At 35.0% G+C, this 144179-nt stretch overlaps 2 long non-coding RNA genes across 3 annotated transcripts; one reads left to right on the top strand and one right to left on the bottom strand.

Moving 5' to 3' along the window:
• Positions 1 to 28410: 28410 nt before the first annotated feature.
• Positions 28411 to 30410, top strand: LOC140633324 (uncharacterized). Its single transcript, XR_012030945.1, has 2 exons — positions 28411 to 29307; positions 29452 to 30410. It is a non-coding gene; the product is annotated as an uncharacterized lncRNA (long non-coding RNA).
• A 20090-nt stretch (positions 30411 to 50500) lies between these two features.
• LOC140633323 (uncharacterized) lies at positions 50501 to 97114 on the bottom strand. Of its 2 annotated transcripts, XR_012030944.1 has the most exons (5): positions 96981 to 97114; positions 83940 to 84052; positions 78876 to 78904; positions 53829 to 53932; positions 50501 to 50700 (listed from the first exon to the last, which is right to left on the bottom strand). It is a non-coding gene; the product is annotated as an uncharacterized lncRNA (long non-coding RNA). The 2 variants fall into 2 exon arrangements; XR_012030943.1 differs by lacking the exon at positions 83940 to 84052 and having other exon boundaries at positions 96981 to 97112.
• Between the last annotated feature and the right edge of the window lie 47065 nt (positions 97115 to 144179).

A 144179-nucleotide genomic window follows, 5' to 3' on the forward strand; every position in this document is an offset into this window, starting at 1 on the left:
AAAGTTCTTTAGTGCATCTTTTATAAGAACAGTACTCCATTCAAGAGGGCTCCCTCCTTATGATCTAATCACCTCCTGCCCCACTGTCTAATACTATTACCTTGGGAGTTAGCATTTCAACATATATATTTTGGGGTGACACATTCAGACCATAGAAGTGATATTCTACTGAGAAAATAGACAAACAGACCATTACAAGGAATGTTCAAAGTGATACAAGGACTTTGACTGGGTACTGATGTGGTAAACTGGTGACGTATCCAATTTATTCTTAAGAAGACTGGGAAGGTATGTGGGAAAAGTGACTTCTAAGCTGAAAACTGGAAGATGAATAGAAATTCATGTGCTACAGAAGAAAAGAAATAGATGGGAGTAAGTAAGTAAGACGGGAGTCATTCAAAGCAATAATTATATTCCAAATTGTTGATTTATTTTGTTACTTTATTCTAATTTTTTTCACATTCTCTTTAGGTGTCAAGAAATAGACTTAAAATGCTAGCACTTATACAAACCAAAGTACACAGATAAACTCTCTCTTATCCATTACCACCCCAGATAATGTGTATAGACTGAGCTTCTGGTGCAGGTGGAAGTTTCCATTATTCTTTTGTAATTCATGATAAGGGAACAGTGTTTCATATGAATATTGTAATCTCCAGTACAATTCTGAAGAAACTACCATTGATTTGTAAGAGAGAAAGAAAAGTTGGTTGAAAGTAAAACATATTTTATGCTATTGAGTTGTTGGATTTCTTTGTATGTATTTTGGATATTAGCCTCTTATCAAATATATGGTTTGCAAATAGTTGGTTCATTTTTTCAGTTGTCTTTTCACTTTTTTGGTTGGTCCCTTTGCTGTATAGATGTTTTTTAGTTTGATGTAGTCTCATTTGTCTATTTTTTCTTTTGCTGTTTGTACTTTTGCTGTCATATCAAGAAATCATTGCCAAGACCAGTGTCATGAAGCTCTCTCATTTTTTTTCTCTAGAATTTTTATAGATTTGGTTCTTACATTTAAGTCTTTAATTTACTTTGAGCTGATTTTTGTTTTGGGTTTAAGATAAGGGATCAATTTCATTGTTTTGCATGCAGATATCCAGTTTCTCTGACACCATTTGTTGAAAACTATCCTTTCTCCATTGTGTATTCTTAACATCTTTGTCAAAGATCAGTTGACTGTATAAGTTTGTTTATTTCTGGGCTCTCTGTTCTGTTTCATTGGTCTACATGTCTGTTTTTAGGTTAGTACTCTACTTTTTTAATTTCTCTAGCTATGTAATATTTTGAAAACAAGAAATGTGATACCTCCAGCTTTGTTCTTTTTTATCAAGATTGTTTTGGCTATTTGGTCCTTTGTGGCTACATAGAAATTTTAGGATTTTTTGTGTTTGTGAAAAATGTCATTGGAATTCTAATAGAGTTAAATCTGTATATTGTGTTAAATCTGTATATTGCCTTGGTTAGTGTGAGTATTTTAACAATATTAATTCTTCCACTCAATGACCATGGATTACCTTTCCATTTATTTTTTTGTCTTATTCAATTTCTTTCATTACTGTTTCGTAGTTTTCAGTGTATACATTTTCACCTTACTGGTTAATTCCTGAATACTGGACTGGTATATTAATCCTAATAATTTTTTGTGTCATCTTCAGAATTTTCAACATATAAGATATTCATCTGCAAACAGAAGCAGTATTACTTTTGCATGTCTGATTTGGATGCATTTTATTTATTTTTCTTGCCTAATTGCTCTGGCTAGAGCTCCTAGTACTATGTTAAATGGAAGTGGAAAGATGAGAATCCTTGCCTTATTCCTGTTGTTAGAGGAAGACCTTTATTTTTTCCCAGTTGACTATAATGTTAGCTGTGGCCTTTTTATATATGACCTTTATTGTGTTAAACTACATCTTTTCCACGTATAGTTTATTGAGAGTTTTTAATCATGAAAATGTGTTTAATTTTGTCAAATGAGATGGTTATATGAATTTTATCCTTTATTCTGTTAAAGTGATAATCATATTAATTGATTTTCATATGTTGAAATATCCTTGGACCTGAGAATAAACTCTACTTGGTCATGGCATATGATCCTTTTAATATGATGTTGAATTCAGTTCACTAGTATTTTGTTCAGGATTTTTTGCATTTATGTTTATCAAGAATTCTAGTCACAATGCTTTTGTCTGTATCAAAGTAATGCAGCTCTCATAAAATAAGTTTAGAAATGTGCTCTCCTTTTCTATTTTTTTTTTTTTTGGAAGAGTTTGGAAATGATTGGTATTATTTCTTCTTTAAATGTTTGGTAGAATTTACCAGTGATGCCATCTAATCCTGAACTTTTCTTTTGGGGGAGGTTTTTGATTACTGCATTAATCTCCTTACTGTTAATTGACTTGTTCAAATTTTTTATTTTGTCATGATTCATTCTTAGTTGTACATTTCTAAGAACTTACTCATTTTTCCTGGGGTACCCAGTTTGTTGATCTATAATTTTTCATATTAGTCTGTTATTGCATGAAAGACTTGAATAGACATTTAGACATTTCTCCAAAGAAGACATAAATGGACAACAGGTATATTAAAAGTTGCTTATATTATTAATAATCAAAGAAACACAATTCAAAATGATGAGATACCATCTCACACCTGTTAGAATGGCTGTTATTTGTAAAAAGGTAACAAATGCTGACAAAGATGTATAGAAATAAGAATTCTTAGTGTTGTTTAGAATGCAAAGTGGTGCAGTTGCTAAGGAAAACAATATGGAGGTTCCTCGAGAAATCAAAAATAGAACTACCATATGTTTCAGAAAACCCATTTCTGGCTATATATCTAAAATAATGAAAATAATTCTTTGGAATGTGTCCACTCTCATGTTCATTGAAGTGTTATTCGCAATAGCTAAGATATGGGATGCCTGGGTAGCTCAGTGGTTGAGTATCCACCGTTGCCTCAGCGTGTGATCCCAGGATCCATGATCGAGTCCCACATGGGGCTCCCTGTGGGGATCCTGCTTCTCCCTCTGCTTGTGTCTCTGCCTCTCTCTCTCTCTCAAATAAATAAATAAATCTTTAAAAAAAATAGCTAAGATATGAAAACACCCTAAATGTCCATCAGTAGATGAATGAATAAAGAAAATGCAGTATGTACATACAGTGGAATGTAATTCAACCTTAAAAAATAAAGAAATCCGGGCAGCCCCGGTGGCTCAGTGGTTTAGCACCACCTTCAGCCCAGGGCGATCCTGGAGACCCGAGGTTGAGTCTCACGTCAGGCTGCCTGCATGGAGCCTGCTTCTCCCTCTGCCTGTGTCTCTGCCTCTCTCTCTCTCCCTCCTCTCTGTGTATTCTCATGAATAAATAAATAAAATCTTAAAAAAAAAAAAGGAAATCCTTCTGTATGCAACAACATGGATGAACTTAGAAGACATGCTATGTAAAACAAGCCAGTCACAGAAGACAAATACTTAGTGATTTCACTTATATGTGGTATCTAAACTAATCAAACTCATAGGGATAGAGGGTAGAATAATGATTGCCAGGGGTTGAAGGAAGGAAAAACATAGAATTGATGCTCGATGGGTATTAAGTTTTAGTTATGCAAGATGAGTAAGTTCTAGAAGTCAGCTATATAATCTTGTGCCTATAGTTAACAATAGTGCATTGTGTATCTAAAAATCTGTGAAGGTTAGATCTTATGTTAGTTTTCTTATTTAAAAAAAAAAAAAAAGTACGCTGGATCAGCCCATGAGCTCTAGTTTGTTCTCTTTATGGCACACATTTATAACAGAATCTCAGTCATGGTTTTGTTTAATTACTTTCTTTTTTTTTTCCTACTTTTTTTAGTTTTATTTTTCTCCCTGTTCTTTTTTCTCTCTTTTGTTTATTTTATTATTTTATGTAATTATGCTGCCTTTCCGGGAATTTTTAAGCAAGTAGGAAATAAATACATAAATACAAAATTTAGAATTAAAGCAAAACATTGTAAAATACCTTTTTAAGGAAAAATTAAACACATATGCATGGTGGACCCAGTGGCAGTTGGTATCTTTTGGTATTACACTTCCAGAATATAGGTGTCCAGAGAAAAATAAACCAAAATCTTAATCATACGTATTATTAAAATCTGGTTGGAAATAAGAGCACATGATAATTTCCAAGTAGAAAGTAAATTTTTTAATCTTGAGGAAAAATAAAGTTATTTTCAGAACCATGGAAATATTCCTTCAGGATACCAAAAAGTTAAAATACAAATTTGCTGCCTGAATAAACTTTAATATTTTAGCCATTAATAAAGTTATTTTGTAAAAATACATAGAATGGAATTATCATTAATGGTGGGTAGTTTTGTTAGAGAATATTTTTATTAGTATATACTTTTAACACTAAAATGCACATGTATTTTATTAAAAATCTTTTTTATTACTGATGAGATATATATAATCTTAATAAGAATATATTTAATAGTATATCAAAATCCAGATGATAGTATAGAATTGCTGGCTAGGCTTTCCTTGCAAAATCACAAGTCACAGAAGGATGGTCTTTAGTTAACACTAAATTTTTGAAATAGCTAATAGTTGAGAAAGAAGAAATGACCTTTTCTATAGCACTGACTTGCTGCAATTCTTTCTTTAGGTGATTAAAATAAAAGGTAGATCATTTGAAGAAGGACTAAAACAAAAAGGATACTTACTTTAAAAAGAAAGCAAAGGAAATACAAGAATAATTTAATTACAAGTGGTTGAATATTTGGCAAATTTCCCATCAAACCAAATTATCCTTTCATAATTAATATTAACGTGGGAAAGAAATAGAATGACTCTGCTTTTGATTTGAGCTGCATCACTGCTTATCTGCTGATTAGACAAGCTACTTCTTTCTAATTTATCACTTTAATGTTACTGTTGGTATTAATGACTGGTTTGAAAAACACTAAAGCACAATTATAAATAGTCTGACCAGCTTACAGAAGTGCCAGTGTAAGCACCAACACAGGTCTTCCATTTATCACCATTTGTTTTGATAGAGCAACATTCATTTCATTTATCACTTGATCCCTTTCTTTTATTTCTTCCATGGTAGGGTGTCTAATCAGCATTATTTATCTCAAATTGTATTTTCTTGAAAGCTTTTAAGGACCTTCCAACAAGGGCACAATCACTGTTCTCATTTAAGGAAACACCCAGCTCCACAAGTCAGAAGTTCATATTCTGATTGTGCTTTTTAAAAGTAAATTATTTAAAGAGATCTAAAAAATATTAATTTTAAACCTTATGTGGCTTCCTGCTGAGTGTGTGTGTGTGTGTGTGTGTGTGTACTCATCAAAACAACACTCATTAAAATGAATGGACTAAATGGAATGCCACTTCTTAATTGACAGAATCGGTAAAAATGAATGCAAAAGGAAGATTCTATACTCCATTGGTTAATATGGTAAATACAGAGTTAAGAATTGTGCAGTCTTTGCAGTGAACTCGTGAGGTTGCTAAGGATTTTAGGTTATCCACATTGCAAGGTTAGCCACTGCTGAAAAAAGAAACACTCACCATTGCTGTCTTTATCTCTTACTGGCCAGCACCCATTTGCTTTTTCATTTTCTCTAAAAATCAGGAATTGTATTAAACATCATGTTTTACATGATAGGAAAGATCTGAGATTCTTGGATAAAATGGCTATTTATTTTTGCAAATTTTCCTTCTCTAATGATTTTTTTTTTTTTTTTTTTTTTTGCTAACAGGGTATACTCCTCCTTGTACTTTGAAGTTCACATAGCAGCAGTACTTTATTTTGCCTGTGTAAGTGGCAGTAGCCATGTAAAAACACTGATGGAAAACAAACAGGTGGAATTTGGAGATGGGGGCTCCAGAAAATCAATTCTAATCCAAGTACTGTCATTAAGAAGTCAGGCAACTTGCACAACTTCTAAATATCTATAGAATAAGTATATTTGAGTTGACATTCTAATAACTTTTAAATTATTTTTATCATATTTGTGTTCAAATACAAAATAACATACAAATACACTAGGTATGTTTCTCATAACTTTAGCTTTATTAACTCATTTAATCTTCATATCAACACTGTGATGTAGCTACCATCTTGATTCTTACTATATGTTCTTACCCAGAACCAAGATTGCACAGCCATTAAGTGGTAGAACTGGGTTTCAATCCAGACAGGCTGGTTCTAGAATTCATATGGTTATGCACTATATTGTTATACAATTTATTATTTAAGTTTTTTTGATGTCATTTCTCATTTATAAATGTTTCCTTTTTATTTTAATAAATTTACTGCAAAGGAAATCTTGGGTCACAATCATAAATATAACACCAATGTCATCAACATAAACAGAAGGTTGCTATAAACATTAAAAAGGGACAAAATGCAGTTGTTAATTTAAAAATAACAGAAATAATAATAAATATAGGTATCTCTATACTAAAGGAGACAAATTGATATGTCCCAGATTTCAGAGTAGTTTCATTGCACATAGGGAACACATTCATTTTAGCCCAGTATTCTGTTCACTGTATCCTTGGTCATCCTTTCCCATGTCATTAGCAGTTCATTAGCCTGCTGGCTCTTCACTGGTCCTCTATTTCCTAGAAATTCCAACTCCCCGACTTTTAATAGCATTTCCTATTTCTCTGTCTGTGAAAGATTTATTGCTCATTTCCTATTCTGCATTTCCATTTCCTATCCCACATGCTTTTCCAAGCGAGCATTCTTCTCTTCTACTCTCAATGAGTGTGGCTCCTTTTTGGGGTTCTGAGTTCTATAGCCAGAGTCTTCATTGTGTCATGGAAGGACTGAGAAGTCAATATGAATCACTGAATCCCACCTCCCTTTTGGTGCTTTTTGCATCAGCCCTCTCCCCTGCGCAGGTGTATACATGCATTCAAACATACACCCTCTCTTTATCTTTCCCTCCTACTCTCAAAGCTTACAACCCCTAGTGTCCTAGGAGTCAAATACCCCTGCTTTAATTCTAGTTGAGTTTCTTGGCCTTCCTTTTTGCTGGTTCACCTTCTCTTTTCTCTATCTCAACTCCTTTCCCTCCCCACCCCCTTCATAGTCTTAATGTTCCTGAGAGTGATTATACAATAGTGGAAAAGATAAATGCCAAGATGAAGATATTTGATCCTTTACTACCTAAAACTACCTCATAAACTACCAGTAGCACATACCCTACATTTTTACAAGTGCTACATAGATAATATATACAGCCCTTTTCAGTCTTAAAATTATGAATCCTAAAATGGGCCAAATCAGCCACCTGCTTATCAGTAATCTTTCCCTAGCAATTACATTAAGACTTCATAGCTATTGGAACTAGTTGGGTGATTACTTTCTGACCTGAATTTAACTAGCAGTGTTGAAGGCATTGTAGCTCTAGAGCTTTCTGTGGGAGCCTTTTTAATTGAAATGCCACTCTCACCTCTACTGTGACTGTGAACTCCTGTGGCAACATGTATGTGGAATGAGGGTCCTTGTGTGTCTGCAAGAAAAGAAGGGAACTTGTGAAAAGGGGTATGCACTGACTTGAATAGGCTAAGGACCTAATTAAACAGAATTGGGGTAGTTTAGAAAAATTAATTTCATAGAAACACAAATTTAACATAGAATGCTATACTTAAAGGGAACATTACAAAATATTTGAAAGAGTTCTTGATCATGGAGAGGCACAACCTCAAGAAATGATGGAGCAGGAAAAATGAGGTATGAGGACTGGAAAACGACTTAAGAACTAAAGTGAATGTGTGGGAAATTTTTCATGAGTCTTGAGTTTAGAGTAATTAAATCTAGAGACTACATGAAAATATAGGAATCACTGTTAGTCATCATATACTATAAAAAGAAATAAGATGGCTAGGCTGCCTGGATCTCAGGCCCTTTTTCTGGAATGAAAACCTGAGTATACTGCTATCACCCACCTTCCTCTGGGGAGAGGAGGATGTAGGAAAACATCTGAAAGACTGAACATTTACCCAGTACATTCAGATACTTGAATAAAATGGCTTAAACTACAGGAGATCAAGGCATTTAATTGGCAAGTTTAATGACCTTCTTTCCTCTTTCAAGTCATGGTAGATTGAAAGCCAACAAAGAAGATTAAAAGGTCAATGTTCTTCTCTCTTTCCCTTCCCTTCCCTTCCCTTCCCTTCCCTTCCCTTCCCTTCCCTTCCCTTCCCTTCCCTTCCCTTCCCCTTCCCTTCACCTTCCCTTCCCTTCACCTTCCCTTCACCTTCCCTTCCTTCTCCCTTCCCCTTCTCTCCCGTCCTCTCCCCATCCCTCTCTTCCCCTCTTTCTCCATCCTGTATTAAATAAACACTTAGTGCATTCTCCTATATCTCTGATACTTTAATAGGTGCTTGGAGCAAAAAAGTAGCAACTGTAGTAGACACAGCATCCTATGTCCAGGGATCTGATAGTCTAGTAAAGGAGAAAAATCCATAAATAAATAAATAAATACATTATAGTGTGATGAGTGAAGAATACATAGGTGTTATAGGTGAAGTGATTGGAGGGACTAGTTTCTTCTACCTGGTTAGGACTTTGGAGATTGAATGTGATTTGTAAAAGCAAATAACAGAATTTTCAGACAATATTATAGTATATGTAGAGACCCCTAAGGAAGTGATTTTAGGAAGGTCAGCCAGTACAAAAACAATACAAGGGATCGGTTCTGGCATTATCTATATACCAGAAATTAATATTTCTAATTTGTAATGTGAAAAACAATATCTTTCATAATAAAACCCAAAACAATGAATTATTTCACCAATTATATATAGAATCTGTATGTTCTAAACTACTAAACACTAATGAAAGAAGATGTATACAAATAAAGAGATCATGTTCTGGATTGAAAAACTCAATATTATTAAGGTGCCAGTTCTCCCCCATTTGATCTATACATTCAACTCAGTCATAATCAAAATACCAACAAGCTTCTTTGAAGATAATAGCAAACTGGATCTAAACTTCATATAGAAAGGCAATGAAACCAGAAGAGTCAAAATAATTCTAAAGAGAACAATAAAATCAAAGGCTAACACCCTGTGAAGGCAGGACCTGATGGTGTTGCCTGATTTATAACTTAAAGTACAGTGATCAAAGCATGTAATTTTGGTAAAAGGATAAACATATCAGTTGTCATGTGTGAAAAATAATAGCCCAGAAATAAATCCACACAAGTAGTTAATTTTTGGCGAAGGTGAAAAGGCAGTACAATGGAGAAAGAATAATCCTTCTAACAATAGTCCTGGAATAAGTAGACATAACATGCAGAAACATATACATTCACACAAATCTCACAGAATACATAAAAATTAACTCAAAATTGACCATACCCAAATACACAGTATAAAACGATAAAACTTAGAGAAGAAAGCATAGGATGAAAGGCTATGTGGCCTTGGGTTTGGCAATTAGTTTTTAGATATTACTCAAAAACCACAAACTGAAAAATATAGCTTAATCGGAGTGATCAAAATGACAGTTATTACTCTTTGAAAGACACTGGTAAGAGCATGAAAAGACACAAAAAGGGAAAAATAAATTTACTCTTTAATTGACTTCTATCCACAATATAAAGAACCCCTAGAACTCAACAGAAAGTAAGCAACTGATAAATAAAGGGCAAAAGATCTGTACAGTTACTTCATGCAAGAAGATATGTAGATGGTAAATAAGCATGTAAAAAGATGTTCAACATCATTAATCTTTGGAGAAGCATAAATTAAAACGATAAAAACACCTATTCAAATGGCTGAATAATTATTTTAATAAAATTATGTATATCCAAAGTGTATAACATGTTTTAAAATATATGTACATCATGAAATGACTACTACTGTCTAGCTAATTAGCATATCCATCTCCTTACATAGTTACCATTTTATAGTTCTGTTGTGACAGCACCTGAAATCTATTATCTTAGTAAATTTCCAGTATATAATACAGTTTTATTAACTAAACTTATCATGATAAACATTAAATTTCTAGACATATTAACTGTAAATAAATTCAACTTTGTACTCTTTGACCACCATCACTCCATTTCCCCCACTTTCCCATCCCTGTAATCCTCTTTCTACAAAATGTTTCTATGTATTTGACTTCTTTAAATTCAACATAAAAGTATTATTGTGTAATATTTTTCTCTCTGTGTTTAGCTTTATTTCACTTAGCATAATGTCCTCCAGGTTGATTCATGTTGTCACAAATGACAGGATTTCCTTTTTTAAGGATAAGCAATATTCCATTGTGTGTGTTTGTATGAGTGTGTATCACAATTTCTTAATCCAAGAGTGGATAAGTTGTTTTGTTTTTTTTTTAAGAGAAATTTATAGTATGAAATGCTAGTGAGAATACGGAGCAATAAGAATGCTTATACACTGGGGTGCCTGGGTGGCTCAGTGTATTAAGCATGTGCCTTCAGCTCAGGTCATGATGCTAGTGTCCTGGGATTGAGCCCTGTGCCAGGCACCCTACTTAGCAAGGAGTCTGCTTCTCCCTTTCCCTCTGACTCTCCCCCCTGCTTATACCCATGCTCACTCTCTCTTTCTCAAATGAATAAATATCTTTTTAAAAATGCTTATACATTACTTTTAGAGTGCAAAATGGTACAACCACTTTGGAAAACATTTTGGCAACTTCGTATAAGATTAAATATATACTTATCATATGACCCAGCAAATTATTCCTGGGTATTTACTTAATAAAGTGAAAACTTATATTTGCATAAAATCTCTATATAAATTTTTATAACAGCACTCTTCGCAATTGTAAAAAACTGGAAACAGCCAAGATGCCCTTCAACAAGCAAATGAATAAGCAAGCCATTGTGAATTCATAGATTGGAACACTATTCCAACAATAAGAAAGAAAAAATACCTTGTGATTTGTGCAACAACATGGATGACTCTTAAGTACATTTTCTGAATAAAATAAGCCAGACTCCTAAGGCAATTTGTATTATGATTCCATTTATATGACATTTTAGAAGTGGCAAACTGGGAGCAGAAAAAGGAGTTACAACCAATTCATCTTATGTTGGCACGATCTACCCATTGTCTCAACCTAGAGAATTCGTATCTTGCATATGACCAGATATCCGAGCTTAATACTGAGGGCACTTGTTCTGCTCTTGGCTAGTCTCTTGAAGATACACTAGCCTACTGTAGTCATTTTCACTTATATGTACCCTTGAGACACACACTCTAACTAGCCTCACTCTACTTACTACTTAACCTCCTGTTCTAAGAAAGACAGAAGCCAATTTTATAATATATTTTTTATAAAGGCCAGCATCTGGCCTTTTCAGTATTACCATAATCATTCTCTTTCTTTGGCATAGAATACATTCTTCACAGGAATAGTACAAGCAGTAGACCTGTAAAATCTCAAACAGGAGGAAAAATATCAAAGAAAAGACCAAGTGCAAACTAATAAAGCATAAAACACTTGCACCATAAAAAACTGGAGAAGTATCATTAGTGTTGCAAATTATTGGAAGAGTAATTACCCCCAAGATGTTCAGGTACTTGCTACATCTTGCTCGCAAAGAACTGATGTAATGTGATAAGGAAATAAAACTGTCAGCCCTCACATGTTTGGGAGGATAAAGGTTTGAGCATTAGATTAAAATAGCTATACAAACAAGCTCAATGACATGCAGTGAAAATCGGACTGTGTGGGTGTTGTGGGGTGTGTACATCATGGGAGCATTTCTATGCCTGTCACAGGTGACCTTGGATTGTTTCACTGGGAGGGAGAGGAAGATTAAATTTTCCTCTCAGATACTGCCATTAGTTACTTTTCCAAAGTGAAAAAGGCCCAGAGACTGTGTTTGTGCCTGGGTGGCTTACTTATTGGAGTGATGTTCTGATTGTACTAATGTCACTAGGATATAGAGATTTCTCATCGGTTGTAGGGATGTTGAAGCATTCTCTGACTAGGTCATCAGGGGGCTTGCCAGGCCTTTGACTTTAAAGACAGTCTTGATAATGAAATCATACTCCGTGAGACCAGTGCCTTCTAAACTACTCACACACCAACTAGGGCATGAACAAGTAGGCCTTGTGGGCTGATTTGATGGCACAGTAGAGCTTATGACATACTCCCATTTAAATTTGTAGAGTAAAAAATTGCATAGGAATTTGTGTAGGAAAAAAGCCAGATTCTAAAGACAGTCACATCTTAATCCTGATTTTTCCCAATTCCTAAGCCATTTCCTAATTGTGAGTTAGGGAAGCAATTCTGAGTTCTATTTTGATGCAAGCCAATTGTTCACTAATTTCTACTGAACTAAAAAGATCCGTATGTTACAAGGAGAAACAACCTTCTTTTTCTAAAGATGTATTTCCATGATTCAAGTATCTCTGAATCGTATGTTTTCATTTGGCTTATGAATACTCTTGCCCTTTATGTTGTTGGTTGGCACTAGAATAGGGCAAGTCCCAGGAAAATTTCAGAGAATCAAATCTCATTATGCAGCTGTTCAGTGGTTGTTTCTTGTATACTATTGTTTTATAAACTAAAATAATTTGCTTTGTCTTTAGGCCTGTTTTCTTCATTGTAATCTTTTAGGAATATGCCAAATACAAATTACTAATATTTACATAAGGCATTATATGTATTAATGACACTTTCACATGTATTTTCTCCTTAGGTTTTCTAGTTATCATTAGGAAATCTGATAGTCTTTTTATTATAGATAAGGAAACAAAGACTTCCAGAAATAATTTGCCCAAGATCACTTGATCAATAACAGTGGGGCCATGATGCAAGCCCAGATCAACCAATTCTAGAGTCTAAGCTTTTCCAGTATGCCAAGCTTTGGTACTGGATGAAGTTTGTTCTGTGTTAGGGTAGAGGTTATGTCAGGTGAAAGCTGTCTTGCACTCCAAATCATTTGATAACAAGAAATTAAATAATAAGTGAAAACCCATTTGGTGATGTTAAAATAACAGGAAGAGTTGTTTGAAGGAAAGATAATGAATTCCACTTTGGACACATGGACTGTTTAAGAGGAAATGTACTGGTACATGGCATGTAGGGGTCTAGTGCACTAGACAGAAATCTGGGCTGGTGACAGGGATTTTGGAAACCCTATAGATGATGATTAAAGCTCTTGGAATAGAGAAGACTTCTCTGAGATTATTGCTATAATTCGTATTATGTTGTGAATAATGTTCAAGTGCAAGAAAAGTCAGTTTTGCTTACATTTAGCTTGTAGCTTTATAACTATTAACATATCAGACAAAAAAACAAGGAAAAGAATGCTGTAGTCTTGAAGCACTACCCGGTGAACAACAACAAAAAATTTTTGTGGTTTGCTACATATTACATAGTGATAAAACATGACATTTAGACTTAAGCACTTTAAATAGTCCCTTGGGCTTTGTTCAGGGCACAGAACAGCTGTATGTGTAATTAAATAAAGCTAATTTAAATAAATTAGATTAACCAGAAAAATCATTCAAAGTTTGCATTCATAAAAGTTTTTTATGTAAGAAGTTGTCAATGCTATTTCTCCGAACTGCATATTTTAGAAAATGGTGGGCTCTGGGATAAGGAATACATTTTAAAGCTGTAAAAATAGAAAGTTTTTTCTTCACATTTCATACTGAAAGTATAATTTTACTGATATTTTGCACAGATGAATTGCAAGAGAATGTTTGCAATATAATTGTTATTGAAGGCACCAAGAAAGACAGTGAAATAGAATGAAAAATATGCTTCTTTTAGTTTCTTTTGCTGCAATCATTTTAAGCATAACACATGCATCTGGGAAACATTACTCTTCTTTTTTGTAGAAGCTACTGTCTGAACATACTTTCTCATCAGTATTTATATGAGAATCTATATTCAAGAAATTGGTCAGTTGTTGTATTTGTTCCTGGGCTTGAAAAGGGAGATGTTGCTTTAGCAAAGCTAAGAATTTTTAGAATAAAAATGAGCACATAACTAGCTTTAATGTTTCTGACTGCTAGACTGTTATAATGTAATCATCAGGGGCTATGAAATTGTTTTCATCAAAAAGCTATAAGGGCTGTGTCTGGGAACCAAGGTGAATTAGGGTTTGACCTTTTTTAATATTGTCTTTCTTGACACTCTCTCTCATAGATACTCGTTCTCACGTTTCAGGAATGAAGTGCATTGATCCCACTTTTAGAGATCAGTCATAGGGGTAAACAGAGAAGTCTCTGTGATTTATGAGCAAACCTGCTGATAGGTCCTTAGAGAGGTACAACATTCACAGGTTGAAAACAGGAAGAACCAGGGATTCAAATATTTTAGGGAAATAGTTCCACTCAGTCCCCATTTTTGAAATAACAGTAACTTCAAGTTGAAATTTATTACAACCCAATAGAAAGATCTCTAATATCTAGCCAATCCATAATAAACAGTTTTTTTTTTCCTGGCCTCATGTATGATTAATCACCTCATTTTGTCTCATTTCTTCTTTGGATGGGCTTAGTGCAAGTGTTTAAAAAATACACTTACATCCGAAGGTGGAGAGAGGCTTTGGGTGATTTAACTTAAATCCTGTTCTAGAACCAATGGTCAGGGGAAACTTGAGCAATAGAAGAGCTTTGAGAAAAAAAATAGAACAGTAGGATTGGCTGTCATCAACTTTCAGTATGATTTCATAGCAGCCATTAAAAAATAAAATATTGTTTGCTACATCTTTGTTAGGCGTTAAGTGTCATGGATACAAAATAAAGCAAATGCAATAATTACCTACAATACATTAATCAAAAGCACTTTCTCATCAGTATAACTTTTCAAATTAGGCTTTACAAAAAGTATTTTAGAAAAGATGGATCACATTTACTGGAGAATTATATGCCGGTATGTCAGCTAGATGTTTCAGTTGATTTTTTTTCAAGATTTTATTTATTTATTCATGAGAGACACACAGAGAGAGGCAGAGACATAGGCAGAGGAAAAAGCAGGCTCCCTCCAGGGAGCCCGATGTGGGACTTGATCCCAGGACCCCAGGATCACAACCTGAGCCAAAGGCAGGCACTCAACCGCTGAGCCACCCAGGTGCCCCTGTTTCACTTGATTATAAAAAGCATATATATATATATATATATATATATATATATATATATATATCATATTTGACATACATATATGACTTTTACCCTGAGCATTCAAATTTTATTAAATAAAAATATTTTGCATACCTTAGAATTACTTGCTTAGTTTACTTCCTTTTAGAATCAGAACATAAAACATAGCAGTTCTTTGCTACTCTCTTCAAATTCCTCTCAATTATGAATGGAAATCTCATTTCTTTTTTTCTTAAAATAATTCCAACATTCTAATTCTCTCCTAAGTTGTGATTGCCCACAAGACTAGAAAGCAAGGAATAGTTGTTTTTTTTTTTTTTATCCAGATTCTTTTGTGTTTAGAGCTAATTTTGTTTTCCTAGTGTTTGGGCCACATACTTCTGGTAAAATGTTCTTATGGAATAAACTGTTTACTATTGACTGTGAGAAATATGTAATCATTATTTCACGTTCCCAGTTTGAAGATATTTGAGCTCATACTTTATTGGATGCTTTCAGTTTAGTGTTCATTCTTTAGTTTGCATGTAATAAAGCCTGTGCTTGTGATGGATCTCCCTGGGAACTGATTCTATAATTCTTATAGATATATTGCTGTATCTTTTGGGAGACTTAATGACAATTTTATTGATTATCTACAAACTACCCATATGTCATGATGAAGAGACCAATAAGCTTCAAAGCCAATGTCTTAAAGTTTTTCAAATGGTATAATCAGTGCAATTCCAACTATAATCATTTAAATCTAAGATATGTGCATCCTTCCTTTCTGTAAATGCTAAGTATTCTTAGAAGCACATATGTACACTGGTCAACATTTAAAATTTTTCATCTTAGAAGCAAACTGTTTCTTTTTTATTTTTTTATTTTTTTATTTTTTTATTGGTGTTCAATTTACTAACATACAGAATAACACGCAGTGCCCGTCACCCATTCACTCCCACCCCCCGCCCTCCTCCCCTTCTACCACCCCTAGTTCGTTTCCCAGAGTTAGCAGTCTTTACGTTCTGTCTCCCTTTCTGATATTTCCCACACATTTCTTCTCCCTTCCCTTATTTTCCCTTTCACTATTATTTATATTCCCCAAATGAATGAGAACATATAATGTTTGTCCTTCTCCGACTGACTTACTTCACTCAGCATAATACCCTCCAGTTCCATTCACGTTGAAGCAAATGGTGGGTATTTGTCATTTCTAATAGCTGAGTAATATTCCATTGTATACATAAACCACATCTTCTTTATCCATTCATCTTTCGTTGGACACCGAGGCTCCTTCCACAGTTTGGCTATCGTGGCCATTGCTGCTAGAAACATCGGGGTGCAGGTGTTCCGGCGTTTCATTGCATTTGTATCTTTGGAGTAAATCCCCAACAGTGCAATTGCTGGGTCGTAGGGCAGGTCTATTTTTAACTGTTTGAGGAACCTCCACACAGTTTTCCAGAGTGGCTGCACCAGTTCACATTCCCACCAACAGTGTAAGAGGGTTCCCTTTTCTCCGCATCCTCTCCAACATTTGTTGTTTCCTGCCTTGTTAATTTTCCCCATTCTCACTGGTGTGAGGTGGTATCTCATTGTAGTTTTGATTTGTATTTCCCTGATGGCAAGTGATGCAGAGCATTTTCTCATATGCATGTTGGCCATGTCTATGTCTTCCTCTGTGAGATTTCTGTTCATGTCTTTTGCCCATTTCATGATTGGATTGTTTGTTTCTTTGGTGTTGAGTTTAATAAGTTCTTTATAGATCTTGGAAACTAGCCCTTTATCTGATATGTCATTTGCAAATATCTTCTCCCATTCTGTAGGTTGTCTTTGAGTTTTGTTGACTGTATCCTTTGCTGTGCAAAAGCTTCTTATCTTGATGTAGTCCCAATAGTTCATTTTTGCTTTTGTTTCTTTTGCCTTCGTTGATGTATCTTGCAAGAAGTTACTATGGCCGAGTTCAAAAAGGGTGTTGCCTGTGTTCTTCTCTAGGATTTTGATGGAATCTTGTCTCACATTTAGATCTTTCATCCATTTTGAGTTTATCTTTGTGTATGGTGAAAGAGAGTGGTCTAGTTTCATTCTTCTGCATGTGGATGTCCAATTTTCCCAGCACCATTTATTGAAGAGACTGTCTTTCTTCCAATGGATAGTCTTTCCTCCTTTATCGAATATTAGTTGCCCATAAAGTTCAGGGTCCACTTCTGGATTCTCTATTCTGTTCCACTGATCTATGTGTCTGTTTTTGTGCCAGTACCACACTGTCTTGATGACCACAGCTTTGTAGTACAACCTGAAATCTGGCATTGTGATGCCCCCAGATATGGTTTTCTTTTTTAAAATTCCCCTGGCTATTCGGGGTCTTTTCTGATTCCACACAAATCTTAAAATAATTTGTTCTAACTCTCTGAAGAAAGTCCATGGTATTTTGATAGGGATTGCATTAAACGTGTATATTGCCCTGGGTAACATTGACATTTTCACAATATTAATTCTGCCAATCCATGAGCATGGAATATTTTTCCATCTCTTTGTGTCTTCCTCAATTTCTTTCAGAAGTGTTCTATAGTTTTGAGGGTATAGATCCTTTACATCTTTGGTGAGGTTTATTCCTAGGTATCTTATGCTTTTGGGTGCAATTGTAAATGGGATTGACTCCTTAATTTCTCTTTCTTCAGTCTCATTGTTAGTGTATAGAAATGCCACTGACTTCTGGGCATTGATTTTGTATCCTGCCACGCTACCGAATTGCTGTATGAGTTCTAGCAATCTTGGGGTGGAGACTTTTGGGTTTTCTATGTAGAGTATCATGTCATCGGCGAAGAGGGAGAGTTTGACTTCTTCTTTGCCAATTTGAATGCCTTTAATGTCTTTTTGTTGTCTGATTGCTGAGGCTAGGACTTCCAGTACTATGTTGAATAGCAGTGGTGAGAGTGGACATCCCTGTCTTGTTCCTGATCTTAGGGGAAAGGCTCCCAGTGCTTCCCCATTGAGAATGATATTTGCTGTGGGCTTTTCATAGATGGCTTTTAAGATGTCGAGGAATGTTCCCTCTATCCCTACACTCTGAAGAGTTTTGATCAGGAATGGATGCTGTATTTTGTCAAATGCTTTCTCTGCATCCAATGAGAGGATCATATGGTTCTTGGTTTTTCTCTTGCTGATATGATGAATCACATTGATTGTTTTACGGGTGTTGAACCAGCCTTGTGTCCCAGGGATAAATCCTACTTGGTCATGGTGAATAATTTTCTTAATGTACTGTTGGATCCTATTGGCCAGTATCTTGTTGAGAATTTTTGCATCCATGTTCATCAGGGATATTGGTCTGTAATTCTCCTTTTTGGCGGGGTCTTTGTCTGGCTTTGGAATTAAGGTGATGCTGGCTTCATAGAACGAATTTGGAAGTACTCCATCTCTTTCTATCTTTCCAAACAGCTTTAGGAGAATGGGTATGATTTCTTCTTTAAACGTTTGATAAAATTCTCCTGGGAAGCCATCTGGCCCTGGACTCTTGTGTCTTGGGAGGTTTTTGATGACTGCTTCAATTTCCTCCCTGGTTATTGGCCTGTTCAGGTTTTCTATTTCTTCCTGTTCCAGTTTTGGTAGTTTGTGGCTTTCCAGGAATGCGTCCATTTCTTCTAGATTGCCTAATTTATTGGCGTATAGCTGTTCATAATATGTTTTTAAAATCGTTTGTATTTCCTTGGTGTTGGTAGTGATCTCTCCTTTCTCATTCATGATTTTATTAATTTGAGTCTTCTCTCTCTTCTTTTTAATAAGGCTGGCTAATGGTTTATCTATCTTATTAATTCTTTCAAAGAACCAACTCCTGGTTCTGTTGATCTGTTCCACAGTTCTTCTGGTCTCGATTTCGTTGAGTTCTGCTCGAATCTTTATTAGCTCCCTTCTTCTCTTGGGTGTAGGATCTATTTGCTGTTTTTTCTCTAGCTCCTTTATGTGTAAGGTTAGCTTTTGTATTTGAGTTCTTTCCAGTTTTTGAATGGATGCTTGTATTGCGATGTATTTCCCCCTTAGGACTGCTTTTGCTGCATCCCAAAGATTTTGAACGGTTGTATCTTCATTCTCATTAGTTTCCATGAATCTTTTTAATTCTTCCTTAATTTCCTGGTTGACCCTTTTATCTTTTAGCAGGATGGGCCTTAACCTCCATGTGTTTGAGGTCCTTCCAAACTTCTTGTTGTGATTTAGTTCTAATTTCAAGGCATTATGGTCCGAGAATATGCAGGGGACAATCCCAATCTTTTGGTATCAGTTCAGACCCGATTTGTGACCCAATATGTGGTCTATTCTGGAGAAAGTTCCATGTGCGCTTGAGAAGAATGTGTATTCAGTTGAGTTTGGATGTAAAGTTCTGTAGATATCTGTGAAATCCATCTGGTCCAGTGTATCATTTAAAGCTCTCGTTTCTTTGGAGATGTTGTGCTTAGAAGACCTATCGAGTATAGAAAGAGCTAGATTGAAGTCACCAAGTATAAGTGTATTATTATCTAAGTATTTCTTCACTTTGGTTAATAATTGATTTATATATTTGGCAGCTCCCACATTCGGAGCATATATATTGAGGATTGTTAAGTCCTCTTGTTGAATAGATCCTTTAAGTATGATATAGTGTCCCTCTTCATCTCTCACTACAGTCTTTGGGGTAAATTTTAGTTTATCTGATATAAGGATGGCTACCCCTGCTTTCTTTTGAGGACCATTCGAATGGTAAATGGTTCTCCAACCTTTTATTTTCAAGCTGTAGGTGTCCTTCTGTCTAAAATGAGTCTCTTGTAGACAGCAAATAGATGGGTCCTGCTTTTTTATCCAGTCTGAAACCCTGCGCCTTTTGATGGGGTCATTAAGCCCGTTCACATTCAGAGTTACTATTGAGAGATATGAGTTTAGTGTCATCATGATATCTATTCAGTCTTTGTTTTTGTGGACTGTTCCACTGAACTTCTTCTTAAAGGGGAATTTTAAGAGGCCCCCTTAAAATTTCTTGCAGAGCTGGTTTGGAGGTCACATATTCTTTTAGTTGCTGCCTGTCTTGGAAGCTCTTTATCTCTCCTTCCATTTTGAATGAGAGCCTTGCTGGATAAAGTATTCTTGGTTGCATGTTCTTCTCATTGAGGACCCTGAATATATCCTGCCAGCCCTTTCTGGCCTGCCAGGTCTCTGTGGAGAGGTCTGCTGTTACCCTAATACTCCTCCCCATAAAAGTCAGGGATTTCTTGTCTCTTGCTGCTTTAAGGATCTTCTCCTTATCTTTGGAATTTGCAAGCTTCACAATTAAATGTCGAGGTGTTGAACGGTTTTTATTGATTTTAGGGGGGGATCTCTCTATTTCCTGGATCTGAATGCCTGTTTCCCTTCCCAGATTAGGAAAGTTTTCAGCTAGAATTTGTTCAAATACATATTCTGGCCCTCTGTCCCTTTCGGCGCCCTCGGGAACCCCAATTAAACGTAGGTTTTTCTTCCTCAGGCTGTCGTTTATTTCCCTTAATCTATCTTCATGGTCTTTTAATTGTTTGTCTCTTTTTTCCTCAGTTTCCCTCTTTGCTATCAACTTGTCTTCTAGGTCACTCACTCGTTCTTCCACCTCGTTAACCCTCGTCGTTAGGACTTCTAGTTTGGATTGCATCTCATTCAATTGATTTTTAATTTCTGCCTGATTAGCTCTAAATTCTGCAGTCATGAAGTCTCTTGAGTCCTTTATACTTTTTTCTAGAGCCACCAGTAGGTGTATAATAGTGCTTCTGAATTGGCTTTCTGACATTGAATTGTAATCCAGATTTTGTAACTCTGTGGGAGAGAGGACTATTTCTGATTCTTTCTTTTGAGGTTTTCCTTCTAGTCATTTTGCTCAGTGCAGAGTGGCCAAAAGCAAGTTGTATTGGGAAAAAGAGAAAAAGAGAGGAGAGAAAGAAGGAAAGAAAAGAGAAAGAGAAAAAAAAAGGGAAGAAAAAGAAAAAAAAAACGAAAAAAAAAAAAGAAGAAAAAGAGAAAGAAAAAGAAAGGAGAAAAAAAGGGGGTGGGGGAAGGAAACAAATCAAAAAGCAAAACAAAACAAAAACAAAAACAAAAACAAAAACAAAAACAAACAAAAAAAGAACCACCGGGGAGTATCTTCTGATTCTGTGTTCTTTAAGTCCCTTGGCTTCTCCTGGAAGTTGTCAGTCTAGCTGGTCTTCTGGGGGAGGGGCCTGTTGTGCTGATTTTCAGGTGTTAGCAGTTGGGGGAGCTGCTGTGCCCCCGCCTGGTGCAGGGCTCAGTGGGGGTTGTTTACCCCGTGAGGCCGCAGGAGGAACAGCCCCAGTGGCGGGGCAGCTCTGGAAACCTGGAGTCAGCTCCGGCAGGAACTCCGTCTGCAGGGCCTGGAGGCTCGGGGCGGGGCCGCTGATCTGCTCAGCTGGGGCAGGAGCGTCCTCACTGTCCTGGGCCCTCCCGGCCTCTGCCTGTCCCGGGGGAGGCGGGATCCTGGGCTGTGTCCCGGCGCCCTGTGCTCCGGAGCCTGCGCTGGTGGATTCGCGCTCCCGGGCCGCGCAACCCCCTCCGCGGAGCCGCTTCCGAGCCCCCCGAGCTGCTCCTGGAACCGCGCAGCCCCCTCCGCACGGAGCCTCTTCCTCTGCCCGAGCCCCTCCGAGCTGCTCCCGGGGCCGCGCAGCCCCCTCCGCGGAGCCGCCGCCCGAGCCCCTTCAGCTGCTCCGGGTCCCGCCGGGTCCCGCCGTGCGCGCTGCAGCCCTTAGGGAGCTCGGCGCACTCTCCTGGGCGCGCAGTTGCGGTTACTGTCCCCGGGAGCCCGAGGGCATCCCCGCCCTCCTGGGTCCTGCTCCACCTCCCTGCGAGCCCCTTTCCGCCCGGGAAGGTCGGTGCAGCTCCTGCGTCTCCGGGACGGGGCTCTCCTGTCCTGGGGACACTCGCCCCGGCCTCAGCCCGGCTCCTCGCGGGGCCCCTCCCCCTTGGAGGCCTTTGTTCCTTTACTTCTTTTTCCCCGTCTTCCTACCTTGATAGAAGCGCGAACTCTTCTCACTGTTGCATTCCAGCTGGTCTCTCTTTAAATCTCAGGCCGAATTCATAGATTTTCAGGATAATTTGAAGGTTTTCTAGGTAGTTTGGTGGAGACAGGTGATTTGGGGACCCTACTCTTCCGCCATCTTGCTCCTCCCCAAACTGTTTCTTTTTATTCCTATAAAACAAAACTCTGAAAGTAGTTTTTGTTGCTTTTATCATAATTGCACTAAACACCAAATTATGCAAAACTAGTGTGCCTCATCTAGTTAACTTAGTTGACTGAATCTTGTCAGAATCTTTTGGTCTTGGGCTCAATATATATTTAACTATATATAACTCAATATATAGTTCAAAGAGCTTTGCATTAAGAAAAATACTTTCATAAGAATTTCATTTCTAAGAATAATAATGGGAAATACCTTGCTCAATCTCCCACAGGTCAAAAACAGTGAAAATTACGGATAAAGTTTTTCATTTAGTTTTTCACTAAAACATGGGTAAGAAAGTAAGAAATTCCCAGGTCAAAAAAATTTGTGGATAGTTGGGGCCCTTCTCTGTAGCTACCTTTTGCCTTGTGGCCCTCTGCCTGAGATAAATTGGTGCTTCAGTTTTCCAGAATTCCAGTGGTACAGGACATAGAGAACAAAGCCCAAGGACTACCAAAAGCAGAAAGTCTAATAAGTCTTCCTCTTTGAAAGCTGAAATACCCCCCAAAAAGGGACCCATTGTAAGAGTTAACCAGAAATATCTCATCCTCTATAAGAATTCTTATAAGGATAAACTTACCTTAAACCATGTGCTAAGCAGAAGGTGGGAAGAGTGACCACTGATCACTTAGAATCAAAAGATGCTATTAGGAAAGTTCACAGCTGAAATCCACATGATTTTGGATGCCAATGATCTTTTTTTTAGCTCTTTTTTTTTAATTTCTTTTTATTGGAGTTCAATTTGCCAACATATAGCATAATACCCAGTGCTCATCCCATCAAGTGTCCCCCTCAATGCCCGTCACCCAGTCACCCCAACCCCCTGCCCACCTCTCTTCCTCATGTTCTTCCTGACTGTAGTTTTAATAAGAGTTTTTGGTACCTTCCACTTCTTAGTAAAGTTTTTGTATCTTTGAAAGTACCCATCGTTTAGGATGAAAATGATTCTCATTATCTAACACATGGGCTACGTGCACAGAATAACTTGGATAGCCTTCCTAGGAAGTGGAAATATAATTCCTGAATATCTACAACATCCCTGGCTCTATGGCACCCGATTGGTGCCTTATTGTCCCAAACTAAAGTTTAGGATGGCACGCTATTTGTGGTCTCTTTTAGAAGGACAGGGAGTACATCGAATGAAATGATGTGACAGTGGTTACTTCTACAATACTGCACATTTCCCCCAACTTGGGCCAAATGCTAGTGAACTGAGGAGAGGTAACATCTATTCCTTCATGCACTGTTTATAGATGAAAAGGGTCAGATTGGATGGCAGCGCCACGTGGCCCATCCACAGTTCGATGACAGCAGCTGATTCTGAGATCACTGGGCATCTGGTCCACTAGGTGGACCTCATAACCAACATGCAGGCATGATGTGCTGAGTTGAGACTCGAGGTCTGCAGGGGAAGGGACATTCTCATCTTCCATCTGGCTGATGAGTTTGGGCTGCTGTAGACATCACATCCATGCTTCCGAAGTACTTCATCTTCCCAAGGGGTTCAGTTCCTTGCACACGGGACCTGCTGGGTTGAGGAATCAGATGAGACTCATGAAGAACTGATTAGTTATTGACAGAGATGGCAGCCAACCTCCAAATGAGCTTCTAGAGGGGTTGGGAACCAGCTTATTGTGGAGTCCCTAGGTGACCGGTTGTTGCCAGGGCAACTGAGTATGATGTAATGCATTATGACAGCTTCAACTTCACTTGGTCAGAACCAATGGGAATCTGGGTTTGCCTCATTCCTCTGGCACCATGCAGCCTGCGAGAAGAGCTTCGGTGACAGATGGCTGTGAGCCTGTTTTCCTCCTCCTGTGTGGTGTCGTGATCTGTCTGATGTCAGCGGTATGGAGAGACCCCGTTTTTGGAGCTCGTCCCTCCTTATCCACACTGGTAGTTACTTTGGCACTTGCTGAGAAATTTCCACTCTGTGCTGAAGCAATGGATGTAACTCTTGCTGTACCAACGTTGGGAGAGTTCAACGTGGATGCTCACTTAGATCCATCCCTGCTCCTGGTCTTTGCAGCATTTATGCGGTGACACAGTGGAATATCAGTGCTTCTGTTCACAGTTCAACAATACTCTCAAAGCTCAAGCCAGCATCCATCCCTTTTCTGACACTGCTGGTCTTTCTCTGAGCATTCCCTGACATGGTTTTTGAATCAACATTGGTGAGGTGGGATCTGGAGACACGGCTAAGAAAGAATTCTTGAGACGTCTTTGGTGCAAAATGGTGGTTTTATCCAAGCTCAGGGATAAGACCTGTGGGCAGAAAGAGCGGTTTCCCCGCGGATGCCAATGATCTTAAGGGAAATGTAATTTAAAGTTGTCCTGGACAGTAATGGCCCCAGCCACCTAGCAAAACCAAATGCAAATTCTCTCTAAAGGAATTTATCTTTATTCCAGGAAATGCTATTGCTTATTCAGAAAGCACTAATACATTCATATGGGTTTTTCTTTTTTACAGTTGGTATTGATTCTGATTGAACCAGCATCTTTTTTTCTAAAATTTTTATTTAAATTCCACTTAACATACAGACATAGAGTGCAATATTTATTTGAGATGTACAATATAGTGATTTAAAATTTGCATAAAATACCCAAGTGAGATAGCATCTCTTTAAATTACTGGATATCCATGACATACCAGTTTTTAAGTATTTTTAATATCAACCCCATTGGAACTATCATCTGTTTTTATTTCATAGTGTTCATATCATAGAAGTTTTTAGTTTTAATTTTAATTCTGATCTCAGCATAAAAGAATTGCTAAAAAGAAAATTCCAAGGAAAATGAGCAGCTCATAGTAAGAATATTAATAACATCAACAACATCAAAACATCAACATAAAAGAAATGTCATAAAAGAAATGTCAGAAACTAGAGACAGTAAGAATGAATGTGCAAACACTACAGATACTGTAATTTCAAACCATATCATGAAAAAACAATGTTAAATATGTATAAATACAAAATAAAAGGAAAACTTGACTATATATACAGAGGGGGGAGAAACTATAAAGAATGACCAAGGAGAATTTGAAAAAGAACCAAAAATGAATGAAAAATCTATTCCTTGAAATTAAAAAGAAAATGGATAATTTAACAACAGAATAAACACAGCAGAAGAGAGAAATTAGAAAATTTGAAGGGCAGCCCCAGTGGCCCAGCGGTTTAGCGCCACCTTCAGCCCAGGGTGTGAACCTGGAGACCTGGGATGGAGTCCCATGTCGGGCTCCCTGCATGGAGCCTGCTTCTCCCTCTGCCTGTGTTCTGCCTCTCTCTCTCTCTGTGTCTGTCATGAATAAATAAATAAAATCTTAAAAAAAAAGAAGTTAGATTTGAAATCAACCAAAATCCAGCAGAGGTTTAAAGAGATGGAAAATATGAAGAGAGGTTAAGAGATATGAGTGTAAGAGGGGAAAAAAAGATTAACATATAAATTTGGTTCAATAGAAAGATTAATAAAATTCAAATGATGCTGGCAATATTTGTCAATAAAGGCAAAGATAAACAATAAAGGAAAAGGAAAACATTACTATGGGTTCTTCAGATATTTTAAAAGGAAATAATGTTATGAAAATTTTATGCCAAATATGTGAAAACAATTGAAACAGATTCATTCCTTGTTAATATATAACATATAAACAGGCTTAAGAAGGAATGAAATAAAGTGAGACTAGGGCCAAACATCTTCCATAAAGGGAAGTTCATAGTAAATGTCTTTAATTTGAAGTTCCACCAAGCATTCAAGAATGAATAATTTCAATTGTAAATAATCTAGTCCAGACTATAGAAAAAATGGTACTCCTTGGTTTATTCTGTGAAGCTAGAATAACCATAACTCCAAAATCTAACAATAAGGTAAAAAGAGCACCTAAAAATTTGCGTGGCATAAAAATATATGAAGATTCCTACAGATCATTCAACAAAATGTTAATAACCTAATATGGAAATAGACCATATTGTGATTGCCCCACAGAGGGCCAGATCCACCATTTCCCCTAGTCTGAAGTGGTTCAGATGTCAAGACTAATGATGCCATGTATACATTAAGGGGAATAAAGTGATTTATATCTTATGTTTTAAAGCTTTTTTTTTTCTAAAGACTTATTTATTCATGATATATATAAAGAGAGAGGCAGAGACACTGGCAGAGGGAGAGGTAGGCTCCATGCCAGGAGCCCAATGCAGGACTCCATCCTGGGACTCTAGGATCGCTCCCTGGGCCAAAGGCAGGTGTCAAACTGCTGAGCAACCCAGGGATCCCCTGTTTTAAAGCTTTTGAAGGAAGTGAAGTAGACACACAGTGCAGTCTGAAAATGGCTTGTGTTTTTATTGTCATTAGGAGATGGGTCTGGAGTGAGTATTCCCATATGCAAACTAGAATATTCAGGGTGTAAATTTCTCAAAGTGCATAAAGAGTGATTGCTTGGGCTTTCTTACCCAAATGTGAGAAAGGAGGGGAAAAGAGAGGGATGAGGCTTGAAAACTGTCCTCTCTCAGACATCGAAAATGGAGTCAGACTCGTTATTACATGGATAAAAAACAGGCACTTTACAAAGCGAACCCTGAATGGCCAACAATAAATGAAAATACCCTCAACCTGATTAGTTATGGCAGTGCAAATTAAACCATAAAGAATCAAGGACACATGACATCATCAAAGGTCATAATTATCTTCTAATAACTGAACCCAAAGCCACAAAGACCTGAAATTTACCCAATAAGGAATTCAAAATAGCTATTTTGAGGAAACAAAATGAACTACAAGGAAATATAGACAATTCAGTGAAATAAAACAATACACAAAACAAAATGAGAACTTTAACAAAGAGAACTCATTAAAAAGGAACCAAAGAAAAATTCTGGAGATGAAGAATTCAGTGAATAAAATGAAGGAAGCAAAACAGAGTACCAACAGTAGGATATATTAAACAAAAAACAGAGTCAGTGAGTTTTAGAGAATAGGAACTCTGAAATAAATCAGAGAAGAACAAAGAAAAAATAATGAAAATGAATGAAGAAAGCCTATGTGATCTGTGGGAAACCACCAAAAGAATTAAAATCAGAATCACTGGAGTCTCAGAAAGAGAAAACAGAAAGGGAGTGATGGTAATTAAAGAAATAATGGCTAAGAACTCCTCAAACCTATATACCATGCATATTTTCAGACCACAATACATTAAAACTTGAAATCAAGCACAAGAAAAAATTTGGAAAGACCTCAAATAAATGGAAGTTAAAGAACATCCTCCTAAAGAATATATGCATTAACCAGGAAATTAAGAAGGAAATACAAAAAATACATGGAAGCAAATTAAAATGAAAACACGACAGTCCAAAAGCTTTGGGATGCAGCAAAGGTAGTCCTAAGAGGGAAGTCTGTTACACTACAGGCCTAACTGAAGAATTGAGAAAAATTACAGCCTAACCTTACATCGAAAGGATCTAGAAAAATGGGCAGCTTGGGTGGCTCAGCAGTTTAGCACCGCCTTTGGCCCAGGGCCTGATCCTGGACACCCAGGATCAAGTCCCACATTGGGCTTCCGGCATGGAGCCTGCTTCTCCCTCTGCCTGTGTCTCTGCCTCTCTCTCTCTCTCATGAATAAATAAATAAAATATTTTAAAAAAGTAAAGTATCTAGAAAAGGAACAACAAATAAAGCCTAAAGCCTGCAGAAGAAGGGAAATAAAGATTAGAGCAGAAGTAAATGATAAGGAAGCAAACAAAAACAGGAGAATGTATTAACTAAACTAAAAGCTGGTTCTTTGAAAAAATTAATAAAATTGATAAACCTCTAGCCAGACTTATTAAAAGGAAAAGAGAAAGGACCAAAACAGATGAAATCACAAATGAAAGAGGAAAGATGACAAACACCACCATAGAAGTACATTATAAGAAGATACTGTGGAAAATTATATGCCAACAAATGGGCAACCTGAAAAAAAATGGACAAACTTCTAGAAACTTAGAAACTATCAAAACTGAAAAAGGAAGAAATAGAAAATGTGATGCCTGGGTGGCTCAGTGGCTGAACGTCTGCCTTCAGGTCAGGGTGTGATCTTGAGGTTCTAGGATTGAGTCTCACATCAGGCTTCCCATAGGGAGCCTGCTTCTCCCTCTGCCTGTGTCTCTGCCCCTCTCTCTCTCTCTCTCTCTCTCTCTCATGAATAAATAAATAAAATCTAAAAAAAAAAATTGAACAGACTCATCCAGCAAAGAAATTGAATTCGTAATCAGAAATCTCTCAACAAAAGTCCAGAGCCAGATGGCTTTCCAGGGGAATCCTACCAGACATTTAAGGAAGAGTTAATACCAGGGCACCTGGGGGGCTCAGTCAGTTAAGCACCAGCCTTCAGCTCAGGTCACAATCCCAGAGTCCCAGGATTATCCCATTATTTTAATTCAAAATGATCTTTTCCAAGACAAATTATGATAAAACTCTCAAAAATCAAAGAAAGAACCCTAAAAGCATCAGTAGAAAAAAAGATTGTAGATTTAAATAAAAACTTTAAAAAATAAAAGGTGCCTAGAGAACAGGAAAAAAAAATTAGAAGACTGTAACCTACAAAGGAACCCCCATTAGGCTGCCAGTGGATTTCTCAGCAGAAACCTTACAGGCCAGAAGAGAGTGGGACTTAGCCCTTTCATAACCATATATATTTAAAGTGCTGAAAGAAAATAATTTCAACAAAGAGGACTATGTTGGGCAAAGTTATTCCTTCAAAAGATTTTCCCAGACAAATGAAAGCTGAGGGAGTTTATGGCCAGTAGACCTGCCTTACAAGAAATGCTGAAAGGAATTTTACAAGCTAAAATGAAAATACACTAATTACTAACATGAACATATACAATATACCGGCCAAAGTTAGTGTATGCCAGATTCAGAAAAGTCTAATTTTATAGTATGGTGTGTTACTTACTTACATCATTTATAGTAATTAATAATAAAATGTAACCAGAGCTACTATAATTTCTCAACAAATACACAGTATAAAGAGAGGTAACTTGTGACATTAAAAGTAAGGCTTTTAAAAGTATAAAGAGAGGTAACAGTATAAGTATAAAGTATAAAGTATAAAGTATACTTTATATACTTATATATAAAGTATAAAGAGAGGTAACAGTATAAAAAGTATAAAGAGAGGTAACTTGTGACATTAAAAGTAAGGGTATAAAAAAAGAGTGGAAATTTTGTATATACAGTTAGGTTGTTACCATCATAAAATGGACTGTTAACATCTATGAAATATTTTATGTATGCTTCATGGTTACTTCAAAGCAAAAACCTATAGTAGATTCCCAAAAGATAGAGAAAGAGAATCAGAGCATGCAACTATGGAAAGTCACCATTCACAAAGGAAGACAGCAAGGGAAGAAAAAAAGGAACGATGGAAATACAAAACAATTAGGCAGCAATTAATTTTAAAAAAGATGATATTAGTATCCTTATATGTCAATAATCACTCCAAATTATTCTATGAATTGAATTTTACAGTTAAAAGTCACAGACTGGCTAGATAGATTAAAAAAAAACACACAAAAAAAAAACAAGACCCACATATATACTGCCTACAAAAGGCTTGCTTCAGCTTTAAGTATACACATATGTTCAAAGTGAAGGAACGGGAAAAGATATTCTATATAAGAAACCAAAAGAAAGTAGGAGTAACTAATAAGTCAGACAAAATTGACAGTAAGCTAAAATAGGAATAAGAGAAAAAGGTCATTATGTAATAATAAAGGAGTCAATTCATCAAAAGACAAAACAATTGATATACATGCTCAGCATTGGAGCACATAAATATATTAAGCAACAACTGACATATCTGAAGGGAAAAATAACAAAAAAACAGTAATAGTAGGGACTTTCACACCCTACTTTCTACAATGGGTAGATCATTCAGACAAACCTTAACAAGGAAACATTAGACAGTTTAGATCAAATATAAATATATAACATTCCATTCAACAGTAATAGAACAAACAATCTTCTGAAGAACATACAGAATATTCTCCAAGATAAATCATACAGTGAGCCACAAAAAAAAAAAAAAAAAAAATCTTGGTAAATTTAAGGTTGAAATCATACCAAGTATCTTTCTTGACCACAGTTAAGAAACTAGAAATCAACAAACATGTGAAACTAAACAACACTCCTGAACAACCAATGTGTCAAAGCAGAAATCTAAAGGAAACTAAAAAATATCTTGAAAACAATTGAAAATGTAAACATAACAGACCACAATCTATCAGATGCTATAAAAGCACTTCTGAGAGAGAATTTTATAGTAAATAAGTGCATATATTAAGGAAAAAGATCTCAAATAACCTAAGTTAATACCTCAGGAACTAGAAGAAGAGGCAAACTAGTCAAAATTAGCATAAGGAAAGAAATAACAAAGGTCGGAGTAGAAATAAATGAAATAGAGATGAGAAAGCAAATAGAAAAAGATCAACAAAACTAGGAGCTGTGTTTTGAAAAGATAAACAAAATTAACAAAACTTTAAGGAAAAAAGAAGGCAAATCAGAAATGAAAGAGGAGATACTACAACTGACACCACAGAAATACATAGGATCATAAGAAACTACTATGAACATTTATGTGCCAACAAATTGGGTAACCTTGGAGAAATGGATAAATTCCTAGAAACATACAACTTTCCAAGGCCGAATCAAGAATGTACAGAAAATCTAAACAATCCAATAAAGAATAAAGAAATGGATTCAATTTGGAGTAGAATGGTAGTTACCTGGAGCTGGGGGTGATGGTAGAGGAATTGGAAGATGTTGGTCACAGGGTACATACTTGTAGTGAATAAGTTCTGGGGATCTAATGTACAGCATAATTATAAGTCAACAGGACTGTATTGTAAACATCAAAATTGCTAGATTAGAACTTAAATGTTCTCATCAAAAAAAAAATAAGAAATGATTATACGTGTCATGACAGAGGTGTTAGCTAAAGCTGTGGTAGTAATCATATTGCAATATCTTAATGTATCAAATCAAAAAACTGTTCACCAAAGCTTCTATGATGTTATATGTCAGTTGTATCTAAAAATATCAGATAAGCAGATTTGATCTGTTTCTGGGTTCTCTATTCCATTGATCTATATGTGCATTATCCACCAGTTTTATTGCATGAGTTGTAGTTGACGTGTTTGGAGGAATTGATTCATTTCACAAAAATGTGTGTTGTGTTCCCTTGTTGCTCTTAATGTGGGTAGAGTCAGCAGTGATATCCCTCCTGATATTGGTATATTGGTATATTTCCTTCCTGATATTGGTAATTTGTGTCTTCTCACTTTTTGTTGTGTGTCTAGCTAGATATTCATCAGTGTTTTTTGACCTCTTCAAATAAATAACTTTTTAGTTCATGATTTTCTGTTGTTTTGATGTTCTTGTATGATCTGCTGTTACTTTTATTTTTTCCTTCCTTCTTGCTTTGGGCTTATTCTTCTTAGGGTAGTGATGACATTTTTAATAATTGATATGAAATTTCTCATCTTCTCCAATGTAAGCCATGTAGTGCTATATTATATTCCCTCATTACTGCTTTCTCTGTGTTCCACAAATTCTGATGTTACAATTTTATTTTATTTTTATTCAGTTCAATTTAATTTTTTTTTTACTTCCCCTGAGACTTTCTCTTTGGCCCATGAATATGTTGTTTAGTTCCCAAGTATTTGGAGATTTTTCTGTAATCTTCCTGTTATTGATTTCTAACTGATTTCATTGTGGTCATGTGATTTTAGTTGTTTAAATTTGTTGAATCATATTTTATGGACCAGGATATGGTCTATCGTGTTATGTGTTCACTTGGTAATTGAAACGATGTACATTCTATTGGACGTAGTGTCTAATAATGTCTATGAGATTCTGTTGATTGATCTTGTTGAGTTTTTCCATACACTTTCTATTTTTTGTCTATTAATTGCTGAGAGATGGCTGCTAGCATCTCCAACTATAATTGTGGACTTGTCTGTTTCCTCTTTCATTTTTATTAGTGTTTGCTTCGCGTATTTTCAGCTTTGTTGTTTGGTGCATACACATTTAGGATTGCTATGTCTTTTTAGGAGACTAACACTTTTATCATTTTGTAACGTTCATCTCTTTGGTAATTTTACATGTTTTGAAGTTAACTTCATCTGATACTAATCTAACTACTTTTCCTCTCCTTCCATTAATGTTTGCTTGATATCTTTTCCCATCTTTTAATATCATCCTATTTTTATCATTGTATTTGGTGAATTTCTTGTGGACAGCATATAGTTAGGTCATGTTTTTAAAGCCAACTACCAATCTCTGTCTCTTAATTGGTACTGGTTAGACCTTAGACATTTCATGCAATTATTGATAGATTATAGTTTAAGAGTTTCTTTTTTTTATTTTTTTTTTCATTTTCTTTTCCCTTGTGGACTACTTGCGTATTTTTTAGAATTCTATTTTGACTTATCTTCAGTGTTTTTGAATGTATCTCTTTGTAAAGCTTTTTAAGTGGTTGCTCTAGGTATCACATTATATATACACAACACTACCAGCTACTGGTATTAACGTTTACCAGTTTGAGTGTAGTGAAGGATATTATCACCTGCTTATAAATGTCTTGAATGTTTCCTTTATGTAGATGTAGAATCACAGAAGACAATATTATATTCTACTTTAATACTCAAACATACCATAGAAATCTCAAGAGAAGGTAAATGCATTTATCATATTTTACTCTTTCTGTTGTTCTTTCTTCTTATTAATGTTCCATGACCTTGCTTTTATCATTTATTTTTGTTCAGACAACTGCATTTGCCAATTACTTTCAGGTAGTTCTGCTGGCTACAAATTGTCTTATTTTACTTTCATGTGAGAATGTCTCAAGATCCCCTTCAGGATATTTTTACTAGATATAGGATTCCTTCCATTAAGCACTTTAAAAATGTGTCCCATTTTCTTCTGATCTTGATGGTTTCTCATGACAAATTCACTGGTTTTTAAATTATTTTTCCACTATAAGTATGGTGTCATTTCTCTCTTGCTACTTTCAAGATTTTTCTGTTTCCATTATATTCAGAAGTTTGACTATGATGGATCTCGGTAGATTTCTTTGGATTTATATTTTTGGGCATCTTTTTCTAAATTTGGAAAGTTAAATCACTTAGCCTTGCTTTCTAAGAACATGAATGTTAGATCTTTTTGTTACAGTGCCACAGATCCCTGAGTAAATTATTAGTTACTATTTTTGGTCTGTTATCTCTGTGTTGTTCAGATTTGAGGGTAATTTTTATTTTTCTATCACTGATTCCTTCCTCCATTCTGCTCTTGAGCTGTATTTTTGTTTTTTATTTCATTTGCTATATTTTTATATTCTAAAATGTTCATTTCACTCTTCTGTATATCTCTTTTTCTTTGCTAAAGCTTTCTACTTTTCATTTTTATGCAAGCATGTTGATAATTGCTCACTGAAGCATTTTTTATTTTTATTAAATTTAAAATTTTTTAATTCCATTATAGTTAACATAAAGTGTTATATTAGTTTCAGGTACACAATATAGTGATTCAACTATTCTATACATCATTATTCTTTATCCCCTTCACTTATCTCCCCACAGACCTCCCCTCAGATGTTTTATTTTAAATGAGTACCTTCAATTACAGTTATTTTTTTCAACAAGAACAATTTTTAACTGAATCATATTTCAGATGCTAGGTTCTAGGACATAAATAAAACATTCCATTCCAGAAAAATAGAATGCATGTTTTCTTCAAGTACCCACAGAAGAATCTTGTGGTTAAATCACATGAAAAGAGACATAACAAATATTTTATATTTAAGAAACTAAAACATATCAAGTATATTTTCCAACCACAATGGTAAAAAGCTAAAGATCAGCAATAAAACAAAGTTGGAAAATATACAACATAAATATTAAATATTTAATATGAAAATATTAAACAACATACTGCTGCAGAAACAGTGGGCCAAATAAAAAAGGGTAAATCAAAATAGTTCTCAAAACAAAAGAAGAAGAAAACACAATATTCTATGGGATGCAGCAAAAGCAGATGTTTGAGTGAAATTTGTGCTATAAATGCTTGCTTAAGAAAACAAATTTCAAAACACCAACTTAACATTATACCACATAGAACCAGAAAAAGAAGAAAGTGAGCTAAAATTTAGTGGAGGAAGGATTTTTGTTATTACAAAAATCAGAAATGACTAAAATAGAGACCAGAATAAACAATAACGTGACACAGAAAGCAAAGATCATTTCTTTCCTCCCAAAAATACACAAAATGGACAATACTTTAACTACATTAAGGAAAAAAAAGGGGGAGGAGACTCAAAAACCAAAATGGGAAGTGGAAAGGAAAATAGTACAACAGATGACCACAGAAATGCAGTGTGTTAACAGATTATTATAAACAATGATAAACTAACAAATCAGATAACTTAGGAAAAACCCAAGTAATTCCTAAAAATGTACAAGTTACCAATATCGAATCATGAATCCAAGAAATAGGAAATCTTCTTAGACCAATAACAAATGAAATTTGAATTAAGGATAAAAACTCTCCCAGCATAGAAAAGTTCAACACTATATGGCTACATGGTTAAACCCTACTACACATAAAAAAAAAATAATAATAATAATGGCAATCTTTATCAGAAACTTACAAAATATAAAATAGAAGAAACACATTCAATATCACTCCACGAGGCCAGTACTACCCTGATACCAAAGCAGAATAAAAACAAGAACAAAAACATTTACTTTGTCCAGTGTAAGTATTGCTATTTGGACTTTCTTTTGACATCCGTTTGTATGATAAATGTTTCTCCACCTTACTTTCAATTTGCAAGTGTCTTTAGGTCTAAAATAAGTCTCTTGCAGGCAGTATATAGATGAGTCTTGTTTTGTTTTGTTTTGTTTTTAATCCATCCTGATACCCTATGTCTTTTAATTAGACCATTTAGTCCACTTATATCCAAAGTGATTATTGATAACTATGTATTTGTTGTCATTTTATTATTTGTTTTGACATTGTTTCTGGAGATTTTCTCTGATCTTTTCTTGTCATTGGAGCATTTTTTATGATGGCTGCTTTAAAATCTTTTTCAGATAATTCTATCATCTCTATATCTTCTTTAAATCTTTTGGTTTAGCTGGCTTTCTCTGACACTACTCTAGTAGGTAAAGCAGACAATGGAGAGGTCCCTTGTTACTGCTGAATGGGAGTAGGTCTAGGTTCCTCTCCTGATTTATTGCATTCACACCTTGGAGAAAGCCTCCGCATTATCTCTGGGATCCTTGTTTCCCTGCTGCTGATACCTTCTTGGCTGGAAGAAGTGGGACTGTCTTGTTACTCCTCATGTGGCTTTCACAGACACAATGGGAAGAAGGAAGCCTTACTACACCTGGGTCATAGTAAAGGTCCTAAATCTCCACTAAGCTACCTCTGACTCACCCCAGAAGCGAGGTGATGTGGTGGTACCTTGTTATTACTGTGCGGGGCTAGGAGCACAAGCCCTCAACGTGGTCTCCACAGATACCACAGCAACAGGATGGGAGCCTGTGGCTCATTATTACCACCTAGTGAGAATGAAAGTGTCAAATCTCTACCTGGCCCCCTCTGACACCCAGGAAGGGCTTTGGTTGCCTCATTACACAGTCTGACAAGGGTAGGTGTATGGGCTCCCCATTTAACATTTGCCTGTATGGGTCAGAAAAATCTGTGGCATCTGTCTGGAGTAGAACAATCATTGCTTAGACTTTTTCTGTCTTGCTAGGCTGTCCTTTTCCTGTCCTTTGGCTGGAAACAGCAGGATTTTGCTGGAATTATTTTCTCCATCCTGTTGACATTTCTAGGTTCCCAGGTTCTTCCACTCTGAATCTGGGATACATGAATCAAAAAGAAAACCAGGGAACTTGGTCTTATTTTTTCTGGGATTCAAGATCCCTAGCCATTCTACCTGCTTCTCTTCAATTTTCAGAGTCCTCTTCTATTTGTTTTACATGAAATTTCCAGGAAAATTTCAAAATAAAGAAGGAAAAATAAATCTATCACATCTTTCTTGAGGCAGAAGTCTACTGAGCCTTTTATGTATTCCCCCCCCCCTTTCTTTTTATCTTCTAGGAGTTGTCTTCTATGTTGCTTGTAGCTATATTCTCCACAGTTGCTTAAGCTTAAATCAATTCATATGATTTCAGTGTTTACTGACTTGGCTCTACCTGGTTCCTCTTCTTTAAGGATTTCACTTTACTTACTATAGTGTACTAGAGAGTAAAATTTTGAATGATACTTCCAGGAAAGAGGTAACAATCATTTACTTCCTCAATCCTTAAGTATCTAAGAATATCTTTCTGTTTCCTTCATATGTGCAGCAAATGTCAATGTAGATTTCTTGGGCTTCCAATTTTCCCTCCAATTCTCTGACCAAACCTTCTCAATATTTTCGGATACCAGCTTGATTATTATCTTAGGGCCACTTGTTTTATCTCCTTAGATACTTAAAGAAGTTTGTTTAGATTGTACGATTTTCACCCAGTTAACACACAGAGAACTGTTAAATTTTTTTCTTGATTGCATTTGTATACACTGACAATGAAGTAGCAAAAAGAGAAATTAAGACAGGATTTCCATTTATAATTGCACCAAAACTAATATAATTTTAGGAATAAACTTAACATGGAAATGAAATACCTATATTCTAAAAACTTATAAAAACACTGGTGAAAGAAATTGAAAATGACACAAATGAATGGAAAGGTAGTCCACGCTCATTAATTGGAAGTATCAATATTGTTAAAATGTTTATACTGTCCAAAGCAATCTACAGATCCAATGCATTTCCTATAAAAATGTCAACAGATTTTTTCATAGAACTAGAACAAAGAATTCTAAAATTTTATGGACACAAAAGACCCCAAATAGCCAAACCATCTTGAAAAAGAACAAAGCTGAGGTATCACAGTGCCAGATATCAAGATATATTGCAAAGCTATACTAATTGAACAGTAATGATACTGGTAAAAAGTGGACACATAACCAATGGAACAGAATAGAAAGCCCAGAAATAAGCCCATGCTTATATGATCAATTAATCTATGATAAGAAGGCAAGAATACAAGACGAGGAAGGGTACTCTTCAATAAATGGTGTGCACATTACATGCAAAAGAAAGAAATTGGACCACTTTCTCACACCACACACAAAAATAAAGTCAAAATGGATTAAAGACCTAAATGTGAGATGTGAAATCATAAAAATCCTAGAAGAGAACATAGACAGTAATATCTCTGATATCAACCACAACATTTTTCTAGATATGTTTCCTAGGGCAAGGGAAACAAGAATAAACTATTAGGACTATATCTGCATAGTTAATATTTTTGATTCATTGATTTGACGTTTTTCTCTGGTCTATAAAGTTTGTTTTTAAATATTTAAGTGGTTATTTATTTGGTCTTTCTGCACTAGTTTCCAAGCAAGTTTGTAAGTTGTAGTGGTTGCTCTGCACTGTTTTCCCACAGGGATCTTCATCTGGTCTTTGATCACACAGATTGTTTAGCTTTTCTCTCTCTGGCTATGAGGATAGTGTGTTTTGCAAAGATTTTTCTAGATTATATTGGTTCAGGTTTGCTCTCACTCTGGAAATGAGCAGGGTCTTGCATGGCTGTGGCACAAAAGACATCAGTTATATCAAAGCCCATCACAGAGAGATAAGACATGTTCCAATTCTCTACTAAGAATAAATATAAATTCCTCCTAATCTCACCCTCTTCAGTATAATAAAAACAGTTAAGAGAATTTCTTTGTGAGGTTCAATTTTATAATTTCTGCAAAACTGGATGTTGAACGTCTGCTATTTTAAAAGATCTGTATCACTACTTTGGTGGCCATTCAGAGTACATAAGACAATTTCCCTTTGATAGGCAGCTGCCAGGACATAAGGGATAACTCAAAGATGCTATGTATTAAGAAAAATCGCTGCTTTTATAAACCCACTTGTCATGTAACTGATGTAATAAAAGAAATCCCCAAGAATTGGGATCACATACGTATCATCGAAATAATAAGAAATCTAGGGAGAGTAAATTTCTTTCTTGTTTTCTTTGACATCTCCACATTTTCTATGGGCTGAGGACAAGGATCATGCCCCCAGACAAAGAAAAAGGGGAATGGGTCACCCTGTGCATGGAGGCCATTTTTAAGGGGCCTCAAACTTCCATTATATATATGATGAATAAATTCTAGAGACCTGTGATACAACAGAGTGTCTACAGTTGAAAAGACCATATTGTGCACTTAAAAGTCTGTCAACAAGGACATCTCACGTTAAGTGTTTTCACCACACAAAAAGAAAAGAAAGCAAAGAAAAAAAAAAGAAAATTACACTCAAGCAGAAGCGAGGGGCAGGGATTGGCAATGGTTTTGTGAATGCTGTTGTAGCATGGCTAACATATAACTAAAATCCCCTAAATCTCTATGCCTTTCATTACTCTTTATTTCCCCCTGAATTCTGAAAGAATTGTTTAATTTTGTCTCCTGCTTTACAATTTGGTTTCCTGCAGCATCTACGCTGATGTGTATAGTGCCACCAGTCTGGTTTTTATTCTGCAATTGTTTTTAACCCTATGCAGTCTCTCTCAATTTAAGTTTTTCTATATTGTTTTAGATAATATATTCTCTTAAATGACATAAATAACATGAATCAGGAATTTTCTCCTTTTTCAGTAAATCTATATTAGGAGAGGCTATCTGCTTTTGATTCCTTGTAATATCCCTCTTATTTGGGACTGGAATATTTTTTCCCAGATCTGGAACATAACATTTCTGCTTGCTTATCCTTACGGCAAGAGGTCTACTGGCTTCTGGTGAATTCAGCATTGAAATGGAGGCTGTCAAAGACTGATGTGGAATTTTGCCCAATTCTTTCATATTTAGACAATAGAGAAAGGGAAAATATAAATCTTCTGTAAATTATCATTTCCAATTCACAATACAACAGCCCAAAGGAAGTGGAGCAGAAGCTGAAACCCTTGGCAGTCTCTACAAAGATCTGTGTCTCAGGGTCATTTATTCTCTCTGTTTAGTGACCTTCTATGCTAGGTTCCACCTCTCAGGACAACCAGTTTCTATTTGGCTAGTCCAGTGCCAGGTAGGACCTGCAGCAGTACCTGGCAAAGGGAAAGCGCCTCTCTTCCACAGTGCTTTCATTCACTTTATTATAGCTCATCCCCCAAGTGTAAATCTGAGAACTTCCCACTGTTGTAGGTGGCTTCTGAGGGTGCAAACAAAATGTTTATAGTGAGTCCTTGACAGGTCCCAGGACCCACCTTTGCTCTCCCCCTCTGCCATCCACCTGAGAAACATGGTGTCAGTTGCATTCGACACTATGGTTTCACTTACTTTCTTTGGACACTTTTTTATAAGTAGCATTTATCTCTTTCATAAGAAGTACTTTTAAGTCAGAAGGACTTTCCATATGTCTTTTGTTACATTCAGTTAGTTGATTCATCAAGAACCTGGGAGGTGGCTGTTAACATCACTATCTTCCGCTCAGTATCTTACCCCAAAATCCGTCCTATTAAATTCAACACTAGTGTCGAACATTACCTTCACCTTTCTTTTTTCTTCTTTTCCTTTTTTTAAAAAAACCTTCTGTGAGACTAAAACTATTCCAGAGACTTAAAAGCAAAGTGTGGCACCCTCAGAAACTGCCATTAAATTAATTGCTGCACTAAATATGCAAGACCTAGTAATCATATTCATTGATTTATTCAAGCAGCAAATATTTATTCAACACCAACCATTCAAATTCCATGGTAAGCACTGGGAAAAAATAATTTTAAAAAAGATATGTGGCTTCTTTCTTTAAAACACCTTATGGGATAAATGATAGTTATACACACAATTATAATTTAGTGTGTTAAGAACAATGAAAGATGTGGTAAGGAAGCACCTAAACAATGTTGTTCTAATGCAGATCAGAAAAGATTTCTCAGAGGACTTTATAATTGAATTTTGAAAAAAGAAAAAACATAGATGTCATTCTAAAAGTGCTGCTTGATGCGGATGGGAAAGGAAAATTTCAAATATAGCCAAATCAGCTTCCACTGCATTATCATTCAACACCCATATTTACATTCTCCCAGGAGCATCACCATCAGACACCCATATCCTCATTCTCCTGTGAATATCCCCACACAGTATCCATATCTACATTACCCATGACAAGCCTCACTATCCATACACCCTTATCTGCATTCTCCTATTATTCAGCACAACTGGCTCTACCCTGATAAGTCAATAGATATATATTTTTAAATAGATGGCAAGTTTTCTTGGCCCTCGGAATGACAACAAGAAACATAACAAGATTTGAAGAAAATGTTTCTCATGCAGCAGTCTTCTTTTTGTTTGTTTTTGTTTTTGTTCCTAGTGTCACTATAGCTGTGAGCACTGGGGGAAGGAGCTTCAAAATCAGATGAGCAGCTCACACTTGATGCATCCCTGTAGAGACTGCTAAACCCAGGAAAAGCAGCTCTGGCTGTGACTTATAGCAAGATAAATCCATAGTTGTTCTTTGCTTTTGTAAATGCTCAAAACACTGATGTCAGGGGGCATGACCTAGGCAAGAATGAATTCAGTGAAAGGATACACCAGTGTGTGCTAAAATAATAAAGGGGCTCTCGTGAATAAAATGGGACTTCAAGTGAGCTGTGGAAGATAAATTATAGAAGACAGGGGAAAGGAGGATGGATAAAGTGTTAGAATCAGGTAAAACCTGACTTGTCCAGGAAAGAGTGAAGAAAGGAACATAAATTGAAGGAGGGATTCAGAAGAGGACTATATCTGGAGACATGAGTCAGTGCCAAACTATACAGCATCTTAATCGTCCCATGGAGAAGTTAGAATTTTTTCTTTTTCTTTCTTTTTTTAAAATTTATTTATTCATGAGGCACACACAGAGAGAAAGGCAGAGACATGGGCAGAGGGAGAAGCAGGCTTCCTGCAAGGCCGGAACCTAGGATCATGCCTGAGCCAAAGGCAGACGCTCAACCGCTGAGCCACCCAGGTGTCCCTAAAATTTTATCTTTTTGGAAAATGTTTAGATTTTTGAGAAGAGTTATGATATAATTTTTAAAATAAAGTTTAGGGAAGATAAATCTGACATTTGCATAGTGGCTAGTAAGAGATCAGAGGCAAAGAGTATCCAAATAACCTAACGAAGAGTGGCAAAAACTTTGAGTAGCATCAAAGACAATTTATCCATATTCCTTCACAAAATACAAACAATTCTGCTTGCTAGAGTTCTTTGTAAAACCTTCCTATACCATCCCTTTGGTTATGAATATTCAAACTCTCTAGCATCGCAATCAAGAGCATTCACAATCAGGATCCAACTGACCTTCCTCACCTCATCTCCAATTCCCTCAAGTCCATTTTCCTGTGCATTTTTGTACCTCCATCTTTGTTTTTCTGGGGTGATCTGTTCATTTTTGAAACACAGAAAAATCTTCCTCAATCCCATCTCCAGACAGGATGAAACTTATCTCCTTCTAGCTACCTCTTTCTTTCTTTTAGTGTATATCAGAAAGTAATGTGGTTTTGTGAGAAGAGCAATGGACTTTGAAGCTAGATAAACTTGGAATTGGTTCTGATCTTAGTCTCACAATTCAGTGTCTGGATGACTTGAGCAAATTACTTAACCTCTCAGAGCTTCAGTTTCTCAAATGAGAACAGTGAGAAAATATGCTAATAAGAATTGTAAAAATAAAATAATATATGTGAAGTGCTTTGCAGGAGCCAAGCATTCATCTATTTATTCACTAGATTTTGAGTGTCTCTATGTACTAAGAATGTCATGAATGTATTACACATGTATACAACACAGTTTCTACTTTCCATTAATGTCTAAAGTTGAATTTAGATTTTTTGGTAAATCTGTCTCCAATTTTTATTCTTATTTCTTTATGTAAATAAAATTATTTAAGCCCACCTACATAAAGAATATTGACATTCTCTTATCTACTCACTCTTGACTCTTTCATAGTCTGAGTGATTTGAGTGATCATAATCTGAGTGATCTCATAGGGTGCTGCAAAATTCTAGCCAGTATGTGTGTTTACTGCAATATTACCTCATGGAAACTAGAAATGCCAGCCTGCAGAAAAAGTCACTAATAATATCATTTATTAATTGACTCTTTTATGTACAAGACTGTTTATGATATTCAACATATATTTTTAAACTCTTTTTTCCAGGTATGATATGGTAGGATTTGAAACTATATTGAGCAAAAGCATTGTCTGTATCCTCATGCAGTTTTTAAAGAGGCATCCCTCAAATCCTCACACTCAGGAAGGTGTAAAGCAATTAGTATAGTAAGTGCTATAAGCAAAAGGGATATAGCACCATGGTAGTGTCTAAGAGGCATGGGTATTTAAGAAAGAAATTTGACTAGTCTAGGAAGTTAGTGAAAGGCTTCTCCATGAAAGCATTGATTGATTGGAGCTATAAACATTGTGTAACTAAGTTGGATTAATTTGAGGGAAGAATGCAAGAAGCTCTAGTGACAGGGAATATAATATAGCACATCCCAGGACTCCATAAAATACTTGTGCTGGTGTTTGAGATGAATGATTTTATTTTATTTTTTATTTTTTATTTTTTTTTAGATGAATGATTTTAAAAGCTGTCTTACAGAGTTGTGATTTATATCAATTTTTACTGAATGTAATTAATAACATTCAGAAAACATTGATCTGACACAAGCTGGTATATTCATTGAAGGAATGATCCTTGATGTAAAGGGACACAAATGATTTATGTTTTAAAGGAGACAGAAGCAAACGGGGAGAAACATTGGCTCTGATATCACACAGATCTGGTTTTGAACTTTGGCTTAGGCACTATTTGAATAACCTTGAGCAAGATTTTTGCTTTCTCTGAGTTCACTTCACAGGTTTATCTGGAGAACTGAACAAATGAAATGGCATCTACATAGTATCAGATACTCAGTAAATGTAACTTCCCTTAAACATGTTTCAATGATCCTAGTGGCATAAAGAATGATGTTTCCTTGTGTTTTGTTGTTTGCATGTTTTTAATGATCTCAAATTAATTGGTTTGGCATATAACTGTGTGTGATAATTATTTAGGAGTGTGAACAGATTAATTTATTTATGCTGTTCTGCTTTCATGTTGTTTAAGTGGTTCTATCCCTCATTTATTCCTTCAGGGGCCTTTATGTACATCTTTTCTATCAATTATAATTAGATAATGTGTGATCTCTTTGCTGTTGCCCTTTTTTCAGTTTAATTTCTGTTTCCTCCCCTATATTGAAAATACTGAAAGCCAAGGACTCCATCTATTGCTCATTACAGCCTAACTGCCCAGCAGGATTTCCCACTCATAACAAGAGCCCAGTGATATTGGCTTATGATGACAATAGACTAGATCAAGTCATACAGTTTTTTTATATAGAACCACTATCCCTAGGCTCAATAGTTTTAATAGGACATCTTTAAAGCTAGATGGGAAAGAGTATTACATGTCATAACTGTTTATATTAACGTGGACATCGACAATTTTATTGGAAAATAGAAGAAATAAATATGTAGAAAAATAGAACCTAAAAGAAAATTTGTACAAATGTGGACATTTAAAATAGGCCTGAAAGCAACAATGAAGTAAAATTCACTGTGTTAACCTTCATTACTATAATGTATAATGATATCTAATTTTATTTTTACCATAGACATAAAGGTTGACATTCACAATATAAATAAAGACACAGTTTTGGTAAAATTCATACTTCAAAGCTTTTTGAAATTATGCATTAGTGGTAAAAATGACCAAGTCTATTTCTTTAATTTAATGTATTTATTTATGAGAGACACAGAAAGAGAGAGAGGCAGAGACACAGGCAGAAGGAGAAGCAGGCTCCATGCAGAAGCCCGATGTGGGACTCAATCCTGGGACTTCAGGATCATGCCCCTGGGCCAAAGGCAGGTGCTAAACCGCTGAGCCACTCAGGGATCCCCCAAGTTTATAATTATAACCCTACCAACTTGAATCCTACATTTATTTTTAAACTATGCCCCTACAAAATAAGTTTATTTGGGGGTAATTAAAATTAATTAGAAGACCTTTAATTAATGAAGCACTAGAATATCAATAAGTTCCTACTATCATCAGTTCTAACACCAAGTGGGTAAAAAAACGTGACATACAATTAAAAATAGAAAATTGCATTGGGATTCCTGAAAAAGAAAAGAATGTCATATGATATTACATGGGTTATTGGACAAACATGGTGAATTTATGTAGGTGGCCATCCACTACCACCAACCAGAAAGGCCTTCTGTTCACATGAATTTTTGACTGACCAAGCTGACTCCTTTATTACTTACTTTTGTTGACTTTAGAATGTAAAATTTAATCATCATACCTCCAAACAAACTGCCCATATTCTTATCACTAATAAACTGATGGCACTTAGTAAATAACTATTGACCATCAGAAATATCAGACTGAGTTAACTCTTGATTTGAAAGTGAAAGTTGTACATCTAGCCAGTAGTATGCATTATCTACTTACCGTATCCATGGATGCTCCCTGATGTGATTTGACCCACGGTGTATGTGGAAAAAGAAACAAATAGAAAATGCTTATACTTTTTTCAACCAAGGTGATTAGATAAAACAGTATTTATGCCTCACTGGATAATGGGATTGCCCTGTCATTCTTTGTAGGAATATCTCTTAATATAGTTTATCTAGTCAGCAGTACATACTGGATGTATTTCTCACATTCTTATCACTGAAATGCACAATATTGCCTGACTGAACTATGTCTATATTGGAGAAAGTATTGTTTTAATGGGATGTTTCTCCATGATTTCAAGGGGAGCTATATGAATATATTCCTTTTTTTGTTCAAATTGCTTGATATTCCAGGGCCTTTGACTCAAGAAAATAGCACCTATGTATAGTAGCTGCTTTCTGTTCTGCAATTTTCTCATTTCATCTCAGTCTCTTAAGTAAGCCCTAATCCAGTATAAATTTTTAATCAATATTTTTTCCTTCCTTCCGTTATTTCCAAGAACAATTCCATCCCTAAGAAATGGATTTCTCACATTTTGAGACCAAAATACACCTGATCTCCCATGGATCTTAGTGGCACAGATCTCCCACGGATCTTAAATCTCTCCCTCTTCCCTAATATCTTCCACAGTCTTCATGTATGCACAATTTTATGCTTATTTAAAAAATAGTTTGAAGTGTCTTCCTCTTCATTTAACTTTCATATGATTCTCCTAACTTTTAGTTCTCAAATTCATAATTTTTATCCATACTTATATTTCTTCAATACCCATTACTTACCAGGTCTTTGTAACTCTGCATCTACACTCTGTTAAATCACCCATGACACATTTTATGTCAAATTAACCAACCTTAGCAACTTCTCTATGGATTTTGGTATTTTTTATCATCTTCTCATTCTGAATGTTCCCCACATTTGTTTTCATGGCTATGTACATTACTGAGTCTCTTCCTAATGTATCTATTTTGTTGAATTCTATTTTTTCTACCTTATAATTGTAAAAACAATCCCTGAAGTCCAGTTTCTGGATATTCTGTGCCTCTGACCTAAAGTGTACAAAAGAATGACCTGCTCTGTCTTCACTGCTTTGATTGCTATCTACTTGAGGATGACTCTCAAGAGTAAATTTATCAGTCTCTCATCTGAGATTTAAACCTTCATCTCCAACACATGGAAGCATACTTACACATTTTCATTTACTTTATTCCAAGTCCAATATGCAAGTATCAATTTTACAGGCTGGTACAGAGTAGACGTTTTAACAAATTTTTGTTAAACACACCAATAAATAAATCTTTAAGAGATGCCCTAATATTTCCAGATTCTATTGTTTATTACTTCAGAATTTTTTAATCATTAACTATTTTTTCAAAATTCCTATCATTATCCTTTTTAGTTCTTCCCTTCATTATTTTATGCCTAACTAAGATAGTCTCATATAAAGTGACTCAATTTCTCTTGGCTGTAAATTTCAGTCCATATATTGTTACCACTTGACTCATCCAAGTCTCAAATTTAATTACATTACTTCTACAGATCTTCATGTTTCCTACTATTTAGAGAACTTAACTTGGCACACAAGGCCTTCCCCAATATGAACTCACCATTAAAGCCAGATTCAAAGTTTATGCATTTGGTAGGTGTGCTAAATTACCTTCCAGTAAGTGTTGTAACGACACTTCCATGATATCTTCCCAAAAGAAAGGAAGCCATGAAGAAGACATAGAGAAATTATAAATACATATTACTAAGTGAAAGAAGCCAGTCTGAAAGTGTCACATACTGCATGATTCCAATTATATGACATTCTGGAAAAAGGCAGAACTATGAACACAGAGAATAGATCAGTGATTGCCAGGGGTTTTAGGGAAGGAAGGATGAATAGGGAGAGCACAGAGGACTTTTAGGACACTGGAACTATAATAAGTCTAATAATGGTAGATATATGTTGTACATTCGTCAAAAACCCTTTAATGTATAACGCCAGAAGTGAACGCTAATGTCAATTGTGGAGTTCAGGTGATAATTATGTGTCAATGCAGGTTTATCTATTGTGACTAATATACTATTCTGGTATAGGATGTTGATGTCGTAGAGGAGGCTATGGGTATCTTAGGGGCAAGGAGAATATGGAAACTCTCTGTATTGTTTGCTTAGTTTTGCTGTGAATCTAAAACTGCTATTTTACACTTTATTTTTAAAAACCTCACCATACAATATGTGAGACTTTTAGATTGATGCCCATAGTTTAGGTGAAAGTGCTATCTTAGAGTAGTTGTTAATTTTTTATTTCTTTTAGGATGAATGGATTTCTTTTTCCATAACCTCTATTCACATTCTCTGTTCATTTTCTATGAGGTAGTTGGTTTTTTTCTTATCCATTTGGAAATTCCTTTAATAGTTTTTTTTTTTTTAAACAAGTGTTGCTTGTTTGTCTTTGCTTTGTTTACATTTAGTTCCTTTTGTTTTTAAGGTTTTACATTGTTCTAAAGGTTCTTATTTATAAGAACCTTTATCTTATGTACTCTTATATACTGCCTTTAGGCTCCTAACATAAAACATTGATCACATCACTGCATTTCACCTTCTACCTCTTCTCTCTCTTTCTTTCACCATTCACTTTCAGCCAATAATATTCTTTAATGTTTAGTTTGTATTCTTAAGTAACTTTTATTTAAATAAAGTTGATTACTTGTTTTGTTGTGTTTAAATAATATTCTTTAACTCCCAGGTGTCATAGATGAAAGAATCGGTAAATTCCCTCTCCCTCCTTGTTTTTCTTTTCCCCTCCTGATTTTTGATATTTATAGCATTTCTGCATGAGCAGGGTGCATATTACTTACTTTTCTTTTCATCCCAGTCCCCACACCTGTTGGAGTGTGCTTGTTCTTCAGGTAATTATTTTCAGTGCTCACCAACAGTACTTGTATCATAATTTCCCCAATCATCCCTTGTTTTGCTAAAGTAATTCACTAATATTTTATTCAAGAAATATGTTGGGGAAAAATATTCCTTGAGTTCTGGTATGCTTGATTCAATTTGTCTATATACTAGATGAACTTTCTAGATATGAAATTGATGGATTTCTTTAAAAACTTTGAATGTTGCTCTACTGTTCTCAAACATGGGATATTCCTATGCAGAACCGTTATGTCTAATGTTGCTGTCTTAAAGTAGGGTGACTATAGTTTCCAGTTTGTTCAAGAAAGTATTGCCATAAGACTGTCAAGGATCTCATTACATTTAGCATTTACCTTGTCCTGTTTTATTCTCAAAGGTGCTCTAGTGTGGATGATACCTACCTTACAATGACTTGATCTTTTGAATCCTTAATAAAAAAGATGTTCTTTAGCTAACTTTCCCATGGTAGATTGTTTGATTTTAATTTTTTAAATATTTTTGGTTTAATTTCTATTTAACATTAATGACTTCTTTATTGTGTTTCTTCATGCCTATCGTCTCTTGTGTTCCTTCTAATTTTGTCTTCCTTTCTAAATGATGGGTTTTTCTGTTTCTTTCTTGTGTTCTGCAAATTCATTTTTCATGTTCTATTGTTTCCCTATCTCTTCTAAATTCTTGTATTGCTGTTTTTGATGTTACTTTATAGAACTGATTATATAAGTTTTTTTGACTTATGCAAAATATTTTGTCACAACTTTCTACTGTACCATGGTTATATTTTATGCATTTTCTTTATAAAAATATTGCTCTTCTCCCATTGATTTCTTATGTTATCTTCGAGTTGATACTTAGCTATTATCTTTTTTTTTCTGTCATCATAGCATGACATGAATTTTTCTGGGCCAGGCATTTCTACAAGTTTGAGAGTGGGGAATAGAAAAGCAGGCAAAGGATAGAATTTAGGATAATCTTGCAGACTAAAGAGGTTTCTGATTCCAAAGGCTCTTTTCATGTCTGTGGCTGCCTATTCCTAAAATGGTTTCTCTGTATGATTCTTTGTGCAACGTTGCCTCTGCTTTGCTCAATCAACCCACCTTGCAGAAATTTCTACCACCAGCCCTTCTCACTGAAATTGCTACATCCATCTTTTGCAAGCAAAGAATATGGTCTCTGTATTTTAGGGTAATCTCTTAAGAACAAAAAGTATATTTTGCTGGGGCTTTTTTTTGAGATGCTAGTGAGCCTTCCTGCCAGTCTCCATATTTATTAGCACTTTGTCCCTCACAGCTTCTGCCTGGTATCAACTGTTTTTGGCAGTTCTCACACACATTTTGGCAACTGCTATTAAATTTGTCTTCTAAGATTATTGAAGATGGATTTTACCTTTTTGTTGTTGTTGTTGTTTGTTTTTTATTTCATCCTCCACCAAGTTTTTGGTGAATTCCAAAAAGAAAAAACACTGAATTGACTTTTGCAAAAGTTTTATAGACTTTCTTTTACTCTGTCTCATAATTTCTAAAAGGAAGAAAAATGTGACTGTGGTCATATTTTGCTAATTTCTATAAAGTCACGTATTACCTAAATCTGGGGGCCCACTTTTAATCTTCTATTGTCAAAAATAGGGAAAGAACAACGATTTAATGCATAATTGCTTGCAATGCATTTTTACATTCATTTTCTTGAATTCACTTATCTCCATGAGGTCAGCAAGATATACATTATTATTCCCATTTCACACATGAAAACGATGTATTACCATTACTCCTACCATGCACTATAGTAACAGTATTACTTACAGATTTTATAGGCCAGATCATGATAATCCACACATACATAAGATCATTTTCTTCATGCATTAAAGCAGATGTTTTGATAAATGAAGAACTGAGGAGTCTTTCTTTCTCTAGTGCTCTAGTTACCTTGGAGTACCTGGTTTCAAATGTACTCATAGGACTTAAAGGTGTCCAAAAAGTGCCCTGGCATTCTGAAGAGGACCCTGGGAGTCTGCTTCCCATTGATCTGTGTTATCAGGTGTCCGTGTAAGAGTTCATCTGCCAAACTAGTTCATCAACTAAAATAATAATGCTGGGAAACCTCTTAACCTACAGAATAAGAGAAAAACTTACCTATGGCATCTTTGTGATAATTATATAGGAAAGTCACATTTTCTCACAATTAGGCAATCTTTTTATTTCTTCAGTAGTCAAAACAGGGAGAGAGTTTGGCCTCTGATTTACTTATCAGTGCCTTCAGTTTCACTAAAACTGAGCGTTAAAGCTCAAGTAAGAGTTATTTGAGGAGAAAGTGGGGGTAAGTATTAAGCATTGGGGGTATCATGACTATAGATAGTATGTATAGGGAACCACATAAAGTTCAGAGCTGCTGGAAGGAATATAATATGAAAGTAGATGTACTTTAGTATCTTATTCCATGTTTAGAAGCTTGAGGAGCTCTTTTTATTGTTATCACTTCACTGTCGTTTCTATATAAATATGTGTGTCTGGATGTATGTTATATATATGTACTTGCTTTACAATGACTTTGATGGTACTTTCTGATTTCCCCATTCCTGCATCTTTTTTTCCTTTGTAGCCTCTTGTATCTTCCTTGAAAGAATAACTGAAGACAATGTAATTTTTGAGTCTGAAGCATAGGAAATAAAAAGCAAGAGAGTTTACAGAGGTTCTGAGATCAGAGTTTCTCATCAATCCAAGAGAGTCACAAATTGGCACTCTGTCAGAAGAGGAAGGGCTTACTATGCTGTATTTTTCCATCATCATCCAACATCTAAGTTTAGATCTGCCTTCTTGATGGAAGAACCTTCCCTGTGACACTTCCATATGCTTCGTCTCTTCCTATCTCTATCAACGTTTATGTAGAACTCTGTGAATTTAAAAACATAAATAACTTATGTGAACTTGAACTCCTCTATAAATAACGCTTGAAGACAAAACACTTAACTTTAGAACAACCGTATAAGGACAACCTTAGAAGAGCTAGTCTGGAATTTTCCTCATTTGAGAAAGTCTGGAATCGAAGCCACTCTGGTGGATATTTTTCTCTTTCATTGTATAGTCACTATCCTCTATCATCTTGCATTCCCTTAACCATCAACAGGTAATACCTGACCCAGTTGAGATGTGCTCAGTTTTATTCTTTCCCAGCACTACAGATGCTGATCCAGTGAAGTAGTGTTCTGGAGAGGCTATGAGCAGGTATAATGTAGAATTACATAGCATTGGAGTTTATTAGAATTTCTGGAGTCAAGGACATGGATAACAAAGAAATTCACATTTTTCTGATGCAACTCCTTGAGGGGACAGGCTCTTTCCACCTCCCACTCTTACCTTTGACTTCATGGCTACCCATTTGGGCTGTTTTCTTAATTCTGTTGGGGGTTTATGTGATGTGCCATGTCAACAAACTGATTTTTACAAGGTACTTAAGTATCATGAAAAGAAGAAAAGAAATTTCTCAGGATAAATATCTCCAACGTGGGTGGAAAGATTGCAGCAGCAAGCTGATTAGTTCCTGACATTGCAGCTGGTTGCTGCAATTCTAGTAAAATGCTGAAACAAAGAACATATTAATTATGAAAGACAAGAAATGGGATGTAGGGCTTTCTTATATATCTCTCTTCCAAATGCACCCCTTCAAGACAAGTGGAAGACCTTTACATTCTAGTTATTGAGATACTGTGATTATTATAAACCAGTAAAATCTAAGATTCTCAAGCTAAACAAATTCCATTTATTAAATGCCTCTATAATGTTTGTATGACTTGAACTGGCTACTCATAATCATACCAATTCCTCATTCAACGTTAACTGAATAAATTTATAAGCTTGGCTAAGTCTGTTTACCCTCCTTTCTATCTCTATCTCTGTCTCATTTTAAGTAAAAGAATCTGAGCCAAATGCTGGCTGAGTTTCATTATTGGTGGAGCATTACTTTGAAGGTTATTGAACCTGAACCCCCAGTTGCCAGAGTACCCAAAATTTTCTTGTCCACAAGGCTTGCTTTTTCCTTTCTTTCTGTATTTCAGTGATGTGTCTTTGCTTATAATAAACATATTTTTTGGTGAAGTAATTGGAGCAGGTTTAGGTCCCTTGCAATTAAACTGTCCCCATGGTGCCATATTCTCTGACCTCAAGGAGCTGAGAATGAGAGCAAACAATTAAGTATAATTTTATATCCTAAATCCTTATGTAACCAGTTTATTAACTGGACCCAACTTCTTGGGCATATAAACGAAATGGTTTATTCCAATGATAGCCTTCTTTAATAACATGTTGGCCAGATTCTCTAAGTTTTCAGACATTTATACTTATTAGAACCTTGTCATTCTTGTATTTAAAACTCGTTTCTATTTATTTTTAAAGTTTTCATTTCAGATCTGACTCAATGTTCTCCTTGTCCCCTCTTTATGGAGATAGGAGGTAATAGGGCTCATGCATGCCTTTTCCCCTTCGTCTTCTAGATACCAGTTCACTCTCTGTTGGAGATTTGTGGAAGGAAATAGAAAAGGTCAAGTAAGTCTTTACTTAACTGAGCTTATAATTGTTACTTCTGCATCTAAATAGACTGGCTGTGGATGTTCTCTGCATTGCTGGCACATTGTTGATATCCACTATGTGGTGGGCATGTTTTTTGTTTTGTTTTGTTTTGTTTAAAGATTTTATTTATTCATGATAGACAGAGAGAAAGAGAGAGAGAGAGAGAGGCAGAGACACAGGCAGAGGGAGAAGCAGGCTCTATGCAGGGAGCCCGACACGGGACTTGGTTCTGGCACTCCAGGATCATGCCCTGGGCCAAAGACAGGTGCTAAACCACTGAGCCACCCAGGGATTCCCTGTGGTGGGCATGTTTGTAGGTAGAATATCCTGGATGGATGAATGTACAGTCACATGTAGCACTTCTGCACGTTCTTGAAGGAGGGCTTACAGAGATTTCTGCATTACTCAGTTTTCTGATAAGGGAGATCTAGTTCCAGTTTGACTCTAACGTCCCTCCATTCCACAGATTACAACACAAGTGGATTGTCTTACAACTTTCAGGTGCTGGGATTGTCCTCCTCTGTAGTAGAGTATCAGCAAGTTGGCTCATCACATCCCTAAGTCTCTACTTGACACATGGAAAATCATATAGGTTTACCATGCTAGGTGGTAAGAAAATAGGTCACTGTAATACAGTTACTGTAATTATTTTTGACATCTTTCTCTTTCTTTTCTCCATACTACCTCAACAGAATTAGTCGTTGAACCTAACTGAGAGGAATAGGGGAAATTCAGAGACTCACTTTACAAATTATTTTCATGGAGTCTGCTTCCCTTGGTTTTAGAAAGAATAATATTCCTCTTCTTTTAAAAGAAGTGAGACCAGAGAATGCCCTGTTTCACAGGGGAGTATAGTGGCTCATTGAAAGCTCCCTGAAGGGAGTGAATGCCTGAGTATAGAACTTAAAGTTAAATCATTTTCCAGGATAAGAAAAGAATGGCAAAGTGGCAAGGCAACTGGGTGGCTCAGTGGTTGAGCATCTGTCTGGCTCAGGTTGTGATCTCCGGGTCCTGGGATGGAGTCCCACATTGGGCTCCCCACAAGGCACCTGCTTTTCCCTCTGCCTGTGTCTCTGCCTCTCTCTCTTTGTCTCCCATGAATAAATACATAAAATCTTAAAAAAAAAAAAAAAAAGAATGGCAACGTGGCAAGGAAAGGACAGAAAACACAAGATATTTACCCCATAACTAGGATCAAAAGTCTCTCTTCCCCCAAATCCCTAACATGCCCCTGACACAAAACAGGCATTCTACCAGTATGTATTGTCATCACCTATTCACCCTATATGAAGGTTTCCAGGATAATTGGGCTGGTTGTTCCTTGTGTCCTTACATGTCCATTCATCTACTTAATTATGATCACAAACATTCTTTATGATATTTTTTGAACACCTTCTGTAACAGGCTGGATCAAGCCTACCCCCTACTTTCTAATCCCAGAACCTTGTTAATTACCTTCTATGATGAAAAGGACTCTGTGGATGTGATTAAACCAAGGATCTTGAGAAGGGAAGATTATCCTGGATTATCCAAATGGGTCCAATGTAATCTCAGGGGTCCTTTTAAAAGGGACACAGGAAAGTTAGAATCTGATAAGCCAGTTAGACCATGGAAACAGGAGATGTATTCAGGAGCCAAGGAATAATAGCAACTAATAGAAGTTGGAAAAAGCAAGAAATGCATTCTCCCCTAGAGCTTCCAGAAGAAACACAGCCCTGCCAATACCTTGATTCTAGCCCTCTGAGACTGATTTTGGACTTCTGACCTCCAGCACTATAAGATAATACATGTGTGTTACTTTAAGCCACTAAGTTTGTGGTAATTTATTGCAGCAGCAAAAAGGAAACCAATATACTTTTCATATCCCTTGCTCCTCTGTGGCTTCCCTTCATATTCTTCTTTTTCCTTCCTCTCTCACTCCCTTCATTGCAGGGCCAATTCTCCCTATGCTTGCCTCCTTCCTGTCTTAAGTAGTTGAAGCTGATGATTTTATCAATATGACTTTAAATTTTACAACTCTTCCCCACATTCCACAATTTTCACAGGCTGCATGGTGCCAATTCCGCCTGCCTTCCTTCTTTACCCGGAACCAAGTCTCTGGGCTGTACTCAGTTCCACATTCCAGTGTAAGCAGACAAACTGAAAGAAGGGTTTTCTTGTTGTTTTTGTTCTTTTGGAGGTTTCTTTGTTTTATTTTCATCCTAGAGTTTTCCAGCAAGTGAAGCACCTTTACAAAATATCTTTCTTGCAAGGAATACTAGGCACATATCTCTTCTTCGTAATAATGAGGAAGGAATAAAGAGAAAGTCTATCTTTAGTGTGAAAGATCTAAAATGGATCTTATGTGTGTATTGAACCTTCTCAAGCTCGTTCTTTCAGAATCCAAACAGTCAGAGACAAAGAATAAATATTAGGCAATTAGTGGAGAAAATAACTTTGTCAGGAATTGAAGTTGAAGGCCAAATTGTATTTTAATTCTTTGCTATGCTCATCTTTTTTTGTTGTTAAGGTTTGGAAATTACTGTGGATAGTATTTCTGATGACTTCAAAGCCCCTCATTTTTCTCTTCTAATTAAAAAAAGTAATGAGGGACCCATTTTATAGTTGATGAAAATCAGTGCTCTTGTAGTGAAGATTGTCTTTACAATGTTCTTAGCAGATATTATCAGCATCTTCCTAAATGTCTCCAATAAGCAGCTACTCAGTGTTAGCCAATGTTGCCTTTAGAAGGAAGTACAATGAAAAGTATAATGTTCTTCCTCACTTAAACTGAGATTCTATGTTACTATGACACATTTTTCTTGAATAAGTCAGTTACTATACATATTATACATTATGCATATGTACCCATATATAATTGTTTTCTTTTGTCTATTGAATTAGAGGATCAAAGACATGCAAACACAGACTTTGAAAATGCTCTCTAATTTCTGAAGCAATCCATGTGCTTGCTGAGGCCTCCTACTCTTCAGAAATGCAGCTGAACTTGGCCTAAATCCCAAATCCATAGCCTATCACAATCCAGAAAGGTCCTCACAATTTTTCTGGCATCCTAATTGAGCTCCTACTTTTCTCTCAGCCCCAAAATGACTTAATCTTCTTAAATATGAACACAAAATATCCATCTCTTGTCTTCAAACCACTCATCCATCTCTTGTCTTCAAACCACTCATTCACCTCAAGAATTCCATGAGATTTATAATTTAGATTTGAGAGATCAAGGAAAGGTCATAATATAAAACATAAAGCCTTCTGTCTTTCCCCATCTCTGCCCTATTATTTTTCCTTTCTCACTTCCTCTTTCTTTGTGAATCAACCAAAAAGTTCCTTTCCTCATTCAGGGCAAGCCCAAGCTCCATTGGGAACCAAGCCTCCAGCATGATTGGTTTGCCAAGCAATTTCCTCCAAACAAATAATGCTCTCCTTGAAGGGAGGCTCTGGTGAATATACTTGATTCCAAAGTAATGGTGAATGGGTTTGCACAAAGAAATGGTGAATTGGTTATACATCTATCAGCATGAGATGAATGTTTACCTTTTCATTTCCTCCTGGCTGCCTGCTGTTGTGGACAAAGTCAGATATCTAAAGTCTTCGATCTGGAATCTAATGAAGACACACCACAGTGTTGCAGAGCACTGGGTGGGCAGCAGAGACCTGGCCCCAACACTTGCCTTGCTTTGCATCTTGACCATGTAACCTCTCAGAGTCTCAGAACCTTACAGGTTTGTTGGGAAGATGAAATTATCTCTTGCATGTGGAAATAATTCGAAAAGTGCACAGTGCCATACAGGTGTCTGTTGTGATTATTCCTGTGATGTTCATTTAAAGCAACAAACAGACCATGTGTAGTTGAACACAGTTGTGAGGAGAAGGCTCACAGTTTGCACTTGATAAGCTTCCCAGATTTAGCAACATCTTGGCTGCATGTTTGGCCAGGAAACTCTGTAAAGATCTGTTTTCTGGGGGAGAGACTAAGGACTTCCTTCTCTCTTGTAGGCTCAAATTCGTGAGACTGTCCTTTCTGGGTGTTGTTTTTTTTTTTTTTTTTTTTAACAAGTCCACCTCCAGTCCAGATGGTAAAAGAAAGCACAGTGGCAGGACAAAATAACAAACAACAGCAATCACACTTTTTCAAATATTCATCCATTTGTATGCAATTCAGGAGACTGGGAAATGTTTGAGGACAGCTTCAAGGATAAACAAGATCAGCAGAATATAGGCTATCAGCGATTCAGATGCAGGGAATAGCGAAGTGACATTTATTTATGCAGGGCTGGGATAAACAGTTTTATTTCTCAGTCGGTTCCCCAATGCTCTTCAGCTAAGATCCCACAGGAGGAAGGTGAGAGGATGACAACCCCTGGAGGAGCCCTCACCAAGTCTGGAAGAAGGCCAGTCTCAGGAGGAGCAACCAGAATGGATAGAATGTCACCTCTCAGCTGACACTCGTCCAGGAAGCAGTGGCTCCTTTAGGCCCCCTGATCCTTACTGCGTACACTTAGTAGCCAGACCGCCACCCTGATAGCCACCATTGCCTCTCCCTTCTTTCTCAGCATCCTCAAGTCATCAGGGACCCCCTAGTTGCTACACAAAGCAGCTTTACCTGCCTTCTCTCCCTCTTTCAAGTCTCCATCCCATGAACACCAATGGTCACCCCTTTGTGAAGTTCTTTTATGGCCTGGCTTCTGGGCCAGCCTCTCGCAATTCCCCACTGTGTGTTGTGTCCCTTCAGAGGCCAATACTCCAGTGTCATGGTCATGCCAAAGATTTGGTACTGGTTCTTTTTCTTCCTCTCTGAATCCTCATGTCCTTGGAAACTTAGCTAACTCATGGCCTGCATTATCAATTTTGTTGCTTTCAAACACTACAGCTTCATCCTTAATTTCTCTCCCCATTTTGGCCACTATCAACTACATCTATAATTGGGTGTCTTATCAGTATCCATGAGTCACTCTTCAAAAATGAAACTCATCCTCTCCTTTCTGAGAGTCCTGCCCCACATTCTCTGGTTTTGTTAATAGCACTATTGTGCCCAGTCCAGCCATTCCCCACCCACTCCTCACCCACTCCCTACCCACTCCCCTAACATTTACACTGCAGTTTCGTCTTTGATCTCTCTCCATCTCTCCCACCCCTCTCCCTTCCCCTTCACTCTTTACTCCTCCATTTTCTCTCATTAATCAAGTGCCAAGACAGGTCAATTTCATCAGCTCCATTCCTTCAACTGCCTCCCACCTCCCCACTCAAACTGCTGTTATCCTAGAACAAGTTTTTCTTTCTGCTTATAAAACATTTCAACTTAAAAAGGTAAGAAATATCTGTGAAAACACCCAGAGGTTGCAAGTATTAACTTTTATATTTACATATAACATTGAAAATCATCCCCTCATCTTCATTATCATTGTGACTATACATCCCCCCTCTCTCCCTTCTCTGAAGTTACAATTACTCTGAAGTTGGAAGATCTCTCTCCCAGCCAATAACATGCCACAATTTATCCATTTGTTTTATATTGTTTCCCAGTTTTTCATTAGTTCAGTGTGTACTAAACAACACCAACTCTGAAAGTGGAATTATTGGGCATGCGCATCTTCAGTCTTAGTGGAAATTAGTGCCAAACTATTCTCTAATGTATCAAAATACATTTCCACCACCACCATGTAGAGATCCCTGCTCCCACAAAGATGCACCCTGTTCTTGCCAACACTTGATGTTATCAAGATTTTAAAATTTTTACCAATTCAATGAATGCAAAACTGTATCTGACTGTTGCTTCAAATTACATTTGCATGAATCCTGGTGAGATTAATCACTTTTTCATGTATTTATTGGCTATTTAGGTTTTCTTTTCTATTTATTTCCCATACTTATCACTTGATTATTTTTCTATTGAGTTATTTTGTTATCGATTCACAAGATTTTTAAAACACTCTGTATATCAACCTACCTATGTTTATATGCAAATACATTTCTATAGTTTATCTCATTTTTTAAAAGGTATATGGTATCCTTTGTTGCATGGAAAATACTAACTTATTGAGACCGGGTTCCCAATTTTTTCTTTATATTTAGAGTTTTTGAGACTTATTCAAAAAATATTTATCTAAGCATATAATCAATTTTTAAAATAATTTTTAATTTTTTAAAAGATTTTATTTATGTATTCATGACAGATGCACACAGAGAGAGAGAGAGGAAGAGACACAGGCAGAGGGAAAAGCAGGCTCCATGCAGGGAGCCTGACGTGGGACTCGATCCCAGGTCTCCAGGATCAGGCCCTGGGCTGAAGGCAGCGCTAAACTGCTGAGCCAACCGGGCTGCCCATAATTTTTAATTTTTTGCTATTCTTCAATACTGTTTCATAATTCCACTTTTGTTATTTGATGTATGTGTGATTAAGGTACATCTTGACATCTAGTAATAGACCTTTTTCAGTTGTATTTTCTTCTTTAAGATTTCTCTTTTTTTGGACCTTTAGCTAAACCATTTCTCCAGTTGTTTTATAATTAGCTTATCAGTTTCCAAAAATTGGTTATATTCTTCTTACATTAAATTTATGGAACATTTCAGGGATAGTCAATATCTTTGCAATGTTGAATCTTCACATCCATGAAGATGGCATATTTCTCCATTTAGCAAAATCTTCTTTTCTTCTCACGTTAATGTATCATAGTTTTTGGTATACATTATTTTTGACATTATGTGCTAGATTTATTCCTATTTGATATTTTATATATTATTGTAAATGACAGTTTTATAAATTTATTATTAATTTGTATGTAATGGTTGCATAGAATTATAACTAATTCTTGTATATTAATCTTATACCTAGCGGCTTTTGTATTTCAATTTCCTGAAGACACTAAAAAGGACATTTGCAAATAATGGCATTCTCTTTTTATTCTTTTCTAATCTTTATAATATATTTTTTTGCTTCCTGTACTGACTAAATCTCTAGCATAAAATTGAAATCAACTGATAATAGCAGATAACTTTGCCTGATCCTTGATTCTGGGAAAAATCTTTTAATAATTTCTATTGGTTTTCAATAGTTACTCTATCAAAATAGGAATTTTCCTTTTAGTCTTGGTTTACCAGAAATTTGTATCATGAAAGAATGGTGACTTTTGTCAAATGCTTTTTCGGCATCTATCAAGCTATCATTTATTTTTTTCTTTTCAGTTAAGGTGATAAACCAAAGTGATCAGTTATCAAATGATAAACCATCTTGTATTCCTAAGATGAGTGTCACTTGATGCTGTCATATTATCATTGTCTATGCCTCTGTATTAAATTTATTAATATCATATTTTAGACTTTTCCCTCTAATGTCATAAGGATCAGTCTTCGCTTTTTTGTTTTTAATGTCCTTGTCAAGATTTAACATGAATCTCATTTCATAAAAAGAATAGGTATGCATTCCTTTTTTCTGTATTTTGCAACAGTTAGTACATGATGATGTGATTTAATTTTTATTTTAAAAATAATTTTTTTTGAGAGAGAGAGAGAGAGTGCAAGCATGTGTGTGTGAGTCGGGAGGAGGGGGAGAGAGAGAGGGAGAGAATCTTAAGCAGTCTCATTGCTCGGCATGGAGCCCCATGTTGGGCTCAATTTCAAATCCTGAGATAATGACTTGAGCCAAAATTAAAAGTCAGACACTTAAATGCCCTTCAGGTACCCCTCATTTTTAAATATATGGGAAAATTCACCAGTAAAGCCATCTTGTTGTGGAATTTCCCTTATTGTTTTTTAATGATGAAATATCTTTTACATAAATAGAGCTACTTAAAACTTCTATTTCTTCTGTTTTCCTAGAATCTTTTTTCATATTATCTAAATTACTAACTGTAGTGTTAGAAAGTTGCTCACTTGAATCTTTCAGTTACCCTTCTAGTGAGAATTGTGTCAGAGTAGTGTCCAGTTTTTCATTCCTGATGTAATAATTTGTAATTTTTTCTTAATACTTTCAAAGAATCAGCTTTATTTTTTGCTGAACTTTTTAATTCCTATTGTTTTATTGAGATGTAATTGACATGTGACAATATTAGTTTCAAGTGTACAATATAATGATTCAATATATGTTTATTGTAAAGTGATCACCACAGTTAAGTCTAGTTAATATCCATCATCTCACATAGTTAAAAAAATGTTTTATGATAAGAACTTTTAAGATCTACTCTCTTAGCCACTTTTAAATACACACTACAGTATTATTAACTATAGTCACCATGCTCTACATTACATCTACAGGACTTATTTATTTTATAACAGGAAGCTTATACCTTTTGATCCCCTGTTTTATATTGCTTTGATTTATGCTGTTATTTTTATTATTTACTTGTTTCTACTTTCTTTAGGTTTGTTTGTAGAGTTCTTTTCCATAGCTTCTTAAAATAGAAGCTGAGCTAACTCAATTTTAGCCTATATTCTTTCTAGGAAATGCATTTAAGACTATAAATTTCCCTCTAAGCACTGATTTCCCTATATCCCACAGTTTGAAAATCATTTATCTTATTTTCTAAATTCTGGGTTTTTGTTCTTGAGTTAATTACATGTGTTTAATTTCTAAGTAGTTTGATATTTTTAGTTGTTTTGACATCAAATTCTAGCTTTACTCTTCTGTGGCAAAATAAAATTGTATACAGTATTTCAATTTTTAAAAATTTCTTAAGACTTCCTTACTGGCCCAGAATCAGGCCAATTTTTGTATAAAATGTATGTGTACCTGAGAGGACTATGTTTTCTGTCATTTTGTGCAGTGTATTAATTGTGTTATTCAGATTTTCTATATTCTTACTGAATTTTATTTTCTCATGAATATTCAAATTTTAGATTCTTTTTTTGGAAAAGGCTCTTCACCATTTATAAAGTTATACCTGAGTTGCAGCATGAGTTCCTTCGTGTTTTTTTGGATTCCTTTATTCCTCTATTCAACCTCAGCTGCCATAATCAGACAGAAAATACAAAGATACTTTTTCTTGCATCTTTGGGGAAAACCTAGCAGCAAATAGTAACTGCTCCAAGTTTGTCAAATAGAAACATTTGAGTTTGTTCATTCTAAAAGCTATTGAAGGAAAAAAAATTTTTTTAAGTTATTGAAGGAGCTATAACAGTGTCACATTATAATCATTGATTTGTAATACCTCTCCTTTTGGTTCTATACATTTTTTACTTTTATATTTTAAAGTTGGGTTATTTGATATATACAAATTTACAACTGTGTTATCTTCACTGTAAATTGAACTCATAATTATGAAATAATCCTACTTATTTCTAGTTTTGCTTTTGCCTTCTATGAAAGTTATTAGTATTGCTACAGAAACTATCTTTTGTTTAATGTTTGCATAGTTTCAATTTTTCCCTTATTTTTTCCCAACATTTCTGTTTTCTTATATTTAAGATTTGTTTTTATAAACAGCTTATTTTGGGCAGCCTGAGTGGCTCAGTGGTTTAGCACTGCCTTCAGCCCAGGGTGGGATCCTGAAGACCTGGGATCGAGTCCGTCCCACGTCGGGCTTCCTGCATGGAGCCTGCTTCTCCCTCTGCCTGTGTTTCTGCATCTCTCTCTCTTCCCCTCTCTCTCTCATGAATAAATAAAATCTAAAAAAAATAAAAATAAACAGCTTATATTGAATTTATTGAATTATTGAACTTGTAATAATTTGTCAATCTTAGTGTTCAAATTGTATTATATAGCTTACATACACTTAATATGTTACAACTCTAATTGTATTTAAAACCATAACCTAGTATGTGTTCTCTCTTTGCACACCACTCTCATTTTATACCCCTTTTTTATCGATTGCCCTATTTTCTCTTCTGTTTTATTGATTGACAAATATCTTTATTATTTAACTTTTCCCTCTATTAACTAGTTAGGTCTACATTATTTCCCTATCCTTTAATGGTTGCCTTGTAATTTACAATAGGGATATTTTACCTAATAAAATCTTAGGCAAAAATTTTTAAAAAGTAAAAAAGTAAAGTCTTATGCAAATTAATACTTGACCACTTCCAGGAAAATACCAAAGTTTTAGACAATATCAATTCCATTTACCCTCTCACATCTTTGTATTATTGTTGTAATGAAGTTTATTTCCACATATATTTTAAGCACCCAAGAAAGTATTTCTTGTTGTCTAAAGTCAACAATCATTTCTATTTACATACATTTTTCTTTTTTTTATGGGGCTCTTCATTTGTTGTTACATTCTGTCAGGGGTCATTTTACTTCCAATTAAACTCTTACAATATATTTTAGTAGAAGTCAGCCGGTGAAAGATGGTATCACTTCTGTTTGTTTAAAATGTAATCATTATGGAAGGAATTTTTTTCTCTGGTTATAAAATTCTAGGATGGTAGTTTTTTGTTTTTTTTTTTTAATCTCATTACTTTGATGATGTCATTCTGTTTTCATCTGGCTTCCATAGTTAGTTGGAAAATCAACTTTAAGTTTTATGATTGTTCTCTAAATGCGTCATTTTTCTATGGTCGTTTTACCGTCTTTTTGTCTTTGCTTTTTATCAGTTTTACTAATGTCCTTAGGTGTTGTTTTATGTTTACCCTTCATGAGGCTGGCAGTTTCTTGAATCTCTGAATTGATGTTTTTCATCAGCACTGGAAAGTAGCTGGCCATTCTATCCTCAAAAACATTCTTCAACCATATTTTCTCTTCTTTCTTTTGGGTCTCCAGTTAGATGATTTAAAGGATTTTTACTATGCTTTGCACAAGACTTCTGTTATTTTCTCTACTTTTATTTTTTTCTGTGCCTCACTATGTATATTTTCTCCTGACCTGTCTTTCAGATAACTAATCTTATCCTTCATTATCTCTTTGATGCAGTGGATTTTTTAAAAGTCTTTGCCTGATTTCAGTTGGGTTGATTGCTCTCTAATCATTGTGTTTAGAGAGTTCCTTTTATATATTAGATAGAAGATCATACTTAAAAATATATTTCAAGAATATTTTTCTCTTTCTGTCTTATATTTTCATTCTCCAATAAGTAAATTTCAAAGAACAGAAGTTTAAGTCTTATGGAAGCCAATTTACTATTTTTTTCTTTTATGTATTGTGTTCTGATATTAGATCTAAGAACTCAACATCACCCTCAAGATTGCAAACATTTATTCCTATCTTTTCTTGTATAAGTTTTATTTTTTATTAAAGATTTTATTTATGTATTTGAGAGAGTTTGTGTAAGTGGGGAAGAGTAGAAGGACAGGGACAAGCAGACTACACACTGAATGTGGAGCCCAAAGAAGGGCTCAATCTCATGATGCTGAGGTCATGACCTGAGCCAAAATTGAGAGTCAGGTGCTTAACAAACAGAGCCACCCAGGTACCCTTCTTGTATAAGTTGCATAATTGTACATTTTACACTTAGGTTTATGATTTATTTTTTAGTTTACTTTTGTTTATGATGCAGGATATGAACCACGGTTTACCTTTTTTTTTTTTTTCCATATGAATATCCTATTATTTCAGCACCATTTATTGCACTAAATATCCTTTCTTGGGCAGCCCAGGTGGCTCAGAGTTTAGCGCCACCTTCAGTCCAGGGCCTGATCCTGGAGACGGAGGATCCAGTCCCATGTCGGGCTCCCTGCATGGAGCCTGCTTCTCCCTCTGCCTGTGTCTCTGCCTCCCTCTTTCTCTGTGTCTCTCATGAATAAATAAATAAAATCTTTAAAATATAATAATAACAAATAAAAAAATAAATATCCTTTCTCCATAAAATTGTCATTTCCTCTTTGTTGGAAAATCAGTGGACCATCTATGTGTCATTATATCCTGTTCTACTGGTTTTTATGTCTATCATTTTATCAATACATTACTTTATTCTTGATTTCTGTCCCTTTATTTTTTTTTAAAGATTTTATTTATTTATTCATGAGAGACACAAAGAGAGAGAGGCAGAGAGAGAAGCAGGCTCCATGCAGGGAGCCCAATGTGGGACTCCATCCCAGGTCTTCATGATCACACCCTGGGCCAAAGGCAGGCACTCAACTGCTGAGCCACCCAGGCATCCCGATTTCTGTGCCTTTATAGTAAATCCTGGAATCAGGTGTTTGGAGATATTCTAATATCTTTTTGTTGTCAACTTCTAATTTAATTTGTTAGGGTTAAAAAAATAATTTGCATGATTTCTGTTCTTTTAAATTTCCTGTGTTTTCTTTCACGGTCTAGATTATCTTGATTAAAGTTCCATGAGCACTTGAGAAGAATTTTATTCTGTTGTTATTGAGTGGGATGTTTTATAAATATCAATTAGATCAAATTGGTTCATAGTGTTTACATCTTTTCTGGTCTCCAGCTTGCTTTATTACTGAGAGAAAAGCATAATGTAACCCCTTATATTGTGGCTTTGTCTGTTTTGCTCCATCAATTTTATAACTATTTGCCTTATGTATTTTAAGCACTTTGTTAGATGTGTACATGTTTTGGCTCATTATATCTTATTGGTAACTTGATCCTTTACTGGTAAATAATAATTTTTTCCCTCAAAATATTCCATATTATATATACAGATATAGATTTTTGTCGGGATGAAACATTTTTATTTGTCAAATACAATAACTGCTTTCCATCTACAATTATTTCAAGTGAAGAAACAGCTGTAACCTTACTGCAGAACCTCTGGGGCTCACACAGAGCCTGCAGGAAGGAACAGGTGTACTATAACATGCCTTCTCTAAGAAGGCTCTGCAGCATACACTGCTGGTAGACAGTCTCATACACTGCTGGTAGACAGTCTCAAAGTTGGACTCATTCCCATTAGAGGGGTATTCAACAATATGTTGATTCTGTGGATCATAGCTCCCAAGTAGTTCAATTTTAGCTTTGCAGTTTTAAGTTTGTTTACTTTTTCTATTCAAGTCTCTCAGATTTCTTTCATCCATATACATAGTATATAGTCAAATATGGCAGTCTTCCTCGGTAACCTACCTGGCGAAGTGATTCGTGGAAATACCATGCTTCTTCATGGAATTCTGCTTTCAGTAATTAGGAGGATTTCCTATTTATAAAGTCAACTCTCAGATACCAGTATAGTTATTTTAGTTTTATTTTGGTTATTGAATGGTTCTTTGTATATCATCCTCTTTTTATCTATATATGTCTTTATGGTGGATTTCTTGTAGGTAGTATACAGTTGGTTCATTTAATTTTTTCATCCAGTCAGATAATCTCTCTTTTAATGCATGTACATATACTATTTAATATTTAATGTAATTATTGATATTGTTAGTAAAAGTGGACCATATTTCTAGTTATTTTTTGTTTCATTTGTCTTTTTATTCCTTCTTCCTTTTTCTGCCTTCTATAGGACTGAGTACTTTAGGATTCCATATTTGCCTCCACTATTAGCTTATCATTTATAACTCCCTAAAATGACATTTTTCATTTCCCTAGAGTTTATATATACAACTTTAATCACAGCCTCCATGAAAATAATATAGATTTTCACGTATAGTGTAATTTAGAATGGTGTGCTCCCAATTACTTCCATCTTTTATATAATTGTTATCATATAGTTTTTAATGTTAGCTGTACACAGTATACATAATACTAACACACATCACTACTGTTTTGTTGTAGAGAGACAATTTTCCATTAGAGCAATTTAATAAGAAAATAATAAATTTTATATATACATTCATTCATGTCATGTCATGAATGTATATATACATTCATTCACATCTCTCTGTAGATTCCAGTTTCTGTTTCCTATTTATTCTGCCTGCAGAGGTTCCTTGAACATTTCTTGTAGCACATGTATTTTGGTTACAAATTCACAAACAGGTTTTGTCTGTCTAAAGAGTTCTTTACTTCTTTTCCATTACTGAAAAATATTTTCATTGGATATAGAAATTGAGTGTGACAGTTTTTTCTTTTAATTTCAATACTTCTAAAGATCTCAATGAACTGTAATTTACTTTCATTGTTTCTAGTAACAAACCTAATGTAATTCTTTGTTTCTCTGGATATAATATGCTTTTTCCCCCAGATGCTGTCAAGACTTTGTCTTTGGTTTTCAACAGTTTGAATGATTATCTGGGTACATTTCTTTGGTATTTATTCTGCTTAGCTTCCTCTGAGCTTTCTGGAGCTATGTCTTGGTATCTTTCACCAGTCCTGGGAAATTCTCAGTCATTATTTCTTTAAATTTTTTTGTCATATTCTCCTTCCAATATTTCAACTATACATATGCTAGACTATTTGATATTGTCTCACAGCTATTGGATGTTCTTTGTTTTTCTGCTCTTTTTGCTTTGTATGGTGTTTGGGTAATTTCTGTTGACCTATCTTTGATTCACAAATTCCTTCCTCATCAGTGTGAAATTCTTTCCTTCTGATGAGTCCACCAAAGGCATTTTTAATTTCTGTGACTATATTTTTTATTTCTACATTTCCAGTTATTTTTTTTTCTTATAGCTTTCACTCCTCTCCTGGATACCTCCATCCATTCACATATGTTGTCTACCTTTTCCACTATTAATCATAATAAAACATTAATCGTTGTTATTTTAAAATCCCTGTGTGATAGTGCCAATATCTGAAACATACTGGAGTCTGTTACTATTGATTTTCTTATTAGTGTGCTATTTTTTCTTCCCTCTTTGTGTTTCTCATACTTCTTGTTGGGGGGCTAGGTGTCTTACATTGTACAATAGTGTCTGAGATAAATAGCACTTATACCTGGAAATGGGCACATTTTGGTAGGTTATTAGCATGGGGGTCAAGTCAATGTAGCCATGACTTAACCTAGATTTAAGCTTTGTTTTTGCTGTAGTCACCCTTTTGTGCACTCAAGAGTTCAAATTCCTTTGGTGACAATTTATGCTTAGGGTAGTCACTGCATTTCTGCAGTATTTTTATTAATGTTTCTGTTCAACCATCAGCCTTAGCTTTTCCCTGTGATCTCAGCTCTCTAATGCATTCAAGAAAGGTTAAGATTTCTTAAACTAGCCATCTTTTCCTTTTTTAAAAAAGATTTTATATATTTATTCATGAGAGACACACAGAGAAAGGCAAAGACAGAGGCAGAGAGAGAAGCAGGTTCTTCGTGGGGAGCCCGATGTGGAACTTGATCCCTGCACCCAGGATCATGCCCTGACCTGAAGGAAGACACTCAACCGCTGAGCTACCCAGACGTCCCGCCCCTTTTTCTTATTGTAAGGATGCTAACAATATTCTTCCCAACTTTCTCCATCATAAACAGAATCCCTGAAAATGTGGTTTTTAAGTCTTGTGAAAAGCACTCTCTTTACCTGTTTTTTATGTTCTTCTTTTCTTTTCTTTTTAAGGAGCACATGTTTGGCAAAATAACTTCTCTATCACAGATTTTTACTTCATTTTTCTGCTACAGAAGATTGATGAGTTGTGTACCTTTTAAATGTTATGTATTATTTACTGTACAATATAAAGTTAGAAATTTTGAAAATGGGGTATAGAAAAATTCTCTATTTTTTATTCTGAAACTATCATGTTTCTCTCTCAGTTTTAGAAGAGTTGGCCTGCTCATAAATTCCATCACTCTCTTGCTGCTATTTCTGTCTAGCAAATTATTTCTTTATTCACGAGGCAATAAAAGGTCACTGGAAAGAAGAATATAATATTCACTCTCATAAAATAAAGTTAAACAGTAGTTAGCATTTATATCTTTCCACTGTAGTAAACAAAATGTGGTTTATTTGACTCAATGAAGACCTATGATACCAAAAAAGATAAATCTAATGATTTGTTTGAACACAGGAAGATAAATCTTGCACAGCATGCCCTCAGTGATGACATGTTACCATTGTCCTAGTTCTCTGTAAAATTAAATAGAAAGGCAAAGCAGGCCTGGCTTCTTATTCCAAAACATCTAGATTCTAGTTCAGGGCTATAGTCTAAGAGAACCAACTGAATAAGTACAATTCATTTGTTTTGTTTGTTTACTTGCTTTGGTTTTTATGCTACTTATTGAAATAAAACTGATGTGGCATCCTGTATTTGCAAGAGAAGACAGGAAAAGAAAAGTCAATTGTTCTTTTTAATTTGCTCTTAAATCAAGGTAAAATTTTCTGACCTTTTATTATGGATGCTGTGAGATAATTATTTCCATTTTAAATTATTTTAGACATTCATATCTGTGGTTAAAAAATTTAGCAAGTGCATTATCAAAACTGAATTGGGAACTAATATAAATGCAAATTTCTCACTTTTCAAAAACTCCTATAAATTTTATTTATAAAATAGATTTTACGCAAAATTAACTTAAGAAAACGTCTCTTTATAGTTCCAAATACTTTTGTTGTCATAATTAAAATAACACAACTGAAATACAGTTAGTGTTTTTGAACAATCCAGATGCAAAAATAATGCACTCTTCCTTATAAACTGCATGACTTTAAATATTTTTATACAAAGTTCTTTTCAGCAGGAATACAGTGATTTTTTTAAAAACTGTAAAATCAAAGACAAGAAAAGGCAATAGAAGCAAATGTTTCAAACTATAGGGGGCCAGTTTTTGCACCATGTCTATCAATCTAGGCATTTCTAAAAGGTTTTGATACTTTTTCATATAATAAAAGTAAATCTAGGTTCAAAATGTGTTCATTTTTCCACTAAAGTTATTTACAAACAAAACAAAACAAAAAACAAGAAAGAAAGCCCATTTAGTACTATTTTATTGCTTAGTGTCTTTTTTTCCAATTTCTTTTTAATACATTTTGCTTCTCATTATCAAATAAAAATCTGTCTCGGGCTCTTATAAGGATTTTAGAAAGGACTCCCTTCATTGAACAGTAGAATGTGGCCTTTTCTTTTTATCTCTCTAATTAAAACATTACAACCTGGGGAAACTATCAGTTACTTCTCAGTAAATGGCACTTATTTTGGACTCCTTTCGTATAACAAGAAAAATGATAAAGTGAACAGAAATGTCCTAGTCCCTAAAATTAGATATAAACCCACTAATATGCAACCTACAGAGTCTTCTGGGCTTTAGAAATGACACTCAGTAATTTATTTCGACATAAATCAACTTGTTTTCACTTTACAGCTCAGCTGTGCTAAGATCAATTTTCAAAGGAACTTAACAGTTCAAGATTGTTCATGCTCTCTGGAATCATACATCTGAATTTTTGTTAACTCTGAAGTTTGAGTCAAAAACCGTATGTCATATAGTATAACTCCAGTACATAGTAGGCTTATCATTCTGGCTACTGTTTTGTGTTCTTTTTTACACTCAGCAAAGTCCTATTGTATCTGGTCAATGTGATAGTCCAGAATTATGAGGATTTTTTGTTATTTTCAATAGAAAAGTCTTGTACTGTATTAGTCAAATCATAGCCAAGATTTTGATAATTATACCCACCACTACTGGTTTCTTTCCCTGTGTCCCGAGAGTATCAAGAAGGCCATGTCTAACAGACACATTGTTCAAATAATAGTTTGCTTTTGAAAGGACTTCTTTTGAGGTACATTCTCCCAAAGAATGTCAAGCAAACAGTATAATAAACATGTTTAATGAGCATTTATAAATATTATGACAGTTTGAATGTTTACAGGATAATTAAGAAGCAGTTTCTCAAGAAATGTAGTTTCTAGTATAGAGGGGCCAGCGGATGTTCAGAGGCAGTATGTTAGGATAGATCATGTATATAACCTATGTGAGAATTTTGACTAGAATGAAGAGATATGATAAAAGAATGATAAAGAATATCTATCATTCCTATAAGAAAAAGAGGGTAACTGGTAGGAAGTTTTCAATTCTTAGAAATTCCTTATCTAAAAGAAAATGGCTTTTCATACATTCCCAAAAATTTATCAGATAAAGAGTGATTTAAATTGTTTGTCCAAAGATATCTATAGATTAGGTTTTCTGGACTGAAGTTCTATATTTTGGCAGATTTGATAATCTGCTTAGAACGTAGGAAAGCAATCTTTTTCCTTAGGTTAGGAGGTGCTAGCCAATCTACAGCCAAAGCATTCTCTGATTCTTTTCTCTTTAGACTATAGGAATGGACATAACCTTGGAGGTCACAGTCTCCCATCCATTCAGGAGACTGGCTACCAGTCCAACTGGAAGGAAGAGTGTTACAGTATCTTTGTGCCATCTCATCAAACAATTTAGTGCCTCCTGAGAGGAAGCGAATCAAAATATGTGGCTGTCTATGAGCTGTTTGAGGTTAGCATGGGAGGCCACCCATGAAATGTCAATTTGATTGCTGAAGTCTATTTGTGGTTTCCTGTAGATTTCTGTAAAAAGATGTTGAGGTCACTAAAACATAGTTTGCTTCTAATATTTCTATCAGGTTGACACAGTTTTCATAGAAACAGTGCATGTAACTTCTTTGTGCCTGATTAAATTTCAAAAGCCCCTTCGTTCATGCCTGAGAAAACACAATCTGAAATAAGACCTGCTCAAAGGTGCCTATTAACCCTGCTAATAAGCAAATATAATTTTTGTCACTTGCAGACAACACTTAATATGTCTTCGGGCTCATATTTCAGAGAAGACTTCCACTTGAGGTTCATTCTAGCAGAAGAAATACTTTCTGACTACTGACCTGAAGCAGCTCTCCTGGATGTGCATACTCTGTGGCAGATGCCAGATTGGCCTGAGTCCATCCTTGGGGGTTGTTCATAAAAGTGAATTCCTTTGTCTGAGAGACTAATCTCTTGTGATATTTGACCATCCTTAGACATGGCAAGGGCATAGATATCTCTGCTTAAACCTCTCCTAGAGTCCTCTGATTTTTCCATCTGACTTAGAGAATCCTTCTAGTAAGCGAAAGATGAAGTGTACCAACATGCTCCATGCAATACTGAGCACGTTATCAACCTTCATTAAAGGATTTGTGATCATAATGTAATCGATAATGTTGAAGGAATTCATTAAGATTTGGGTGCATCATGAATAAATGGGAGCTTCAGAAGAGATGAAAAGTAAAATAGGATAAGAGAGTATTTCTGGCCATCTAAACAAGCTCCCTACCCTAACTCAGATATTAGATCTCCATGTTACTAATAAGGCAGTGCCCTTCTAGAGAGGTGAGATGACTTTTCCAAGATTACACACAGAAAGAAGAAATGGAAAGGAAAATAAACCCCTGGTTGTTACTCTGCCACACAGGTGCTTGCTTATTTATGCAGCAAATATTTTATTGAGTGCAGAGACCAGAAGAAATGGTCACTATTGCAAAATACAACAAAAAGAACAGTCCTTTCCATTGACAAACTTACAGGATATGAAAAGTCTGAAGACATAACTGAGGACGCTTTCTGAAATACTAAAGGGAGTTCATTTGTTTTCTAACTGGTTTAGCAAAAGTATTTTTTAATCAATTTTTAAGCATGGGAAACATGTTTAATATTCATGTTATTTGTTGTAATATTTTAAGGGGGGGTGCATTTTATGTCCTGGTCAATTAATATTTCTTTCACATAAATTAGGGAAAGTCCTATGCCTAAAAAGAAAAGCATTAATGAAACTTTAACATAACTACTGCTAGGTTTTTGGGTATGATAACCAACCAGCCATTTGGATAAAAAATAAAAATGTAACTTACTGTGATTTAAAGCTTAACTTTAAGTCTTAATATCTTTAACAAATTTGATTCAACATACACTTAGTGAGCACATATGGGCAAGGCACTCTGGGGAGTACAAAAATGAGTAAGATTCTTTCTCACCTTATCGCTGAACTGCAAATACAAAAATATCCTTAACAGGTGCCTAAGGGAGGTAAAAACAAAGTGCTTAGGGAACACAGGTGAAAAAAAAAAAAACAAAAAACTATACCATCCCCTGGGGGAGCCAGGGAAATACTTACAGAAGAGTAGCAATTGAACTGAGCCTTGAATCATAGCTAAAATTTCATTAGAGGGAGAGGAAGTCCTTCTAATGTTTAAGAAAGGAGAACAGGATGCACAGAAAATCATGACACAGGTAGTCTGCTTACTGGGGTGGAGATTAGTAGAATAAGACTGGTAAAATATAAACCGGGAAAGGATATTATTACTGCCTGTAGGAATTCCTTAGGCATGACTTTTATAATACAAGCTGTGAGGAGTCACTGAAAATTACTTAGCAAAGAAGTTGCATGGTCAAAATTGTACTTTGTGAGCAAAACTCTGCAGCTGTGTGTCACAATGGAAGGGAAAGACTCCAAAATAAGAGATAAAACAAGAGGCTACTCTGAAGTACTAAAAGAAAACATAAGGAGATTAAACAGAACTAAGACCAAAGGGAAAAGAAAGAAAAAAGAGGAGCATTAAGAGTTCTGGTGGCAAGATAAATACTACAGTGATTGTTGCATAATACATGTGGTCAATCAACAAATATTCACCGAACAAATACTAGGAGGCATTGCATTGAAAGATAGTCTTTGCTTCTAGCTTATAGACTAGGATGGGACAGAGATAAACATGTAACCAAAGCACAATATGAATAGAAATAATAAATATGAAGGAATGTTCAGAAGGGGAAACAGCATACAGAAAGTCCAAAAGTGGAACAGAGTAAATCCGATATAGTCAAGGAACTATAAGTAATTCAGCCTGGCTGGAGTATGGAGGATAAGGCAGAAAGTGGAAAGAGATAAGACTGTAGATTTAATAAGCAGAGAGCTGATAATGGCAGATCCTATAAACCACATTGAGAGTCTGTGCTTGAGTGCGGATGCCAATGGGGAGAGGGAGGAAATGACATAACCAAGTCTCATTTCAGAAAGTGAAGGATTTTGGGAAGAAGATATGAGCAGGTACAATAAATAAATGGATAGATAGATAGATAGATAGATAGATAGATAGATAGATAGATAGTAAAAAAGGGGGAAGTCAACGATGTTGAGAAAATTATAAAACCCCAAAAGTTTAACAATTAGGGACTCAGGATTTTTGAGATGAGAAAGGATGGTAGTTGTTATCATGATTTTTTAAAGTTAGGAATCAAAAGGGAAAGGATGGATTAGGTAGTTGTCTAAAAAAAAAAGTGTCAGGATCTAGGAAAGGCCTTTCTGTTGTTCATAAAGAGTGGAGACAGAAAGATTTTTTATCACAAACAAAGAAAGAAGCCCAAAGAAGAAATTGAATGTAAAGGAGATGAAAGAAACACTACATGGAACAAGGAAGGGACAGAATCAAGATGTAATTAAGAACCTGAGGGAAGTTTCTCCAAAAAGCCTAGATTCAAAGATAGAAGAGCCCTACATTTACTTAGGATAAATTAAATAAATATATTTTTCAGAAAGTCGTGTTGCAAAAAAGAATCCAATTGAGAACTCCATCATGGGCAAGATTTGTCTAATAAGCCCTTGGTGCAGCCTAAAAAGCTTACAAGAGCATGCAGAGTCCACCTCCCAGTTTTAAAGGAAGTGGCTTTCAGCTAGGATTTCTTAATGTTTTGGCAAGACAAACAAAACAAAACAAAAGCCTTCAGGAGAAGCATGGCAGTCTTTTTACAGAAGTCAATGAAAACCCATTAATGTTTCCTCCCATCCAGAACGGCTTAGAAGATTTAGATCATGATTCCTGCTCTATTAGGTTTAATTGGATAATGAGGTGTCCTTGCTGGGCCTCTCCTTTCTTACAAAATGCAAAAGATGCCTTGGGCCAAAAAGAATAAGACAGCCAGCTGAGAGCACAGCTGGAAGTCTGGCCTATCTGGCCTGTCAGGGATCAAATGTCCTTCTTTTGTACTATCTGTTCTTCTCCGAGGCAGACACCCAACACTTGGAAAAATGTTTTGATGGGAACAATGTGTTCATGGGAACACCATCACTATCTTGAAGGAGAAGACTTCCAACAACTATATACTGGCTCATGTATGAGATATAAGCATTGCAGGAATTGTTGGGGACTTCAGAATAATTTGGAAAAATATAAACCACTACAGTTTAATTTCACTCATATTTCCTCTCTTAATGTGTTTTCTTGATGCATGGATCTATTTTTTTTCAAAATCTAGTAATTTTTCAAAAATTTTAATTCCAATATAGTTAACATACAGTGTTATATTAGTTTCAGATATACAACATAGTGGTTCAACAATTATGTACATTACTCAATGTCATCATGGTTAGTGTGCTCTTCATCCCCTTCACCTATTTCACCCATACCCCCACCCACCTCCCTTCCTGTAACCATCAGTGTGTTCTCTATAAATAAGAGTGTTTCTTGGTGTGTGTGTGTGTGTGTGTGTCTTTTTTTTTTTTTTTGCTTTACTCATTTCTTTTGTTTCTTAAATTCTGCATATGAGTGAAATCCTATGATATTTGCTTTTCTCTGACATTTCATTTAGTGTTATACTCTCTAGCTCCATCCATGTTGTTGCAAATGGCAAAATTTCATTCTTTTTTTATGGCGGAATAATATCCCATTGTATATCTATACCACCTGTTCTTTATTCATTGATCTGTCAATGGACACTTGGGCTGCTTCCATAATTTGGCTATAAATAATGCTGCCATAAACAAAGGTGCATGTATCCTTTTGTATTAGTGTTTTTCTATTTGTGGGTTAAATACTTAGTAGTGCAATTACTGGATCATAGGGTTATTTCTAACTTTCTGAAGAACTTCTACACTCTTTCCAGAGTGGCTGTACCAGTTTGCATTCCCACCACCAGTGCACAACGGGTCCTTTTTCTCCACATCTTTGTCAACACTTGTTGTTTCTTGTGTTTTTTTATTTTATCTATTCTGACAGGTATGAAGTGATATCTCATTGTAGTTTTTTAATTTGCATTTCCTTGATGATGGGTGATGTTGAGCATCTTTTCATGTATCTATTGGCCATCTTGGTGGTGAACCTGGGGTTATACAAAGCCCAAACTATTTGGAAGAAACAAAGGCATTAAAAATTGACCCTCCCAAGACACAAGAGCTCCAGGATATAATCAAATGGTTGGTTGGTTTGTTTTTTCTTTTCCTTTTTTTTGGTTGGTTTTTTTAAAGAAGGCTCTTTCTTCCTTTGGGGGAAAAAAAGAAGAGAGCGTTAAAAAAATGAATGAAGTTACAAATATGCCATATTTCATTGAATGTAAAGCATAATTGACTAGAACACATATGCCAGTTTTAGATATGCCAAACATGGGGGGAAGGTATCTTGGAAACAAAGCAATATGGCAAGATAAGAAATGTCTTATCTTGCTGTTCTCTGTAAGATAAGAGACTATGTTGTTAGTTAAGAATGAGATCATCTTAGGATACAATGAAGGTTGAAGACAGAAGTGTTCAGAAAAGTCATGGATAGAGATGATAAGAAAAGAGAAAAAAAACCTTTCAATTCAAACTGCTCTTTCTCCTTGGGGTACTACCTTCTGTTAGAGTATGCAGGCTGGAAATGTGGGATTATCTCTTTTCTCTTTTCTCTCTCCCATACCTTGCTCAACACCAAATTCCATTAATTCTGTGTGCTAAGTATCAATTTATTGTCGGCTTTATTCTCCCACTATAATTCCTTTTGCTAAGGCCCTCATCATTCCTGGCTTAAAGTATTAATATAACCTGTTATGTTAGCTTCCAGAATGGCCTCCAGTGATCTCTGATTCCTGGTACTCACCCTTGCCTAAGTGCCCTCTGACTCCCATATCCATCAGGATTGGTAAATGGAACCACTAGATCATGGCACAATTTGTAGCATATCACTTCTGACCCCAAGTCATAAAGGACATCATAACTTCTGCCTTGTTTTCTTTCTCTCTGGGATCACTCACTCTAGCAGAATTTCTTTTTTTTAAGGCTGGATAATATTCCAGTGTGTGTGTGTGTGTGTGTGTGTGTGTGTGTACATAAAAATTCTTTTCTTCAGTTTTATTGAGATACATTTGACATAGTGCACTATACAAATTTAAGGTATACAGAATAATGATTTGACTTACATACATTGTGAAATGATTGCCCCCTTCAAGGTCCATTCACGTTGTTACAAATGGCGGGGCTTCCTCCTTTTTTATGGCTAAAAAATTTTCTATTGTATATATACCCCCATCTCCTTTATCCATTCATCCATCAATGGATGCTTGGGTTGCACACTTGTCTTAGCTATTATAAGTAACACTACAGTGAATAAGGGGGTGCAGGTATCTCTCTGCCATAGGGTTTTCATTTCCCTCAGACATATACCCAGAAGTAGATATACTTCATCAAGTGATAGTTCTATTTTTAGTTTTTTGAGTAACTTTCATATTGTTTTCCATTGTGGCTGCAACAATTTACAATCCCACCAAGAGTGCTGAAGGGTTTTCTTTTCCCTACATCCTTGCCAGCATTTTTTATTTATCGTCTTTTGATAATAGTCATTCTAATAGGCATGAGGTAATAATACCTCTTTGTGATTTTGATTCACATTTTCCTATTGATTAGTGATGCTGAGCACCTTTTTATGTACCTGTGGGCAGTTTGTATCTCTTCTTGGGAAAAATGTCTATTCAGATTATTTGTCCATTTTTTAATCAAATTATTTGTGTATATAAGTGTTTACTATTAAGTTGTATTAGTTCTTTATAATTTGAATATTGACCTCTTCTCAGTCTATGATTTATAATTTTGTTCCCATTTTGTAGATTGTCTTTTTATTTTGTTGTTTCTTTTGTTGTATAGAAGCTTTTTAGTTTGATGTAGTGACACATTAACTTTTTATTTTGTTACTTGTGGTTTAGGTGTTATATCTAAAAAGTTATTGCCAAGACCCATGCCAAGGAGCTTTTTTCCAATGTTTTCTTCTAGCAGTTTTATGGTTTCTGGTTTTACACTTAAGTCTTTAGTACATTTTGAGTTAATTTTTGTGAGTATAGTATAGGGGGTCTAGTTTCTTTCTTTTACATGTGAGTATCGATTTTCCAAACATCATTTATCAAAGGACTGTCTTTTCTCTATTGAATACTATTGGCTCTCATGTCAAATATTAGTTAACTCTATATGTGTGGGTTCATTTCTGGTCTCTTCATTAGGTTCCATTGGTCAATGTGTCTTTTTTTATGTCAGTACCATACTATTTTAATTATGATATATTTATAATATAGCTTGAAATTGGGAAATATGATGCTTCCTGCTTGTTTTTCTTTCTCAGGGTTGCTTTGGCTATTCAGGGTCCGTTTAAATTTTATGACTGTTTCACTCATATGTAAAATATGCCATTAGAATCCTGATAGAGTCGTACTTAATCTGTAATTGGGTTTGGGTAGTATTGACTTTGAATAATACTAATTCTTCTAATCCACGAACATGAGATACCTTTCCATTTGTTTGTGTCTTTTTTATTTCTTTTATTAATGTCTTATAGTTTTCAGACCTTTCACCTCCTTGGTGAAATTTATCCCTAAATACCCCTAAATATTTTATTGTTTTTGATGCTACTATAAATAGACTCATTTTTTATATATTTTTCAGATAACTCATTGTTAATGTATAGAAACTCTCCTGATCTGTGTGTAGTAATTTTGTATCCTGCAACTTTACTGAATTCATTGACTAGATCTAAGAATGTTCTGGTGCAGTCATTAGGATATGATATATATAAAATCATGTCATTCATGAATAGACTATTTTACTTTTTCTTTTCTGGTTCTGATGATTTACTTCGTCTTCTTACATAATTATTCTGGCTAGGATTTCCAGTCCTATGGTGAATAGGAGTGGTGAGAGTGGGCTCTTTTGTCTTGCTCCTAACCTAGAGGAAAAGTTTTCAGTTTTTCACCACTGAGTGCAATGTTAGCTAAGGATTTGTCATATATAGTTTTTATTACATTGAAGAATATTCCTCCTACAGCTAATTTTTTAAGGTTTTAAATAAAAAATGGAGGAAGAAGTTAGTAAAATAATTTTTCTGCATTTATGGAATTGATATGATTTTTTACAATTTTATAAATGATGTATCACATTTATAAAAATGTGTAATTTTTATAAATGTGCATATAATTTTTATAAATGATGTATCACATTTACTGATTTTCATTTGCAGGGAACTCAATTGAAGAAGTAATAGCTAGAAAGTTTACTAGCCTGGGGAAGGGAACATACATCCAGGTTCAGAGAGAGTTCCAAACAAGATGAACCCTAAGAGGTTCATACCATGACACACGATAATTAAAACATCAAAGCTTAAAAATAAGAAAATTTTATGGGATGCCTGGTGGCACAGATGATTAAGCATCTGTCTCTTGACTTTGGCTCAGGTCATGATCTCAGGTTTGTGAGATTGAGTTCCATGTTGAGCTCTGTTCAACTAGGAAAAGAAAAAACTAAGCCCAAAGTTCGCAAAGAGAAGGAAATAATTATTTCAGCAGAAATAAATGAAATACAGAGCAGGAAAAGAATAGAAAGAATTAATAAAACTATGGACTTATGAATTAATAAAACTATGAATTTATCTTTGAAAGTATAAAACTGATGAGCCTCTAGCTAAACCAATCAATGAAAAAAAAAACAGAAGATCCAAATCAACCAAATTTTAAGTAAAAGAGGATTCATTACTACCAGTACCCCAAAACTATGAAAGATTTTAAGAACCTACTGTGAACAGCATGCCAGCAACTGGACAACCTAGAAGAAATAGAAAAATCCTTGTAAATATATAAACTAGCAAGAATGAATCAGAAATAGAATATCTAAATAGTTCAATTACTAGTAAGGAAATTGAACCTGCAATAAAGAAAAAGCCCAGGACCAGATGTCTTTATTAGTGAATTTTACAAAACATTTAAAGAAGAATTAGGGGCACCTGAGTGGCTCAGTTGGTTAAGAGTCCAATTTTTTATTTTGGCTCAGATCATGATCTCAGAGTCCTAAGACTGAGCCCTGACTTTGGCTCTGTGCTGGGTGTGGAGCTTGCTTGGATTCTCTCCTCTCCCTTTGCCCCTCCCGGACCTCACTCATGCACTCTGTCTCTCAGAAGAAAGAAAAGAAAAGAAAAGAAAGAAAAGAAAAGAAAAGAAAAGAAAAGAAAAGAAAAGAAAAGAAAAGAAAAGAAAAGAAAAGAAAAGAAAAGAAAAGAAAAGAAAAGAAAAGAAAGAAAGAAAGAAGAAGAAAGAAAGAAAGAAAGAAAGAAAGGAAGAAAGAAAGGAAGAAAGGAGAAAGAAAGAAAAAGAAAGAAAGAAAGAAAAGAAAGAAAGAAAGAAAGAAAAAGAAAGAAAGAAAGAAAAGAAAGAAAAGAAAGAAAGAAAGAAAGAAAGAAAGAAAGAAAGAAAGAAAGAAAGAAAGAAAAAGAAGAAGAAGAAGAAGAAGAAGAAGAAGGAAGGAAGGAAGGAAGGAAGGAAGGAAGGAAGGAAGGAAGAAAAGGAAAGAAAGAAAGAAAAGGAAAGAAAGAAGAGAGAGGAAGAGAGAGAAAGAAATAAATAAAAGAGAGAGAAGGAAAGAAGGAAAGAAAGACTCCCAATCCTTTTCAATTCCCCCAGAAAAAATCAGAAAGAACACTCTGAAACTCATTTCATAAGGGCAGTATTACTCTATTACAATAGTGAGAAAAGGATACCACAAGAAAAGAAAACTACAGGCTATTAGCCACGAGATAATAATAATAATAGTAATAATAATAATTAATAATAAAGGTGATAGATACATAGATAGATATGAAAAATTCTTAGAAACTACTAACAAACTGAATTCCTCAGCACATTAAAAGTATCATTCGCTACAATCAAATAGGATTTATCCCTGGAATGGGAGGATAGTTCAACAATGCAAAATTTATAGGTTATCAACAGGTACCACCTATAGCATCCTAAGTATATAGCAGTCTATATTAAGTTGTTGGTCACTTAAATTTTAACAGATTTTAGAAGAACTTCTCCCTTCCCATGTTTTATGTATATGATGTCATATTTTATATTTTATAATTTTCTTATTTCTAATTATGGCCTTTTCTTTGCCACTTAAAGAAGTATCTTTAGGGGTGCCTACGTGGCTCAAACATTTGAGTGTCTAACTCTTGGATTCAGCTCAGATCATGATCTCAGGGTTGTAAGATCGAGCCCTGCCTTGGTCTCCATGCTCAGTGCAGAGTCTGCTTGTCCCCTCCTTTTCCCTCTGCTCTTCTTCTCTGTCTTAAATAAATAAATAAATAAATAAATAAATAAATAAATAAATAGCTTTTTTTTTTTTTTTTTTTTTTTTTTTTAAGAAATACCTTTAACATTTCTTACAAGGCCAGTTTAGTGGTAAGGAACTCCCTTAAGTTTTGTTCGACAAACTTTTTGTCTCTTCTTCAATTCTGAATGGTAACTTTGTCATATAGAATATTCTTGGTTGTAGGTTTTTATTTTTCAGCTCTTTGACTATATCATGCCCCTCCCTTCTTGCCTGAAAAGTTATCTATTGAAAAATCAGCTGATAGCTTTATGGTGCTTCCCTTGTAAATAATGATTGCTTCTCTCTTGCTTTTCTTTCTTTCTTTCTCTTCCTCCTTTTAAAATTCTCTTTTTCTTTAAAAGATTTATTTCAGAGAGAGAGAGCACAAGCTGGAGGGGCGGAGGGTAAAGGAGAGAGAGAGAATCTTCATCAGACTCCACTCTGAGTGTGGAGCCTGACATGGGGCTCAAACTCGCAACCCTGTTATCATGACCTGAGCTGAAACCAAGCGTTGGACACTCAACTGACTGTGCCACCCAGGTGCCCCTGGACTTCCCTCTTATAACTACTTTTTTCTACCTTCCATAAGTTGTGGTATGCTGTGTTTCCATTTTCCTTTGTCTCAAAATACTTTATTTCCCCTTTAATTTCTTCTTTGATCTATTGCTTGTTGAGGAGAATGTTTCTTAATTTCCATGTATATCTGAGTTTCCAACATTTTCTCCTGTTACTTATTTCTAGTTTCATACCATTGTGGTCAGAGAAGATACTTATTATAATTTCAGGGTTTTTTTAAATTGCCAAGACTTGTTTGCTGGCCTAACATGTGGTCTCTCCTAGGAAGTGTTTCATGTATGCTTGAGAGGAATGTGCATTCTGCTGTTGTCAGAATGTTTTGTATATGGCTGTTAGGTCCATTTGGTCTATAGTGTTGTTCAAATTTGCTATGTCATTGATTCTCCACCTAGATGATCTATCCATTGTTGAGCTGAGTTTTAGAGTCTCCAACTATTATTATATTGCGATTTATTTTTCCTTTTAGCTTTGTTAATTTTCACTATATATTTAGTTGCTCTAATGTTGGGTACATAAATTTTATAATAGCTATATCTTCTTAAAAGATTGACCTCTTTATCATTATATAATGACCTTCTCCACTTCTATCATTTTTCATTTTAAATCTATCTTTTGTGATGCAAGTAAGCTACCTCTGTTTATTTTTGGTTACCACTTGTAAGACATATTTTTTTCCATCCTTTCCCTTTCAGTCTATGTGTGTCATTAAGACTAAATTGAGTCTCTTGTAGGTAGCATATTGCTGGATCTTGGGTTTTTGTTTTGTTTTATTTTGTTTTTTGTCCATTTAGTCAAGATTTAAAGTAATTGTTGTTAGAATAAGACTTAACTATTGCCATTTTATTAGTTGTTCTATGGCTGTTTGGTAAATCCTTTGTTTCTTGTTTGTCATTCAGATGTATTGAGGGGGGCTGATGCTTTTGGTATCAGTAGGCTCTGACTTAGTTATTATATTCTTTTGTGTAGTTAATATACATTTTTCTCTCATAGTTACCATGAAGCTGACAAAAAAATATATTCAAATTATAACACCCAATTTTAACCTAATGACATCTTATCTTTGATAGCATACCTACACTTTACACTTTTACTTCTCCTCCTTCTTGGAGTTCAGATTATAAGTGTTACAGATTATGTATTTTTTGTATATTCAATTACACATTATTATAGTTATGGTTTTTACCACATTTATTTTTTAACTTTTAAAGTAGAGTTGAAAATGAATTATACACTACTATATAGCAGAATCTAACTTTGACGGTATATTTACCATTACCAATGACTTTTTTACTAATTTCTTGTGTTTTTATGATACTGATTAGTGTTCTTTTACTTCCACTCAAAGAACTCCCTCAAGTATATTTTGTTAGGTAAGTGTAGTGGCTGTGAACTCCCTCAGCTTTTATTTGTTCTGAAAAGTCTTTATTCCCCCTTCATTTCTGAGAAACCACTTCACCTGGTATAGAAATCTTGGTTGACAGAAAGTTTTTTTCCTTCCAATATTTTAAATATATCCTACAATTCCTTCCTTACTTAAAAAATTTCTGTTGAGAAATAGACTTATGAGGGGTATTCCCTTGTCTGTAACTAGACTATTTTATTTTGCTGCTTTCATAATTCTTTAACTTCTGACAGCTTAATTATAATGTTTTGGTGTAGCCCTCACCTTATTTGGGGTTTTCTGGGCCTCATGGATCCATCTGTATATCCATTTCCCTCCCCAAGTTCATTAAGTTTTTAGCTATTACATTAAATATATGTTGTGTCCCTTTTCTTTTCTCCTAGAATTCTCATAATGTGGACATTTCTTCTTTTGGTGTTATTCTACATCTTTACTTTTTTCATTTTTAAAATTTTTGTCCTTTTTCTTTTTTGTTCCTCTCCCTGGATAATTTCAAATGCCCTATCTTTTAGGTTACTAATACTTTCTTCTGCATGTTCAAGCCTGTTTTCAGTGCTCTCTATTGAATTCCTCATTCAGTGATTGTATTTTTCAGCTCTAAGATTTCTGTTTGTGTGTTTTTGTGGTTTTTATTTCTTCCTTGAACCTCTCATTTTGTCCATGTATAATTTTTCTAATTTTGCTTACTTGTCTGCATATTCTTATAGTTCAAGAAACTTCTTTAGGAGTATTATCCTGAATTCTTAGTTTTACCATTTGTAGATCTCTATTTCTTTGGCATCAGTTATTGGAGCTTTATTAGTTTTCTTTGGTAGTGTCATGTTTACCTGATTTTTCATAATTCTTGATTCCTTATGCTGGTATCTGTGCATTTAAGTAAAGTTTCCTTCTTCCAGATTTTATAGGTTCATATTGGCAGAGACAGTTCCTCACTGCTCTGCTTTTGATGTTCTGGACATGTTAGTAGTAACATCCTTGGACAGGTGAAGCCTGCTAGAGGGGTCTATTTTGGGGGCAAGGATACCGTCTAGGCTTTGAGATGTGAATGGGGAGGTGTGCCACACTGCCTGAGGACAGTTAGATAAGATTATTGACTTGTTTTCCTGCCAAAGTAAGGCTGTAGGTTGGGATCCATGATTGCCTAGTGTCTATGGTCAGATTTTCTAGATGGTCTTCCCTGGGTTCTATACTAATCAATAGGCAGGGTTATGAGTTAGCTTCCCTGCCCTGTCAGGGCGGCAGAGTGGGCCCCAATGCCAGCAGTGCTAATTTGGGGGCAGGGAGTCAAATCAGGCTAGACTATGCATTAAATTTCCAGACCCAACAAAGCCACCAAAGTTTTACTCTGTAGATGAGAAAAGCCCCAGGCTAAGTTCTCTGTTCAAGTGTTACTGTAAGCAGAATGATAGGATGGGCTATATAACTCCCTGTGTGCTATTGTTAGGTCCCCTGGTTAGGTGGGCTGAGGTCAATATTCAGCAGTGGGAGGGTTTATAAGTTAGTTTCCCTCTCTGGGAAGAACCTTATACATACCCAAAGGTCGGCAAGGCTCTTGCATGAGGATCAAATTAGGCAGAACTAGGCACCAAGTTCCCTGGTTTAATGAGCCACTGTTCTTGCTCTTGCCATGTTCTCCACTCAAGTGCCTGGGTAATCAGAGTTGCAAGATAGGTTACACAGAATCCCAAGAACTGTAGTTACACTACTGGTCAGGTCAATCTTAGGCTGTATTCAGCTTTAGGCAGAGCTATAATTTAGCTTTTCTGCCCAGTTGGGCTACAGAACAAGCAAAGCTCTTTATTTGAGAATCAAATCAGAAACACCTGCTAGCTAAGGTCCCTGGGCAAATGAGGCCATAGTTTTAGCCTTACAAAGGCAGAGCCACTGGTCAGGTTCCCCACTCAAGTACCCTGTAATTGGAGCTGTACAGTGGGCTACCAAGATTCCAAGGAGCTCTGGTTAGCAGATTACCTTCCCTGTCTGAGGTGGGGAAGTGGGAGGTGGCTTCAGAATAGGTCTCAGGGCTAACAAGACTCTTGTTTGCAGAGCTAAGAAGGAAGACCTATGCACCAAATTTTCTGGCCAGATGTGGTCATTAGCTTATCACTAAAGACAGAGCTGTGAGCTGGGCTCTCTGTTGAAATGCTGCTGGGTCAAGAGGCCACTTCTTATGTGCTCAGTTCAGGCTCCCTGTTCAGGCCAAGCCAGAATCTACCCTCCACAATAAGCAAGGCTATTAATTAGTTCCCCTGCCCAGGCTGGGTGGTAGAGCTGACTCAGAGGCCAGCAAGTCTCTTCAGAGTCTTATCTGAAGTGGAAACATGCCCCAGGTTCTCTGGCTGAATGGGGATACCTGCTTTGCTCTGCTCACATGCAGTATTATCTCCCAGTATCTTCATTTGAATGTTGCTGGGCTACGCAGCTTCCCAGATGCTCAGGCCAAACTTCCCGGTCAGACAAGACCACCATGTATACTCAGCACTGTACTACTACTAAGGGCTGGTTGTTGCAAGCCTTTCCCTGCCTCTCCATCATCAGATTAACAGTGGTCAAGCCTTGCACATTCCCTTGTACCCATGAGTCAAGACCAGCATGGGTATTCCCAAGGACCTACCCACAACACTGGGAAGCTAGATGTTCACACTGAGCTCTTTTTCCTACTTGGAGGAGCTATAAGCTTAGAGAAGACTTCTCAGTACCATACCATGCCTCCCTGAGGGAGAGGAAATGTGATCAATATGTATCCATTTCTCTTATCCTTCTAACACAGTATGTGTTGGAGTCTGTGATTGAGGAGTAGTTTCAGTCTTATATTAGGAATTAGGAATTCTATGTCGCCATAGAATAAGAGTGATGATGTCACTCTTTCCCCACGTTTTCTTTATCCTTCATCTGTAAACTGGCATTTAGATTGTTTCCATGTCATGGTTGTAGTGAATAGTGCTGCAATGAAAATATGAGTGCAGGTATTTCTTCAAGATCCTGATTTCAATTGTTTTTACCACATATCCAAGAGTGGGGTTGCTGGATCATATGGTAGTTCTATTTGTATTTTTTTGAGGAAACTTGATACTTTTTTTCATAGCACTGCACCAATTCACATTCCCACCAAGAATGTACCAGATTCTCTTTTTTTCCACATCCTCACCAATATATTTTGTTTTGTTTTTTTCATAATGACCATCCTAAAAGGTATAAGGTGATATCACATTGTGTTTTGATTTGCATTACCATGATGATTTATGATATTGAGCACCATTTCAATTACCTATTAACCATTTGTATGTTTCCCTTGGAAAAATGTCTATTCAGGTTCACTGTCCATTTTTTAAACAGATACTTGGTGGGATTTTTGTTTATTTGCTACTGAATTGTGGGATTCCTTACATATTTTGGTTATTATCAGATACATGGTTTGCAAATATTTTTTCCAATTGACATATTGATTGCATTCTTATGATAGAACCTAGCTAGACCAGCCAACCAAGCTGTTCCTGAATTCCTAAACCACATAAACTATGAGATAATAACCGTTATGGTTGTAAGTCACTAAATTTGCGGATAATTTGTTGCATAGCAATAGAAAACTAAACCACTTCTTAAGTTGTCTTTCTATTATGCAGTTCCATAGCTCCAACATTTCCTTCTTGTAAAATGTTCACATTTTTTATCTCTTGTTCAAATGCCATTTTCTCTTCTAAGCCGTTGACTATAGGAGCTCAGAGGGTATATGGCCTTAGAAAAGTTACTTTATCCTTTAGTTTCTCATCTCTAAAATAAAGGTTGCCATCAAGTTTAAAGCACATCGAATGGTGCTAAACACTAAATAAGAAATATTGCAAATTATTATTGGGGTGCCTGGGTGACTTAGACTGTTAAGTGTCCAAATCTTGATTCAGCTCAGGTCATGATCACAGGGTTGTGAGATTGAACCCTGAGTCAGACTCTGCACTGGGCATGAAGCCTGTTTAAGATTCTGTCTCTCTCTTCCTCTGCCCTTCCCTCCACCTGTGCACACATACTCTCACTCAGAAAAATAATAATAATGATAATAATAATTTAAAAATAAAATAAGTTTTTAAAAAGAAATTATTATTGTCTTACTCATTTCATAACTGGGAGCCTGTATCTTATCCTCATCATCATCTTCAGAGGTACTCAATAAATATTTGTTGAATGATTTCTATGAATACCTCTGCCTAGCTTTGTCTCTCTCTCTCTCTCATGTATCTTATTATACCATAAGAACACTATGTTATCTTAACAAAAAGCAACTGTCATTGTTCATTCTTGCTTAAAACCCAGCACTTAATAATTCAAACCCTATACTCATGTTTTTTCTCACCACCCTCCCTTCTTATTATTTGATTATTATTAAAGTGTATTCTTCTCTTTGTCTTAGTATTATTTATGGGGAAAGTAAATAAAGTAAATTGTGCTCTAAAAGAAAGAGAAATAAAGAGATTCAGTCTTTGATAATTCAAAGGGAGATTGTCACCAATGTTTGGCTAACATGATTTTTTTTTTTTTAGTCCAGTGATCTATATCTGCTCTATTCAAAATGGTAGATAATAGCTAAATAAAATCTTTAAAAAATAAAAAAAATTAAAAATTAGAATTAATTTCCTCAGTTGCACTAGCCACATTCTAAGTGTGTAACAGTTTATTGGCTGCCAAGCACCATTGTAGAACATCACAGAATTATAAAACATTTTAGTCATAGTAGAAAATTCAATTGAACAGTATATAGTAAATATAGTAAATATTGGTCTGGAATTCTTCCATATAGAAGGGATTTCTTTTCCTTTTACTCTATCCCATTTCTAATCTAGTTTTTGAACTATTTTTGACTTTTTTTTAATTGTCAAATATATCACATATGTGAAAGACTGTATATAACTTTTTATACACAATTTAAAGGGTATTAATAAAAAGAATACCTATCATCCATCTCAAGAAATAAAATGTTACCAATACCTTTGGAATATCCTGTGTCCATCCCTAAACATATTCTCTTTCTTTCCTCTCAAAGTTAAATACCATTTCATGTTAACTATTCTCTTGTTTTCCTTTATAATTTTATTTTCTATGTGTTCAACAAATCAAACTATTTTACTGGTCCTACCTGTTTCTGAACTCAGATAAATATACATTTTTGTGTATTTCTCTGCTTCTTAACATAGGATTCATACATGTAGATAAAAGATATAGTTGATTTCAACTTAACTTTTGCATAGTATTTCTTTAGATATTTCACAATATATCTACCTAAGTTTCTGTCATTAAGCATTGTTGTTTTGTTTTGCTTTGTTGTACTATTATAAATCATGCTGTTATGAACTGGGAGGATATAATTCTCTATTAATCTCTGTTATTGCTAAACCTCTAGGCACTAACAGCCAATATGCTCCGGTATTACCATTTTAAGAATATTTGAATAAACAAACAGCCTTGGAAACATGGGGACAATGCCTTGCTCTGGAACTAACTTGTGTTCCCAAATAATAAAAATAGAGACATCCACCTCCCTAAAGACTTTCCAGAATCATAAAGACAGAGATGACTTCCTCTTTTCCCCAGAGAGAATTGCTTATATTTCAGGCTGGTAGGATAATGTCACTCTCTGGAAGGGAGGATGGGGAGGTTTGTCAGCAGCCCTTACATGAATCAGTCTTAATCTCAGGCTTCTTCTCTGTAACGCATTTTCATTGATTGAACAACACCTGGCCCTGACCACATCATCCTGTGGAAGTTGTGGGCTACAATGTTACTCTGACTTTTGCTGTGAATAATAAACTGTCTTTAGTTTCTAACCTTGATACCCCTGTGTCTTTCTGCCAGTATCTATGAAAGTGATTGGCTAACTTGTTACCTTGGAAGCAGGATGAAATCTCAGATGTTTTCACAGTTCCTAACTTGATGATTTAACATGATCATTCTAGTGGGTGTCTCTTGGAGCAACTGTTCAAGAGTTTCTTAGGGGATATACCTACAGAATTGCTAGGTTACAATTTCATTAGATATACCAAATTGTTAAAGAGGTTAAACCAACTTATACTACACTCAGCAATGTTAAACAGTTTTTGGTTCTAAATCTTCACCAATACTTAATATTCTTAGTTTATTAAATTTTTCTCGCCCCATTTGGAATATAAAGTCCTCTTGTGGCTTTAATGTGCAATTTACTAATCTAATGCAGCTTAGCAATTTTTCATATATACAGTAACCATTATTATTTCCTCTTCTAGAGAAAGTCAGTTGGTGGTTTTGTTCCATGTTTCTATTGGATTGAATATCTTTATGTAGTTAATTTATATTCTTAATATCTTCTGGTGCATAGTCACTAATTGTTATATGGGATGCAAGTATCTTCCCCATTTTTAAAATGATTTTATTTATTCATTTATTTGAGAGAAAGAGAACAGGTGGTGGGAGGGGCAAAGGGAAAGAGACAAGCAGACTCCATGCTGAACACAAAGCCCAATGGAGGACTCGATCCCAGGACCCCAGGTTCATGATCTGAGCTAAAGGCAGACACTTAATCAACTGAACCACTCAGGCGCCCTATCTTTCCTATTTTTTGCTCCATTTTCTCTATCATGTTTTCTGATAACTAGAAATTTTGATCTTGAATGTAGTAAAACATCGTTTTTCTTTGCTTTTTTTTTTCCTTTGGGAACTTATTTAAAAATTATTTCCTACTCCCCAAATTATGACAATGTATATCTTCTTTTAAAATTTAACATTTTGTGCTTAACAGTTAAATCTTGGAACTATCTAGAATTTATTTCTGAATGTGTTATCAGGGAAGAATCCACTTGAATTCTTTCCATATGGATGAGAAATTGTCACAGTACAATGTATTGAAAGTCCATGCTTTTCAGACTGGTATTAATGACATTTTTCTTTTCTTTCTAATGTTTACCATTTCAATTTATTCTTCTTGTCTTAGATCACTAATCCCTTTTGGAAAATAATGCACATAAATGGTGAGAGCAGACTTCCTTGGTTTTATTTCTCAATTTTAAGGAAAATACTTATAAAATTTTTCATTGAATGTGATAGCCCTTTAGGAGATTGAAAACATTTTATTCTATTCTTAATTTACCAAAAGACATTAAAAATTTTGACCTTACAAAGTGCTTTTTTCCTTGTTTTGTGAGATAATCATGTATTGTTATAATAATAAAATTAATCAAATTTTTGGTGTTGATAAAACTCTACATCGTTACACTAAACTTAGTTTTTATATTTTAGAGCATTTGGATTGTGGCTTCTTTTGAATTTTACATCTTTAAAAAATTCCCTTATTTCTTTAAATTTTAATTCCAGTGTATTTTACATATATTTTTATCAATTGGAATTTTTACCTCTATTTTTTGTGAATAGGAGTGACCTGTGATTTTTTTCTTCATTGTTGTCCATTTCTTATTTGGACATCATGATTTTTCTAGCTTCACTTAATTCCTTTATCAGATCTTTTTGAGTACTTCTTATGTGTTATGGATGATTCTGATACTTTGGAGAAATTATTGAATGAAGCAGTCAAGATCCCTGTCCTTGTTGAGCTTACATTTTAACATAGCAACACTGATGATAAACAAATAAATGTAATAATGTACAGTATATTAGAAGAGGATATGTGCCATGGAAGGAATAGCACATGGGAGAAAAAGAAGCAGGAAAGCAAGGGAAGGGGTGAGTTGCAATTTCAAATAGAATGTGGTCAGTGGAGCAGACATGAGGAAGGTGATATAAGAGGAAAGCCTGGATGAAAGTAAGGCAGTGAGACATGAGGGTATTTGAGTTAAGAGCTTTCCAAAAGACAAAAGGTCCTACTGTGGGTATGGCCATCATGTGTTCCAGAAACATCAAGGATGACAGTGTGCCTGGAAGGAGTAAGTGAGAAGAATAGTCATGAGATATGAGATCAGAAAGACAGTTTGGCCGGGTCCTGTAGGACCTTTGGGATTATAAGAACTTGATTATACTCTGAGGAAAGCCAGGAGCAATTGTAAGGTGTGAGCAGGAAAATGACGTGATTGGTCTTATATTTTAGGAGGATCACAGCAGCTACTATGTTGAGAATAGACTGCAGGGAAGCAAAGATAGAAGCAGGGACATATCAGGAGACTGTCGCAAGAACCCAAGCAAGATACTAGGAGAACTAGCAGTGGGTGGTGAGAATTGCTCAGATAATAGATATTTCTTGAAAGTAGATCCAACAGAATTTCCTGACAGATTGGGTATGGAGTGTGAAAGATGATTCCAAGGTTTGGGTCTGAGCAACTGAGATGCGGAAGATGTAGGTGGAGCAGATTTGGTGGGGAATGGTGGGAAATCAGAAATTTAGTTAAAGACTGTTAAGTTTGAAAATCCTCTTAGGTATCCAAATGGAGATGCCTAGTGGCAGTCGGATATTTAAGTTGGGAATTTAGGCAGGAGAGAGACATGTATTTATGAGTGAATATGCACCCGGAAGTGTAGAGAGAAATAAGAACTAAGTGTTCAGGCCTAAGTAATCAGAGAGAAGAGGATGACCCTACAGTGAAAAATGAAGAGTGACAAAAACTTTTTGCTTGCCCTTTTGCTACACAGAGTATGCATCCAGGTCCTAATGTGAGTTTGTGGTAGGAAATTCTTAAAAAATGATTTCTGTTTTCTTCCTTCATCCAGATCCCTCCTATATCAGGATATGGAGACTTTCTGGGTCAGGTCTCCAGTCCAGCTTCCCATCATTGCAGGCGTCTGTTTGACTCCTCTCCACTACTCCTATGACCCTTTAAAATGCAGGTTCTAGGCCAGTGGGCAGAGTCACTTACCTCAGGACAAACATAACACTGAGGATCCATATATTCTCAACATTATTAATCAACAAAGAATCGCTTAACTTTCCATCACCTCTATTGTACATTTAAAAAATAATTTTTAGCTAGAATTTAGATATATAGATCTTCCTCTACTTATAACGTGATTATGTATAATAAGTCAAAAATTGTGTGAGTCTAAAATGTATTAAATACACCTAATCTACCCAACATCATAGCCTAGACTGGTCTACCTTAAATGTGATCAGAATGCTTACATTTGCCTACAGTTGGGCCAAATCATCTAGCACGAAGCCTATTTTATAATAAAGTGTTGATTATCTCATGTACGTTATTGAATACTGCACTGAATGTGAAAAAACAAAATGACATGTGAGTACAGAATAGTCGTCCATGTATCAGTTGTTTACCCTTGTGATCATATGACTGACTGGGGGCTGTGGTTGTCACTCTCCAGTATCATGAGAGAGTATCATATCATATATCACTAACCCAGGAAAAGACCGGAATTCAAAATTCTCAGTACAGTTTCATTTGAATGTGGACTGCTTTCACACCATCATAAAGCCAAAAAATCCTAAGTTGAATCATCATAAGTCAGGGACCTCCTGTAATGTATCTGGGTAGATTTCTTTACACTTCTAAAATGCTACATTTCCTTGTTGAGATTTCCTGTTAGATTGGTTCTGGGATATAAAAAATTAAAAGAAGTCTGGGTTAACTGTAAGGTTTTTGGACTGACAAACTAGTAGAGTAGCCATTTAGAAATGGTGAAGATTAATGGCTGAGTGATCCTCTTTTTCATAGTGTAGACACAAATCAGTAGTTGGGGCATTATCAGGTAAAACAACTGATATTCTGATGAAGATTTCAGAAGTTACAAATGCATACATGCAAATCCCAAATTAAGGTTGTCTATTTCAAAGTTATCATCTTGGGAAAACTTTCATTTATTGCAATGATGCTGGCATTTCAAAATCATTTTGGGATTTCTTTTTAAAGATTGCCTTCAAAACCTGTGGAACATTTTTTTCTTAATATCCTCTAGAGCAGTAAATCTCTGGTCTGTAAGAATGAATTTGCTTTTTAGAAAGAGCCAAAAATTTATTTAGTACTGGGTCTCTTGAAAATGATGGTTGATCAAAGTGGAGAATGGTTGTTTGGGATCGAAAATGAGTATGACCACAATTTAATGACTGGTTTTCTTTTGTAATGCCTGCATGGGATTGTGCATATTTTGATACGTGTGATCAATGTGTATTTATTGATGATGAGCCTTTTTATAGCAAGATCAGTGACCCTGGCCAGAGTGAGTCAAAATCATACACCATAAATCTGAATGACTAATTGTGAGGAGGCAGAAGGATTCCAAGCACTTTCTAATATATCTTGCCCCTTTGTTTATCCATTGGAGCTCAGGCTAGCCCTACTGAGGATAGTGCTTGTCAGTGGTGCTGACTTTGAATGACAAAGTCTTCACATAACCTTCAAGCAAAGCCTCAGTCCAGACCTATCGCAGGCGGCCCAGGGAATCCCTCAGCAGCAATAAATGTCTCATATTCATTTTTCACCAGATAACAGTGTGGCTCTCGGTCCTGGAAAAAAATTGCACACAACTCTATTACATTTTAAATGCTCCTGATTCCCTTCCTTACTGGCCTCCCTTTAAGGAAAAAAAGAAGGAGTTCTCTTTGTCATTTATTTTTTTGTCCATTTGTGTCCTTTTTGTTTCCTTTTCAGTTCAAATGTCCTAGATAATTGTATTGTAAATAATCTTAAGTGACTCTCACATCCACTTTAACACACTTTTCATGGATTTCTTCATCTATAACAAATACATCTGTCTTGGCTTTGGTGACAATGTTAATAATTTTTGAATCATTTTACCATTAAAGTGTGATGCTGGCAATTATAATAAAATATTTCTACTTCTCTCTTTGTATGATATATATTTTAAGAGAAAAGCTATAGATTTTTGTATGACAATAAGTTTCTAATGTAAAAACAGCTAAGGAATATGATGTCTGACTTTATTCATTGTGTAAATCATGTGTTTATAAATAGCTGGGTGATTTGTATTAGGCTTTACCAAGTTGTATTTCTATTTTTTCCATAAAAATTCATGATGCTTCTGAGTTGGATTAAGAAATATAAAATTTAAAACACCCAAATGTTCATAGTAACATTTAGAGAATAATTTTTAATTTAGCTATATGTCGATAGCTAAAGTAATTTTTATATTCACTTATAGTTCTCAGTTCATTTTTTCAATTTTGGGATTTTTGCTATATGAAGTAGAAAAACAGACCAAAAATGTAGCAAAATTTATCTCCTAGACTGTACAGAGATTCTGATGACAAATCAACTCAATGTACATTTTCATAAATTGTTTTTTAATTTAAACACAGTTACAGTGATAAACTAGAAGGAGAAAAAAGAAAGTCCTGACACAAATGTGGATCAGTAGGGGTCAACTGCACAAGAAGGAGTATTGGACTTTTGAGGGCTAGTGACAAGGGGTCAAGTGTATCAGGTCCAAGGAAGCAATTCTTCCTTTTGACCCATAGCACATTCACTCAAGCAAGGTGAAAAGGAAAGAGTGGAAAGTAAGTGAAGGAAAGTGACTTTAGGTGATTTCTAATTTCATCAGTGAATTCCTGGTCATGGTCAATCTTTATGCTCCAAATATCACATGGATCAAGTCTACCTCTTCACTATCTGACCTCTATAATCTGAGATAAACTGCTATTATCTGAAATCCAGGGATAATTTTTTCAAATTTTGCATGAGCAAGTTGAAAAATGGAAACATGTAGGCAATTACATGTCCTGAGAGATACACAGAAATGTTTATGTATGCATACATATATCCACAGAAATACAACTCCTTGTGTGTTTTACACTGAGTTTAACTAATATTCCTTAAGCAGGAAGGAAAGATATAGAAGATAAAAATGATGTTGATACATTCATCAATGATGAACTATTTTAGAATAATGAAAATTAATTATGAAGAGATGTAGAAACATGAACATTCATATTAAGTATAAACATAAAAATCCTCATAAATTTGAGTGAAATTACTTAAAATATCCATATATATGGATAAGGACTAGAAGACTATTTTAAAAAATAAAAGGGTACAGCTCAATTACTTATGCATTTATTTTTTGGCTCAATATCCTGTTTTAAGAAAGGTATCACAAAGATACACAAGCAAAAACATAAAATGGCATATATACAAGGATATTCTTTGTGATATTACTTAGAGAAGCAATAGACTAGTAAGAATCCAAATATTCAAAAACAGAGGATTTGTTACATGAACTATAGGACATTCACAAATTAGAGTAATTTGCAACTGTAAAGAGGAAGGCATGTGATTCTCCATATTGATATGGGCCAATCTCTAAAATATATCATTAAGCAAAAGAGCAAGGTGGAAAATAGTGTTCATATTTAAGCAACTGGAGAAATATCAATACATTTGTATATGAATACATTTTACTTATATTTTTCAAAAACATCACTGGAAAAAAAGCAAAAACTAATAAAATTGGTGTCCTAAATTGGGAGAAAGAGAACAGAATGGAGAGTACAGGATTTGAATTGACCCTTCTGTGAAAATACTTAGTTTTATTATTATGGCTTTGGAATCATATACATGTCTTATCCGACTTAAAAACAACATAAAATCAAAAGGAAAGGAAAACAATCCTTAAATACTAAAAATAAATTGAAAGAAATTATTCTCTGCATACAAATAACATAAAGTTGATAACATAACACACTGACAAATTTTCTCGACTTTGAAACATGGTATTTTGACTGTATTTTTTTTCCAGAGACTGTTATTATTAAATTTTTGTTTTGGTTTAGAACTACCGTTTAGTTTTTTAGAACTGGTTTTAGATTACCAGAAAACAAAGAGTTTCCCAGTATTCTGCAATCCATTTTCCTCTATTAACATCTTGACTGCATATTTGTAATGGAATATACTTGAAGGCTAAAGAATCAGGGAATCAAAGTGCATTCAGTATCTTATTATTAGTACCAATATTAGTACTGTTGTATTGAAATTTTAAGAGTATATTATAGGATAAATAAACATAGATGGTCCCCAATTTTTGATGGCTTGACTTACAATTTTTCAACTTTACAATGGTGTGAAAGTGATATTCAGTGGAAACCTTTGAATTTTGAATTTGGAGCTTTTCCAGGATTAGAGATAATGTCATGATGCTGGAGAGGGCCACTGAGCCTCAGCTCCCAGTCAGCCACATGATCATGACAGCAAACAACTGATACACTTAAAACCATTCTTTGGCCCACAACCATTATGTTTTCACTTTCAGCATAATATTCAATAAATTATATGAGATAATCAATACTGTTTTTATAAAATTGTGTATGATGATTTTGCCCAACTATAGTCTCATGTAAGTGTTTGCTTAAGGTAAGCTAAGTTTATACGATCAGTAGATTAAACAAATTAAATATATTTTCAACTTAAAATGGATATATCAAGACTTAACCCTGTAGTAATTCAAAGAAGATATGTAGTAGCATAGATACTGGACATCAAACTAAGGAAGTTTTCTAAATATCCCTAGAAGGTAACCATTCAGAACTCTTCAGTGGAGTTCTAAAGATGGTACATGGAGCAATATATAATTCACCATGGACTGTATCCTAAGAATAATCTTAGTGCATCCCACTTCTAGGCTTATAATTATAGAAAACACAAACCTCATGAACTCCTGCTAAATAAAACACTCAAGAAAGAATAGTTTGAAGGATAAAATTTCATTTAGGCGATCTGTTGTCAGCATTTCTTTCAGAGACTATATAAAGAAGAAAATAAGCTTAAAAATTAATATTTTGAGACAATGGGTTAGTTATGTCCCCTGGTAACAAATAATTCTCACATTTAAGTACACTAAAAATTTTGCTTTATGTTAACTCCTCCCTAAGGAGAAAATAAAGTTAAACATCAATGTCAATATCAATAGAGCAGTAATCAGAACCATAATTCAACTCATAACTGTCCAAATTGGATGATCATTTGGAGTTTTAGGTACAATTTATTGAAGAGGTCATTTTCATTGTTTCCCTGGAATCTTATTTCTTTAGAATCACCTCAATTTTTCTTTAAAATTATTTTAGTAGTTCCTGGGTGGCTCAGTCAGTTTAGCATCTGACTCTTGGTTTTGGCTCAGGTCTTGATCTCAGGGTGGGGAGACAGAGCCTGCACCAGGCTCTGTGCTCAGTGGGGGGTCTACTTGAGTTTCCCTATTGCCCCTCTCCTTTTCCCCCTCCCCAACTGTCTCTCTCATGTGTGTGTGCACTCTCTCTAAAATCAATCAATCAATCAATCAATCTTAAAAAAAAGAAAAAATACTTCAAATGGACCTTCATCATCTGTGTTATAGTCTGCCTGACATTGATGTTTCAACTTGATTATTTTTAAACATTATGTAAAAATAACAAATTGGTTGTTAAAGGTATATTTTTAAAAATAATAAGCCAAAAACAATTTTTTTAATACCCAGAAGAGAGAACGGGAAAGAATAAAATAATGAACAAGTTCATAGTAAAAAGTATTAAGTTAACCTTTCAAGAAAATGTCTAAAACTGTTATCAAACACAATCAATATTTTGGAAATCAAATTTTTTTAATAAACAAGACCATTCATTTAGAAGCTTGCAGACATAACTTACCAGATTGTTTTGTATTATCTATTTACCTGTTTCCTTTGCTGAAGGTGAGCCCATTGATGACATCAGCTGTGTGTTAATCACATATGTGTTTTTAATGTTTGGTATGTAGCCTAACATTCTCAGCACATGTTTGTTGAGTGGCTAGAGGATCACATGCATTGGTGGAATGAATGAATGAATGAATGAATGGATGTAATTAGTATTCTTACTTCACAATGACTTCACAGTAGTAATAGGCCTGGGGTGGCTTGATGATACCTAAGTTTCTTTGTAAGTTTCCTCAGCATGGTTGTCTAGAGCAGAGGTTGAGCCTTGAAACCCAAAGACATTTTGGAACACTTAATGGCAATAACTGTCTCTCATGGGATGGGTCAGAAACTGGGATGTGAGCCCAGAAATTTAGACATGGAAGAATGAGAATCAATAAGATAAGGACCTCTTGAAGCAGGCAGCTTCTAGAAAATATATGGATCTTCTTTCATTTCTGATAGACGTTGCTTCTTGTTATCCTTTCCTAAATGACCCATAGCAATTTGTGTCAGAGTTGGCTCTCCAGTAAAAATTAATGATTGATTTGAAAAAATGATTCATTATACATTCAATCCAAAAGTTCTGATTAGCATGTGACTAATTGGTTCTCTTCTCTTCAAAAGAAAAACCAGGACACATAAATTCAACTTTTTGGGGTCAAAGAAAACAAAATATGTGACTTTGCAAATTCATCTCAAAGTTTTCTAAAAGTTGTGATGAGATGTTTTCAAATATTTCATCATTCAAGATTGTACAGACTAAAAATAAATATTCAAGGGTGGCTTAAGGGTCATCTTAAGGGACCTTGAAAAGGGAATCTGTTACTCAAAAGATTTAATAGAGAAATACATAATTCATTTTTTAAAAGTAATTTGCAAATCATATTAGGTTAAACCTGTAGGATTTAAAGAAAATGTAGAAGTGTTTTCAATCCAGGAAGCTGTTTATTTAGATATCTAGCTATAGCTGAAATGCTCCTAAAAATGTGCGATGTGTAGAGAATACAATGACCTGCCATCTACACAACTTAAACTGCAAAAGTATTCAGGATAACTCTGGCAAAGTAATTGTTAGCATTTAGCTACAAAACGCACCCTGTTGAGCCACATATTTAATTCTTAGAGTTTTTTGTAGCTAAGAAGAATTATAACCCAAAAATCTAAAAAAGAAACTGGAGAAAAATTTGCACTTTCATTCCTATCCTATGCTTGCTTAATTCTGTAAATTATTGTTTTTTTTCCACAACCCAATTTGTGTGACTTCATAAATGTCTTCATGACCAAAAGGAAACGGGAGTTCGGAGAAATATGTTATATGGGATTTATTGTCTGCTTGAGGAGTCTACATCTGGCTCTGTTCAGCAGAAAGGTTTAGGTCAGTAGCCTTAAAACTCTGACTCAGGCACTGACAAAAGGAGCCTCTCAATGGTAAGAAAAGGCGAAAGGAAGCTGCTTACTTATTAGGGTTAGATTTAAGAGACAAGAATCTGCTGTAAGTGACTTGCAGATGCTTTGCCTATGTCTCTTCTTCCTTTCCTCATTTACCTTCCCTTTTCCTGTAACTGAATTCTAGCCTCAGAAGACTTTTCAATCAATTCCAGAGACTTAAGACAGCAAGGAGATTCAACTCTTCAAGGAAGTTTGGCAAGGGGCATTTGCAAGGAGGCATATAGAACCATGTGGAGTTTCTCCTTTTTTAAAGGAGAGGGGAGAGATTATTATTGTAGTCATGTAGATACATTATTATTGTAGTCATTATTGTAGCACAAGGAAATAGCATCCAAAATACAAGTGGAAGTACTGACTTTATTTAGGTGGGAGCACAGACATGGAAATAGGAGATAAGGCAGGATGGGAGCTTATAGAAGTTCTCTTCTTATTATTCCAATTTGGTCAGAGAGAGGAAGCAAGATCATCCAAAAAAGTGAGAACTACTAAAGGGGTGTCAGTGATTTGAGAAGAGATAATTCAGTATAAAATGATCACTTGAGAAAGGGAGAAAGAGACAGTAAATAAACAGAAAATAAAATGCTGGAAATACAACATTTCCAGCAATCATTTGAGGTTGGTGATCCAGTTAGCATAGTTGGGTCTTTTTTTTTTTTCTAGACAGGCTCAGCAACACAAAGGTCCTGAATAGCCAAGGTTGAGTGTAAGTAGTGTTGAGGTTTTACTTTGGAGGACAACTGGATAGGGTTAGATATGGGTTGGAGGAAGCATGGTAGCTAACGGTAAAAACAATGGAGTTATAATGATGGACCAAGGAATTCAAGCTTGTTAAGAAGGAAAGTAACTATAAGAAAGGGTTGAGAGACATTGAAGCATTAGGAGGATCACTGAATTATAGGACCTAGAGGGGTTGAAAAAAATGTTAGACTTAGGGTACTGAAGAACATGAGCTGCAAAGTGGGAGGTGGTGGTAAAAGAGTGAACACTTAAAACTAAGATTATGGAGGCTGTGCAGCTATTGGTCATGACTAAGTCTGGAGCATGTCTACAGGGCCTGGGGAGAGAAGAGACAACAAGCTCATTCACAGAAAAGAGATCAGGTACTAAGAGACCAAGATATTGGAAGGATCATCTATTTATATATAAAAATCACTGTGAATTATTATAAAAGTAGTTTTAGAAACAGTGACAAGGAGCGGCGCCCAGGTACCTCAGTTGGTTGAGCATCTGACTTTTGGTTTTGGCTCAGGTCATGACCTCATAGGTTGTGGGATCAAGCCCTGTGTCAGGCACAGTGCTCAGTGAGGGGTCGACTTGAAGATTCTTGCCCTCTTCCCCTCTCCCCACTTGCACTCGTGCTCTCCCTCTCTCTCTCCCTTTAAAATCAATAAATAAGTCTTTAAAAAAAAAGAAAGCAACAAGGATCTATATATATAAAAAAAAAAAAAAAGAAATGCGAGAAGAAACCTGGAAGCCTGAAAATGGGTAAAACAAAGGGAACTTAGCATGTTGCATGGATTCAGTTCATGGCATGAGTTTGAAAATAGTAAAAATGAGAAAGTAAGGGGTATATAGGGAGAATGACTTTAGAAGAACAAGAGGAACCAATGGTATAAGCAATGTAAGAGAGAAAACAACCACCCTCTGAGGCCTGCATATGAAGAGTATCCTGGAGAGAACAAACTTCATTTAAGATGAGAAGGTAAACAGAACACTTGGAAACAAGTCGAGGATGCAAACGATCTTGCTGGTGATGCACTGTGAATTCCAGAGGGCATAGTACAAGGGTTTTGAATGTTGGGAATATGTAGAGATGGGGTCAGATTAAAGGATGTACAAAACCACCTTGGGGATAAAGATTCAGGTGACAAGAGAAGATACAGGAACTTTGAGTCTCCTGTGGTAATTGAAATAAATGGACGAGAAGCATGATGGAAATAGTCTCATGCTCTCACTGGATATCATCCTGGTCCGCTACATTTGTGGCATCGTATTATATACCTCTGGAGAAAGGCAGGCATCTTGAAGTTCTAGCTGTTATAAATATGATTGGAAGCTATAACTTTAGTGAAGTTTCTGAAGATCCGGCGGATCGTGTAGGGATTTTAGCTCCAAGAAGAAGAGTAATTGAACATCTTGAACTCCTTACCCACTACCTGCTTAGTAACTTTGGATTTTAAAGGTAAAATATCTTTTCAGAAACTTTGACTCATTTACCTCTTCTGTGTGGCCAGAAGCAGTGGAATGCTTTCTAGGTAATCCAGGCTATGCCATTATTTAGCCTACTGCCCCATTACCATAACTCAAGGAACCTTAGAGTGGTTGCTCTTGGTACCAGACCAAGTACAGTGTGTGCATGCTCTGGTAAACTCCAATAAAATAACTGTAGTGGAAAAGTGCTGGATTTGAGAAAAAATTTTAAAACAATAACTCAGAAAAAATTTTTTAAAATTAACTCTTCAATGCAAAGCTATCATCCTTTGGCAACAAAGCTCCTGCTTGTGGCTAGACTGTTAGAATCTTAGTTATTGCCTGAGAGATACCTAGTGTCCATGCAAATGGAATTATGCTTCATGTAGTTTGAACTTTCTCCATCTGCCAAGCCTCAGGTTTGGGTATAGTGTGTTACATGTTAAATGGAGGTGGTATTGATGGGACCAGACACTCAGAGAAAGTGAAACACAAAAAAATATATTTCCTACAATTTGCTATGCCATCAATCTTCCTTCCAGTCATCTTCACTCAACCAATTCCTGGGGCTCCCTGTGCTCATTGACAGAGTAGGAATATTGACAAGATAAGAAAAGATTTGACCTGTGTTCAGTGAGAACTCTGAAATCCAGCTCCATCCACTCTGTAGTTCATGGAAATTTCTACTGATTACTAGAAAATGTTAAGTGCTGGCCTTACTTCCGTATTGCCATGGTTTCATCTTTTTATATGCCTTCTCCAACAATGTAATAGGAACGTGAAAGAAGCTACAGTCGATTTTTGTTATTGGTGTCAGTTATATTCTTTCTATAAAGTCCCTGCAAACACTAAATTAGTGAATACAGAACCATTGCTCCTAAGGGATATACAGATGAGGTTCCTGTGAGCCTCTGGTCATGACATTTTCATCAACCAGTTAATGTGTAACATTGGTTAATGAGTCTTTCTGTTTAAAGACACTTTATTTAGTGTGTATTGTTAATTCATTATCTTTCAGGTCACAGCCAAAGGTACTATAACTCATGCTTCAAGGAAGCTTATCAAGCACTCATATTTTCTCTATAAGGCACATCATGGTCTTCTTGACCTTCGGGAACACTTTAGCACTATGCTTAGAGGCCATTTTAAACAACAATGTCACCAATAAAAAGCACAAAAATCCAAAAAAAGTAGCACTAAATAGACCATGAGAAAGACACCTGTTGATGGAATGGGAGCTGAAATAAGGAGATGGAGAAATGCCCTGTTCAACCTTAGCTGGCAATATGCACATCACACAACTCAACTGTTTCACCTCTCTGCAGGTGTCTGTCAATGACTCTGGAGCATTGCATTTCATTTAGGGATTACAAATCAATTTTTGTGAGTATGTGAATTCACAAATGCAGAATCTGCAAAGAATGAAAATCAACAGTAAATTGGAAGGAATCTCTGGCAATGTGTTGGTGCTGTTCCAGATGTCTTATCTGAGCAAGATAGACTTCAGACAAGGTGCCTTATAAAATTGTCCCCAAGCTACCCACATAGGAAAAATGACATAAACACTCCTAGCATCACACTGATTTAAAAAAATAAAGTCATGGGATCAGGGGCATAATCCTATTTACAGGTTATTAGACAAAGGGAAAGGAAAGTAATAGCACTAATTTACAGTATTTCTTAATTTCCTATTATGCTGCTAAACTAAAATATTCTCGATTGTCTTCTTTATGTTGAGCATGTTTAGAGATGTCTGTAAACTTTTTTGTCTTTCTAGATAATGATTTGGCTAGCACCAGGCCTTCTTTAGTTACTTGTTCTAAAGAGAAAGTGATAGAGTCTGATCTCACTATTTAAACAGATAGTCATACCTTAGGGTCTGGCCTCAAGCCTCTTACAGAATGTGAGCCCCCACTCACACACCTCCACCAACTTCTGTCCATCAGAAGTGTGGCACACTCCTTAATTGTCTCCTTTCTGATAATAATAATAATAATGTCTAATGAGAGTTTACTATATGCCAAGTATTATGCTAAGCATTATTTCATCTAATCACTCTAATAGCCCTGTGAAACAGTATTATTATCTGTGTGTTATACAGATAAGGAGGCTGAGGTCTATAATTTCTTTAGATAATTTGGTCAAGGTGAGAAAGCTATTTAGGAGCATAGCCAGGATCAAGACCACATGGGTATATTCCGGTAGGCACCAAGCTTGTTGCTTCAGAAGCACAATGTTTCAGCAAGGATAGGCTGGGTTTTGCAGCAGTAACATGCAATCCCAGCATGGCAGTGATTTACTGCTAATAGAGCAGTCACCTCTGGAATATTGCTAGCCACCAGAGTAGAGAGAAAGAAGAGAGTACAGCAATCTCAAATTAAGTCACAAACTTCTTCCTGGACATGATATACCGCAATTTCCCCTCATGTATGGCTATAACAAGTCACATGACCATTCCCAGTACTAATGAGTTGGGGGAGTGCAATACTACGAAGTCTAGAAGAATTGGAATATGTAGTGAGTAGCATTAATGACCACCATATAGGAGCTTACTTTTTATCATCTTATTTAGCTTGAAGTCCTTTCAGAGAGTCTTCTAAGAACTGTCTAGTTAGCCTCCCAGGAATGACGACATTGAGAGAGGGGATGGCCTTGTTAGGAGATAATATGTATACCTTATAACCGGAACTCCCACGTTAAAATTAATTAATTGAATTTCTGAGGCACTTGGGTGGTTCAGATAGTTAAGCATCTGCCTTTGGCTCAGGTCATGATCCCAAGGTCCTAGGATTGAGCCCCACGTTGGGCTCTCTGCTCAGAGGGACCCTGCTTCTCCTTCTTGCTCTGCCTGCTTGTGCTTCTCTCTCACCCTCTCAAATAAATAATCTTTAAAAAATAAATGAAAATAAATTGACTTTCTGATTTATATGTCTATTTGTCATCTTACTTAGCCTGAAGACTTCTCAATGAAACAGCCCTTCTCATTTCTGGTTCAACTACTATTTTGTTCTTAGAAAATCCATTCCATTTAGCCAGGAACTAAAACATTTTTATTGTCAGATCCTGCTGGCCAACATAATTTTAAAATAGTGAATATGTATTTCTAAATGCTTATCTAAATAGTTACATAATATTCCATTATATCACTATTCCATTAATCATTTAAAAATTCCCCTAACTTCAGACATTTAAATTGGTGTCAATCTTTTACTCTTTTAACACAGAGCTGTTATAAATATTTTCTATTGGGGGTAGTTCATGTTTTTTTTTTTTACTGGTTTGAATATTTGACTTTTAGTTGCTAAGAGGCTTTTCCTGTCACAAATGTTTCAGATAGCTTTCATGATTTTTCTATTTGCCTTTTAGTATAATTATGGTATTTTTGAACAGAGGTATTTTCAAGAACTTTGTTGGAACAGCCACATATGAGCACATTAACACTCCATTTCCATCCTCTGCATCATCTCAATAGAGCAAATGAAATCTGATTATGAGCTTTGGGGTCCTAACACCCCATAGCTGTCCTTATCTCATAGCATTTTTATTTACTCATGTTTTTAATTGAGTCCTTGGATGCTCTGATCTGTATCTCTACAAATAGTAAAGAATAATAAATGAAACACATGAGAAAAAAGAAAAAACAAATTTTAGTATTATTAAAGGAAAAAAGGGAACGCCAGTTTAAGGAGACAGATAGGGAGAATGGATATCTCTAAACAATGGCAGATACACTGAGATACAGATCATATTATATTTCTCCAGGTCATTCTCTTAAGGTTTTTTTTCCCCTCATTCCTTAGCCTCTAGCATTCAAGTGTACTTGTTTTTCAGTTTCAAAGCACAGATTTCAAATGCTCATATTTGGTCACTTTGGATGACATCCAAGTCCAAGTCTAACATTTCATTCTTCGATGAGAAAGCAATTTCATTATCCTCTGGTAACACACAAAAACAAAAGTTTTAAACTAAGACTTCCCTTACCATCAATATATTCATCAAACATTTAGATATTGTGGGATTTAAAGAGACTTAGGGTTTTAAATTTTTTACCTGCTATACTTCTATACCACTTGAATTCTTTGCAGGTATTTGTAATTATTTATCACCAAAACTATTAGTGCATGATTGATATAAAAATGAATTTAAAAAATATTTTCCAATTGAAAACATCCTTAACTAATTTGTGTGATTCTAAGAAATTTCTAGAGATAAATACAAATGGTTTTAAAGTATGATGGCGATTTGGAGCAAAGTGGAGAAAATATTTATATGTTACTCTAAATGATATAGTTAAAGGGTATCAAAGTAAATAAAATCTTGATTTGACCATAATTCATATTATTTCTTTGAAATGTACTACTTAAGCATTACTTTGTTCATGCTTTTTCCAGAGGATCCATTCAAGAATTACATTATAAAACATAGTTTAAAAGTAAATTTGATTTAAAAGAAAATTAAATTTCTTAGATGACTTAAAGAATGAAATAAAGTCATTTATTTACAAATCACTGACATCAAAATGTACTATGTAAATGTATTATCACCAAAGGAATTTATTAGAAATTATATTCTAATAGAAAAAAAAGCCTCTTATTGGAAAAGTGAAAACAAATTATATGTTCATTGCAAGATACAGGAGAGAAATGTCATATAGATGTTTTGAATGTTGTTCAACAGAAAACTTTGAGAATTATCCCACGATTAAGAAAGATCTATAAAGAAAAAAGATATTGGCATAAAATAAGTCATCTCCTGAGAACTGTTTCATTACAAGATTCAACTTCTGCTGACCTTATGCTGATGATATGATACAGTTTTATGAGGAGGTATAAAAGTGTAGCTGTTACCTCAGGTGGGGGTGGGACAGGCCAATAGCAAGTTGACTGCTTGAACTACTTTATTTTAAATAGCAGCACGGAATCATGGCAAAAGATTTCCAAAGGATAAAAATCTTAAATATTTTAGGACCCTGATTGATAGACATTTTGCAGTATTTTGAGATATTTTAAAATGGGTATTTTATTTTTCTCTAGGTGAGAGCTATAACTTAAAGTTAAAATGACCATAGTCTCGGCTCTGAACTGAGTGGCAGTAGTCTTAGGTCAAGGCATCTTGAGAAACTCTCTCTTTATTGTATGCCACTCCTAAAGAAAATGTAGTGTACCCATTCTTGTCATACAGACTCATTTTTTTTTTTTACATAGCTTCACATATCCTACCGAGGCCTCTTGAGGCAGAACTATGTATAATAACAATACAACACCTCACTGACACACAAAGCATTTATCTACTACAATTATCTAAGAAATAGCAAATATCAAAAAATAATGACTATAAGTGAAGAGCCAAAACATCACATGGAGGCCAAATTTTATGAGCTCTGTGTTCTTTGAAGAAATCTTTAGGTCTTTATCCTCTATACTTAGCACTAACTTTACATGTAATTTTAACTGCTTTGTTTATTTGCTTTCCTCATCTGTAGCAAATTGACAAAGGAAGAACTAATAACATATGTAGCCTGAGCAGAAGAGATGAAGCAGAACAAAATAGAGCATAGGTTCAAAAGGTCAACAATAACAACAACCATACTGGTAATAATAGTAATAGTGATATGTTGCCATTTAGCATTCCATAATTGGCCCCTGTGTCTAGCACGATATAGATGAGAGATAGGCTGAGTCTGGGGTGGGCACATATTCCTGTATGAGAGAGACATCATCCTCTATGAAGAAAGTCTCTCTGTTAACTTTTGCCACAAAATATTGCCGAAGATTTGCACTAATCCATGCTCACCAAGGAAATTTCTACTTCGCTTCCCAGGAATCACCACATGGAGAGGGGATGACCTCAATAGGAGGTAACATATCTAGTACTGGAACCCCCACATTAAAATTAATAAATTAGCTTTCTGATTTATATGTCTCATATAATCTCAGTCCATTATGAATCATATCATCTTCATTTTACTAATAAAATCCAGTTGTTAGACCTGCAAGTGTAAAGAAATGAACCTTAGTTCCTAGTAAAATTACTAAGCCCTGCCACTGCCTGAGGCCTCTGAGTACCAGCCTTCCCCTCCTACATATTGATAATTTTTCTTCAAGCAAAGTTTCACTAGGAAGATTCTGGTATAAAAGCTTTCACTATTATTTCCTTGAGGAACTATTCATTTTCTTAAGGAAATCCTAAGAGTACCTCCCATTTGCATAAGGCAAAACATTCTTTAGTAAGTCACAGGCTGTGATATTTTTACAAATGACCCAATTACTCCTCTGTTAGAATCTTTAAACATTCACCATTAAAGAATTTCTGGTCACACATACAGACATTTTTTATAATTATGGGGAAAACTCAAAAAATGCTGCTAGAAGCAAAAATAATACTTTTGACTTACAGCCAAAAAAAAAGTTATTTAGGATTTACACACATTTTTGTGATTAAAAATCAGCTTTTGGGAAGGTAAAATTCTGAGGTGAAGTAGTAGCATTGTAAGCACTCAGTCCAGAATAAACCAGAAATCTGAAACCTATATCTGTATAAACAGAAAACTACCCGAGGTGGCAGTTCTTGCAATCTTCCAGTACCACAAATATTAGTTGACTCCCTTCCATAATTTCTAATTCAGAGGCAGTTCTAGGAACTGTGCAAAGTATATTAATAGTCATGGTTCCTTCTTACACCAAACACAATTATATTTAAAACCCACGCTTGTAGAGAAGCCAAGAGTGGACCTGCTTGCTTTGTTTATCTCTGAGTACGCTTAGGAGATCTACGTTTTTAGACAGTGTCAGGGTGGTGGGATGTGTTCTTCTCTTTTCCAGTTTATCAGGCAAGACTTCATGGTGAAGTGGGGAAAAAGGGGGCATACCTGTTAAGTAGACAGCTTGCCACTTCTTTATGTTTGAGTCTCTAAGTCATTCTACAAAGATGTGGTTGCACAGGGTAGGTACCCTACAAACTCAGGTGTATCTATTCACAGCCACAGTGGGAGGAAGCATGTCCACCTGGACAACCACACGAGGTGGGGGCCCTGCCCTCAAGAGGAAGTAAAAACTAATGAGGAAGAAAACCAATTATATTCAACTGCCTCTTCTGACAAACCCTCCCTTCCAAAAAGATTTTCTGTCATCAGAAGACATGTTTAGAAGATGATCTCATGCATAGTAATCTATCTGGATCTTGTAGACAGAACCCTAAACTGCCAATCTAAAAACAGGAAGCCAATGACATCCCTACAGAAAGCATGGCAAAATGGATGGAAACCCTAAGTCAGTGTCCCTTTGGGTTTTTATTCTATTCTTTGTCGAGCCTCTTTGTTAGCATGAGAAAATGCAATACGATTTGCTTGGAACATTTTTCGTGGTTCTGGGCTCAACAGCTAGACACATAGGAAGGCTCCTATGTTTCACTTTTCTCACTGTTAAGTGGGTGTAATAATGCATATCTTCCCAGATTTGCAGGTGGTACTAGGGTAATATACATAATGCACCCAGCATAGTGCCTGCTGCAGTAGGTTCTTTAAAAAAAAAAAAAAGAAGAAGAAGAAGAAAAAAAGAAAATGTAGTGTACCCATTCTTGTAATACTTTTTTTTTTTAAAAAAAAGAGGGTTCTCAATAAATGGAAGCTGTCACTAATAGTATTTTAGTAAGATGTTATCCCCTGCCTGCTTCTGTTATCTAAACATATTCTGACTTAACTGACATGTAAACCATTACTTTCTTTTTTTTTTTTTTTGATGGTTTATCCACTTGTAAAATGAGGCTAGCAGGCCAAAAACTATACTTAAATCAGACATAAAAATTACATTTGTAAACTGGAACCACTTGAGGGAAAGACATTCTGAATTGCATCCTAGGTACTTTAGTAGCAATAAAATGTTGCCTTAGGAGTAAAGTTTCTCCTCATTTATATAATATAAAATATTCTCCTATAAAACTTAGTATATTCGCCTATAAAACTTAGTATATTCACAAAGGGTTTATTACTAAGAGATTGTTAAAATAATAAAAATCTGTGGCAAAGAAATAAACCATGAGACTATACATCTGTGGCTTCATAGAAAGATTCCCTAAAGAAAACCTGAGAGAGAGTTCAGAAATCAAAGAGCAAAAGAAGTAAATAGTTCAAAAATAGATTTGTGTGTGTGTGTGTGTGTGTGTGTGTGTGTGTGTTTCCTCTTCATTTGCTTCACTTTTGTATGCAAGGACTCAATGATTAGAGAAATTTATTTAGAAATACCTATTATTTTGGCAACTATGTGTTGCCAGATTGTATATCTGCATAAATATTCTTATGTGAGTAGTTAGTTGAAACTGATGGTTATAATAATGAAAAGAAACTCAGTAACCAAATTATATTATAGTCAGTATTCTCATGATGTCAAATAGATTATCTTCTATATCTATGATTCATAAAAGTATTTGAACCCTTCAAAATATACCCAGTATTTTAGTTTCATGAAATCCATTTCAAATACATTCACAACTCTTTCTAAAAATTAATATTAAAATATGAAGAAATAAAATTGATATATTAAAAGATCTGGAGACTTGAAAGTCAGAAGACAAAGTCTGTGTTTCGTACTGTTTAAATGAAATTTAAAGACAACTAAAGGGAATTTTCTACCTTATCTAGCTTAAATGAGAGGACAAAAGGGTGGATAGTCCAGACTACAGGCAGTGACCTATAAGATTAAAAAGAAGTCTCTTTGTCGCAATTTTATCATCACTTGTAAGTGATAAAGTGCCAAAAGACAGGCTTGTGGCAGTAGCAATACATTTTCTTTGAGGCAGTAAAATCATCAACAAGGTGTCTGTATATGTGCAGCCCTGCTTGAATATGAAAGCAATTTTCCAAAGCCCTGTAGCTTAATTCTATTGTTTTCGTCAAGAACGAATATTCTAGATCACATTTTCAGTGACTGATTGTAATAGACACAGCTTGAAAAATGGATGAGAAATCTCCCCAAATGATTACTCGACAAGGGTCCAATACCATCAGCAGCAATATTTGCATTTATCTAAAAAGAGATTAAATGCTAACAGGACTGCTATACATTTTCATCTGTGTAGCATCCTTGCATGCTTTTTCTATTAAAGTAAGGATAGGGCAAGATTGGAATAGAACAAAAAAGAACAAAATTTAAATTAAATAAATCTAAGTAAAAGTTTAAGAGAATGTTATACAGTAATACAAAAATTAATATACATACTCAACTAACACATTGAACTTTTAAAATATTTAAAAAAAACAAAATAGTAAAATAAAAATACCATTCAAAATATAAATGCCACTTAATTATATCACTACTAATGAGCTCGTTTTAGCTACATTTTCAGGTTTAAAGCAAATCCAAAGTTGGAAAATATTAACATGTCATCTTTGAATATGTAATCTAGTTATGACCAAAGGCAATTTTAATTATTTAGATTCTCAATAGCTTTTATGGATAATTTTCAGGCCAATGATTACTTGCGTAGGAATGTTACTTTTAGGTGTAAAGAAATAAGGTTGTCATAGGTCAAAAATGAATTGCTCTCTCTGCTCTTTCGTACCACTGATTGTGATTGGGTAAGCTAATGCTTTGGAGGTTTTCTTATCCTTGGGTGGGCTTTTTTGCTGGTTGTGCCACAAGGGGGTGTACATAAAAGAGAACTTCAAATATGAACTTGATAATACTCATTTTACAACCTGCGTATGTGTACTTAAGAAATTGGAAGAGGTACTTGAGTGCTTGTTTTTGAGACACACAGTGGATAGTAAATGACAGGGAAGTTAAAAAAGATTCTAGTACACAGGAGAAAAGGAATAGCAGAATATAGATGACCTGACAATTTTACCTCAAATACTTCGGAATATACTAGGGAGAAAATAATAGTATAGAATTCTCAGAAAATAATGTTTCAATTAATTGTGTTTTTAGATATATTCTAAGACAGACTTTACTTCATTCCTTAATTCTGAAGACATTTCTGACATGAAATGTTTTGTTTCATTAATTAGCATTGTAACTGGGGTAAGTTCCCTTATTCATCTTTTCTGTGATGATTTAAGGTGTTGGCAGAAGTTCATTCCATACTTTAAATATCATTGTAAAAGTTCTAGAAATGTAGAGGAGAAAGGTATAGAAGATTGGGTTTAATGTGGATAGACCTAGAACATCTTTAACGAATAGGTTATGTCATAAACTCCCAGGATTATCTTGCTTTTAGGATATTTGCTTTCTAATTTTAAAAACAGTATTGTGGACAGGTTCTTGTTCACTGGGTACTCCTATCTTTCAAGATTTCACTTAACTCAAAAAACATGATATGGAGAAATGAGCAACTTGATCTTGTGAAATGCTATACTAACCACTCATTTGAAAAGTCTTGCTTACGTAAGTAATAGGCCATAATGATGAAGCTAAAATAGTAGTCATGTTTCTTCAAGACACTATCTGAAAAAAATCATGAGATCTCTATCCCTGAAAATCCTCAAGCAATTAGGCAGTAGCCTGGCTAGAGTGTTTTAGCAAAAAGTAGTCCTAGAAAGTAAAGGATACAGCAGAGGAACATAAAAGTACTCTCTTACATTCAGTTCTATGAGTCTGTCCTTTATACAACAGAATTTAGATGCCTTTTGAGGGGCAGGGTGGAAATACATGTAAATTCTTCATTATTAAAAAAATATATTCTCCATTATTTTCCCTATCCTATGCTGATTCTTCATTCCCACTCTAATTCTGACTGTTAAGAGAAATCCACATTGAAATATACTGCAAAAGTTGAAAAGAAGCTTATACATCATCTTGTCTACCTCTTCATTTTATAGAAAAAAAAACTGAAGTAGACAGAAATCAAGTGACTTGTTCAAGATAACACAAGTAATTCCTTCCATAGCAAGAACCAGAACTCCAATCTTTCTCTAATTAGTACATGAATCCTTCATATTTAACAAAGGCAGTGGTTCTGAGTTAGTCTATGACCAAAATACATATAATAGTTGAGGCATTATCTATAAAAATATTCCTGTATTACATGATGGCTTTTTTTTTAATCCATCCACATTTCTCTCACCTCATGAATAAGATCAAATATCCCATTTTGTTCTAAATAGATAATCCCAGAGGGTTTGTTTCTCTGAAACCACAATTTAGACCACACTCTAGAAGGTAAGTGTGTCCCTGCAAGTAAATGAATGTTATTCCTGGTGCAGAAAATTAGTTTAACCTTTACCCTGAGTATGGTTTAAATGTTCTAATGTATAACTTGCTAGTCTGTATTTATTTTAGTTCATTAAAAACCAAGCATGATTTTAAATGATTTGGGCTTGATTTAACATATTAGTCCTTAGAGTTTAAGAAATAGTGTAAAAAGATAGGCTAGGTCCATTGTAAATTAACATATCATGTCAACAAGTCTATATGTGATTTTTTTATTTTCCAGTTGGTAGAAAATAGTATTTTAAAAAATCCGGTGTTGAGTATATGATCAAATTTCCCAGGATTCCACAACCTGCAATGTTTCATTTAATACTGTTAATATTCCCAAGAGTTATAAAGAGGCAGAGACTTTCTACATAACATTATGCCCTATATTTGAGTTTATATACCTAACAGGGAAGCTATATGATAAATACACCCTTCTAATCTCTATATGTGAAAGATGTTTTCAGAGAAAACACAATTTCTATTAAAAAGATCAGATTAATGGTGAGATGAAATGGGTCAATATAAAATAACTGAAGGAAAAGCATTTTTGGAATGCCAATGTAAGGACCTCAGAAAATATGTTTCATAAAATGAATGAGAACCCTAGGGAAAATGGTCAACATCAACTTTTTTATAACTCTGAATATTAACCAAAGTTTTTTATGATCCAAGGAGTCTTTATTTGAAAAACATAAACAAACAAACAAACAAAATCTTGAAGCTCAGTAAGGACAGTGAGCTTTGTGGCATTTTAGCTTCTTTTTTCCAGCTCCTCCTCCAGAGTTCCAAATCACCCTGAAGACCAGCAGGCTTGCAACCATGCTGAAAATACAACAAAATGTTTAGCTATTGAAGGAAGCTAAACAAGTTTGACTCTTCCCCCTAAAAGCCCTTTTTTTCACATAATTGACACTACCTCGCCTTCCTCCCTAAGGTCCCTGGAAAGGGGACAACCAATTACAGACCTTATCTCTATTTGACCTGAATCAGAGATCACCCAGGGAAGTCCTATCTGAAATTGTTAGTCCAAAACAAAGGCTTTGTTTGACATCCCATGTAGGTAGCTACCTGAGGTGATGATGCATGTTGGGGCAACAAGATTCTGGCCAGAAATCTTAAAAGGAAGATACAAGTAATAAGATATACATAGAGTACAAGCTTTAACCTATTCCTTAAGATTTAGAAGACTATAAACATGTGCAGGAAACACATAAGAAAGCCTAAGCTCTCACCTCTGTTTGACTGTAGCACTCTGTGCAAAAATTAGGTGAAAGTTAGAGCTCTCAAGCACCTGCATGCTCAGGGCATGCCATGAAACAAACACAGAGCCCATAAACAAAGGGTGGAAGATTTACTGGTTCAAGAAATTTAAGGAAACTTCTGTCCAGTCATTACCTGACCATAAAGCTAACTAAGAAATACTACAATGACTACACACTTTAAAAATTAGTCTAGGGAAGTCACTAAACTAACAGTAGCAGCAACAAAAACTGTAGAGAAAGAAGTGAATCTGATTTCTTCATATTTATGTTATGTCTGTGATTCAACAAACCTGAGCAGATATGCATAGAAGCAAAAAAATATAAAAGTAAGCAGGAGAAAAAACAGTGAATAGAAGAAACTTTACCGGAAGAAATTCAGATACTGGGCTTATTAAAAGAAAGACATAGATCTTATTAAAAGAAAGATGTTAAATCTAAAGCTAGTACTTAGAAATGACAAATACCCACCATTTGCTTCAACGTGGATGGAACTGGAGGGTATTATGCTGAGTGAAGTAAGTCAGTCGGAGAAGGACAAACATTATATGTTCTCATTCATTTGGGGAATATAAATAATAGTGAAAGGGAATATAAGGGAAGGGAGAAGAAATGTGTGGGAAATATCAGAAAGGGAGACAGAACGTAAAGACTGCTAACTCTGGGAAACGAACTAGGGGTGGTAGAAGGGGAGGAGGGCGGGGGGTGGGAGTGAACGGGTGACGGGCACTGGGTGTTATTCTGTATGTTAGTAAATTGAACACCAATAAAAAAAAATAAATAAAGTACAATTTTCTGAAGATAAAATATATGGGTATTAAGTAAAGAAAAAAAAATAAAGCTAGTACAAGTATTATCATAAAACTAAAAAGAAATAATATCTAAATAATTAAAGTATAAAGACAAGGTTTCAATAAATAGAGAATATCAACTCAGTGACAGAATTTATACCAAGAAATCAGGAAGGAAGGAAGGAAGGAAGGAAGGAAGGAAGGAAGGAAGGAAGGAAGGAAGGAAGGAAGAAAGAAATTCTGGAGTTAAAAAGTATAATCACTAACATATAAAATTTACTAGAGAGGCTCACCACCAAATTTAAGCTGAAAGAAGAAAGAATCAGAAAACCCAAAGGTAAGTCAATTGAGACTCTATAGTGTAAAGAATAGAAAAAAAAGAAAAAAGAACACAACCTTAGAAACATATGGGATCCTATCAAATATACCAACATACCCGTTATGAGAGTTCCAGAAGGAGAGAAGGGAGAGAAATAAGCATAAAGGTGGTTTGACAAAATCATGACTGAGAACCTCTCAAACTTGATAAAAATATTATCTTATACACTGAGGAAACTCAACAAACCCAAACTCAGGGATCCATGCCTACACACCACATGGCCAGACGGTTGAGAGCCCAAGATAAAGACAGAATCTTGAGAGAATTATGGGGAAAAAAAGAACCATTATCAATAAAATTGACAACTCAAATTTCATCAGAAACAATGGAGAACAGAAAGCAGGGGCTGACAAAGAGTTCTAAAAGAAATAACTATAACCAAGAATCCCACATCCAGAAAAACTATCCTATAAAAATGGAGAGGGGCACTTGGGTGACTCAGTTAAGCACTTGCCTTCAGCTCAGGCCATGATCCTAGAGTTGAGTTACCTGCTCTGTGTTGAGTTACCTGCTCAGTGGGGAGAGTGTTTCTCCATCTCCTTCTGCTTATCCCCCACTAATGCTTTCTCTGTCTTTAAAATAAAGGTAAAAATGGAGAAATTAAGACATTTCCAAATACTCAAAAACTGGGAGAATTTGCCATTATTGTACCTGCCCCACTATAGAGATATTAAAGACAGTCTTGCAAAATGAAATGAAAAGATACTACAGAGCAATGTAAAATTTTGCAGAGAAATAAAAATCACCAGTAAAGTAACTAAATAGGTAAATATAAAATAGTATAAATGTATTTTTGCTTTGAATACATACAAGAAAGAAATGCATTCTTTCTTGTCTAAGAAACAGCTGCATAAAACTATTTGTAAAACTGTGTTGACAGGCTCATATTGTATAGAGATGCAAATTGCATGACAATAATAGCACAAAAGATGTGGGGAAGAGACAGAGCTATATTACAACAAAGTTTTTCTGAACTGTTGAAGTTAAATTGGTATTAATACAAACTAGATTTGTTTTAAATTGAAATGTTAATTTCAACGCTCAGGAAAAATGGTAAAAAAAAAAAAAAACACAAAAACACAATCAAAGAAATAGTTGGAAAATCAAAATAGTACTCTAGAAAATACCTAACACAAAAGAAAGCAATAATGGAAAACCAGAAAAAAAAGATGCAAGATGTGTAGATAACATTTTGCAAAATGGCAAATGTAAATTGTACTTTATGAGTCATTACATTAAATGTAAATATGTTAGATACTCTAACTAAAAAGGCAGAGATTAGAAGGATTGATAAGAGCATATGCTATCTACAAGAAGCTACTTATTTTTTAAAGATTTTATTTATTCATGAGAGACACACAGAGAGAGGCAAAGATACAGGCAGAGGGAGAAGCAGGCTCCCTATGGGGAACCCAATGTCGACTCGACCCCAGACCCAGGATAACACCCTGAGCTAAAGGCAGATGCTCAACCACTGAGTCACCTAGCAATCCCTACAAGAAACAATTTAGTTTGAAAGATATAAATAGTTAAAATTATAAGAAGGAGATAGATAGATAGATAGATAGATAGATAGATAGATAGATAGATAGATGATAGGTAGGTAGGTAGATAAATTGCAAACAGTAAACCAAAAAAGAGTTAGAGTAACATATTAAAATCGTACAAAATAGAATGAAAGATAAATGTCACTAGGAACAAAGAAGGCTATTTTATAATGAAAAAAGTTTAATGCATTAGAAAAGCATAACAATTGTAAATCTATATGTACCTAACCACAGAGCCCAGAATATATGAATCAAAAGCTGAGTAATTGAAAAGGAAAATGGACAATTCAATACATAAGGACTTCAATACTCTACTTTCATTAATGGATGAGACAACTAAGCAGAAGATCAACAACAAAAGAAAAAAAGAAAATTGAACAGCACCCTATACCAACTAGACCTCACAGACATCTCTACCCAGTAATAGAATATATATCTTTCTCAAGTGCCCATTGAACTTTCTCTAGAACTGACTATAAGTTAGGCCTTAAAAGAAGCCTCAATAAATTTTAAAAACTAAAAATCACACAATATATGTTCTATAACAACAGTTGAATAAAATTAGAAATCACTAACATGGGCCAGCCCCAGTGGCTCAGCGGTTTAGCTCGCCTTCGGCCCTGGGCGTGATCCTGGAGACCCGGGATCAAGTCCCACATCGGGCTACCTGCATGGAGCCTGCTTCTCCCTCTGCCTGTGTCTCTGCCTCTCTTTCTCTCTTTCTGTGTTTCTCATGAATAAATTTAAAAAAATAAAATCTTTAAAAAAAAATCACTAACACTGGGAAAATTCACAAATAAGTGGAATTTAATATCCTCTTTAATAACTGATGAATCAAAGAAGAAATCACAATAGAAATTTAAAAATGCTTTTAAATAAATGAAAGCTAATACATAGCACACCAAAACTTACAAATGTAGCTAAAACAATGCCTAGAGAGAAACTGTGAGCTGTAAATGCCATATTTTTTAAGACTCAAATATAATCTAATCTTACAGCTTTAAAAACTAGAAAAATTAGAGCAAACTAAATCCAAAGCAAGTAGAATAAATGAAATAATAAAAATCAGAGAAGAAATAAATGAAATAGAGAAAAGAAACACAATAAAGAAAATGGATGAAATCAAAGCTGGTTCTTTGAAGAGATCAATAAGAATTATACATTTTGATTGACCTTACAGAAATACATAAGATTATAAACTAAAAATAACCTTAATTAAATAAATAATTTAGATTAAATGGACCAATTCTTAGACACAAACTAGTAAAATTTTCTATTTCAAAAAGAAATAGAAAATTTGTATATACCTAACAAGTAGAGATTTAATTAATAATTTTAAAAGTTCCTCCAAAAAATAAAAAGCTTGGGCTCAAACAGCTGGTGAATCCTACAAAATGTATTAAGAATAAATATTAATTTTTCATAAACTCTTGCAAAGTATAAAAGAATAGGGAATACTTCCTAACTAATTTTATAATGCTTGTATTACTCTGACACTGAACCAGACAAAACATCACAAGGAAACTATAAACCAATGCCTCCTATCAATACATATGAAAAACTCCTTGACAAAATACTAACAAACTGAATTCACCACCATAAAACAAGGATTATCCACCATACCAAGTAGGATTTATCTCAGGAAGGTATGGTGGGTTTAATTTCAAAATTAATGTACTACACTATATCACTAGCTTAAAGGACAAAAAATTATCTAAATGAATATAAATATAGAAAAACAATTTCATGAAACGTAATAAAATAGGAAACAGGCATTGATTTAAAAAAAAAAAAAAGAACACAATCAACTTAATGGTGAAGGACTGAATGTTTCCTCCCGACATGTCGACTCCCACTGCATCAGTTCAACATTACAATGCAGCTTCTATCCAGGGAAATTAGGCAAGAAAAAGAAAAGATATCCATATTGGAAATAAAGTAAAATTATATCTATTCATTGATGGCATGATCTTATAAATGTAAAAGCCTAAGGAATCACAGAGAAAGTGTTAGAACTAAAAACAATGAGTTTAATAAGTTTTCAGATACAAGATTAAATTGCTATACAGACAACAAATAATATGAAAATGAATTGAGAAAAAAATTCCATTTCTGAACGAGATTGAGAGTTCAGAAGTAAACTCTTAAACTTATGGTCAGTTGATTTTCAAAAAGGGTGTCAAGATAAATCAATGAGGAAAAAATAGTTGTCAGCAAATGGTATTGGGACAACTGGATTTTCACATGTGAAAGAATAGAGCTGGATCCCACTTTACATCATACACAAAAATTAACTCAAAATTGATAAACCTAAATGTAAATTTTCATGAACTAGGGTTCAGTAATGATTTTTTTAGATATGACACCAAAAGCATGAGGAAGAAAAGGAAAAATAGATAATTTGGACTGTCAAAATTAAAAATTTTTTGCTTCAAAAGACACTATCAAGAAACGAAAAAGACAATTCACAAAATAAGACAAATGTATCTGCAAACCATCTATCTAGTAGATATTTTTCTTATTTTATAACTGGAAGTTGTACCTTTTTGGTCACCTTCCCTCATTTTGTCCACCCTTTACTGCCTGCCTTGGACAACCACCCATCTGCAATCTGTGTCTATAAGCTCAGTTTTATTTTTTGGTTGTTGTTGTTGGTGGTTTTAGATTCCATGTGTGAGATCAAATAGTATTTGTCTTTCTCTGTCTGATTATTTCACTTAGCATAATGCCCTTAGGGTTCATCCATGTTGCTGCAAAAGGCAGGATTTCCTTTTTTATAGCTGAATAATATTCTAATATATATATGTGTATATATATATATATATACCATAATTTCTTTATTCACACATTCATGAATGAACACTTAGGTTGTTTCCCCATCTTGACTATTGTGAATGATGCAATAAACGGAGCATATATCTTTTTAGGCTACCTTTTTCATTTTCTTCAGACAGATACTCAGAAGTGGGGTTGCTGGATCATATTTTAATTTGTTGAGGAACCTCCACCTCCATACTGCTTTCTATAATGGCCGCACCAATGTACATTCCCATCAACAGTGAGCAAGTGTTCCCTATTCTCCTCATCCCCACCAATACTTGTTCTTTCTTTCTTGTCTTTTTCTGTCATTCTGACCGTATGGGGTGATATCTTACTCTGGTTTTGATTTGCATTTCCCTAATGATAAGTGATGTTGAGCATCTTTTCATGTGTCTGTTGGCCATCTATATATCTTCTTTGGAAAAATGTCTATTCAGATCATCTGCCCATTAGATTAGGTTTTTTGCTATTGAGTTATATGAGGTTTTGGTATATTCTGGAAAAAAAAACTATCAGATATACAATTTGCAAATATTTTCCTCCATTCAGTAGGTTGCTGTCTCACTTTGTTGATGGTTTTCTTCATTGTGCAGAAGCTTTTAATTTGGTGTAGTTCCACTTGTTTATTTTTGCTTTTGTTATCTGATTTTGGTGTCAAATCCAAGCAATCATCACTAAGACCAATATGAAAGAGCATATAGCCTATGTTTTCTTCTAAGAGTTTTATGGTTTCAGGACAATGTCCAAGTCTTTAATCCATTTTGAGTTAATTTTTGATTTAGTGAACCAAGATAGTGGTCCAGTTTCATTCTTTTGCATGTAGCTATCTAGTTTTCCCATTACCATTTACTGAAGAGGTTATTCTTCCCTCATGATATATTCTTCTGTCTTTATCATAAATTAATTGACCATATATTCATGTGTCTATTTCTGAGCTCCCCATTCTGTTCCATTGATCTATGTGTCTGCCTTTCTGCCAATACCACACTACTGTGAAAACTATAATTTGGTAATATAGTTTGAAATCAGTAACCATGATGTCTCCAGCTTTGTTCTTCATGATCAAGACTTCTTTGGCTATTTAGTGAAGTCTGCAGTTCCATACAAATTTTAGGACTGCTCTGTTTCTGTAACAAAATGCCATTGAAATTTCAATAGAGATTGCATTGATTCTGTAGATTGTTTTGGGTAGAATGGACATTTTAACAATATCAGTTCTTCCAACATATGAGTATGAAATATCTCTCCAGTTATTTGTATCTCCTTCAGTTTCTTTCATTAGTGTCATAGTTTTCAGTGTACAGGTTTTTCACCTCATTGGCCAAATTTATTCCTAGTTATCTTACTTTTTAAAATAAAATTGATGAAAGGCTTATGTCCATAATATGTAAAGAACTGTTAAAACTCAATAACAAAAAGAGAGATAACCCAATTAAAAATTGATCAAGAGAAGTTTGGGGGGAAATTAAAAAGAGAAATTGGGCAAAGGATTTGAACAGACTTTTCTCTAAAGAAGGCATACAGATGGAAAATAAGCACATAAAAATACATTAAAGATCTTCATAATTAGGTCATAAAAAGCACAACAAGAGTGAGATGGCACTTCACACCCATTAGGGTGGCTATAATCAAAAAGAGATAATAATGAATGTTGCCCAGGATGTGGAGAAATCGGAGCCCTCCAATTTTAATTTCTGGTGAAATTTCAAAATGGTCCAGCCACCTTGGAAAATGGTTTGGCAGCTTCTTAAAATCTTAAATGTTCAGTTACAATTTGAAATAGGATTTCACTTCTAGATGTATATCCAAGAGAAATAAAATTATAATACATCCACACAAAAACTTATATATGAGTGTTCATAGCAGCCTCATTAATAGTGAAAGATGCAATGGCCTAAATCAAATGATACCTGTGATATAAGTGGAATAGTCATATCATGAAATATTATATCTTAGTAAAGTGGAATGAGTGAGTAGGTACCTGCTACAATGTGTATGAACTTGGAAAACAATATTCTAAAAAAAAATATATATATATATATATTCTAATTGATAGAAGCCAGTCACAAAAGACCATGCATTTATGATTTGAAATGTATAATGAAGGCATAGAGATAGAAAGTAGCTTAGTGGTGGCCAAGGCAAAGGAAGAAGGGGGAAAGGAGAGTGACTGCTAAAGGCTATGGAGTCTTTTTTAGGGGTGATGTAAATGTTGTAAAATTAGGCAGTGGTGATAGTTATACACCTATGTGAATGAACTAAAAAACTTTGTATACTAAAGTATACAAAGAATTGTATACTTTAAAATAGTTACTTTTATAGCATATGAATTGTATTTCAATAAAGTTGGTATTTTTAAAAGGATCTTTAAAGATTCCATGTCATACCTAAGACCTAAATGTACACAAAACAAAACAAAGTCAAGAAGTGAGAAATTTAAAGTGTTAATAAAGTCATGATCATCCCCAAAATGATATGATATAGTAAAAATATAATACGACATAGCATAATATCATATAAATAGAATATAATGATATAATATGAGAACACTAGACTAGAGTGTGAAATGATAGGACATGACACTGGGGTAGTTGTTGAAAATGTAGGTAAGGTAAGGATCATACCAGCTGACTTGGAAATTGACCTCCTAACTAGTATTCTGGGAATCAGAGAGGTTAGAGAGTTGTTTCATCTGTCTTCTACCAGACTCTAGTTCTTTGCCTTGGTGTTATCATGGGATGAACATATCCAGAGCTATTAATCATTCTTTGGTGAAAGCCAGGTCTTAAGAAATAAACCACAGTGGGCTAGAACTGTAGCCCCTGAACTACTTACCCTCCAGTGTGGAACATGACTTTAAACTCAGTCAGCTCATAACTTATTTTTTTAATGGCATGTAATGATAAAATTAGAGTCTACTTAAAAATACCTCTTTTTTTTCATTTCTGTGACTTATTCATTTTATAACTGGAAGCCTGTACCTACCAGTTCCCTTCATCCATTTCACCCATCTTCCCATTGCCATCCCCTCTAGCAAACTACCAGTTCTCTGTATTTATGGGTCTGTTTCTGGTTTTTTGCTCATTTTAAAATACCTTTTTGTATTTAATTTCTTTATATGTATTTAAGCAAATATACATAATTCAAACTGCCTAATACTTATGCATCTACTCCGGATGTACTTAATCTTACATAAATGTGCAAACATGAGTATACACATGCTTCTTTCAAGTATAATTTTTTGTTTTTCTTTTCTGCGTGGCTCTTCCTTCCTGTATGCTTTTCTCCTGACATCAAATACCCTCCCCCAAATAATCCATATTAAAAATCTAATATTATTCATATTTTTTCTGTGTTACTGTAATCCTATATGGTTATGCATAGTCACACAATGGGGATTATCTTGGTTTTTAAAAATGAAGTCATGGTGCACTGTTTTTCTACATCTTGATTTTTATTTTAAAATACCTTGTGAAAATTTTTCCAAGTTTCATATGATAAAGCTTAATTTATTCTTTTAAAGCTGCATAATAGTTGTGTGCATTCTATGACTGTTCTATGACATATTCAGCCATTACCTCACCACTTGTGGACATTCATGTTGCTTCCACTTTTTTTTACTACTATGAAGAATGCTATAACAATCAGCTTATATTTTTAGAAATATGTGTCCTATGTATGTTTTTGTTCCTAAAGCATAAATTCCCAGGAATAAAATGAATTTATGAATATATGTATATATATACTTCACTTGCTAGCTCTGTGAACTGAGCAAGGTACTTCATTTCATTGTTTCCTCATTCATGAAATGTGGTAGAGTAGCACTACTTATGGGATTTTTTTTTAATTAAAACAACATAAAAAGCATTTAGAATGGTGCCTGACACATACTTAGTACTATGTATCAACTATCAATACCACTTCCTGAGCCATTCTCCCTCTACCCACCTCCTCACCCCATCTCCTACCACCACCTCTGCAAGTGCTTACTCCCAAATTACTGGACTGAAACCTTTTTTAGCCCTTACTAAATCCCAGGTACTCTTGAAAAAAAATATATACGCACACACACACACACACATATATATACCATTATATGTATAAATATATTTATATATATAATTTAAATTTACATATAAAAGCCATTGAATGTTTCCAGAAAGACTAATACTTTATATATCTATGTCAATATTCACATGTATACTTTTCCCACAATCCCACTGATAACAAGGACTGTATTCTTTTTTCATTTTTACTATGTATTTATTATCTATTAAATTAATCTGTCCATTTCAAATGTAAAAGGAAAGTTATCAGACTGCTTAACCAAAAAAGGAATAGATTTTTTTTTCAGAAAATTATATAATATTATCAAGACTTTTTTTTTCCCTTTATCTCAGCATTTCTTTCTTTTTCTTAACTTCATTCTCAGATTGGCTCTCCCCTTCTGGTCACAAACTGGTGGCCAGTAATTCCTAGAGCTACCTTCTTCTAGCTTGAGATCCAACAAGAAAGAAACAATGTTCATTTTAGCATTACCAGCAATAGTTTTGAGGTATACTTCCGCTAAATCAAATGAAGACATCTTTGGACATAACACTGGGTGGTTGGGAAAATGTTATGCTTTGATTGGCTTAGACCTGGGTCACATGCTCTACCCTAGGATTAGAGATAGAGCTTCAGCCTGACTATCTGGGGGAAGGAGCAATCCCTCCAAAAATATCATGATTGTTGCCGAAAGAAGAGATAATAACAACACAAATGTCCACTACATCTTTCTTAATATGTGGAAGTATGATTACATCTTACTTATTACAATTGCTACAAAAGGATATATTCATCATGAGTCAATTATGGTTCCCCCCATACATAGCTGTTAATGTCAGAATTACAAATTTAACCTTTTGTTGAAAATTTTACTAAAGCTTATTATTTCTTAAATGATAATTATATCATATTGTATGTTCTTATTACTTCAGAGTAATCATTAGGAATCTCTGTTACTAGAATGTGTTATATTCCAAAATAATTAGGGTCTGTGAGAAATGCAGGGCTATCGGCTTCTAATGATCTTAACTTCTTAGTCTTACCTATTTCTTTCTTGATTTCCCCTTTTTGATATGCTATAGCTTTTTCTAGCTTTCTCCATTTCACTTCTTCCAACCTTGAAACCTCTCATTTATACTATCCGAGTTGTCTGAGAAATAAGAGATAATATTCTCTGGATGAAAACCTAAGGTATTCCTCTTTACTAATGTATGCTAGCTTCAGAACAAGGGCCCTGGGTCATGTCAAGTCAGTCTTGATAACGATTGTGTATGAGCAACTAGAGGCTCACTTATTCATTGAATGGATGAAATTATTTAAGGCACTCAGAGGTCTCTTTCACTCACTTTCTGACCTTTAGCTCTATCAGAGGTAATTGAGGTTATCAGACAACTCAGAATAAGTGCAGTGTGCATGCATGTGCGCGTGTGTGTGGTACATACACGTACATGTAATATATCATGTTTTATAAATATGCAGATATAACAGGAGCACAGGCTATGGAATCTATGTTTGAAATGTGGCTTCTGCACTTACTTGCTGTGTATTCTGGAGAAATACACTTAGCCTCTCTGTGCCTTAGGTCTGTTACAATGGCAATAATAATGGTATCTATGTAGGAGGGTTGTTGTGAAATTTGACATCATCGTGAAACTCAGTGAAGTGCCCCGTACGTAATGTGTTCAATTAGTAATAGCTGGTATTTGTTCACCTTTTCCTTCCCAGTAGGTTGTGAGCAATGATATCCCCAAAACCTAGCACAGTACCTTGTTCATGCATGCTAGGTTACACATAAATAGTGAATAAATTACTAAAAACTACAAGATACTTTTCTTCTGTTCGTAGAAACATGCATATTTACACCATGTCAGACAGGAACTGCTAGTCTTAAATATTGCTGGAATAGGAATCAGAAGGTATAAAATGAAATGAAACTGTATATGCCTGGATTTATAACAAAGCCGTCGTAATTCCTGAAAATTGTGCTGAGAAATCCCTGAAATGGAATTATGCTTTCCTGTTTCCTTTTAATAGGCTACTCATTTTCCTGGTCAAAAATTCTTCTTCTAGCAGTATTTTGCATAGAAAGAGTATAATTTTCAGAGATAAGGCAATTAAGAGGGAAAAGAATGTTTAACAGTTTGAATGAAGAAATAGTAGAGTTTTTCTTTTTAGAGCTATTCAGATTCTGATTTGAGAACTGTTCAGATTTTAAATAACATTGCCTCAAGTTACCTTGGGACTCCTTCCAAAACACAATGACCCTGCGGTGTCTTTGGGATATCTTCACCACATTTTATACTATACTTTCTTCCCAGATAGCTACACCCACCCCTACCCCCAGCCCTCAGAATTATCAGGCTTTATTTTAAAAATCAAACAAAAAGAAAATCAAGATTATACAAAGATGTTAAGAACCAAAGCTTTGCCTTCAACTTTCAATCCTCTTATTAATACCCATGTCATGACTCTTGTTGAAAAAAAGGTTTAGTGTCACTGTCCTCAATCAGTGTTCTTTCATTCACTTTCATTAGGAGCCATGTTTTCCTGACAAAGGATAACAAATGGACACTGTTGGTCTCTAATGTGCTTTTGACTACAGATCCTGCACCGTTTCTCTGGGAAGCAATTGCAATTATTTGTCATTTTAATATGACTTGGCAAGGAGGTCCAAAAAACATGGCTATTATTCATCAATATGTATATTTTGTACTTATATTAATATTAGAATATCATTATTACTCGTCTCACATTGTATGAGCAAGATAAAATTACATCATGTAAAAAATGCATGAAATTCTCTTAGGCTGCACTCATATAGGAAAAGTAAAGGTAATTTAAGAGTTTGCACCATTTATATGCTAAATGGTACCATTTATTATTGTTAGTGGAGAAATGCTTTTACCTTTGCACTAATGGATAATATATCAATATGTTTCTGCTGTTAATTGGAAATAATATAGCTAATACTAAAACTCAAATCTTTTAAAGTGTATTTACCCATCCTTTTACATTCCTTAATGTTCTAGTGTCTAATTTTTCTATCATGTTAGATAATGTAAACATAATTTCTATACTAGAATATAATTCTTGAATTCTTTAGTTCTGAGTTCTTTCAGAAGCTTTTACTATGGGACTAGTTTTGAAGCCTTTGACTGCAAGAACTAGCTTTATAAACTATAACTACTAATGGTTTTTCAGCCAATTTTTTCTCAATTGGTAATAGTTAATCTTATATCATAACTGTAACAAAACAAGTCAAACCCAGATCCAGTTCTTTAGCTTTAAATTGTTTCTGTAATTTTATCAGGCCTCTTTTTCTAATTGTAAGCAAGAGCTAAGTATAATTCAATGTGTTGCAAATAAACGCATGAATAGTTTAAGTTGCTACATGCTAACAGAATGGAAGGATAAGGGCAAGTTTACTAGAATCTGCTTCTCTGAATTAAGACAACACATGCACACACATTCATACTGTAATAAAAACCAGGGAAAGGCCAATCAGATAGTCTCTTATGCTCCTAATATGAGTAAGACCTGTATCATCATAGCCTACAGTAAAGTTGAACTTTTATTCATTCAATTATCATTTACCAGTGTATTACAAAAAACAGATACATTTTTTTAATCACTTACTATCTACAAGAGACTATACTTAGGCCTGATTTCAGCTCATAAAACTAAGAAAGGTGCCAGACCACAGCCTCTTAGTTTAGGAAGAAAGCAAGGGGCAAAAACCACAGAAGACATCTTGCTTGCTTGTGTTGATAATCAGAATGGGTAAGATGGAAGAAGAGAGAAGACAATTATCATTTAAAAGAGCATTGCCAAACCCAGTTATAAAATAACTGTAATAAAATCAATTGAGCTATATATATGTAGATAGATATGTATATCTATGAATATACAAAAGTATGTATATTCATAGATATTCATCCCATCATTTATAAAATAAGGAATTGGTTAAGCAAAATATAGGTTACCTATACAGTGAATTATCTAAAATTATCTTTTATAAAAACTATAGCTACGAAAACACTTAAAGTCATATCTTAAAAGTATATTTTTAAATGTGGAGATGTACAAATACTTCAAGTGAAAATAGATTTTTTAAAAGAATGTACACACATACATAAGAACACAGATGTATACATGTGTAAAGCAGCAGACTACAAAATATTTACTAAGTGACAAGATTATGGGTGATTTTAATTTTCTTCTTTTTACTTTTTTTGTATTACCCAGATCTTCTGCAATGAATGTATTCATCAAAAAAAAAAAAAAGAAGAAGTCACTTAAAAGGCATACTAAAATATTAATTAGAAGATTATTTTTTAATGTTTAGAATTTAAAACTTTTATTTTTACAACTCAATACTGGATTAAATTATAGATTTCTGTTGAATGTATTAGGAAGCTTAAAGCAGTGCTAAATAACTTTAGGCCCTTCTTAATGGTATTTTAAATATTGACGCTTAAATTTTTGAAGTATCTATATGAAAGGCTAAGCATTGTAGGAGGTATATTAAAAACTTGCTTTTATCCTAAAGAAATCACAGAACCTCTAGGAAATACAAGAACAATAGCTATTTTTTAGGGCAACATTAATAATGTAACCTAGATTTTTTTTTAAATTGGGACACTTAATGACAGTTTTATCCTACTATCAAATCTGAAACACAGATGGATTCAAAAGCAGTGAAAAGTAATATGTTTTTACTGTTTTACTGAACAACTCTTGAGGAGATAATGAAACATGAATTAAACTGCAGAGCATGTGATAAAGTTTCCCCTAACATGATCGTTGAGCATCTCTTCTCCTCAAATTCCTACATCTAGCTCTCTCTCCTCCTGTGTGTCTTTATGGCACTCTGCTTGTCTACAAGATCACTCTTGGCCCAACCTTCTCCAGCCTTCTCCTTCATCTCAGAGCATTCCTACTCCTACCATCTCTATAAACCACTATTCAATTTCTATAGGCAGATCATTTTTAGTCTTACTTGGATTCTTCCACTTGTCTTCTCCATTATCCATCCCAGTCAACACTTCAGTGTATTCATCTGCTAGAAATGTGAATATTAGTATCACTCTCAGAAAAGGTGAGTAAACTAGCCTCCCATATCCATGTTCAGTAAATCTTAATGTATTCCTTTAACTATAATAGCTCTGTTTTAATCCTATCAGTCTCTTCTCAACCAAAATATAAGATGGTGCATAAAGAGCCTTTCTACCACATTATCTTTTGTGAAACAAAGTGTGAAAGAAAGAAAGAAAGAAAGAAAGAAAGAAAGAAAGAAAGAAAGAAAGAAAGAAAATTCCAATTTCAGTAGAATAGCAAATAATGACATTAACAATTCTGAAGAGTAGCTACTAAATGCAGTAAAATCTGTAGTGAAGTAAAGGATATATCAGGTGGAGAAATAGATCCTTTATATCCCATATATTTTGTTTGCCAGAATCTCTAAGTATAGGTGAAATTTTTCTGAAGGGCCCAGATACAATCTTTTTCTTAGAACTGAAAGATCTTGGGAAAGTTTCATCACTATCTATGAGCTGTGTTCAACATTGAAAATGGTGGGGCACCTGGGTGGTTCAGTGGTTGAGTGTCCGCCTTTGGCTCAGATCGTGATCCTGAGGTCCTGTCATCAAGTCCCATATCTGGCTCCCCACAGGGAGCCTGCTTCTCCCTCTGCCTATGTCTCTGTCTCTCTCTGTGTATCTCTCATAAATAAATAAATAAAATCTTAAAACATACACACACACACACACTGAAAATGACAGAAAAGATAAGACTGAAAACCTCAGAGATCTTTTATATGGAAAAAAATGTGTGTAAAATCCCTAAGTAAAGAAGGACTGGCCCAAGAACTTAGTATCAAGCCAAAATGTCATACACATTGAAACACAACAGGCATTAAATTTTCATACCCTTGAATTAAGCAATGTTTTTTTTTTTAGATATGTTACCAAAAGTATAAGCAACCAAGGAAAAAAAATAGATAAATAAGAACAAATGATACCTAAGTTTTGATATAAATGCAAACTTTTTGTACTTCAGAAGACACCATCAGGAAAATGAAAAGACAATTCAAAGAATCAGGAAAAAGTCTTACAAATCATCCATCTGATAAGAGATTGTAAAACATTTAACAATTTTATGATGCAATGATAGAGACAACCCAATAAAAAAGGGGCGAAGGAGCTAAACAGACATTTTTACCAAAGAAAATATACAAATGGCCAGTAAGCACTCTTTTTTTCCTTTGTTTGTTTTTCTTAACTCCACGTAAGAGTGAAATCATATGATTTGTCTTTCACTGACTGACTCTTAGCATTATACCTTCTAGTCTGTCCCTGTTGTTGCAAATGGCAAGAGCTTATCTTTTTATGGCTAATATTCCATTGTGTATATATACCACATCTTCTTTATTAATCCAGCTATGGAGGGACACCAGGTATTTCCCCCAAGAAAATGAAAATACTGATTTGAAAAAAAAATTTGCCTCCCTCTGTTTATTGCAGCATGATTTACAGTAGCCAAGATATGGACGCAACCTAAGTATCTATCCATAGATGAATAGATAGGGGTTTTCCTTTAAAGGGGGTCAAAAAAGGACTTTGTGACAAAAATCCCTTCACTATTCCATTAATGCCACTGTGGGTTGTCCATCCATCCTACCTACAGGATCCTTCCAGATCTATGTTTCTCTGACAGTTCAGTGCCCTTGGGTATAAGCACATAATTTCTAAGTCAGGTTTGGGTGCAGGAAACACCAGGAGTCACTTCCCTGAAGTCCCTTCAACACAGAAATATCATTTTGCTGCTCTTACATTATGCAGTGAAGTGCTTTCAGGTCTTCTTCCTTGACTAGCCATGTAAAGTCTTCTCTTAGTTGTTTTTTATTGTTGTTTGTTTGAGGTTTTTGTTTTTGGGGGTTTTGTTTTGTTTTGTTTTGTTTTGTTTTGCTTCCCAAGTGTCTACTCAGGAAGGAAAAGGACAAGTACTATGTGCATTTGGATTTCCTCAAACCTATCAGGATTTTGTTCCATGTACTCTCCCTCCTTAGAGCCTAACAAGGTGGCCCAAAACGAGATAGGGTCCAGGACCCCATCAGTCCCTTAAGTTATTTTGCTTTCTCTTACACACTCATTACCCAAGGGATTACTATTATGTAATATCTGATGTTTACATTTTTGTTTTATTTTCCCAAATTTGAGGCCTTTCTCAAAGACCATCCCCATTTCTCACAGGTTTAGATTTCTCAAACTCAGTACCTGCGAAGATATATTTATTTTTCATTATTATGTGTCATTTCTATCATTCTTTCTTCTGTCATTCATTGCTTCTTGAATAAAGAATAATCAAGGTTAAAAAGAAATATCATGACAAAAATTTAATATATCCAACTAATGTCACATATAAAATAATAATTCTTTATATAACCAACCAGTTAGAAAATATAATGAAACAAAGATTCCATTTATGTTGGCTTTGGTGGAAATAAAATTTCTACCAATAAAATCAGCAAGAAATATATAGAATCTACACAAAAATTAAAAAAAAAAACTTTAGAGCTCTGCACAGGAACATAAAAGGAAAACTAGAATAAATAGTATATTTGTTATGGAATAAGGTTCAATACTTATAAAATATCCTTTTTTTCCCAAAGAAAGTCGATGAAATCAACTAATCCCAAAGCAAATACCAATAGAGTTTTTCCATATGAAAAACTGATTCTAAAGTTCATGTGAGTAAGGACAATTACAGCATTTAGCTAATAAATTCTGGAAGGAGAAAGAGTTATGAGGGATGGATAACCCAACTAGGTGTTGAAAGTACTCACAAAACTATAATAATTAAAATAATTCATGACTTCCCAGTAATAACAAGAGATTAATGAGACAGAATAAGGAATTTTAAAATGCACCTAACTATTCATAGGTGTTTGATACATTATAAGGATGACATTTCAAATAGCTGAGGAGAAAGGTGGATTTTTCATTAAGTAGTGCTGTGAAAATCTGTATCTGAAAAAAAAATGTTAAGCATGATACCTACATCTCTCTTTATAAAAAATAAAAGCAAATTGACTATATGTGTCAAGATAAAAATGTGAAGCCCTAACACAGGAGAAAATTAAGATTAAAATTTTTGTATAATCCTAGACTAAGGAAAGTCTGTCTAAATAAGACACAGAACCTAAAATCAGTTTTTAAAAGACTGAAATAATTTATTACATAAAAATTTGAAATTTCAGTATGGCAAATCTTAAAAGTCAAAGGCAACCAAATGACAAAAAGCAGAAGTCCTTTATAAATATAAATAGCTCTAGCAATCTAATTTTTTAAAAACCTAATAGAAAACTTGACAAAAAATGAAGGAATATTTCATAGCAAAAGAAATACAAAGTAAAGTTTTAAAAAATAAAATGACAGTAAACAACTTGGAAAGGACAAGTGGCAGCCAAATATCTGGTAAGAGTCCTAAAGCTATTTATTTATTTTTTAAGGTTTTATTTATTGATTCATGAGAAACACAGAGAGAGAGAAGCAGAGGCAGAGGGAGAGGCAGGCTCCATGCAGGGAGCCCAACATGGGACTCTATCCCGGGTCTCTAGGATCACAGCCTGGGCTGAAGGCCGGCACTCAACCGCTGAGCCACTAGGGCTGCCCTCCTGAAGCTATTTATAGAGACTTAGGTAACTTCCATAACTTAACTATTGTAAATAATGCTGCAATATACATAGGGATTCATATATCTTTTTGAATGGATTTTTTTTGTTTTCTTTGGTAAATACCCAATAGCAGAATTATTGGATCCTATGGTATTTTTATATTTAACTTTTTGAGGAATCTCCATACTATTTTCCACAGTAACTATCAATTTACATCCCCACCAACAGTCTACAGGGACTCCTTTCTTTTCACATCAAGGCACAGCATAAGTAATATAATCAATGATATTGGAATAATGTTGTATGGTGACAGACGGTAGCTACTTTTAGGGTGAGCACAACATAAGGTATAAACTTGTTGAATCACTGTGGCGTACACCTGAAACTAATGTAGCATGTGCTAATGTAACTAATATAAACATTTTAATTTTTAAAAGATTTTTTTTATTTGAGGGAGAGAGAAAGAGACACAGCATGAGTGGAGGGAGAGGGGCAGAAGGAGAAGCAGCCTGCCTGCTGAGCAAAGAACCTGATGCAGTCCTCCTTCCCAGGACCCTGGGATCATGACCTGACCTGAAGGAAGACACTTAACTGACTGAGCCACCCATAATAAGCATTTTATTTTTTTACAATTTTTTTAAATTAAGTCTGGTAGCATCAAACTCTGGATATAAACTATCAGTTCACCATTCCTCCATGGCTTGCTCTAATTCCCCAATTACCAAATCTTTACTGTGGTTACTACTAATATCTATGATCTTTCTTTCAACCAATACATTTAATATAGGTGTGTGTTTTAAATATCAGAATAATATTAAGCTCACTTAACACTGGTGGTAACTGTAAATAAATCACCCTAACAAATTGTTCCAGTTTTTGTCAAGTCATAATTGACATACAATATCCTATTAGTTTTAGGTGTACATCATAGGGATTCAACATTTTTTATGCATTATGAAACAGTCTAGTTTGTTAAGTCTAGTTACTATCTGTGATCATACAAACTTGTGACAATATTATTGATTATATTCTCTGTGCTGTACATTATATTCCCTTGACTTATTTTGTAGCTGAAGGATTTTACTGCTTAATCCACTTCACCTATTTTGCCTTCTCCCAGTCCTACCCACTTCTGGTAACCAACAGTTTATTTCCTGTATCTTCGACTCTGTTTCTCTTTGTTTGTTTATTTGTTTTAATTTTTTAGATTTCATGTAGCATGCTGTGTTTGTCTTTGCTGACCTATTTCACTTAGCATCATACTCTCTAGTTCCATGAATATTGTTGCAAATGGCAATATTTCAATTTTTATGGCTGAGTAATATTCCATTAGCTATATCTCATACATCCTTTTAATCCATTCATCTATTGATGAACACTTAGGTTACTTCCATATCTCACCTGTTGTAAATAAGGTTGCAATAAACATAAGAGTGTATGTATCTTTCCCACTTGGTGTTTTTGTCTACTTTAAATAAATAACCAGAAGCGGAATTTTTGTCTACTTTAAATAAATAACCAGAAGCGGAATTGCTAGATCCTATTTTTATTTTTTAATTTTTTAAGAAACCCCCATGCTGTCTTCATAGTGGTTGAACCAATTTACAGTCCCACCAAGAGTGCAGAAGGATTCCCTTTTTACAACATACTCACCAAAACTTGTTATTTTTTATCTTTGATAATAACCAATCTGACCAGTGAGAAGTGGTGTCTTAATTGTGCTTTTAATTTACATTAACCTAGTTATAAGTGATGACATTAAGCATTTTTCCATGTGCCTATTGGCCATCCATCTGTCCTTTTCTGGGAAAATGTCTATTTATGTATTCTGCCCATTTTTTAATTGTTTTGTTTGAGTTTTTATCAAGTTGTGCAAGTTTTAATATATTTTGGATATTAACCCCTTATTGAATGCATGATTCCCAAAATCTTCTGCCATTTAGTAGATTGTCTTTTCATTCTGTTGGTGGTTTCCTTCACTGTGCAAAGGTTTCCAATGTGATATAGTCCATTTGTTTATTTTAGCTTCCGGTGCCCTTGCTGAGGAGACTGATCCAAAAATATTGCTAAAGCTCGTGTCAAAGAGCTTACTCACTTTGTTTTATTCTGATTTTTATGGTGTCAGGTTCTACATTCACACAGTAGGAGATTAACAACTAATAATAGAATTATAACAATATAATAAAATAAAAGTTACAAGTGCAGTCCTCTTTCTCTCAAAATATCTTATTGTATTGCACTCACCTTTCTTTTTATAATGATGATATGAGGTGATAAAATGCTTACTAGAGGAGATGAAATGAGGCAAATGATGTAGGCATTGTGCCAAAGCATTGTGCCATTAGAATACTATTGACCTTCTGGTGATACATTGGAAGGATCAAATGCTTCCAGACTGTGGTTGACCACGGGTAACTGAAACCTTGTAAAGTGAAACTGTGGAGAAGGGATACACTATATATACATATGTTGAAATTGCTCCAATTGAATGCTTCCAGTATGAACATATAGTGTGGTTCAATTATATCTTCATAAACTTTTAAAAAAATAAAACAGACAGGCAAAATAGTCTTTGATGACAGACATCAGAACAATGATTATGAATGACAAGTACCACCTGGAAGAAAGCATAAGTGAACTTTCTAGGGTGATAAGAACGTGCTATTTTTTGAGTAGGATTAAGTTTTGGATCGGATCTATTTCTTACCAAAAGTGAAGACTTATATCCAAGAATATCGACAAACTGGCAAATTAGTGATAGAAACTGCAGTACGCAAGGAATTGTCTGATTGTATGACAGTCACTATTACCTCCTTACCAAAGAATTCATTCATTGACCCTAGAAGTCACTTAGAAAACAAATTTCAGTTTCATAAACACAAGCAAAGGCTAATTGAAGCAATCATTGTAAAATGGTGACAGTCATCATTTTCTTACATTCTTGCTTAATGCCATTCTATTGAATGTTAAGCTTTTCCCTTGAGGGGTTCTTCCTCAAGTAAGGACACAATATTTGTGGCAACAGACTTAAAGAATTTTTCCGCCTTCATGATCTTTGCCTCTTGGTGTTCCCACCTTTGCATAATCCCCCCTCTTGGGTCCAGGCAGGATCTTTGACTTGCTTCTAACCAACAAGAAGCAAGTATGGCAAAAGTAATGGGATATCACTCTCATGATTATATTACAGTATGTAAAACTCCATCTTTCTAGCTAACTCACTCTAAAGATCTTCTATTCCTGCTACATTTGAAGAAGTTAAGGAGCCATGTTGGAAATTCTAATTGGTTGAAATTTCCTGCCGTGGTCAGCCTCTGGATACCAAGGGCAGACTCCAGCTGCAGGATAGTAGAACCTAGGGCCCTCAGTCCTATAACAAAAAGAAAATGCATTCTGTCAATAACTTGAGTGAGCTTGAAAGAGGGCTCTTCTAAAAAAAAAAAAAAAAAAAAAAAAGAAAGAGGGCTCTTCTTCATTCAATCCTCCAGGTGAAAATGCAGCTCCTCCAAAATCTGGATTATAACCTCTGAGACCTTAGGCATTGTACCTCGTAAGCCACATCCACACATCTCTCCCATAGAAATGGAGATGATAAGCATGTTATTTTAGGCTGCTAGGTTGCAATAATATCCTATGCAGCAGTTAATAAAATAAAAAAAAAAAACCCAAAAACCTAATATAGTATTTTCTCTTGGAATGTGCTATTTGAAGCTCTTCAGATACATTCTGTGTTCTCTTGACTTCCCCATTTATTGCTGAAGCTTCAGTTCAGGTCACACTCTGGGGGCTCCAGAATCAGTTCTTCTACCAAGTGTGTTGATGTTGGCACAGAATTCTGCTACAGCTCAAGATTCTAATGAGACCAGACACATTTCTTCAATTCTTCCGAAGAGAAAAAATTACAACTCCATTTGTGGCCAAGAAAATAATTTCCCACCTGTACATAATAAAGGCTGGGGTTGTACATTCAACTAAATGATGTTAGGAAGCAACCCCAGGCTAAATAAACTTAATAAAATAAATATGTAATGTTGTAGAGAAATCAGGGAGTAATTTTGGCAGTTTAAATTTTTGAATTAGGCATTGCCTTTTCCTCACTTAAGTGACTTAGAAAGCAATTCCTTAAAAAGATCTCACTGCCAGAAATATCATCCTCAAAAGAATTCTAAGCATTATCATGTGACTTACTTTCAAAGCTTCTCATTTCTCAGGTCAAAGGAGAAGAGCTACAAAGGAATTTTTATTTTCAGTTTTATTTATTTTTCTTAATTTTTAAAAGTTCAATGCCATAAAAGAATTTTACCACCTGAATGTCCTTTTTTCCCCTTTAATACAATGAAAAAAAATCTTACCTTAGTCCTACTGAGATAGTTCTGCATTCATGTTGCAGTTCTTCAAATACCAGCTATCTTTAGTGCATTTTTTAAAGCATCTTAGGGAAGACCTAGCTCTTTATTTCTACAAATATTTGATTTGTCACCCTACAACATTTTCAAAGTCAATATTAAGCTTAGACTTATTAGTTAACTTATATGATAAAACAATATATGTGCAGATTATTTTATCATACATACAGCTCTAAAGATGACTTTAGAATAACCAGAGCCAAACTCTGAACTCTGCCATTTTAAGGTAGTAGTATAAACCATCAATCAATATACTTCAAGTTTCGACAGGGTACAATATTGAGGCACAAATGTATATGTATGTTTCTAATTGTGTGAAACATAATTTTTAGTCTCAAACATTATTTAGAGTTGACAAAGCACACACAGAAATCTAGAAATGAATAAAAGAAACTCACTGAGTTTACACGTGTTTGTATAGTACATGGGGACCTGGGAACTGAATCAAACTTTGTCATTGAAATGAACAATAATTTTATTTTTTTAAGATTTTATTTATTTATTCATGAGAGACACAGAGAGATAGGCAGAGACATAGGCAGAGGGAGAAGCAGGCTCCATGCAGGGAGCCCCATGTAGGACTCAATCTGGGACTCCGGGATCACACCCTGAGCCAAAGGCAGGCGCTCAACCACTGAGCCACCCAGGTGTCCTGAACAATAATTTTAAAGCAAAGAATATAGTCAGTAAATTTAACATAAGCTCAAGAGTAAAATGCCTTTTTCATCAGTACAGAAAATCATAACCAGGAAGTTTGAATAGCATAAGTTTCTCAAAGCATTTTCCTCCTGACTAAAGAGTAGTCAAGACTATGGGGCATTTAAGCACAGGATACACAGTGAGTTTCTCAAAGTAGTAATCTGAAGAACACTGTTCCAGAATAGTAGATTTCATGATAAAAACAAGTTAAGGATATACTCTTTGGTTGATACCTTTTGAGGATTCACAATATGTACACAATGTATAGATTTTAAAGCTGTTGAGAGGTCCTGTAAGAGAAAAACCTCTATAATTTTGCTTAAAACAGTATTTTCTAAACCTATTGTATATAGAATATTTTCAAGGGCTTATTTATTAACGTGCTTAAAAATAATTTTCTGCAGAGTCATGTCCCATGAGACATATATGGTCAAAATTAGTGAGTAGTAAGAGCCCTGAGCAAATTTTTGGCCCAAAGCAGTGTAAGTCTAACACTAGATTAAATCTCGTTAAACTACTATAAGAATGGGAAATAGATGAAGAATATTTTATAATGACGATAAGAATTCAAACAATGGAAATAAAAACTAAAATATAATTTTAGCATCTGGGAGGAATTCATGATGGTGCAGTCAAGCCAGAACATAGCCTGCCTTGGAATACTAAAAAAGAAAACACCAGGAAAGTAGTAACAATGTGATTCCTATCTTTTCTACCATTGTCCCAAGGGGCAGATACCTAGAGAACTAGCAATTGTGCCTTCATACCTATAGGTGCTGTGCTGCACGGTTGATTCTGGATTATTTTTGCACTCCTACCCTTACTCCCAAAGCTTCTCCACCAACTTTTTCCATCCTTCAGGAAAATGTCATGCTTTAGCAGGAAGCAAATGTCTAGGTAGTAAAATCCATATTCAAATCATGGGCAAAGCAACATTCTGAAGGAAACTGAAGGAAGAATTCTGATATAACTAAATAGTAAAAATTAAAATTCCTATCAAAGTCCCTAAAAATAAGAGGGCTGGATAATGCTGCTTCCTGAAGAGGAATTGGTCTGGAAGCCAGAGAATTAGCCAGTATCTGTTAAGTTTCAACCTGCTTCACAATTATAGATCTAAGGAGAAATTAAAGTCACCAAATAGCTGGGCAAAGAACAAGATGGAAAACAATTCACCTGTAACATTTTTCTACAAGCGTCGAATCAATAAAGATTCTTTCTTTTGAATATGACTAAAAAGTGAAATAACATAGAAGAAAGAGAAAACTTTGAGTTAAATATGGAAGAACAAGGGGAAGAGAAGAACATCCATAAGCCTTTGAAACTGACCAACTGTGTGATCCACAAGACAATTCTACATTTAAAGTGTGAAACTGGGCAGCCCGGGTGGCTCCGCAGTTTAGCGCTGCCTTCAGCCCAGGGCCTGATCCTGGAGACGCGGGATTGAGTCCCACATCAGGCTCCCTGCATGAAACCTGCTTCTCCCTCTGCCTGTGTCTCTGTCTCTCTCTCTGTCTCTATGAATGAATAAATAAAATTTTAAAAAAATAATAAAGTGTGTAACTATTCAGTAGCCCCATAGAAGGCAGAAAGATATATCCATTAAGAAACGGGAATAGGATGTCAGGATAGTCTGGGAATAAAACATAATAAGGTGCCCCAAAAGATACTTAAATAAAGCAAAAAGAGAAATGAATACAAGGATACCCAAAGTTAAAAGCAAAAGTCAAGTTGCAGAAAATCAAAATAGTGACATAGAAAACAGTTATTCTAAAATGCATTAGGGAAAAGAAGTAATAATAAGGGGGAGAGAGGGGATGCAGTAGATATGAAGGATAGATGTAAGCAAGCTGATAAATAAGGGCAAGAGGAAGAGCTGCTTCCCCTCCCTGCCATAGTCCTTTATGGAAGAGTGTCAGTCACAGGAAACCCTCCCCTCTTGTGCTTCACTCATTATCCCTTTCCCAGTTAAAATGGTCCCACCTGCCCACAGGAAGTCTTGTCTATGTTATGCTATCTTGTCTAACCCTTTAGATTTAGAGAATCAGGCCTTCCCCTTGATGGGGAAGTTTGGAAAGGGGGATAGGAAATTTATCTTGTAGTAGCTTTAAAATCTACTGCCTTAGGCAGGGACTCATTAGAAGTAAAGATTTGAATACAGGAACTAAAGTAACAATATGGATAGGCCAAACTGGGCTATGGAATGCAGCTTCATTTTTGGACGTTAGTTGAGCACATGACCTTGACAGTTTGTGGAGGCGTTTTGGGCCTGTGTTTGATTTTTTACAGTAGTGGTTCTGTTTTTCATGTCTTCAGTACAGTACTATGGACTTTTACATTTTGAGGTCACTGAATCTTGTGGTGGTTTTGTCCACAGTGTACAGGAGCATGTGCCAGACCATAAATCTATGACTCATGAGTGTGACTGACCTTCCTTAAGCTATATCAAAGTCCTTAGCAAACAGCCAGCCTCTGGAAGCAGCAAGGAGCTCAGCCAGTGTGCTGGACACAATATCGGCCTCAGCAGATGTTGGCTACTCAGGTACCAATAAGCAAACACAAGCTACCAAGAGTCAGCAGACAAATGCCAACCACGAGGTCTTCATCCAGGCCTCAGGTAACCCTAGAAATAGGGTTGGACTTGAAATTCACAGGTACAGCTTGACCTGGTATTACAAGTTAGGCTGAGGCAAGATTAGATATTCTAGGTGTTTAAGGACAGAATAACATTTAAGGCAGCTGAGTTCTGCATGTACTATTAAACATTAGCAAAGATCTAGGTTTAAAAATGTGAATGTTGGATTTAGGGGTAGGATATGGAATTCTTAAACAGAGGAGTGAGGACTTCATAGTAACATAGAAAAGATGAAGAGCATTACAATTTCTTTGCCAAAATAAGAATAACTTTGGAGTGCCTGCATGGCTCAGTCAGTTAAGCATCTGCCTTTGGCTCAGGTCATGATCCCAGGATCCTGGGATTGAGTCCCCTGTCAGGCTCCCTATAGAGTGGGGAGTCTGGTGCTCCCTCTCCCTTTGCCCCTCCCCCTGCTTGTTCTCTCTCTCTCTCTCTCTGTCAGATAAAAAAAAAAAAAAAAATCTTAAAAAAATAAGAATAACCTTGTGCTATAGACTAAAAATGTTCTCCCAAAATTCATATGTTGAAATCTTATCCCCAATGTGATTATAATTGGAGGTGGGGCCTTTTGTAGGTGATTAGATCATTAGGGTAGAGCCCTAATAAGTAGGATTAGTGATCTTAGAAACCCCAGAAAGTTCCCTACCCTACTTTGCCACATGAAGACACACAAAGAAGATGGACTTTTTTTTTTTTCATTTGGCAAACATTTAGAAGAACCTAAGAGGGCAAGAGAGTAGAAGGTCCCTAGATTTATCTAGCTATGAACACAACTAGATAACTATCAAATCATCCTAAATACCTAGGGACCCAGCCCCCAGGCTCTGGCAGGACTGCCCTTTTCAGTCAATCTTGCCTCAGTCCCAGAATGGTGGGCCCTGCCCCAAAAAGACCAGCACAAACCCCTGCCTACACCATGTCTCCTAACCAAAGAGTTCAGTAGGGCCTCAGTTCTGGTGGAGTTGGTGTCAGGTCTCATTTTGCAAGCAGACCAGGGCACACCTAGTTAAAACTTGCCACACCCAGGCCAGGGACTAAATACTGCCTACAGAAGGCAAGAAGCACCTCTGCAGATGACTGGCCCAAAGAAGTGTAGTCAAACACAACAGCAGAGCACATGCAGCACGTACCAGAGACACTCCCTGAAGCATCAGCCCTAGGCACTACACAACCTCTTCTTCATAAAGCCATTACTTTCAAGAGCAGGAAACATAACTGGCTTTTCTAACATAGAGAGGAAGGCAGGAACTTAGACAAAATGGAGGAATTTGTTCCAAATGAAAGAACAAAATAAAGCCATGGTCAGAGATCTAAATGAAATAGATATAAGTAATATGCCTGATGGAGAGTTTAAAGCACCAACCATGAGGATACTCATTGAGCTCGAGAAAAGAAGACGTTAGTGAGACCCTCACCACAGAGATAAAAGAGTTAAAAAAGAATTAATCAGAGATGAAGACTGCAATAAATGAGATTGGAAACAGGTTTGATGCAATGAAGAGCAGGCTAGAAAAAGGAGAGAAACAAATTAGTGACCTAGAAGATAAAATAATGGAAAATAATGAAGATGAACAAAAGAGAGAAGAATTGTGTAACACAGGAATAGACCTAAGGAACTCAGTGACTCCATCAAACATAGTAAAGTTTATATAATACGAGTTCCCGAAGAGAGAGAAAAGGGAGCAGAAAACTTAGTTTAAGAAATAATAGCAGTGGGATCCCTGGGTGGCGCAGTGGTTTGGCACCTGCCTTTGGCCCAGGGTGTGATCCTGGAGACCTGGGATCGAATCCCACGTCGGGCTCACGGTGCATGGAGCCTGCTTCTCCCTCTGCCTGTGTCTCTGCCTCTCTCTCTCTCTCTCTCTCTCTCTCTCTCTCTCTGCGTGTGACTATCATAAATAAATAAAAATTAAAAAATTAAAAAAAAAAAAAAGAAATAATAGCAGAAAACTTCCTTAATCTGGGAATAAAACAGATATTCAGATCCAGGAAGTACAGAGAATTCCCATCAAAATCAACAAAAGCAGGCCAACACCAAGTCATAGTGTAATTAAATTTGCAATATAGTGATAAAAAATCTTAAAAGCAGCCAGACAAAAGAAATTCTTAACTTACAAGGGAAAACCCTTAAGGCTAGCTGGAGATTTCTTAACAGGAGCTTCACAAGCTGGAGGGAGTGGCATGATACATTCAACGTCAGCACGAGAAAAATCTGCAGTCAAGAATACCTAGGGACCCAGCCCCCAGGCTCTGGAAGTTTTGCTCTATAGCAAAACTATAGAAAGAGAGAAAGAGTTTCCCAAACAAAAACTGTGGAGTTCATAACCACTAAACAAGCTCTGCAAGAAATGTTATAGGGGACGCTGAGTGCAAAGGAGAGACAAAAGTGACAAAGACAAGAAAGGTTCAGAGAAAATCTCCAGAAATGATGACAAAACAATTAATAAAATGGCAATAAATGCATATCTATCAATAATTACTCTGAATGTAAGTGGACTAAACACTCCAATCAAAACACACAGGGTGTCAGAATGTATTTTAAAAAATGAGACCCATCTATATCCTGTCTACAGCAGACTCATTTTAGACGTAAAGACACCTGCAGATTGAAAGTAAGGGGGTGGAAAACATTTATCACATAAATGATGTCAAAAGAAAGTCTGAGTATTAATACTTACATTGGACAATGTAGACGTTTTGTTCTTTTATTGTTTTTATACTGCTTTGGTATTAGGGTAGAACTGGCCTCATGGAATGATTTTGAATATGTCTCCTCTATTCCATTATTTGTAAGATTTTGATAAAGATTGTCATTATTTTTTTAAATGGTGGAATTGACCAGTGAAACCATGTGGTCCTGGACTTTTCCATGCTGGGAAATTCTTTATTGTTAATTCAATTTTCATTCTTGCTGCAAAGAAGATTTCCTACTTCTTGGATTCAGGACTGATGATTCAATCTTGGTAACTTGTGCATTTTTAGGAATTATATGGTTTTTTTTCTAACAGAAAAATTATCAGTTTTTTCTAAGTGATCTGATTTGTTAATATATAATCGTTTATAGTAATCTGTTATCACACTGTATTTCTGTAGTCATCTGTTGTGCTGTTTTCACTTCCATTTCTCATTTTGATTTTCCTGTACATTTTTCTTAGTTAATGCAGTTAAAACTTTGCCAATTTTGTTTATATATTTAGAAAAAAATAGTCATTACTTTCAATGTTATGTTATTGTTTATTCTGGTTTCCATTTTTTTATTTCTGACTTTCCCTTCTCTACTAAATTTCAGCTTTCTTCTTTTAGAAGTTCTTTGTGGTGTAGTGATGTTTACTTAAACTTTTTTCTTTATATGGCATTTATAGCATAAATTTCATTCTAACATCTGCCTCTGCTACATCCCATAGGTTTTGGAATATTGTGTTTGTTTTCTTTTTCTTTTGTTTTAGACATATTTTGATTTGACATTTGATTTCTTATTTGGCCCATTACTTGTGCAGTAGTGTGTTGTTTAATATTTATGTATTAAATATTTAATATTTACATTATAGATTTTCCAGCTTTGTTTTATTGTTGATCTTGAGTTTTGTACTATTGTGGTTAGAAAATATATTTGGTATGATTTCAGGCTCTTTAAATTTGTAATATTTGTTATGTCTCTCTTTAGGTGATTTAACGAGGGGATTCTTCTGTGTGTATTTGAAGAAAATATGTATTCTATTTTTCTTGCATGGAATAATTTATATACATCTTTTAGAACCATGTATTCTGAAGTATGCCTCAAGTAAAAAATGTTCTTGTTAAAAAAATAACTTTAACTGAGGGTACTCATTTAAAATAAAGCATATCCCAGGGATGTGAGTGAGGGATGGGTGAAACAGGTGAAGGGGATTAAGAGTACATTTAACATGATGAACACTGAGTAATGATGTCTAGAATTGTTGAATTACTATATTGTACACCTGAAACTAATGTAACACTGTATTTTAACTATATTGGAACTAAAATTTAATAGAAAAACAAGCAAAAATCTTTTATTAAACAATTATTGTGTACCAGATATTGCACAAGTCAAAATGTTGAAATACAGCTATTATCTTCATATGCTTTTCTGATTGTTTTCTTAAATTGGAATATAATTGATGTACTATGCCACATTAGCTTCAAGTATACAGCATAGTGATTCAACAATTCTCTACACTATTGTGCTCACCCTACAATATTAGCACATTATTCATTATATTTCCTATTCAGTACTTTTTATCTTATTAACTTTATAACTGGAAGTTTGTACCTCTATATCTCCTTTACATATAATGCCCATACAACCATCCACCTTTCCTCTGGCAATAATGGATTATCTGAATTTAAGAATCTTTTGGGGGTTTTTTTTGTTTATTAATTTGTTTTTTATTCCATATATAAATGAAATCATATGGTATTTGTCTTTCTCCATCTGACTTATTTCACTTAGCATAGTACTTTCTAGCTACACCCATGTTGTTGCAATAGGTAAGATTTCATTCCTTTTTATGACTAATATTCCATTCCTTATATATGTGTATGTGTAGTGTGTGTGGGTAGACACACACATGCACACACAAATACACCCCATATCTTTATCCATTCATGTAGCAATGGACACTCGGGTTACTTCCATATCTTGACTATTGTAAATAATGTAGAAAAGGGGTTCATATCTTTTTGAATTGGTGTTGTCACTCTTCTCCAGGTATATACCCAGTAGTGGAATCATTGAATCTATATTGCATTTCTATTTTTAAGTTTTTGAGGAAACTTCATATTGTTTTCTACAGTTGCTGCACCAATTCGCTTTCCCATCAACAGTGCACAAGGGTTCATTTTTCTCTACATCCTTGTTAATAGTTATTTCTTCTCTTTTTGATTTTAGCCATTCTGAGAGGTGCATGGTGATATCTTCTTGTGGTTTTGATTTGTATTTCCCTGATGATGAGCATCTTCTCATGTTTCTATTGGTCATCTGTGACTTCTTTGAAAAAGCATCTATTCAGGTCCTCTGCCAATTTTTTACTAGGTCTTTTTTTTTTAATTTTACAGGTTCTTTATATATCTTGGATATTAACCCCTTTATCAGA

Source organism: Canis lupus, chromosome 5 (assembly GCF_048164855.1).
Source record: "Canis lupus baileyi chromosome 5, mCanLup2.hap1, whole genome shotgun sequence".
In the NCBI taxonomy this organism is placed as follows: domain Eukaryota; kingdom Metazoa; phylum Chordata; class Mammalia; order Carnivora; family Canidae; genus Canis; species Canis lupus.